Raw genomic sequence first — 144,179 nt, 5'->3', positions numbered from 1 at the left:
AGAAAAGAACCACCAGGGGAAAACAATGGATCCCCCTCCTGGTTATCAGAATGGATGAAATGAGGACATTCCACGCTTTTGCTCTTCCTTGGGACCTGCGATCTCAAGATGTCACCATTACATTCATTATCTATGATTTTCACATTTACTTGGAGTCCACTGTCTCTTTTGCTTCAGATTGCCTTGAGTTTCTGCAAATATATTCATACAGAAACAATCCCAACAAAAGCTTAATCTACTGCCTTATTATCAACCTTGTACCAATTTATTCATAGGGTGAGTGTATTCTTTATGTGATGAAAGGAAACTCTGAGGAAGACACTCAAGGAACTCTTGGGTTGTATCTTCTGAGAATGGAAAGGTATTCCTTTCCTTAGTCACTGGTCATATATCTTTTATTTGGTCAATTAATAGCATCATATTCTATTTTCTAAATCTTGTGATTGGTTAAATCTATTCATTATCCCAGTGATCAAGAACAAACTTGAAGACTGGCTTCTAGAAAACTTTTGTGAAGACTCAGACCTTATTCCAGAAGCTGGTGCTTCTTGGTAGATTTGAGATTATATATGGGGACTAAAATGATGTGTGGGTTCTACAGACCTTCCAATGAGGAAAGATCTTTCATGCAACTGAGACAGCAGGATAATTTCTATTAAAGGGAGTGGAGTGTGTCAGGGTCCAGTCCAGGCCTTCTGGAATGATTCTAACACATTCATGAGGATCCATACAAACAATAGCTCCCATGATGCAATCAAGAGTATTAACCTATTTGTACACTCACCAATTCTCAAAGTAGACTTACTTTATTGTTCAGGATCAAAAATTAGCAAGAACATTATAGGAGAGATCAACTGTTACAGCTTGGAGGAAAGAGACAATGCAGATCTCTGCTCCACACATGCATAAGTGGTGCTTGTAGGGCTGTTGCAGTCTCTACAACCACTCCACTCTGGTTATTCCTGTGTTCATCATCCTGAATTTTGACTGAGCTGCCTAGAAATAATGACTGATACAAGTATAATACTCTTTTAATGGACTACTCCAAAGCTCCAGAGAAAAGACTTCATACTCACCCAACAGTCAACACTGCAGCAGGGAGGTTGTTGGATATCAGGCAATTCATAGTAACTGGAGGATGTCTTATGGCCCTCATCAATGAGTCCTTCAGGGCTTCTTCCACTTCCTCCTTTTCCTCCTGTCCCTCTTTTCCAACCTGGTGTGATGAAGTGTATGATTAAACCGAGAAAGTTTGGATGCAAGAGTCCCAGGTGGTCCTGAAAGAGGTTTAAGGGAATGGTCACAGAAGGTTAGGGGAACTACCTTCTAAGAGAAAGAAACTGGTCCACCTAGGATAATGGCAGAGTGCTGCTGCTTTCATGGCAGGACATAAAAGAAGATGCACTGACTAGAAAATGAGCTGAAGATGATGGATTCCCAATGCTCCCTGTTTGATATAAGCAAGGCCCACAGCACTCACAGAGAATACAACAGTGGCTCAAACTTTTCTATAAATTGCATCAATTTTTATATACATTGGAAATCAATGCTTCTGAGACATTCCAGAATCCTAGAGATTTTGTGCATTCTAGGATTCTTTCTCTACATATTGTGAATAGATATCTTTTTTTTTTCTGGTTCCTTGGTATGAAGTCCCTCCCAATGTGCTAAAGCCAATCATGCATAAACCAGATGTACCTTTCATCCTCAATTTATCCATACAAGAGTGTAGATGTAGATTCTAAGTTTAAACCTTTAGTTAAGCTGATTATTTCTACCCTCATGAAGCCCAGCATAGGACAGTTCCCAAAAAGAAATGCTTGTCAAATAAATGGGTAGATTTAGTGTCACTGTTACTTTAAAGCTGAAGAGAACAACTTAGGCTGTAGCCATAAAAAAGACTTGGTAAAACTAATAAGAGCAGGGAAAATATAGCAAATTGTTGAAAATTAGCTCTTAAATTAGAAGTAATAATGTGGTATCTTTCCTACATCAGTCAATCAGTATACCTATCTTTATACATATGTGTGAATGTATACATACACACACACACAAATACAAGTATTATTTTTATATGATATTATATAATTGGTTTTCAAACTTGAATTGAAGCCAAATTCTGTTTTATACATTTTGTTGTTAAAAGTGGAATTGTACTCTATTTCTCATTTGAAAGAACAAACAGAATTTAAATCATATTAGTTTACACATTATCCTTTACTTTCAATCTGCCAACACCAAGTGAACTATGGGGTAGTAACCAAAACATCTCTATTACACTTTCCTAATTTTTCAACCATTATCTGTAAAAAAGATATTACATAGAACATAGCCACAAAAAGGTATGCATATAAGTGAAATCTTGATTAATTATATTAAAAATGAGCAAATTTATCTATGTATATAGTTATTCAAAACAACTGTTTAATAATTTCTTCATTTTATATATGGTTGTCCTTAATGTGTACAGAATGGTTCCTGGAATTTTCTTCATGTACTAAAGTGCACTGATGCTCCAATCCCTTACATTACATGGTATAGTATTTCCATATGATATACACACACACTTCCTGGTACTTTCATTCATCCACAGATTCTGCATAAACCTAATACAATGCAAATAGTATCTAAATAGTTTGCATACTGTATTGTTTATGGAATGAAAATTAAGCCTGTACATATTTAGTACAGCTTCAGCCATGAGAGGCCCAATTACATACATAGTAAATGATCTGCAGTTGATTGAAGCCACAGATGTGAAAACTGCAGATACAAAGGACTCAAGTTGCTTTAAGACCATTTTCTGTATCTGCATTTGCTTTCATAAAAAAAAAAAAGCTTTAGTTTAAGATTTGGGGGAAGCGTTACTATTTAATTGTTTTATGTCCAATGAAAATGGAAACCTAGTTGCTTTTAAAGTCATAATCCTCACTTTAAAATCAAAAGAAATTGATGATTTTACACTAAGATTGCTTAATGTTGATGTAGAGAATCAGACATGACTGCAGTCATGATTGCAAACGAGATGTTTTGTAGTCTTTGGAGGAGCTTGCCTGAAAACAGGATGTTCTGCCAAGAATATACAGAATTAGATAGGGTGACTGCATGTGTGCTTGCAAAGAAGATGCTTTGCAGTCCTTGGTGGAACTTGCCTGCAAACAGGATGTTCTGCCAAGTGGGCTAGGAGGACTCTGAGAAAAGAACATTCTTTGCAAACAAGAATGTTTATCTGTTCTTAAAAAGAAACAGAGCTCAGAATGCTCCAGCCCAAGAGTAAACTAAGACATGATCAGCAAGTTACTTCTACATACAATATTTTGCAAGCTTATAGACCTGAGTCATTGCTATTGGATTGCTGCCTTCTTTGTTCATAATACTATAAAAAGACAGCTGTATTCAATAAAGGGGCTTCATCTGCTTTTTCTTTCTTGCTCATGCTGACCTGCATTTGAGTTATTTACAATAATTGGCATAGTCGGCAGTATACCAACCTGCTCAGGGAAACCCCAATGGATTTCATTGATTAACTGGTACTATATGGTATAGGAGTCACACAAATATGGGAAGAATTCCAGTCACACTTAAGAACACTTCTGGTAACCAAAATAGTTACTTGGCAAGCTCCACCAAAGACTGCAAAGCATCTCGTTTGCAAGCACACATGCAGTCACATCTGATTCTCTATAGTTATTAACTACGTTTGCTATCCCTATATGCATCCATGAAAAAATCCATAAAATATGTTTATGTAAAATATGTTTATCAGCTAGATTAAAACTTCTATTATTTCTAATGTTTACAAGGTGAGATATATAGGAGTCTGTAAGATTTAGTATCAATTACCTATATTCGGTTTCTGGCAGTTTCATAATCTCTCATATTTCTTTGAAGGATTCATAGACATGTACTAAATAATATTCACACTGCACTGAATGCAATGATGATGGTTTTTAGAAGAAGTGAAAATAAAGTTTGTCAACAAAACATTGTGCTATGTGTGAACATATATATTATCTATGAAAGTACACAGCACTGTTTTTATTAAAACATGCCCCAAACTATTTAATCTATTTTAGTACTGCATACCAATCTTACCAAAGTCCTAGTTTAACACTATCTTCTTTCCTTGGTAAACTGACTAGATTGATTGGATTCAATGTTCCAAATAATCAACTAACATTATGACAAATCAAATTTTTATAGTAATGTGAAAAGAATTAAGTGTGGACTGTATCCTTTCTTGTTTTTTTTTTTTTTTGTCTTTTCTTGACAATGTGTCTTTGTATATTATTTAATGATATTAGCAATCATACTATATCTAGAAAGAAACAGTCTGGGCTTAAGCCACTTCGTGAAGGTTAAAAAGACATTTTTGACATAGTATCTTGAATAAAATGGGTACTGAGATAATAAAAATATAGTGTAGGCAGATCTTAAGCAGTAGAAAAATTATAGAATACTCATGAACTACATGCAATTAAAGTATATATAACCAATTTATCTGGCATAAAATTCAGGACATGATAAACAGTAAGTAGTATGATTGCACACCAAGGAGGAAATAGGAATGAAGTTTTACTTCATAATAACTGACTGAAATAGAAGATTTTTTAAAATTTTTTAATTGGTTCTTTAAAAATAAATGACAATAACATAAGATATTTTTAGAGCTCTTACTATTCTCGTTTTGAAAACAGAATTGAACTATTGTATTGGGGGAGATTAATTAAACATTGCAAAATATATAGAGCACTTATACTTAGAGCTTTAATTAAGTATTATTGATTTGATGTTTTCCTGGTGAACTTAAAAGTACAAACTCCAGGAAAAAGAGGAATATGCCAATAAAATACTAAACAACTTACTGTACACAATGTGGGGAAATGATGAAATATAACCTAATGGGCTAATTGAGAAATTTGGTTATTGCACTGATAAAATATGTAGGAATATTTTGGCTCAATTTAAAATAATTCGGCAAATAATAGAACAGAGGTCAAAACAAGTTGCTTTACAACTCCTCAACCAATGCTTGTGACTCTGAGCCAAAAGAAGTCAAGGAGATAAATTCTAAATAAATGTCAAGATGGTACATTTTAAGGTCGCCAGAAACTGTAATTGTAGGTCAAGAGTTTTGGACATTTTTCCTCTTCAACAGACAACTGACTAAATATCTTTAACAAACATTTTGCAATGAATGCTTTGGGCAGGGCATTATGCTTGGGAGTCCAAAGAGGAGAATGAATGATGGTAAATTATTTACATTTCAGATAAGAATCCTGTCCTTTATGTTGTTACTAAGAGAGAAACAGCATAAAGATTTTAAATTATGAATTTAGAACACTCCTTAAGTTGCCAAACAGTAAGAGAAGTTTAGATTTAACTGTTGCCTATTTTAGGCAACTGCCAAAAACTATTGCTCTCTCTGAAACAAACATTTTTGTAGATATTTTCTGTCCTGTAAAATTACAAATGCATGAACTTGACACTTGATCAAACAGAAAGTTAATCTGGTTTCATTTTACTGCTTTAAAAACTAGAATGAAAACAAATAATTGTCATTCAGAGATTTGCTTCTTTTTGTAAAGGATTGTTTTAATATATGCATAGATGTGTATGCCTGTGACACTACATATATATATATATATATATATATATATATATATATATATATATATACATTTATATATATATATATATATATATATATTTGTAAGCATATATAAACATGTATTTATATTAACACGCTAGTAATATATTCACTTATAGATTTTGTATCTGTGATGGCTCTGCACTGGCTCTGGTCTGTCTTTCATCTTTCATTCACTGTTGTATTGAGATGTGCAGTATATCTGGGCAAGATTACTCCAATGGTTGTCACGAAGAGAGTCAAAGTAAATTACCTGAATCACAAAGAATGCAATCTTATGACACTGATGATTTTATCTTGGTGCTGGAATGAACTCAGAGAAGAACCTTTACGTAAATTTATCAAGTACATGATATTTTGCCTAAAATCCTTTACTGAATTACTTACAGCTCCTCTAACAATTTTATCTTTTTTTAAACTACCAAATTCAGAAACTGAAATTATTCCTCAGTAAAAAATATTGGAAATTTCCATTATATTTAGAAAAGAAAAAAAATGTAGCTACCTAGAAATCCTTTCAGAGTATATACATTATTCTAATAACTTTTTTCAACTTTTACATTCTAAATTTTATATCAGAAATTTGCCAAAATTAAGAAAAAAGTTTGGGCTCCAATCTTTCAGGTCAATTTAATGTTCAGTATTCATTACTGACATAGGTTATATATCCATGTATTTGAAAGACTGAAAGCTCTTGAGAAAGCTTTCACCTGTGATTACTTTAAATGATTTAGAAGTGAGGTCCCTTTGAGTCATAATTTAAGAATTTTTAGTTGATACCCTTACTGAGAAGCAAGAATATGGAAAGGACAATGAAGGAACAGAATCAGAAAGTGGTAAATAAAATTACTTTATGACCATTCCAATTATATCTCCCAATTAAAAAGTGGTTTAAGAAATTCATGTCAAAGATTTACTGTTGTATGGCATGAAGTCTTCACTTTCATACTTCTACAAGTACACCCTAGACTTGATTACTGAGTTACTGCTGAGACTGATAGCTACAAATCTGTGGAGAAATAAACTATTTGTTCCTTTAGATGATACAAAATTGATTTAGGGAATAACGAAACTTAGCAGCAGAGCAACTCTGGATAAGGGGCAAAAACAGAATGTAGAAAAGAGAACTTTAATTCTAAATGTGTTCCCAGTCTCCAATTCTTGAAACACAATGACACTAGAATCTGGAAGCTTTCAATTAACCAGAAACAAGTATAGTTGCTTAATGACTAGGGCAACAACTGATCCTGGGAGAAAGCCACCATGAGTGCACATTTCCTATCACTTCCAAAGTGTGCCTGATGTTTGGGGTAAATACTGCTAAATTAAACAGGACATGATTCCAGTATTTTTAGATTCTTTTGATCAATTCTTATGAAATAAGAAAACTAAGGCTGTCAGGGAACAAAATAACTCCAGAAACTGAGAAAAGGCCTTTCTGGATGAATATCACCTGTAAACACTTGTGATTATGCTATGGTTTATACAGGTGGTGTCCCTCAGAAGCTCATGTGCAAGACAATGCAAGAATTTTCAAAGGTGAGTTTCAATGGTGGTGTATTCATATATGAACATAGTAAAGTTATGACAGATTCATTTTTTTAGGAACCCAAAGATTTTTCCACAGATTCATTATAAGTTTACCATTTCCAGAGATTTAACATTACTTGTGTTGACTCATAATGTATACCCTTTGTTCAAATTTGCCAATTTGGGTCCATAAATACAAAATTTTGCTACCACACGTATGTGGATTCCCTCAGGCAAGCCCATCAAACTTAACCATGCACATTCACTCATGAACTCACTGTTCTATACCAAACTCCCTTCCCTTAGAAATCATTCTCCATCAGCCTAAAGACTTGTAAGACTCTCCATCCTAGAGACCAGCAAGAGCTCAATACAGAAATATTGAGCTCATGATGGATTCTTCCCTCATTCTTTCTCACCCATTGTGCCAACTAGTTATTTTTGATTTATGGCTCTTACCTCCTTTTCCTCACCTTTTCTATCTTCTTAATTTGAAACTTGATGTTATGGTTTTGTCATGAGGTATTTCCCTAAAGCTACAATGCAAGAAAATTTGGAGAAGAAATGATTGAGCTGTAGCCTTAACCTAATCAGTGAATTACTCCCTGATGGGATTAACTGGTGGGGTGTTGCCGGAGGAAGTAGTTCACTGGGGGCATGCTACAAGGTATATATTTTATATCCAGAGAGTGGAGACTCTGCTTCCTGGTCATCATGTGAGCTACTTCCCTCTGCCACACTCTTTGATCATGATGTTTTGCCTCACCTCAAGCCCTGAGAAAGGGAGCCTCCTGTCTACGGATTGAGACCTCTGAAACCATGAGCACTCAAATAAACATTTTCTCCTCTACAATTGTTCTGGCCAGGTCCTTTAGTCACAGCAGTGAAAAAGCTGACTAAAACACTTAAACAGATCTTCTCCCCATAGTTCAATGATGTAAGATGGAGGCCTGCATGAGCTGGCCTGCAACACAGACTTAAAAGGGGACTAGTTTGGGATATGTTGGCAAGCAAATTTGATGGTGGATTTGGAATGTAGGGGGAAGGGACGAATCAGGGTTGAAAGCTAGGTTTTTATTATAACAGTGAATTAATAGGGATCCCATTTATTATGAGAGAGAAGCTTGGGGTTAAACAGGGTTGGGGTGTGGAAATTGCGAATTTTGTTCTGAGATGCCTATTGGATATCAAGAGTAGATGTTGTATAATAGTCAGTTTGAGATGTGAATCTGGACAGGAAGAGATGTTTGAAAATCACTGATAGATTGATTGTATTTTTCCACATGTTGGAAAACACCTAACGATTATCTAATTTTTACTTTTTACCTGTACATTCACTATGAAATATTTTCTCTGGTCTTGGAGTTTTACTTCACACTACATTATTCTCTCTGAAAAAATACAATATTATTCTTTGGACATTAGGCACATATCTGATTATTGTACATGATTGAACACTTGTGATATATAAGATTTCTAAATAGGTAGAAATGAATGAGTTACGTGCCTTTTTCAGTTCTACAAACTTTGCTTCCTTTTATTATATTCTTCTTCCTTCTCCAAGATAAAAATTGGAGATGAGAAAAATAATTAGCTATTCTGAGCAAATATTACAATAAATAAAGTTGTTTTACTTAGTCTATTGTTTCCTGGAAAATACACAACATTTCAAGAAAAAAAAAAAGTTAAATGTAATGCAAATTTATTATTTGCCTGGTTCTGTGGGGACAAGTGCATGGAGTACTGCATACATGGCATATGTTAAGGGTGTCTGAGTGGCAAACCACTCCTCCATGCTAGGCGTGTGAGTGGCAAACAGCTTACCCTGTAGGCACAGTCCTGGGCATGAGGCCATGTGTTACAGTCCCTGTGCTTGCTGCACAGCCCACTCCTCGATTGGTCGCTGCAAGGAGACTTAGCAGAAATTGCATTGGTGGCTGCCTGTAATTGCTTAGCTACTGCCTGAGTATATATACATGGTAACTGCACGATAAAATCAGATCTGCTTCCTGCTTGTCTCTAGAGGTCTTGATTAGCAACTCTGCAGCCACACTCTACCCTGGTTTGTGGACCACTTCCCTGGATGAGTGAGAGCCCACATAGCTGCACCCAAACATTCTATAAGACAGGGTGTGCCCCCTCACAGAGTGGTGAGGAAGGGGAAATGGGGAACCTATAGAGTTCCACGACAGACTCACAGCTGCAAGTGCTGCACACTCTCTTAGATACTAGAGGTTTAACCCTAAATATGAGAGAAGCCCAGAAGTTCTGGGATATAAACACTAACCCATGCATCAGTGTTACTGATGTTTCTGATCCTAGGATATGGGACAAGATAATCGCAAATGAGTGACAATCTGAAGTGAAACAGGGGTATGCTTTACCACTACATTTTTTTCCTATTGTGACAGCCATTCAGCAAAGTTTAGGGAGCCCTGCTATAGACTCTTGCCATATAATGATGGCCCTGAGGGAAGATGAAGCTGTGAGAGACAGAAAAGGGGAAAAAAAGCAGGTGCAAAATCTAATCCAGCTAGAAAACTAATAGCTGCAGAACTGTGACAACTGGAAGGCCACATAGCAGATTGTTGTGGTTGGATGGCCACATGGTATTCATTCAAGTAAGGACCAACAAGCCCTCAGGATGAAAACTGCAGCGGGCTGGCTAAAGAAATGACCACTCTCATGATGCCTGGAGTGTGGAAACAGAGCCACTTGCTGAGATGTCGCCAGCTCCTGGCTAAGGGGGAATGGTGATTGACTTCAGCTTCTAGCATGGACTTGAGTACAGCTTTGGGAAATCCCAACTGTTGACTATGATCCAGCCTCAGAATGGAGCAAAGCTCCCCCCAGAGGACTAGTTGGCCAGTTTCCACTGTTCTGCAGCCTGCATACTGCAGCACATGGCTTGACCCTTGCTCTTGTGATTTTTATTCCTGTATGTGACCTCTAAATGGTCAACCTGAGCTCTGTGCAGTCTTGCTGCCCATAACTCAGGCTTTCACATATCTACAGAGGAGCAGTGACTTCCCTTGTCGGCACACATGCTCAGGGTTCTCTCTGGAGAAGTGTGCAGACCACTCTGGGCTGCTAAAGTCCTCATTCTTGGTGTGGGGTGCCAACAGTGATATTAGCCACCTCCCCCCTCTCCACAAAGTCCTTAGGGGTCAGACTGGAGGTGGTGGAGGGTCTCCTGTTCATTTCTTCTCACTAGACTTCATGAGAAATTTCCATCCTTGGCTTTCTGTGAGCCAAAGTCACCCACATTTATTGTGAAATTATTGTGAAAGTGAAAAGTGAAGAGGAACTATTTCTTTTCCATTTTGGACTTCTTCTCTGGCAAGCAAAATAGTGTTAAAGATTGTGATGAGGAAAGAGCAAAAAGAGAGTCAAACAGCAAGACATTACTGGCATCCACCATTGCGTTTCCTAGTCAGAGCCAGAGCCTTGCTACTGACTTCACTTTAGTTGTGCAGCCCTAGACCAAGTACCAAGCAGCCACAAACAGCACATATAAGAGAAGTGATGTCACTTCATCCAAGATAACAAACTAAATTTTTCGATTGCGAGGAGATCCAACATGGCGACGGGTGCGGAGAGATCATGTCTCTGACCTGTTCAGCTGCATGGGCATAGGGAGTCGTAAACCATCTAAGTGCTGTTTGCTCAGGATCACTAGGCAATGCTGAGCTGACGTGGATCTGGGGCGAACAGTCAGGGCCTCTCAGAACACACACAGAGCCCGGATCGGCTGAATTCAAGCTCCCGTTCACCTGCGTCTCGCCGACAAACCGCTGTGACTCAGCACTAAACGATCCTGCTGAAATAACTGCTTGGCCCTTCTGAACCTGCGGCGGTTAATACCAACGGAGCCTTCATAGGCAGTGGCCACAGGATTGAGACGGGGCTTGGAAGAGCCAGTCAGGACCCTCCCGTTGCATTGGTCACCCGGCAAAGGGAACGAACTGTCGCCATTTGCATGGGATATCACCATAGCAGAGAACTGACGTCACCAGAATGCAGCGGAGGAGATAACTTCATTGAAACTGGCGGCGACAGGTGTGTAACCCCCTAGCCCTCCCTCTCCACACAGCGGGGAAACCTTAAGGACCCCTCCCAGCTCTCCTGTAAGGGCCCCTCCCAGCTCTCCCTTGAGCACGATAGTCAGACCGAGGGAATCAGGAGTGGTGCGGGACCCGCGCGGAACTCCCGGCTACCGCTCCCACCAGTGCTGACAACTGAGGTCTCTTGCACCAGCTACGGGGGCGTGGCTACCGGAGGGCAAGCAAAATTCACTGAGGGTTCTCAGCCCCAAGCTCCACAAACTTAGGGTCTGAGGGACTGGCAAACAGAGAGAGTGTGCCCAGTCGTTTAAGAAAATAGGGCTCCTGGGAGCAGCAGACCTGGCGTATAGCCAGTATTGTGGTGAGCATCACCGGTGAGCAGGGCCTGGCTTGAGGAAAAGTGGGGAAGTGACTAGACACAAGAGAAGGCCCTAGGCACTCAGGATTGGAGACCCGCCAAGTCTGGGAGGAGGAGCTGCTGCACAGTGATTAGTTCCCACATATTCAGGGGAGAAGCTTGGCCCTGTGGGCACAGCTCCACCTACTGGAAGAGAAGTTAATCAAACTCTAAGACTGCATTTATTAAATTCTTTTTTTTTTATTATTATTTGGGTTTTTTTTTCATTTTCATTTTTTTTATTTTTTAAAATTTTTTAAATATTTTTTATTATTTTTTTAATTTTAATTTTTATTTTTTGATTATTTTTAAATTTTTTTTTCTTTTTTTATTTTCTATTTTTTTCTTCTGTCTTTTCATTTCTTTTCAATTTCCTTATTCCCTCTTCCTTGAATTCTACCGGCTTACTCTCATTCTCCTTAGTGACTTCTTCCCTTCCCTTCTAATACCTTTCCTCCCAAGCATCAAATAAATTTATAGGAGTAAACAGTAACTCAGCAGTCAAACAGAACAAGAAGTAACATGAGCAGCATGAAAAAGCAAGGAAGAAAAGGAGTACAAACAATGCAGGACAGCCTAAATATTCAGGAGGACCTAGAGGCATCAGAAAAATCGTCAAATAAAGAACTCAAGGAATACCTTAGACAGATGGAATGGAACCTTAAAGAGGATAGGAGACAGCAAATTCAAACAGTGAAAGAACACATTGAAAATGAATTACATAAACAGATAAAAGAAGCAAATAAGCATCTTTATCAGGAGACAGAGATTTTAAAAAATCAAACAATAATTCTAGAAATGAAGGAAACTATAAACCAAATTAAAAACTCAAATGAGAGTATCACTAACAGAGTGGAGCAAGTAGAAGCCAGAACGTCAGATAATGAAGACAAAATATATCATCTTGAAAAGAGTTTAGCCAACTCAGAAAGGCTGGTAAAAAATCACGAGAAAAACATCCAAGAGATATGGGATAACATAAAAAAAAACAAACTTTTTTAAAAATTATTTATTTATTTTTTAGTTTTCGGCAGACACAACATCTTTGTTTGTATGTGGTGCTGAGGTTCGAACCCGGGATGCACACATGCCAGGCAAGCACGCTACTGCTTGAGCCATATCCCCAGCCCCCAAAAACCAAACATAAGAGTCATCGGGATAGAGGAAGGTATAGAGGTTCAAACCAAGGGAATGAGCAATCTGCTGAATGAAATAATTATAGAAAACTTTCCAGAAATAAAAAAGGAAACGGATATACAAATTGTCGATGCATACAGGACACCGAGCATACAAAATCACAGTAGACCAACGCCAAGACACATTGTTATGAAGATATCCAATATACAGAACAAAGAGAAAATATGAAAAGCTACAAGAGAAAGGAGGCAGATTACATTCAGGGGTAAACCAATAAGGTTAACAACGGTTATTTCATCACAGACGCTGAAAGCGAGAAGATCCTGGAACAACGTATTTCGAACACTGAAAGACAATGGATGCCAACCAAGATTTCTGTATCCAGCAAAATTAACCTTCAGGTACAACAACGAAATAAAAATCTTTCATGATAAACAAAAGTTAAAAGAATTTGCAGCCAGAAAACCAGTACTGCAAAGCATCTTGAGCAAAACACTACACGAGGAAGAAATGAAAAACAATAACCAAAACCAACAGTGGGAAGTACCTCAGTAAAGACAGAGGGCAGGGGGAAAGCTAATCATGGAGAAACAAACTAAATTTTAAAAAACAGATAAATAATCAAACATGGCTGGAAATACAAACCATATATCAATAGTAAGTCTAAACATTAATGGCTTAAACTCTCCAATAAAGCGACATAGGCTGGTAAAATGGATTAAAAAAACAAATCAAACAATATGCTGCCTCCAGGAGACACATCTGATTGGAAAAGACATACACAGGCTGAAGGTGAAAGGTTGGGAAAAAATATACCACGCACACAGTCCTCGTAAGCAAGCAGGGGTGGCCATCCTCATATTGAATAAAATCGACTTCAAGACTAAGTTACTCAGAAAGGATAAGGAAGGACATTATATACTGTTAAAAGGAACCATTCACCAACAAGACATAACAATTATCAATATTTATGCACCAAATAATGGTGCTGCGACATTCATAAAACAAACTCTCCTCAAGTTCAAGAATCAAATAGACCACTACACAATAATTATGGGTGACTTCAACACACCTCTCTCACTATTGGACAGATCCTCCAAACAAAAGTTGAATAAAGAAACTATAGAACTCAATATCACAATCAATAACCTAGACTTAACTGACATATATAGAATATATCAACCATCATCAAGTGGATATACTTTTCTCTCAGCAGCACATGGATCCTTCTCAAAAATAGACCATATATTATGCCATAGGGCAACCCTCAGTAAATATAAAGAGGTGGAGATAATACCATGCATTTTATCTGATCATAATGGAATGAAACTGGAAATCAATGATAAAAGAAGGAAGGAAAAATCCTACGTCACATGGAAAATGAACAATATGTTACTGAATGATCAATGGGTTACAGAAGACATCAAGGAGGAAATCAAAAAATTCTTAGAGATAAATGAAAATACAGACACAATATATCGGAATCTATGGGACACAATGAAAGCAGTTTTAAGAGGGAAATTCATTGCCTGGAGGTCATTCCTCAAAAAAAGAAAAAACCAACAAATAAATGAGCTCACACTTCATCTCAAAGCCCTAGAAAAGGAAGAGCAAAACAACAGCAAATGTAGCAGAAGGCAAGAAATAATTAAAATCAGAGTGGAAATCAACAAAATTGAAACAAAAGAAACTATTGAAAAAATTGACAAAACTAAAAGTTGGTTCTTCGAAAAAATAAATAAGATCGACAGACCCTTAGCCATGCTAATAAAGAGAAGAAGAGAGAGAACTCAAATTACTAACATATGGGATGAAAAAGGCAATATCACAACAGATGCTACAGAAATACAGAAGATAATTAGGAATTATTTTGAAAACTTATATTCCAATAAAATAGAAGATAGTGAAGACATCGATAAATTTCTTAAGTCATATGATTTGCCCAGACTGAGTCAGGAGGACACACACAATTTGAACAGACCAATATCAATGGATGAAATAGAAGAAGCAATCAAAAGACTACCAACCAAGAGAAGCCCAGGACTGGATGGGTATAAAGCAGTTTTACAAAAGCTTTAAAGGAGAATTAATACCAATACTTTTCAAGTTATTTCAGGAAATAGAAAAAGAGGGAGCTCTTCCAAATTCATTCTATGAGGCCAACATCACCCTGATTCCGAAACCAGACAAAGACACCTCAAAGAAAGAAAACTACAGACCAATATCTCTGATGAACCTAGATGCAAAAATCTTCAATAAAATTCTAGCGAATCAGATACAAAACCACATCAAAAAAATTGTGTACCATGATCAGGTAGGATTCATCCATAGGATGCAAGGATGGTTCAATATACAGAAATCAATAAATGTTATTCACCACATCAATAGACTTAAAGATAAGAACCATATGATCATCTCGATAGAGGCAGAAAAAGCATTCGACAAAGTACAGCATCCCTTTATGTTCAAAACATTAGAAAAACTAGGGACAACAGGAACTTACCTCAACATTGTAAAAGCTATCTATGCTAAGCCTCAGGTTGGCGTCATTCTGAATGGAGAAAAATTGAAGGCATTCCCTCTAAAATCTGGAACAAGACAGGGATGCCCTCTATCACCACTTCTATTTAATATAGTTCTCTAAACACTGGCCAGAGCAATTAGACAGATGAAAGAAATTAAAGGCATAAAAATAGGAAAAGAAGAACTTAAATTATCACTATTTGTGGACGACATAATTCTATACCTAGAAGACCCAAAAGGGTCTACAAAGAAACTACTAGAACTAATAAATGAATTCAGCAAAGTGGCAGGATATACAATCAACATGCATAAATCAAAGGCATTTCTGTATATCAGCGACAAATCTTCTGAAACGGAAATGAGGAAAAACACACCATTAACAATATCCTCAAAAAAAATAAAATAATTGGGAATCAACCTAACAAAAGAGATAAAAGATTTATACAATGAAAACTACAGAACCCTAAAGAGAGAAATAGAAGAAGATCTTAGAAGATGGAAAAATATACCCTGTTCATGGATAGGCAGAACTAACATCATCAAAATGGCGATATTACCAAAAGTTCTCTATAGGTTTAATACAATGCCAATCAAAATCCCAATGGCATTTCTTGTAGAAATAGATAAAGCAATCATGAAATTCATATGGAAAAATAAAAGACCCAGAATAGCAAAAGCAACTCTAAGCAGGAAGTGTGAATCAGGCGGCATAGTGATACCAGATTTCAAACTATACTGCAGAGCAATAGTAACAAAAACAGCATGGTACTGGTACCAAAACAGGCGGGTGGACCAATGGTACAGAATAGAGGAAACAGAGACTAATCCACAAAGTTACAACTATCTTATATTTGATAAAGGGGCTAAAAGCATGCAATGGAGGAAGGATAGCATCTTCAACAAATGGTGCTGGGAAAACTAGAAATCCACATGCAACAAAATGAAACTGAATCCCCTTCTCTTGCCATGCACAAAAGTTAACTCAAAATGGATCAAGGAGCTTGATATCAAATCAGAGACTCTGCGCCTGATAGAAGAAAAAGTTGGCTCCGATCTACATATTGTGGGGTCGGGCTCCAAATTCCTTAATAGGATACCCATAGCACAAGAGATAAAAACAAGAATCAACAAATGGGACTTACTTAAACTAAAAAGTTTTTTTCTCAGCAAGAGAAACAATAAGAGAGGTAAATAGGGAGCCTACATCCTGGGAACAAATTTTTACTCCTCACACTTCAGATAGAGCCCTAATATCCAGAGTATACAAAGAACTCAAAAAATTAAACAATAAGATAACAAATAACCCAATCAACAAATGGGCCAAGGACCTGAACAGACACTTCTCAGAGGAGGACATACAATCAATCAACAAGTACATGAAAAAATGCTCACCATCTCTAGCAGTCAGAGAAATGCAAATCAAAACCACCCTAAGATACCATCTCACTCCAGTAAGATTGGCAGCCATTATGAAGTCAAACAACAAGTGCTGGCGAGGATGTGGGGAAAAGGGTACACTTGTACATTTCTGGTGGGACTGCAAATTGGTGTGGCCAATTTGGAAAGCAGTATGGAGGTTCCTGGGAAAGCTGGGAATGGAACCACCATTTGACCTAGCTATTGCCCTTCTTGGAATATTCCCTGAAGACCTTAAAAGAGCGTACTACAGGGTACTGCCACATCGATGTTCATAGCAGCACAATTCACAATAGCTAGACTGTGGAACCAACCCAGATGCCCTTCAATAGATGAATGGATAAAAAAATGTGGCATTTATACACAATGGAGTATTACACAGCACTGAAAATGAGAAAATCATGGAATTTGCAGGGAAATGGATGGCATTAGAGCAGATTATGCTAAGTGAAGCTAGCCAATCCCTAAAAAACAAATGCCAAATGTCTTCTTTGGTATAATGAGAGCAACTAAGAACAGAGCAGGGAGGAAGAGCAGGAGGAAAAGATTAACATTAAACAGAGACATGAGGTGGGAGGGAAAGGTAGAGAAAAGGGAAATTGCATGGAAATGGAAGGAGACCCTCATTGTTATACAAAATTACATAGAAGAGGTTGTGAGGGGAATGGGAAAAAAAAACAAGGAGAGAAATGAATTACAGTAGATGGGGTAGAGAGAGAAGATGGGAGGGGAGGGGAGGAGGGATAGTAGAGGATAGGAAAGGTAGCAGAATACAACAGTTACTAATATGGCATTATGTAATAATGTGGATGTGTAACCGATGTGATTCTGCAATCTGTATTTGGGGTAAAAATGGGAGTTCATAACCCACTTGAATCTAATGTATGAAATATGATATGTCAAGAGCTTTGTAATGTTTTGAACAACCAATAAAAAATATATATTATATATATATCAAAAAAAACTAAATTTTTCATCATTATTTCCTGGTGGTCAGCATTTGCTTAGAAGATCCTAGAACACATTCAAGGCAAGGTGTTTTGCTGCAGAAGTTCCAACCAGTGGAATCCCAACAGTGCTCCACTTACAATGTTTCAACTTGGACACTGAGGACCTGAGACTTATTAAGAGAAGACAAAGAAATGGCAGAAAGCGAGGGTGAGACTTATGAAAGTGGGAACATTCAGGTGCTTTGTCCCTCCCCTACCTGCTGCACATAGCTTCAGGCTATGGGTTTGCGACCCCATATTATACTTCCAGCCTTGATGTGACAGAGCGGCTCTCATGCTCACTTCAATGTTATAAAATGTGCAGAGAAACTAAGAAATTCCACTTGTGTGGCTGGTACTAGGTGAAGAGACAAGTGCAAGAACAGGTCCACTCTTCTTGACATTTCAAGGACTGTATAAATACAGCAGATGTTTGTCTAAGATGTGTGTCAATCATCTCTGAAATTTATCAGTAATGAAAAGGTCATATCTAATAATAATAATCTAATAGAAGTAGAATTGAAAAATTCACCATGTAGCAATCCAGTGAAGAAAACCAAGGGGCAGCCTCTAAAGAAAAAGAAGGCTAGGGATGCAGAGTGAAGACAGGCATCAAAGGAGTAAGTAGCAAATGGATCACCGGAAAGAATAATAATGTGATTCCAAAACACTCATTGATTTAACAGACATTTGTAGGGTATCATCCACATGTAAGTCATTTTCTTGACATTGGGAAATCAGTTAGCAAAGAAGACAGAAATCTCTTTCCACATGAGTCTTACATTCCATTGAGAGAGACAGACAAGAATCAAAACATATGGAACAAGGATCTATTCATTGGATGTATTACATTGCTCAGGCTGACACAACAAAATACTATGGATTGGTCAGCCAAATTAACAGTGTGTTTGTCAGCTTTTTTGCTTCTAGAACCAAAAGAACTGACAAGAACAGTTTTAGAAGAAAAATTTATTTGGGTCTCATGGTTTCAGAGGTCTCAGTCCATAGTGAGCTGACTCCATAGCTCTGAGCTTGAGTCAGAATATCATGGGGACAGGGTGTGTTGGAGGACAACTGCTTCCTCATGGCAGTGTCAGGAATAAGAGAGAGGAGCACAAGAGAGAGGGGCCACTGGAAAACAACACTTCCAGGGCACTTACCCAGTGACCCACCTCCTTCGGCCTGCCCCACCTCCTACAGTTACCACCCAGTTAGTTCATTCAAAGTAGGATGGACTGATTAGGTTAGAGCTCTCAGACTGCAGTCACTTCTGAACATTCATTCAGAAACACAAATGCTTTGGGGCATGCCTTAACATAGATGGTCACCCACATCCTCCCATTGGTGGGTACAGAGAGAGGTGAAAAGAGAGAGGTGGAAAGAGAGATGATGTTTCTGGTGCCTCTGCTGATAAGCACATTAATTCTATTGGATCAGGATCCCATATACATGACCTGATTTGTTCTTAATTAATTCTTTGTTGACTCCATCTCCAAATACTGCCACACTTAGAGGTCAGAGTTTAGTATGTAAACTTTGTGGAAATACAAATACTTAGTCTATAACATTTACTAATCAGAAATAGTTTGAATGGTTATTGACTATGTTTTAGGAATTGTCAAATGATAGGTAAAATTTATGTTTCAGACATCAATAAATGGCATGGTAGCCATTTAAGTCTTCAGATTTTGTTTTTGTGTAAAGTTAGTTTTTCATAAATAAAATGTTATATCTCATCATCTAGACCCCTTATTTTTGCACATTTGTCATAAAAATCTCAAGTTCAAATAGGAGCTTCATATCCTTTGTAAGATATTACTTGGCAATATTGTCCAGTTCAAATCAAGTCCACATGGTAAATTCCTTCTTGAGTTTGGTTCCTGAAGGGAATGATGTTTTTACAAATCTTTCGGTTTTGCTGTCTCTTATTAGAATGTGGGGAAAAACAATCTCAATGTGTCTCTTTTTACCCAGCTCCCAAATCTTAGGATAAAGTTCTTTATAAATGCTAGACTCTGGATAACTCCAAGGATAATAACAACACTACCCTTTCAACTGCTCCCTGGAGATTGGTGGGTCAACATTATGTACATGGGTAATGAGGAAGGTATGAAGCTCCACAACAGGTCTTAATGTCTTTGCTTTTACTTTGATCTCCCCCCGCTATGGCTGGTAGTATCTCTTTTTAAATAAAATTATAGATGCTAATCTATAAGTTATTTTAATCAGTTGGCAAATAGATAAAGGGCAAATAAAAACATTTCAATAATCTACACATTTGTCTCCACCTCTTCAACTTTCCATGTGTTATGGTTTAGACCCTTATACATCCCCTAACAGCTCATGTGTTGAGGGCTTGGTCCCTGTGCAGCAGTGTGCAGAGGGAGAACCATTGGGGGGATGACTGGATCAAATTGGAATGTGGTGAAGACTTTAGGGGTGGCACCTGGTGGGAGGAAGTCAGCCCCTGGGGCTGTGCCCTTTAAGACTATGTGTTCCCAGCCCCTTTCTCCCTCTTTCTCTCTGTCCCCCTTCTTGGCTGCCATGAGGTAAGTAGCTTTGCTCATCATCATGCTCCCTGCCATGATGTTCTGACTCAGCATAGGCCTAAAAGCTATGATTGCAAAAACTCTTAGATTCTTTGAAAAAATCTAATAATGGCAAAATAATGAGTTACATATAATATGCTGCACTAAAATCCTTGAGCATCAAATGAAACACAGCCAACTGTAGATGATAAATGAAATTGGCAAGGAGTTAGAGGTTGTTAGCATCTTTGTCTTGCTCCAGTGGTTAACAAACACTGTGTTCTGATCTTCATATGTTGGGATCATAAACACATTTTCTTGTGTTAATGGAAGACCCTTCAATAGATGAATGGATTAAAAAATGTGGCAAATATACCCATCTTCTTATCTATACATTATACCTGAATACTGATTGCTGTCCACCTCTTAATCTTCATCACTATCTCTTGTGATGACTTGCAGGAATATAGAACTGCATCTTATTTGCTCAGAGTTGGAAGTTTTGTTTGTTCATTTGATTGTTTTGCTCAACTCTAAGTGCATTCCTAGACGGACAATATGGGTGTGTCAGCTACCTGTCTCCTGTCTATCTTACCTGGTAGGAAACTTCTAGTTGGGAAAAAAAATTAGGAAACATGTTAGATCTTCAGGGGAAATTACACAAGGCCCAAGAAATGATATGGAAGCAGAACTTTCTGAGAGAGATGATGGTGTTTAAAGTGATATTTGTTTTTTCCTCCTAATTCAAGTATACAAAAGGAGAAGAAGTGACATATCTTTCCATCTGGATTTCTAACCCAAGCAGTGACATCTGACCCTGCAGACTCTGAGATGCCAAGTTTTTGCAGAGAGACCTAACAGCTTTCCAGGCAAATGTGGGGCTGCTTCCTTCTACACCCACAAGTCCCTGGAGCTGTGGGTGGGGCTGGATTCTGGGGACAATTCATTTGAACTCTTAGGAGCCTGTGGGGGGAGGCAAACGATACTGGCTTGCAGCCTGCACACCTCCCGGCCACAGCAAAGACACTTGCTTAGAGGATTTTGGGCAAACTTTCTTTTACTCCAGGTATCTTTGATATTCTGAGCAATTTGAGTAATCTGATGAGGATGCAATAGGGCTGTCATTAGTTTCTACTGCTTTCTGAATGACAAAAAATTAAAGAAAAGTGGTTCAGCTGAAAACTACTTTTGCCTTAACTGGGAGCTACCCCTTATTAATCAATAGATTAACTGCTATTAATTATGATTAATTAATTAATAAGAGTACTACCACTTATTAAGTAACAAAGGATGAGAGAACTGTAGAGACTATAGCAATTCCTGTGTTTCCATGGATTAATTCACAGACATGTGATCATATTAGTGGGATTCTCAGAATAGGTACCCCCTTTCTTTTCTTTTCATTTTTTTACATATTTTTTTTAGTTGTAGATGGTCACAATATCTTTATTTATTTATTTTTATGTGGTGCTGAGATTAGAACAGTGCCTCATGCATGCAAGGCAAGTGATCTACTGCTAAATTACAACTCCAGTCTCCCCCTTACTTTTCAACTACTTATTTCTCCCACAGCTAATAATAGCTACTACAAACAGAAAAGAAATTCCCCCGAAGTTTATTATTCCATCATTAGCTATGGACCAAATAAATAAAAAATAAAACAAAATTTATTTATAAAATAACATTCAGAAACTCTAGTTGGAAAACATTACCAAGACTTTGGTCCAGTTCCTTAAGCATGCTAGGCAAGTGTGCTACCACTGAGCTACATCCTCAGTCCTTTTTATATATGATGGGTGACCTGTTAGTCAGTGGTGGACAAGGAAGAATGTAATTTGAATTGGTCTTGGTCTAATGTTGTCATAGGTATAATAAAATGGTTCTTATTCCATATATCCTTTTGTTTTTAGTTGATAGCAGATTTTTTATTGGTTACATAACCTAAACCCATATACAAAATTAAGAACACATTTAGATGCCCCGTTTTTTTTTAAAATTGTATTTGTTTTAATTAGTTATACATGACAATAGAATGCATTTATGCACATTGATATATCATACATAGATGGGATATAATTTCTCATTTTTCTGAGTGTACATGTTGCAGAATCATATTGGTCATGTAGTCACATATATACATAAAGTAATAATGTCTGTTTCATTCTACTGTCTTTCCTATCCTTACATCTCCTCTCCCCCATCACTTTCCTCTACCTAATCTAAGGTAGGTTATTCTTCCCTAGTGCCCCTCCTCCTTATTATGAATTAGCATCCGCATATGAGAGAAAACATTCAGCCTTTGGTTTTGTGGGATTGGCTTATTTCGCTTAGCATATATTCTCCAACTCCAATGGTTTACTGGCAAATGCCATAATTTCACTCTTCTTTAAAGCTGAGTAATATTCTATTGAGTACTTTCTTTATCCACTTTCTTTATCCATTCATCTATTGAGGGACACCTAGGTTGGTTCCAAAGTCTAGCTATTGTGAATTGAGAGCTATAAACCTTGATGTGGCTGTGTCACTATAGTATGCTGATTTTAAGTCCTTTGGGTATAAACCAAGGAGTGAGATAGCTGGGTCAAATGGTGGTTCCATTCTCAATTTTCTGAGGAAACTCCATACTGCTTTCCATAGTGGTTGCACCAATTTGAAGTCCCACCAGCAATGTATGAGTGTACCTTTTCCACTACATTTTCCACCAAAATTTACTGTTGCCTGTATTCTTGATGATTGCCACTCTGGCAGCAGTGAGATGAAATCTTAGAGTAGTTTTGATTTGCATTTCTCTAATTGCTAGAGATGTTGAACACTTTTTCATATATTTGTTGATCAACTGTATTTCTTCTTCTGTGAAGTGTCTGTTCAGTTCTTTAGTCCATTTATTGATTGAGTTATTTGAATTTTTGGTATTAAGTTTTTTGAGTTCTTTATATAATCTAGACATTAATGCTGTATCAGAGGTGCATGTGGTAAAGATGTTCTCCCAATCTGTAGGCTCTCTCCTCATGTTATTAATTGTTTAGAAGAACATTTTAGTCTATTTTAACTGAGTTTAAGAAAATAGAAATGCTGCAATTTTTAAACACTGTTTTGAAAACTTGAAAGTGCAGCAGTATATTTACTTTCCTTTGTTTATGAGATGGTGCAATTCCAATTCAAAACTGGTAAGATTACAATAAACTGAACCAAGCAAATGCACATGTATGTCTGCAATACTTGATGTTAATGTTCTCTTAAATGTTAGTTTGCAATTAAAGTATAAGAGGAAATAGAAATCATCATAGTAAAGCCCAATTTTAATCTCTGTGTACGCAAAATTTGAAAGGTTACTGTCAATTAAGTATGAAAGTCTGGAAGAAACTAAGTTGGAAGGGGAACAATTCACAATATCCAGACAATTTGTACTTTAAGTGTTTCACCAACATTTGTGACCTTAACTTGATTTGATTTTGTTATTCCTATTTTTAGTGAATACCACACAGTCTAAAAAATGTAGATGTTAGTAACTAAACAGGATGAAGTTACCATATGAAGCTTTAACTCAAAATTTGGATAAAAGAAAAAAAGGAACAGTAAAATTCAACTCAATTTTATGTGTACAAGTTGAAAAATCTGAGCCACCTTAAAGAGAAATTGATTATAAAATTTATATAACCTATAAATAATCAGAGGCCAAACCACTATATTAAAACAGATTCTCTAGCAGGTAAAAATCTTGTAGTGTGAACAGATGCTTGTATTCACTTTAAATACAAGACAAAACTCACACCTTGGCAGATATATTTATTTTAATGAATGCACACCTGCCGTGTATAGTTTATCAGTGAAAACACCCAGTTGATTCACAAAACTCTGATGGCATCTGTATTATCTTTATCACAGTAAATATACCCTCCAAATAACTAAATGAATTTAGGTTTTCTATTCCTTCACATCAATCATTGGGAAATCATATTCAGTAAATAAGAGCAAGTTACTGTGACAGCACAAATTATTTAGTTTAAAATTTTTCAAATCCATATTTTTTCATTAATAAAATTTTCAAATCCATATTTGTTCATTAATAACTGGGTCAAGACAATTTACCAAAAGCAATAACTTTACATAGTAATATCAGATTTTTCAGAATTACTTCAAGATCACTGCAAATCAGGCTTATGTTAAATAAAATTAAAAAATTACAGAGTATTCCTCCACACAGATCACTGTTTGAATCTTTTAATATGCATAGATGCTTTTAGAGTAGGATATGAATGAATTGTCCCAATACTCAAAAAATGAAGTCTTATAACACTTCTAAATACTTTCTGGTTTGTTGCCAACTACAAAAGCACTGGTTACAAAGTAAAAAATGTTTTAAGACTAAATTACAGTAAACATGAAAGCTCCACCGTTTAAACCTAGCATAAATCAACCATATCTAATTATCAGATTAAAACAAAAATATTAACTCCTGAAAGCTGGAAGCAAATTTTTTAAAAACACGACCGATTAATATTTTTGACGTTTGCAGTTTTGTTTTGTTTGTTTGTTTCCCTTTGTAGACAGGGACTCTTGGTTTCAACTTAAGCAGAAGTTCAAGTCTGTAACAGGTTGCAGCTCAGGTAAAATACTATGCACAGCATTTGATTATTTCAAAACAGCAGGAACACACAGGCTGAAGTGAGTTGTCAAATAGGGCTTGTTGTAGATATAACAATGAAAGCATTACCATCCATATATAAAGTTCTTCCTCCAACCCTGGCTTCTGAGGCAGATAATAAACATATCAATTACTGGTAGATGAAGTACAGTTTTTTTTAAACTTATCTGTTTAATCAATACCAAGTTTTTTTTGTTGTTGTTTTTAAGTTTACTTTTTTGAATCAGTTCCACCAATGAAAATCATTTGGCTTGTACTTTCAAATCTATTCTTCCACATAAAGAATATGAAAATATATTTGTGGAGGACAATTATGGAGTTTAGATAATACTGCAGCTCTTCAGTCTTACAATGTGAATATGCATCATACCAAAGTTTCTTGATTTACAGTGCACCATTTTCCAAAGGAATACCAACAGGCAGCTGACCTACCCCTACTATGGAATAGTTTAAACTAGAGACTGCAATTGTCAGTAAGTGACCCCAGGGACTGGGGAAAATAGGGTAGTTGAGATCTTTAAGAATTCTACAACAGTTTAGGAAATCATGAATATGCATTTACAGTCCATGTAAAAGTGACTTTTGGTAACTGCAAAGTGACTGAGACATGGGTTGGTTTAGAAGCATCAAAGCAAAGAGGGATTTATTTTTAAAATCTTATTTATTTATTAGTTCTAATAAGTTATACATGAAAGTAGAAAGCCCTTCGATTCATTGTACACAAATGGAGCAGAATTTTTCACTTCTCTGATTGTGCATGAAGTAGAGACACATCATTCATGCAATCATACATATAGCTAGGTAATGATGTCTTATTCCACCGTCTTTCCTATTCCTTTCCCCCCTACTCCCTCCCTTTTTCCCCATCCAGATTTCCTCCACTTAACCCATGCATGCCCCCTCTCCACATGAATTAGCATCCACTTATCAGGGAAAACATTTGGTCCCTGTTTTTTTGAGATTTGCTTATTTCACTTAGCATGATATTCTCCAACTCCATCCATTTACCTGCATATTCTCTTAATGCTGAGTAATAGTCCATTGTGTATATGTCCCACAGTTTCTTTATCCATTCATCTATTGAAGGGCATCTAGGTTGCTCCCACAGTTTGGCAATTGTGAATTGTGCTGCTATAAACATTGAATTGGCGTGTTACTGTAGTACGCTGTTTTATTGACACGAAGTGGAATAGCTGGGTCAAATGGTGGTTCCATTCCAAGTTCTCTAAGGAATCTGCATACTGCTTTCCAGATTGGTTGCACTAATTTTCAGTCCCACCAGTAATGCATGAATGTAAAGCATGTGTTTTGGAACCTTTTGTTGCTGTTTTTCTTATCATTTGGTAGCCATCTGGTGGTGCTTTATATTGAACAGGAGAAAGATGCTGCACTCAATTGAACTTAAAAAATATACTCTTTTGTTTAAAGGTTGGCTGTTGGGTGGAAATTGTAAGTACCTCCTTGTGTTGCTTCAGGAATGAGGCTAAAATCTTCATTGATATCATCACCAAAGAAGTACTGATCTATGATTTCAAATGCTAATTTATATGTCTTTATTTTCTTATTGTTGCAAGACCTCAACTTTCTCTAAACCTCCACATTCTTCAACTATTTCAGCTATTGTGCTTGCTTCATCACCAGACACTATCAGAATGTTTTTTAGACCATCCGGAATGACCTGAACCACTTGAGAATCTTTTACTGACAATAAATTCCAGAATGGTGGTATTACATTCTATCGTACAAGGTACTCAACCTTATCTTTTCTGTCACTAATTGTTAAGTTCCCAATGTCCAAGCAGCTTCTTTTTGTGTGCCAAAGTCTTCCTTAGCAAGTTGATGAATAATCATAGGGATTAATTCAGCATCTATTACAGCTTGAACTTGTTGCTTGTTGCCTGCTGTAATGTTGGAAAGGAACCATAGTGCTTCCTTATTTATCTTCTCTTTTGGAAGTGATAAGAGATTTGGGGAGTGTGATTGGACATCACAATTGAGAATAACCTGAGTCTGCTCATCAGTGCATGTCACTGTGTTGCCAACTGCTCTGAGGGCTGCAGTTTGAACTTTCACTTCCTGGTGGTGCAGAAAGGACACAAGAAATGGCACAACCCCTGAATCAATAACCATCTGTATCTGTTCATTAGCTTCATCTGTCAAGTATGACAGAGCCCAAACAGTGCCTACAAGAATATTTATGTCCACAGGGTATATGAGGACACATAAAGCTGGCAAAATCTCCTGAATTGTCTCCATAGGTGGTAGGGGGTCCTTATTCCTGTAGAGATTGGCAATGATCCACAAGACATTCTGAAGGAAGGTAATGGGAATGGAGGGATTGATGAAGGACAGAAGAGGTTTGATAAGTCCCAGTGATGACATAATCTCTACACTGAGGACAATCACCTATGTTTCCCAAAGCCCACACTGCTTGTTCACAAACATTATGATGTGGTGAATGAAGAAGTCTCAGAAAAAGAGGTACTGCATTAGACTATACAATACTTGGGTCTGCAGAAGCTCCTGATGCTATATTAGTGCCCAAGCAGCTTCAAACTTAACGAAGGATTATCATCTCTTTCTAGACATTTGACTACAATTGTTAAAATTCCAGATTTTATGAGGTCATCAATTGGTGGGTTTCTGTCAGTTGATAATAGTTTTCTTGCTGCCTGGGCAGGACTCATAACAATGGGTTATCACTTGTGGCATTCTACAGTATAGCTTCTAGTGTTGTATTTTGTGCTTTAAAATCAGCATCAACATCTGAGTCTTCTAAACTTTCTTCTTGGGGAACACTTATCTTTTTCAGTAAATGTTCCACTCTTTTGTTCTTCAGCAGTTCAACTGTCACTTCATTTCTGTGTCTTCACATTGTTTCCACATTGCGGCCCTTGTTCTTGAAGCTCTTGATGTGGTGGTTCTCCAAGCTGAAGTTTTTGACCATGGCTGTGTGAGGTGCCAGCGACAGCTACTCTTGTGGCTGCCAAGGCTGCTTCAAGTCTAGGTGCCAGAGGGAGTGGCCAGGGAGGTAGGGAGGGGAAGCGTGGGGGAGAGGAGAGCATGTTACCTGATGCCTCCAAACATAAGGTGGCAACAGCACCTGGGTGGCTATAGCAGAGACCTGGCTGGGCCAGGTGAGTGGAACAGGATTGAGGAGTAGTGCTCACTTAGGGAAACTATGGACACATAAAGACTGGCCGGAAAGATGACCAGCCTGGAGACACTCCTGGTTGGTTCCTGGGATGACCCTGTCTCTCACCACTCCCTAGTAGTTCTAAACACCGGGCCACAAGTCACGCTAAAAAGGAAGCCAGACTTAGCTGCTTTTATTGCCCACACTTCTTCAGATGCAGGGTGTTGCATGACAAATACAGTTCCCAGCATGCCAGACTGTGGCCAGAGCACTTCTCCCTCCACATATCCTTTTTATAAATGCTTCAGAGGTCCTGATATTACCAAAATGTATTGAAGACCTGGGATGCTGCCTTAGAAGACCTGTTTCCTCTGCCTTTATGTTCACCCACTTTTGTATGTCTCCAGAGTTGGTCAGGGCTTTGGCATTCTCCATGATTTTCCTGGTGAACTTGGGCAGAGTAGCACATGGCTGCCATAGTCTTCTTGAACAATGCTGGGGCCATGGCCACCTGGAAGCCTGTTGAGCAGGACTCACATGGCGCATTCACCTATAACCTCTTTGTTCTGTATGTCTAGTTCCATATTCCTCAAAGCAGTGGTCAACTATCATTATCCATCCTCAGAAATTCTTCAAGGATGGGAGCCCTTTTTGTTTTTGGACAGGTGCCCATATATACGCTGCAAACTTTCAGTTGCTAGCAGAGAGATTCTGGAGAGATTCAACAGAGCCTTCCAAGGTGGCTGGGTTGAAATTTTCTGCTAAGAGTCAGATATGGTTTTAGCACTGACAGATGCCAGAGCATATCAGCTCCTTTGGGATAGTGCTGGGATAGGGCCAACTCCATACCATTGATCTTCTTGTGGTGCTCTCTTTTCCTTTTTCTTCTTCTTCCAGCAACTTGACTTGGAGCCTTTGCAGGGAGACTCTTTTCCTAGTAAGTCATCCAACTCATTCAGTCTAGGTAGCCAGGCCTCAGAGACATCCAGTTCCAGCTAATAGCACAGGTTTCTCAGGGTGTACATCTTGCTTTCATATTCAGATGTGTTCACACATGTGTGAATCATGTGTAACAGTGAGTCCACCAGCCTCTCACAGGATCACAGTTGCTCCCATGCTTCCTTTCCTGTAGAGCTGACGTTGCTCAGGCAAACTGTGGAGTTATGGAGAACTAGTGAAGTCTGAAATTTAATTTTATGATCATCAACAAAAGAACACCCAGAAAGTGGAACAGAGTGTTTTGTGAAGGGTGAGAAGGTATCTCAGATGATTGTCATCTTTATGTTAGGATAGCAGAGGAAACATAGGTTTGTTTCTATCCTAAGTTTAAGCAAGATAGAGGTGAATGATTTCTTTCACAAATATCCATCTTTGGTGACTCAATGGTATGGAAAGCTTTTATAAGAATAGAGGGTATACAGTGGGATACAAGGTAGGAAGTTCTCAAGTATACATTTAGCTAGATAGTATTAATCAGAAACATGTCTCAGTCTCAGGTTCTCCTGTGCGATGCCTAGCAGGTCCAGGGGCAATCCATCAGCCTCCATCCTAGGTATTAAGAAGTTTAGAACTTGAAGTTTTTTATTTCAAGGGGAGGGCGTCTATTTCACAATCAGCTGTGGAGTTTGTGGAAGCAACTCCCTGGCCTGTAATACATTTGCATCTTTATAATCAATCCCAGGTGATTCTGATGCAGGTGGGCTACAGACCACAGTTTAACACACATTGTTCTATATCATTGAGTCACAACAATAAATAATTTAAGAACCTTAGTTGAGAATCATGTCAGTCCTTAAATTTTGAAATAAAAACCTTGAAAGAATCCTTCAGAAAAATACTTATATCCTTATGCCTTCCGCAATTAAAATAAACTTCTCTACAGTTATACCCTAGAAACAGTTAAAAATGAAAACAAACAATGACAGCTAGAACAAAACCAATCATTATCAACATAACTACTACCATTACCAGCAGCAATAACAAAAGATCCTTCAAGAGACCTCCCTGTGTAGAGACAGGACTACCCCTATAAGAAGATATGAACTCAACCTATGCCTTATACTCAGGTGTTTCAGTATTTGCATGAGTGCTTTTGACTTGAAATACAGAGGAATTTGCATGAGTGCTTTTGACTTGAAATACAGAGGAATTTGCATGAGTGCTTTTGACTTGAAATACAGAGCAATTTTCTGGCAGAATTAGCTGAATGTTTGAAAAGTCTTCAAACCCATTCAAACATAAATCATTTAAACATAAAGCAGCCAGTGGTAAGGACCTCTGGATGTGAGGCTATTACAGCAGCCTACAAGTTTCCTTTCTTTATTTCTGTGGTCCTAGGGATGGTAACAATGATAAAATAATCAATGATCATGGGACAACTCAAATACTAATACTTAGTAAATAGGCTTACTAACTAGCAACTTTATGACAAGGATAACAACATATTACATGATATAAGTCTGAGACCTGGTGAATATACTCCCATGTTAATTTTGAGGAAAACTTTTAAAAGCTATTGTATCTCATCCTTTGAGATTGTAGAAAATAGATCTTTGAATTAATAATTTTTTAAAAGTTGACAGCAAAACATCTTTAAGAGCCAGATTCCCCAGTATATAATTTTTTAGAGAGCTCCCCTAGCATGTGATGCACTGGGTTCAATCCTCAGAACCACATTAAAAAAATAAAATAAAGGTATTATCTTTTATGGTTTAGATGTGGTGTCCCCCAAAAGCTCTCATTTGAGACAATGCAAGTTTTGAAGGAGAAATGATTGGGTCATAGCCTTAACATAATCAGTGAATAAATCCCTGATGGGATTAACTGAGTAGTAACTAGAGATAGGTGAGTTGTGGCTGGAAAAAGTAGTTCATTGGGAGTGTGGCTATGGAATATATATTTTGTATCTGGAGAGTGGCGTCTCTCTGTGCTTCTGATCATGATGTGAACTGCTTCCCTCAGCGACACTCTCCCACCATGATGTTCAGCCTCCTTGAGCCCCAAGGAATGGAGCTGGTCTTCTATGGACTAAGACCTCTGAAACCATGAGCCCTCAAATAAACTTTCCTCCTCTACAGTTGTTCTAGTCAGATCTTTTAGTCACAGTGGTGAAAAAGCTGTCTAAAACAGTGTCCATCTACAACTAAAAATCAATTTTAAAAAATGAGATGTGTGCAGTCGGCAGTAAAAAAAAGCACAAGCTACATCAAGGTAGGAAGACCCTGACACTAGTTAATGAGAATAGGGGATGATACATGCTTCTGACTAGAGAAAATGCCCTGTATCCGTTTCCACATTAATCAATGATAATGTCATAAAATCAATTTTAAGACAAGAACACTCAATACAACAACTTTCTGGTCTTTCTCTGGTAGTGCAGGAAAAGAGCCAAGGAATTACATTGGGGGGGGGCAGTTACAGGAATTTAGAGTACTATGAAGCAAATTACAGCCTTCTCTTTGATTAATATGAAAACTAGTACAGAGCAGACTCATTCTTGCCAGGGTCATTAGAGTTCTTTGCTAAAACAAGCCTAAAAGGGTTCCACAAACTGAATGAAGGGTTCCTTTTCACAAGGACTACTGATTCCCAGGTGGATATCAAGACAAGTCAGGCAGAAACATTCTTATTAAAGTCTTCATATAAAATTGAAGTTGGACTAAAGAAATAATAATGACTGATTACTGAGAGATGCTAAATTATACCCAATAATGAGAGCTATACTTCTCCTTTACTACTCACCAAGAGTTGTTCAAAGCACTTTATGTATATATAACTCTTTTAACCCTCACAACAACCCAGCATCCTTGCTAGTATTCTCATTTTGTAGATGCTGAAATGGAAACAGTTAGATTAAAGGACTTATTTGAAGTTGCACCACTAGAAGATGAAAGAGCCAGGATTCCATTCCATATTTCAGAATCTGTGGTTATTACTCCTGGGATAGAGACAGGGTCTTGCAGGGTTGCCCAGGCTGGCCTTGAACTCCTGGACTTACTCCATTCTCCTGCCTCAGCTTCTGAGTAGCTGGGACTGTAGGCATGCACTATTGCACCTGGCTCCAGAACCTTTTTATCCACTGTATGCTAATACTATCTAGGCAGTCATTTCATTTAAAAAATGTGTTTGTGTTCCATAAAAATTCTCTTCCTCATGGGTTAATATTGGCTAGTGCAGCATTTTTTCACTAGGGAGGATACTTTAGGGAGGATATTTTAAGCTGTATTTAGTTGTTTGGGACATATTCATAAGCTATCATTGTTACTTGCTGGCAATATGTGGAAATAACTTCACCTCTTGAAAACCAGAAGGAAACCCATTAAATGAAAATGCTTCAGAACTATAGCAAAAATGTGATAGCAAATATAACAGTGTTTGGAAAATGTTAATGTCCAGGACTGCTTCAGCTCCTAGATAATCTACTCTGAGGCCTCCAAGAAGACTAACTAAAAATCAGAGGTTTCTTTCTTCCTAATTTTAGATGTTTTAAACATTATCTGCTCTCTAAATATGAATAATAAAATCTTAAAAACAAAAATGGAATTCCTCTCCCAACAACTGATGATGCATTTGACTAGATCCTTCAGGTTTCCCCTAAGGTTAACCATGAGACATGAATGAATGGCTCTGATGCAGGGTGTGGTCCATGACCTTGGAAGAGACTGAGGCCAAAGAAATCTGATTGTATCTTATTATTGTCTTTATTAGAGAGATAAGACATATACTGAGAAATGATCTCCTTGTACTCAAGGATTGAATCTAACACTTCTTTTATGTACCCATATAATACAAAGCACTTACTAAATGCTTTCTAAATAAGGATGAACTTTCTTTTCATAAAGACCTTAATCTCTTTCATCAAAGACAAACATCCTTTTTGTGTTCCTATATCTATTCCATCAGAATTAAGGTCTACAAAAAATAAGATAATGAAACTCAGATTATGAATTCAAAATCAATTCAAGTTCTTATTGATTTGTATATAGGAAAAATTCCATCTCCTAAAACTGATTTCAAATTATTTAATAGTGAAAGCACTCTGCAACTGGCAAAGCACCACAAATGTCATATGGTATTTTTGATTTGAGTCATATAAGCAATGCCATAATAATTATACAGAGTTGGCAGTTTCACTATAATCACATTTTAAACAACAAAATGTTTGTTAAATTTTACAACACTATTCCAGAGATACTCCTGGAAGAGGGGAAATTACCAAAGAGATTATCTTATTTTCCAAATTCATGGCTGGGAAGGAAAGCTAAATGTCAATAAAACTTTCCCCAAAATTACAATAAAATAAAATAAAATAAAATAAAGACATTCCCAGGTGAGTGATCTAACGGGATCAGAGTTACTTTTTTAAATGTGTTTAAACAAGCCTAAGTTTTAGCCTTACTTCTTTGTTGAGATCACAGCTTGCATAGGTTGAACAGAAAAGAGCTCCACTCTAGAAGTCCAGTACTATGTTATGTCAACTGCCTTGATTCTCTCCTTTTTTTATACTCCTTGGTAATAACCTTACCTATCAGAGGATTATGGAAAAGTGTACCAATGGGTGGGATGTAAAAGTACCACACCACTCTTTATTTGTCTGCTTTCATCAATACCTATGTGGTTTACCTGCCCTGGTACTCAGGAGAAAAATAAAAATGGGTTGCTGTCCAAAGTATTTTATACACAGGTGTCTCTCTTCTCCTCTCACAGAACCATCCACATGCTCATAGCTGTAGCCTTTAAATGAAGAAGACAAACAAACAGGTCTTAACTCTTTTCAAGGACTCTTCAGGAAATAAAAAAAATCAAGTCATTCCTAAATCAAATGCCTATTTTGTTCTTTCCATATTCAGGCATGCTCCTACTTTAAATAAAGCCCAGGGGAAAGACCTATATTTAGGGGGACAATTCATCACTTTACAAAAAATTTCACCATAGCACACTAGCCTCAGTTTTTAAAACACATGAGCCAAAGTTTTTGGGATTTACAGAGTTAATATTTGGTTGTGACTATTCCCAGGCAACTCTAAATATCCATACTCTATGGCAGTTTGTATTTGCTGAGACACAATTTTTACTTAGGAAAGCCATAAATCAAGCCCTTGGGAGCCTGCCTGATGACCCAGCATCTGCTTTTCAATAAACCTTTAGGGCTTTCCACCTATCACCACCTATCAGGAAGGAAAATTATAAACTCAAGTCATGTTTTGGCACTGGAGAGTCCTATCAATGGCATAAGTGTCCAGGTTATTGCAGTACTTGGGGGGCATCAAGTGGATCTGAGAGTCCACTATGAACTAAATTTTAAAGCTGTTAGTTCTACAGCTAATACTCTCCCACAGACTCAAAAACCAATGATTGTTCAAGCTTTTCCCCATTGTCCCATATCAATTTTATTATATATTAAACAGAGTTCTCAAGTAATTGCCCACATTCCCTATTGTCCATAGAAATAATTGATCTTACCTTCCCCCTGCTTGATTTGTGGGATCTCTATACTATCAATATTTATTTTCTTGCTAATGCTGAATAAGTACACAACTGTTGAGCTGTTGCAAGACACTGAAAGCTTTTGTCACGGAAACTCAACTTATCATACATTTTTGAAGATACTCAACATTCACAACATTTGCTCCAGTACCCATCATTTACATCACCTGATGAGAATGTGGGTGTTTATTTCTGCCCATGCATCTCTACCCTGCTGTCAATCCTTGCTTCACACAGCACTGTCCACTATCCTCAAATTTTTCACCTTCTTTTGATTCTGAATAAAGCTATGGTAGGCTATTTACTGCAATTCCTACTTAGGAATATAAACATTATCATCCAAAAAAATCTGAGAAGCATCACTGTAGAGAAGCAATCCCCCATGGTACATGAGAAAACTTACATTTAGAGAGTGAAGAAAGGAAAGAAAAATTCAAAATAATGCAGTGAGAACAAAGTCAAAGTGACAGCCCTTTGTTATCAGACATTGTTTTAAATTTGCCTAAATAAAGAGGTACAATGCTGTCAAAACAATATTCTTTTTAAGAAACGAACTTAATTTAAGGTTGCCACAAGAGTAAGATCAAGAGTTAGGGAGAATATCTTCCAGACTCTAGCCCCAAATTGTTGGAAATAGCATTGAGCTTGAAGGTGAGTATCTTAATTCTTATCTCTCTCTACTATTTGCTGGCTATATGACATTGGACATGACCTTTCTAGGTCTGTGACATAAAAAACTTGGATGGAAGATATTTATATGTTCTTCTTCATCTCTAAAACACTTATGGTAGACATGTCAAAGGCAATAAAATACAGTAAGACATGAAATTATTCAATTTGCAAAAGACTGGGCAATTTTGCCCAGTTTTAGGTTAGTTCAGGCCATACCTGGGACAGTCATCCTAAAGGGACAATTTTGAAATTCTTGAGTATCTGGTCTTTTCCTAGACTCCCCCTTTCCTGTTGTGATGAAGATGTACATGCTGAATACCAGGTTGTTGAACCTGGTCTTCTGATAACCAACTCACATTTCTGGGAAAAAGTACCCCAAGTTCCCCTTAAGTTTAAATCAAACCCCACAGGTTAACAAGAACCAGTGTTTATTCAACCTTTATTATGTGTCAATTCAACACAAGGTACCAGAAGGCAATTGTAAAAGAAATGTTCAGTGTTGACTCATCCTTGTGGATGTAAATAATATAGCCGTATTGATGAGGTGAACATACACTAATCAACCAGATAGTAGATTAAGGTAGGGCTTGCCAAGTCCTGAAGCAAGATCCTAAATGCTGTAGGAATTCAGGAAAGAAAGGATAATGGTGAAGGAGTCAGATTTGATGAGATGGAATGGGGGTGGTGTATACTTGCAGAGAAAGTAGACCCTGAATTAGAGTCTTGTAAAAAAGAAAACTTGAATCAGCCTCAAGAAATCACTAAGTTCCTCATTATTCAGGTTTGAACCAGTCACTCCCTCAGAGCAGTGAATGTAAGCCTATTACCTACCTGGTATGCAGGAATGCCAGTAGCTTATATAGCAGGTGAAGTTTCCCACTAGCCTCAGTCAGGTGGTCTCCAACTTCAAAGGTCCTAGCTCAACATCTGGAAAAGGAAGAGCCCAATCCTGATCATGTTCCCTGAGTCAGGGCAAACTTCTTGAGTAGAAAAGCCAATAGCCAGGCAATAATAGCGAAAGGACCCAAGCTCTTTCTAATGCATTATGTCCCTCAGTCTCATCTATTTGAGGCATTTTATACTTATCTGCTTGCATTACTATCTCAGTGCTGCTTAACACCAATTGCAGAGTTTGGCACATCCCAAAAGCCTAATAAATACTTATCTGAGAAACAAAACCACTCTTTAGGAAACTGAGGCAAAGGGAGATTCCAAAGGTTAAGAAAATTCAAAAATGAAATCCTAAGACTCTCCCCTCTAGATAAGAAAACAAGAAGTAGGCTTAGGTGTGTATAAAAGTGATTCTCAAGGTATAAGGTTGCAGTCAGAATATTCTAGAAGATTTCCTTCAAAATATATATTCCTAATGCCCCTTCTCCCTTAAAAAGAAAAATAAATTTCTAATGTGCATCTGATTAAAGTTCTGTTAAACTTTTAATTTGTAGTGCTACTTGGCAAAGACTCCTTAAAACAAGTTTAGCAAACCTTTTGCATTCTTTCTATATTAGAGCCTCTATTGCCAGAGAATTGCCCATCAGAGTGTATAAAAAAAAACCAATTTGAATGAAAATGAAAATACATCAAATTTATAGGCAGGAATGAAAGCAGTGCTTAGAAGGACATGTACAGAAGTCAGTGAGATGAAGGGGAAGCAGCTACTATACCAAGTTCACTGAGAAGGAGCATGCAGGCAGGAGGAAAAGCAGGAAAAAATGCTACCCCAGAAGCTGAGTGAAGAGTAGGTCAAGGAAGAAGTGATCTACTGTGTCAAGCATTTCTGAGAGGTTAACTGAATTGTGAATTCACAATCACTGGGCATCACAGAGATCTATGGTGAACTTGGCATAGTAGCTGAGTAGGTTCAAGACAAAAGGAAATCTAATCATGAAGAAAGGGTCAGATGAATCCAAATTATGACACATTCTGTAAAACTACCAGTTTTATTCTCCACAACTATCAATATCATGAAAGACAGAAAAGCTCCCTACTCTCCAAGAAAGCTTAAAAACATTTCTAGATTGTAGAAAAATAGAGTCATGGCAAATGCAATGCAGAATCTATGACTGGATCTTGATTAAGAGAAAAAGAAAAGCATAGCCATAAGGGAAATTACAGGGAAATCTGAAGAAATCTGAGTATGAATAACATTAGATACCATTAATATAGAGAAAATGAGAATAAGCAAGATAGACAACAGTAAATACAGGTAGTTCTTTTGAAGAATTCTGCTATGATTTTGGTTACAGAACTACTAATAAAAAATAAAGTGGAGAAAAAGAAAATTGCCTCCCCATCAAACAATCATGGGTGATCCATGCACTGTGATAGTAGAATCAAATGTGACTCCATTTTGTTTTATGACTTCATCCTGTAAAACAACCATGCCAAGTAGAAGAGTCATGACTGGGGCAAGATGTTCTTTTCCTTTTGCTATAGAAATCTTTAAGAACACAAAACTACCTAATGGGGTATTGTTTCTGTAACTAGGGTAACGAGGCTCTGTTTCTGTAACTGGGGTGACTGGGCTAATTATGATTGGTTAGGGTTCCTGCCGCTTGACTGCACTCTTTGGCTTCTGTAACCTGGCTTGCTTGCATTGGCTAGACCCCCTGAACATCCCTTTTGCGGTTTTCAGGCTTATAAGGAGTGCCCTTGCAATTGTTCGGGGCTGATCAGGAGAACAGCTTTATGTTCTGGTCAGCCGCCACTGGTGTGCTTCAATAAAGGCTTGATTCGATTATATGTGAGTGATCTGGAAGTCAGTTTATGAAACCCAGGGACGTTGCTTTAACTATAACACACTTTCAAAGCTGGAATAAGATATTTTGAAGTTTAACTTTTTTTGCCATTTCATTTTCAAATGCATCTGAAATATTGAAGAGAGAAAAATGGACTAACAAATAGAAAACTAAAACAAAAAATAAACCCAACTCTTCATCAATAACTTTACCCATTTCAGAGTATATTTCTCAAATTTATACTAACCTCCCAAATGGCAATCAGCTGCACTGAGAATTAAAAACATATTCATATGGAATTTTCTTACCCATCACTTTGTTTTGAGAAGGAAGTCTATAAATTGAACTTAGGAGTGCTTTGTTATAATGATTGAAAATTTCTAAAATTTCCTTGTTTAACTGCTATTGTGAATTTAAGAAGGGACACAAAGCAAACAGAGGACAAAAGGCATGAGTGGGAACATAAAGTATTTATTCCATTGCAGGCAATAAGAAAAACTAGGCAAGAGGAAAAAGGGAGATTTTATCGTGCAACAGCCAAGTCTGAACTGCACTTAACACTGCCACTGTCTCACTGTAGCTGACCTGAGTATCATTCAGAATACAAAATTCTATCTTTTTTTTTTTTGCTATACAAAGTAAGTATAATTATATTTCCCTGCACAATAATCATATCGTCATCTAGTTTCTCTTTGGACCAAGTGCCCTCTGATTACCTAGGTCTTTCATCAAATACCTAGTCTCAGGCCATTGTCCTTTCCTGGAAATAAGCATTCCTGTAAGTGATGCAACTTAACAAACAACACATGGATTGTTCACGTGCTTGCTTAATGGAACCCATCTGAATTTGCCATTCATGCTGTATTGTTCCTAAAGAAAAAGTGAACAAACACCATGACCCTGAATGCTGCCTTTTTATTCCCCAAATCTATCAAAAATAAGGAAACAATGAGAGCAAGCCTAGGCTGGAAAGTCCAGATACATATTATCTTGAAGGACACTGGCTTTCTCTATGCACACTGGGAACCAGGGCACGTTAGTGTTAGCTGTAAAAAGATACTTGCTTTCAAGTATGCTATGACAGTTGTTCCTTGGGATGCTGTTCATACAAGCAAATTAATACTGATGTCACTGCTTCTTCATCTAACATAAGACCCCTCCCTGAATGGAGATGAGCAGAAAACTGAGGGCATTATGCAAAGGATATATGTCACTTGTTTGGCCAGTGCCAGTAGGGAAAACACTACAAGGAACAGAAGAACTACTTGGAGAAGCACCTTAAGGGACACAGATGCTATCTGTTCAATCTGTTGCCACAGAACTCTTCCTGGAGCTGTCACTGACCTGTTAGAAGCTTTCCCCAATAAATCATGTCTCTCATGCTGTCTCCAGCACCTTCTTTGGCCTTTCCACAACCTAGCACAACTGGGCTATGGAGTGACATACGCTAAAGGACAAAATGAATACAGGACTAAACTGTGCTTCAACAGAGATGCAGAGGTAAGAATGAAAATGATGCTACATAAAGGGTGTTTTTAAAAAAAAAAATTATTTATTTTTTAGGTGTAGATGGACACCTATTTGCCTTTATTTTTATGTGGTGCTGAGGATCGAACCTGGGTCCCGTCCATGCTAGGGGAGCATTCTACCGCTGAGGCACAATCCCAGCCCCCATAAAGGGTGTTTAACACTGTACAAGGATGGCAAGATACTTGATAAATATTTTAGGTATAAAATATTTATGAGTAGATATCTCTCTCTCTCTCTCTCTCTCTCTCTCTCTCTCTCTATATATATATATATATATATATATATATATATATATATACGTATGCATATATATTCATGTATATATTTACACACACACACACAATAGGTCAAAAGTCAAAGAGTGGATAGAGTTTCCTGTACACCAAGAAGGACACAGCAGGTGCCACACAAGCACCAGGAGATGCATGCTGAGAGGACATCTGCTGGGAGCTGCTGTTATGGGTCAGCCTCAAGGTTAGTCTGGGAATTCGTGGGTAGAGTCCTAGAATGGCTACTCTGTTCTCAGGAATAGAGCTCAATTCTGTTGACTCTAGTGATAAATTGGGTTTGATCTTGGAATCCCCTGACATGTTCCCTGTTAGTTTTAGGCCAAGTGAAAGCATATGAACATTAGTGAAGTGAAATCACCAAAGACCTTATGCTGCCAAGGATATTTCAAGAAAACTATGGGGAGTAAATTGAACCAATGTGTTAACTTAAGAGTGACTCAACATCAGTTTTGAGTGATTTAAGATGTAGTATATCACTAATACTAAAATTATAATAATAACAAAATTACTGCATTTATTTATGTAGTTCTCGTTGCTACCTTAAGGAGTTTACACATATTTTCTTATTAAACACAACAATTTTATTAATAGGTCTTATTTATTGTAACTTGGAATTTGAATCACCAAAACAGGGAACAGAAACTATTATTTTCCTAAGTAATGTTATCAGAATATTATTTCCACATAAGTTAGTCCCGGTGCTTTAATATTATTTTTTTTATTTTTTTATTAGTTGTGCATGACAATACAATGATCTTGACATATCATACATTTCAATCAAATGGGGTATAATTTCTCATATTTCCAAGTGTACAGGTTGCAGAATCACATTGGTTATACGGCCACGTATATACATACAGAAATACTACTATTTTATTCTGTTGCCCTTCCTATCCCCCTCCCCTCCCCTCCCCTCTCATCACCTCTCTCTACCCAATCTAATGTGACACATTTCTCTCTTTTTCCCCCCTCACATCATCATACATGTATTTTGTATAACCATGAGGGTCTCCTTCCATCTTCCGTGCAATTCCCCTTCTCCCTCCCATCTCTCTTCCCTATTTAGTAGTAATCTTCTAATGCTCTTCCTCCCTACTCCATTTTGAGTCACCTCTTATATCAGAGAAGACATTCGGCATTTGTTTTTTAGGGATTGGCTAACTTCATTTAGCATAATCTGCTCTAATGCCATCCATTTCCCTGCAAATGCCATGATCTTGTTATTTTTAGTGCTGCTTAATATTCCATTGTGTATAAATGCCATATTTTTTTGTCCATTCATCTATTGAAGGGCATCTAGGTTGGCTTCACAGTTTAGCTATTGTGAATTGTGTTGCTATAAACATTGGTGTGGCTGTGTCCCTGTAGTATGCTCTTTTTAGGTCTTTTGGGTATAGTCTGAGAAGGGGAGTAACTGGGTCAAATGGTGGTTCCATTCCCAGCTTTCAAAGGAATCTCCATACTGCTTTCCAAATTGGCTGCACCAATTTGCAGTCCCACCAGCAATGTACAAGTGTAACCTTTTCCCCGCGCATCCTCACCAGCACTTCTTGTTGTTTGACTTCATAATGGCTGCCAATCTTACTGGAGTGAGATGGTATCTTAGGGTGGTTTTGATTTGCATTTCTCTGACTGCTAGAGATAGTGAGTATTTTTTCATGTACTTGTTGATGGATTGTATGTCCTCCTCTGAGAAGTGTCCGTTCAGGTCCTTGGCCTATTTGTTGATTGGGTTATTTATTTTTTATTGTTTAACTTTTTGAGTTCTTTGTATACTGTAGAGATTAGAGCTCTATCTGAAGTGTGAGGGGTAAAAATTTGTTCCCAGGATGTAGGCTCCCTATTTACCTCACATATTATTTCTCTTGCTGAGAAAAAAAAAACTTTTTAGTTTGAATTTGTCCCATTTGTTGATTCTTGGTTTTAACTCTTGTGCTATAGGTGTACTATTAAGGAATATGGGACCCAACCCCACGTGATGAAGATTAGGACCAACATTTTCTTCTATTAGATGCAGAGTCTCTGGTTTGATTCCTAGCTCCTTGATCTAGCTTGAGTTAACTTTTGTACATGGTGAGAGAAAGGGATTCAATTTCATTTTGTTGCATATGGATTTCCAGTTCTCCCAGCACCATTTGTTGAAGATGCTCTCCTTTCTCCAATGCATGCTTTTAGCACCTTTGTCTAATATAAGGTAGTTGTAATTTTGTGGATTGGTCTCTGTGACCTCTATTCTGTACCATTGGTCTACCCGCCTGTTTTGGTGCCAGCACTATGCTGTTTTTGTTACTATTACTCTGTAATATAGTTTAAAATCTGGTATCGCTATACCGTCTGTTTCACTCTTCCTGCTTAGAACTGCTTTAGCTATGCTGGGTCTCTTATTTTTCCAGATGAATTTAATGATTGCTTTTTCTATTTCTGCAAGGAATGCCCTTGAGAGTTTGATCGGAATTGCATTGAACCTGTAAAGTGCTTTTGGTAATATGGCCATTTTAATGATATTAATTCTGCCTATCCATGAGCAAGGTATATCTTTCCATCTTCTAAGTTCTTCTTCTATTTCTCCCTTTAGGGTTCTGTAGTTTTCGTTGTATAGATCTTTCACCTCTTTTGTTAGGTTGATTCCCAAGTATTTTATTCTATTTTTTGAGGATATTGTAAATCGGGTAGTTGTCCTCATTTCCATTTCAGAGGATTTGACACTGATACTCAGGAATGCCTTTGATTTATGCATGTTAATTTTATATCCTGCCACTTTGCTGAATTCATTTACTAGTTCTAGAAGTTTCTTGGTAGAATCCTTTGTGTCTACTAGGTATAGGATCATGTCATCAGCAAATAGTGCTAATTTAAGTTTTTCTTTTTCTATATTTATGCCTTTAATTTCTTTCATCTGTCTAATTGCTCTGGCCAGTGTTTTGAGAACTATGTTGAATAGAAGTGGTGAGAGAGGGCATCCCTGTCTTGTTCCAGATTTTAGAGGGAATGCCTTCAATTTTTCTCCATTTAGAATAAAGCTGGCCTGAGGCTTAGCATAAATCACTTTTACAATATTGAGGCATGTTCCTGTTATCCCTAGTTTTTCTAGTGTTTTGAACATAAAGGGATTCTGTATTTTGTCGAATGCTTTTTCTGCATCTATCAAGATAATCATATGGTTCTTATCTTTAAGTCTTTTGATGTGGTGAATTATATTCATTGATTTCCATATATTGAACCAGCCTTGCATCCCAGGGGTGAATCCTACTTGATCATGGTGCACAATCTTTTTGATTTATTTTTTATCTGATTTGCCAGAATTTTATTGAGGATTTTTGTATCTATGTTCATTAGAGATATTGGTCTGTAGTTTTCTTTCTTTGAAATGTCTTTGTCTGGTTTTGGAATCAGGGTAATGTTGGCCTCATAGAATGAATTTTGAAGTACTCCCTCTTTTTCTATTTCTTGAAATAGCTTGAAGAGTATTGGTATTAATTCTTTTTAAAGGTTTTGTAAAACTCTGCTGTGTATCCATCCAGTCCTGGGTTTTTCTTGGTTGGTAGTCTTTTGATGGCTTTTTCTATTTCCTCACTTGATATTGGTCTGTTTAATTTGTGTATATCCTCCTGACTCAATCTGGGCAGATCATATGACTTAAGAAATTTATTGATGCCTTCACTATCTTCTATTTTATTGGAGTATAAGGTTTCAAAATAATTTCTAATTATCTTCTGTATTTCTGTAGTGTCTGTTGTGATATTGCCTTTTTCTCTTCGTTAGCAATGGCTAAGGGTCTGTCAATCTTATTTATTTTTTCAAAGAATCAACTTTTAGTGTTGTCAATTTTTTCAATTGTTTATTTGATTTTATTGACTTCAGCTCTGATTTTAATTATTTCTTGCCTTCTACTGCATTTGCTGTTGTTTTGCCCTTGTTTTTCTAGGGCTTTGAGATGAAGTATGAGATTATTTATTTGTTTGTTTTTTCTTTTTTTGAGGAATGAACTCCAAGCAATGAATTTTCCTCTTAGTACTGCTTTCATATTGTCCCATAGATTCCGATATGTTCTGTGTTTTCATTTATCTCTAAGAATTTTTTAATTTCCTCCTTGATGTCTTCTGTAACTCATTGTTCATTCAGTAGCATACTGTTCATTCTCCAAGTGATGTAGGAGTTTTTCTTCCTTCTTTTATTGTTGATTTCCAGTTTCATTCCATTATGTTCGGATAAAATGCATGGTATTATCTCTACTCCTTTATATTTTCTAAGAGTTGCCCTATGGCATAATATATGGTTGATTTTTGAGAAGGATCCAGGTGCTGCTGAGAAAAAAGTATATCCACTTGATGATGGTTGATATATTCTATATATGTCAGTTAAGTCTAGGTTATTAATTGTGTTATTGAGTTCTATAGTTTCTTTATTCAACTTTTGTTTGGAAGATCTGTCCAGTGGTGAGAGAGGTGTATTGAAGTCAACCATAATTATTGTGTTGTGGTCTATTTGTCTCTTGAACTTGAGGAGAGTTTGTTTTATGAACGTTGCAGCACCATTATTTGGGGCATATATATTGATGATTGTTATATCTTGTTGGTGAATGGTTCCCTTTAACAGTATATAGTGTCCTTCTTTATCCCTTTTGATTAACTTTGGCTTGAAGTCAATTTTATTTGATATGAGTATGGCCACCCCTGCTTGCTTCCGAGGTCCATGTGAGTGGTATGATTTTTCCCAACATTTCACCTTCAGCCTGTGTATGTCTTTTTCTATCAGATGAGTCTCCTGTAGGCAACATATTGTTGGATCTATTTTTTAAATCCAGGTTACTAGCCTATGTCGCTTAATTGGTGAGTTTAAGCCATTAACATTTAGGGTTACTATTGATATATGGTTTATACTTCCAGTCATGTTTGTTTATTTTTGTTATTTAACTTGATTTGTTTTTCTTCTTTGATTAGTTTTTTCCTTTACTGAGCTACTTCCCACTGTTGATTTTCGTTGTTGTTTTTCATTTCCTCTTCGTGTAGTGTTTTGCCCACAATGCTTTGCAGTGCTGGTTTTCTGGCTGCGAATTCTTTTAACTTTTGTTTATCATGGAAGGTTTTTATTTCGTTGTCAAACCTGAAGCTTAATTTTGCTGGATACAATATTCTTGGTTGGTACCCATTATCTTTCAATGCTTGAAATACATTGTTCCAGGATCTTCTAGCTTTCAGCATCTGTGATGAAAAATCAGCCGTTAACCTAATTGGTTTACCCCTAAATGTAATCTGTCTCCTTTCTCTTGTAGCTTTTAATATTCTCTCCTTGTTCTGTATGTTGGATATCTTCATTATAATGTGTCTTGGTGTGGGTCTCTTGTGGTTTTGTACATTCAGCGTCCTGTAGGCGTCTAAGATTTGGATTTCTGTTTCATTCTTCATGTCTGGAAAGTTCTCTAAAATTATTTCATTTAACAGATTGCTCATTCCTTTGGTTTGGACCTCTATAACTTCCTCTATCCCAATAACTCTTAAGTTTGGTTTTTTTATGATATCCCATATCTCTTGGATGTTTTGCTCGTGGTTTCTTACCAGCCTTTCTGAGTTGACTAGACTCTTTTTGAGATGATATATTTTGTCCTCATTGTCTGATGTTCTGACTTCTACTTGGTCTACTCTAATGGTGATACTCTCATTTGAGTTTTTAATTTGGTTTATAATTTCCTTCAGTTCCAGGATTTTTGTTTGATTTTTTTTGTATAACCTCTATCTCCCTGTATAGTTGTTCTTTCGCTTCTTGGATTTGTTTATGTAATTCATTGTCAAAGTGATCTTTCATTGTTTGCATTTGCTGTCTAAGGTCTTCTTTAAGACTCCATACTAACTGAAGCAAGTATATCTTGAAATCTTTATCTGACCATCTCTCTGCTGTGTCTAGCATCTCCTGTAATGTTGAGCTGTCCTGCATTGTTTGTGTTCCTTTTCTTCCTTGTTTTTTCATGATGCTCATGTTTCTTTCCAGCTCTGTGTACTGTTGTGTTATTATTTTCTCCTTTAAATTTGTTTTGGTTTTGTATAGCTCCAAGATCGCTCCTTTGTGATGGGAGACAATGTCTAGAGATGTTGGGTTTAATTGTAATTTAAAGTACATTCATTAGTTTCATAAAAGGCATACAGGTTCTGATGGCATATAGAGAACTGAGGTTTGGTCTTAGGACTTTATGTTTTGGTAGAAAGATGTGATGATATGGGTTAGCTACTTTGGAGGATAGCTCTAATGAAGGGAGATATTAACAGGAGAATACACAGGAGTATTTGGGGGTAGCTAAGTACTTAGGAGCACTATAGGAAGCCTTGAAACATCCCCCTATTGCATTTAGTAAATTACACATAGCAGAAGTAGTAATGCTTGGGAGGAAAGGAAAGGGAAAGAAAGAAAGAATATATATATATATATATATATATATATATATATATATATATATATAAAAGAAAGAAACAACAACAACAACAAAATGCATTCTTAGAGTTCTATTTTCTTCTCTTCCAATAGGTGGAGATGTGCTTTCCAGGCTAAGTCTCTGCCCTCAGGATGTAGGAAGCAGTCCGTGTGAGGCGGCTCTACCTCCCCAGCTGGGTGTCTCTCTAATCCGGTTGCTTAGGCTTCTCCTGCCCGCCAGGCCCCACTTGGGGACTCTTCTCCACAGTTCTAGCTTCACTCTGGGCATGCAGTTTCCTGGATGCCCTGCTCTCTTGAACGCCTGGGCGCTCTCTTTGTTTGTTATTCACCCAGTCATCATGGCTGTGGACAGTGGGAGTTGGAATCCCGCAACCTGTTCTGTCTGATTCCCTCTGATAGCCACGCCCCCGCCAGCTGGAGAGAAACGTTTCAGTTTTCGCAGCTGGGGGGAGGGGGAGTTAGAGGTCAGGTGCCTTTTCAGTTTCCCTGGGCTCTGATATTCACACCCACAGAGAGCTGGGGAGAGATTCTTTGAGTTATCTCAGCTGTGTGGAGGTAGGGGCTGGGGGTCACAGACCTGATCTGTTGGCAAACTGGCTGCCGTGCCATCCGATCCGCTGAACACTGATGACATCAGATCTCCAATATGGTGGCTGCCCGTTTCTGTGCCCGGGTGTCCGGTGAGGAGGGTGGACCTGGGCCTTTTCTCCACTAAGTCCCAACTTCAGTTTTCAGTCCGGTGCCCTGTGGAGGCGCGGTTAGCAGATCTTCACAGTACCCGAAGCTCCTTTTCTTTGCCAGGTCTCCGCAGTGCTCAATTTCCTCCAGCTGCGCGGGTTACTGTTCAGCTGTTCCTGTACCTCCGGGCACCAGTCGGCTCGGGTTCTCTGGAGACTGAGCCACGACCCTGCCCCTCAGATGCTCAATCTCTTGCCTCAGGCTCCATGTAGACCAACTTCACTGAATATTCCTGACAAGACAGCATCTGGCCATTCTGAACTCACACCCTGCTGGCGCAGCACTGCAGGTCACTGGGGTGCTCACTCCCTTCCCGCTGCCATCTTCCCCATAGCCTGTGCTTCAATTTTAGAAGTGCAATCACCTTCAATAAATTCATTGTAAACTACAAAAGAGTTTAATTTAGTTGTTTTTTTCATAGAAACTCCAACAAAGCATGGTTTATGAAGCTAATTTTGTGTCATGAGTCTTCATGAATACTGCTGGAGCCATTTACTTTATGTGCCAAGCACTCTATGACACTAGAGAGAGTCTACTAATTTCATGGAACTTATATTTTAAAAAGAAAATATAGGCAATAAATTAAAATCAGATAGTGATCAATGCTAAGAGAGTGAGAAATGTTAATATCAATGTTAAGACAATAAAACAGCGTCTCATCATAGGGCTATATTGATTTTGTCACGCACCTTTCCTGTTATCCAAGTTTGAGGCCAGAGGACTAATTCTGGGTGTCCCAACAAATCAAAACTGACCATTACCCCAAAAACCAAATGGAAAAAATAATAGGGAAAAATAACTTTAATCACTGTGCCTATACTGGAAAGACAAGTTGTGTCAAGTGTCTCAGTCCTATCTTTCAGGATATTAATGTGAGCTTTAGTTAAATAGAGGAAGAACTGGGCAGGAGACAAGAGGTATGTGTCTTAAGCAGTCTTGGTCAAACTGTGATGTGGTTTATCATTCTCTTTGAGTTCTGATCACACCAAGTCTTATTGGTGTTGAGGAAATTGCCAGCTGTTCAAGGGGCAATTTCCACTTGCTTCACAGGATATTCATCTAATAGATCTATGATCCTGGAACGGGGGCAAATTCAGTTCCCATGGGACTATATTGCTCCTGCTGAGGGAAAGAAGCCTCTTCATCATTGATCTGTCTATAAGACTCACTGTTTGCGGAAAAGAAGAGTAAAGACTGAAGATTTCTAGGCACCACTCCAAGGCCCTGGAACAGGACATAGTAAAAGCAAGAAGTCTGGAAAATATCTTAGTTTTTCTGACCTTGATGTCTTCAGTCTTGAAGGAAGCATATTATCAGCTTTAGATGAATACTCTTCAAACGATTAATATGCTTATGCTCATATAAATTAGTACAGCAATTATGGAAATGTTGTGGGGCTCCTCAAAGAAAAAAACAACAACAACTAGAAATAGAACTATCATATGATCCAGAGTTGTGCAGAAATCTGACCCAAAGTTTAATAAGGTAATAAAACAGGTGACTACAAAATGAAGGCAGAGATGTCAAACTTTATCCTGCTTTTAGTTACCCATTGGGCATCAGCAAACCCAACTGAAGAGACAGAACTTTTTAACAAAGGCAGCCTAAGTCCCTGTTTTACTTTCCTATTTGGGTGTTTACTGAAAACATTATCATAGATTTGTATCCTTTGGTTGCTTCTCTGGAAGACCCTCTGTCCTACAAAACTACTTCTCAGTTTTTCATCCTGTTCTCTCTTTGACTTGTTTCCTCCCCTAGATATTCCAATGCACTAAATTTATCTACTAAAGCAATGATATCAAACACCTTCCACTTAAACAAGATTCTTATTGTTTTTTAACTTAAAGTACATTTCAGAGATAGGGTCCTAGTTAAAAGCTAAGTAGACTTTTGATATATTGAGTTTCGCATCTAAAATATAACTGAGAAAGGTAGCTGAGAGACTCCAGGTCTTCAAGTTGGTAATACATTAAAAAGTTTTACTCTGAATACTGTAGGAAATAAGCCTGTAGAGAGAGGCAGGGGAGAATCAGAGAGTTCAGTTAGGAAGCTATTGCAATAGTCTGGGCAAAAGATGATAATCTGGGGGCCAGCATGGTAGCAGTAGAGTGGTGAGTGGATATATTGAACAGGTAATGCCTAGAAGATTCACGGCGATGGTCTTCATCAAATGCAGTTAAGAGTGAAGAAAAGACAGGATAGAAAATAAGCACTAAATTGGGCAACATTATGGTTGTCAGTGGCCTTGGCAAAGAATCCAGGGCCTGACTTGAGTGATAAAAAAAGAGAATGAGAGGAATAAAGGTGGAGACAGACCACCTCACTCCTTTTGAAGAGTTTTGATGTAAAAAGAAGCAGAAAATTGGCAGCAGTAACTACCAGGTCAAGGGCAATTTATTTAGTTTTTAAGATAGGTGATGTTATAATATATTGAATGCTGATGGGAATGATCCAATGGAGATAAAATCTAATGATACATACCAGGGTGATGTTCTTTAATGAGAGGAGGTGGGATCTAATGCACAAGTAGAAGGGTTGGCAGAGACAATAGAAGATACAGTATTAAAACAGATTTGGTCATGATAGTACCTGATGTCTCTTGACTCTGTTGTCTAAATGAAATAAGAAACAATATTATCAGGTGCGCTTGTGTGGGAACAGTGTTGGAGGTTTGAAGACAGAAAGATGTGAAATAGTTGTCTAAGGAAGTAGAGAGTGAATGGACTAGAGGAATATGGTACCATTGCCAAGCAGCAGTGAGGGCCACTTGAAGTTGACAGACATGAGACCAAGCAGCATGGAGTGTGTTGGCTGCAGGTGGGGAAGAGTTCGAGAATTCAGTTTTACCAAAATGGATATTTGCCAGATGAGTACAATAGAGAGTGATTATATTGGTCATGTCCCCAATGTCTAGAAGAGAGGGGAACATGTTAGATAAGATGTCTGCACTTATGGAGCTTAGATTCTAGTGATGGACAAATAAAAGGGGGGGTACAAATAAGGTATCAGGTAGTATTTTGCTAAGAAAACTGTAAAACAGGGTAATGATAGTCAGAATGGGGCTAGGGAGCAGCTCTGGATAGAATGGGTTGAAGAGGGTATTGCTGAAAAGATGACATTCAAATCAAGATCTGAATGATGAGAAGCCAGCTTTGTAAAACCAGAGGAAGAAGTTTAAGGTAGACAGATGACAAATGGAAAGACATTGAGACAAGATTTGTAAGAGATAATAAATATATTTTAAAAATTGGTGACAGGGCTGGGTGCAATGGAGCACTCCTGTAATCCCAGCTACTAAAGAAGCTGAGATAGGAGGATAGCAAGTTCAAGGTAAGCCTGGGCAATTTAGTGAGACCTCTCAAAATAAAAAAAGACTATAAAATAAAAGTATGTAAAATAAAAAGGTATATAGCTTAAAGGTAAAACAATTACCTAGCATGTGTGGGGCCCTGGGTTTTATCTCTAGTGCTGAAAGGAAAAAAAATTAGTGAAGATGCACTTGAAGGGATTTTGTTATTAATAAACACAGCACTGAAGGAGAGAGAAAAGTTGTGTACTCCCACAGGTTTCTGCCCTGGGATATGAATATTTATGCCACCATTGAGTAATTACAAGAGATAAAACTGGTTTAAGGGAGGGAAGATAATAAATTCATCCTTAGGATATACTGGATTTGTTCCTAGAACAGTGTCTGGACTCTAGAAAGCATTCACAAAGTATTGTTAAATGTTAGAGTGAGGGGTCTGTGGAGCAATTAAAAAATCTAGGACCTATTATTGATATAACCTGAGGTAAAGAGAGGACATTTAACAAGTGGACAAACTAAGGTACAGAAAGTTTAGGAAACTTGTTAAATATTTTCAAGCAAGTCATTATTAACTGTCAGAATGAAATCTATCTCAACTCCTTTTTCATTCATTGCTCAGGTTATACAATCATAATGTTTATTTCTCCATATAAAGGGTATGTCCTCTGAAAACAGCAACCCAACAACATTAGCAGTAACCAAATCATGCCTTTGATAGATCTTAGCATCTTCAAACCCAACCAAAATAAGCATGATTGTAGCACAGGTTACTGAACAGGTTATGTTTGCTGTCCAATATGTCCTTGGTTTACTGAGTTACAACAGGATACTAGCTGGCAGCATCTAGTGAGTCAGATAAGGAGCTTGAAAAAAAGATGTGACCATAGGGGAAATGTGTACACACCTCTTCTTGCATACATGAACTTGGACCTTTGAGCTAAGGTTAGGATTAGGTCAGTGCCCTATACTGAGTTGCAAGTAATGTGTCTTTCCTTTCTCATAGTATTGGCACCAAAACAGACTGGTAGACCAATGGTACAGAATAGAGGACACAGAGACTAACCCACAAAATTATAATTATCTTATATTAGACAAAGGTGCCAAAAACATGCATTGGAGAAAAGATAGCATCTTCAACAAATGGGAAAACTGGAAATCCATATGCAACAAAATGAAATTAAACCCCTGTCTCTCACCACACACAAAACTCAACTCTAAATGGATCAAGAACCTAGGAATTAAACCAGAGACTCTGTGTCTAATAGAAGAAAAAGTAGGCCCTAATCTTCATCATGTGGGATTAGGCCCCAACTTCCTTGATAAGACTCCTATAGCACAAGAATTAAAACCAAGATTTAATAAATGGGATGGAATCAAACTAAAAAATTTCTTTTTAGCAACAGAAACAATCTGTGAGTTAAACAGAGATCCTACATCCTGGGAGCAAATTTTTACCCCTCACACATCAGATAGAGTACTAATCTCTAAGGTGTATAAAGAACTCAAAAAGCTAAGCATCAAAAAAACAAATAACCCAATCAAGAAATGGGCCAAGGACTTGAACAGACATTTCTCAGAAGAGGATATACAATCAATCAACAAATAGATGAAAAAATGCTCATCATCTCTAGCAATCAGAGAAATGCAAATCAAAACTATTCTAAGATATCATCTCACTCCAGTCAGAATGGCAGCTATTATGAAGACAAACAACAACAAGTGTTGACAAGGATGTGGGGAAAAAGGTACACTCATACATTGCTGGAGGGACTGCAAATTGGTGCAGCAAATATGGAAAGCCATATGGCAATGCCTTGGAATTCTGGGAATGGAACCACCATTTGACCCAGCTATCCCTCTCCTCAGACTATACCCAAAGGACTTAAAAGCAGCATTCTACAGGCACACAGCCACATCAATGTTTACAGCAGCACAATTCACAATAGCTAAACTGTGGAGCCAACCTAGATGCCCTTCAGTGGATGAATGGATAAAAAAAATGTGGCATATATATACAATGGAATATTACTCCGCAATAAAAGAGAATAAAATAATGGCATTTTTAGGTAAATGGATGGCATTAGAGAAGATAATGCTACGTGAAGTTAGCTAATTCCCCCAAAAACAAATGCTGAATGTTTTCTCTGATATAAGGAGGCTGACTCATAGTGGGGTAGGGAGGGGGAGTATGGGAGGATTAGATGAATTCTAGATAGGGCAGAGGGGTGGGAGGGAAAGGGAAGGGGCAGGGGATTAGCAAGGGTGGTGGAATATGATAGACATCATTATCCAAAGTACATGTATGAAGACTAATCGTGTGTCAACATACTTTATATACAAACAGAGATATGAAAAATTGTGGTATATATGTGTAATAAGAGTTGTAATGCAAAAAAAAACAAAGTACATGTATAAAGGCATAAATTTACGTGAACATACTTTATATACAAAGATATGAAAAATAATGCTCTATTTGTGTAATAAGATTTGTAATGCTGTCATGTAGTTAAAAAATAAAATCAATAGTAAAAAAAATAAAGGAAAGACAACATTTGACTTTGATGTAATTATATACCTTAGGCATTAAATTTATAATAATTATAAAACCCAGAGAGCCTAAGAGCCTGAGAAGATATACCAAAGAGAATGTACATTTAACTATAGCAAGAAGTACTTTACAGAACACTTGTTCGGTCACCTCTGAGAATTTTTACTCCCTTTCAATACCAAAGGTAAGGGAACACACTAAGATATTATCAAGTAAATTTTTGAGGACGCATGTCAGAGATGGTAGACAGCTCTGCACTGAAATTTGCCTGTGTGTCTTTTGTTTGAAAGAGCAGTTTCTGTTTTTCTTTTTTGTTTGTTTGCAGTACTGGGACTGAATTCAAGGTCTTGGTCATGTTACATAAGCACTTTCCTACTGAGCTACACCTCCATCCCTTTTTATTTTATTTTATTTGGGTGAGTGGGTGGGTAGTCCAGCTAAATTGGCAAGGCTGGCCTCGAACTTGTGATCCTCCTGCATTAGCCTCCTGAGTAGCTATGATAACAAGCATGTGCCATCATGCCCAGCTTTTATTTTTCCTTTATAATTGAATACTTTTTAAAGTAGTCACAAGCAATTTCACTCATTTTCTTCTCTGTCCAGCAGGAAAACTTTTATGCAATCCACCTAGATAGTCCCTGTAACTTTTGAGTTTACTAGTGCTGGAATTTAACTTTTCTGACAAATTTTTACATAAGGAGCAAGTTATCAATAATAAAATTATATGAAGCCAAAATGTTCCCCATGATTCAGTCCACACTGAATTCCTAAGAACTCTCTGTGACCTTCCTCTTCCTCTAGTTGGAAAGAACCCAAAGCTTATCTTATACCCTAACTTCACAAAGCCTGGGTCTTACATTTGAAAAATGAACATATCTGTTGAACATATATATTTGTATTTCTGAGGTACAGGTGTAACATTAGGCCAAGGAAGTTCCCCATTTTGATACCCCAAAATGCTCAAAAATGGCATGTAAGGGGCTGGGAATATAGCTCAGTTCGGTAGAATGATTTCCTTGGACACACAAGGCCCTAGGTTCTATCCCCAGCACCAAAAAAAAAAAAAAAAAAAAAAAAAACAAGGCATGTAAAATAATCTTCAACATCAGAAGGCTTAAACAATCTGAGTGCATCTGAAAGGCCCATAATGCATAGTAATTCACAGTGAGGACAATGGAAGCTGTCCTATAACACTGTTGTGAACACTAAATAAAACCACCTTTTTTTATAACTTTCATGTAAGTATTAATTCATATCATTTTCAAAATGCTTCTGTATGTGTATCGATATATGTGTGTCTCTTAATGTCATCATCTACAGAGGTGGAACTTCAGTTGGGCCTTTGTCTCCTTCATCATGCCATGTGTGTTATATCTCATATCTCATTTCCAGCTTACGTCTCCACCTTAGTTTTTCTTCTGGGGTGTATACATTTTACTAAGCAAATAAGGTAAAGGTAACTGTTGGTCAATTCAATGACTATTCTGCACATCTGTTTGTCCCTCAATACCTAGAGTTGCACTTACTATCTGGGAAAGTCTCTGCTATTAATAGTTTCTTTCTTTTTAATTTTTTTATTTGTTCTTTTCAGATATACATGACAGTAGAATGTGCTTTGGCATATTATACATACATGGAGTATACCTCCCCATTCTTGTGGTTGTTCATGATGTGGAGTTAAATTGCTTGTATATTCATATATGAACACAGGAAAGTTATGTCCAATTCATTTTACTATCTTTCCTATTCTCATCCTCTCCCTTCCCTTCATTTCCCTTTTTCTAATGAAAAGTACTTCTATTCTTCCCTCTCCCTGCCTTATTGTGTATTAGCATCTGCATATCAGAGAGAACATTCAGCCTTTGATTTGGGGGGATTGGCTTATTTCACTTAGCATGATAGTTTCCAGTTCCATTAATTTACCAGCAAATGCCATAATTTCATTCTTTATGGCTGAGTAATATTCCATTGTGTATATATACCATAGCTTCTTTATACATTCATCTGTTGAAGGGCACCTAGTTAGACTATAGCTTAGCTATTCTCAATTGAACTGCTATATACATTGATGTGGCTGCAGCACTGTAGTGTGCCAATTTTAAGTCCTTTGAATATAAGCTGAAGAGTTGGATAACTGGGTCAAATGGTGATTCCCTTCCAGGTTTTCTTAGGAATCTCCATACTGCTTTACAGAGTGGTTGCACCCATTTGCAGTCCCAACAGCAATGGGTCAGTGAACCTTTTTCCCCACATCCTCGCCAATATTTACTATTATTTATATTTTTGATAATTACTATTCTGATTGGAGTGAGATGAACTCATTGTAGTTTTAATTGGCATTTCTGTAATTGCTAGAGATATTGAACATTTTTTCATGTTTTTTGTCTGCTATTAATATTTTCAGAATAGTGCAGACCTAGTTTGTCTGGCCTGAGTTGGCCTATATGCTGACTGCATAGTCTCAGGAGGCCTGTCTCCTGGTATGTTATTCACTCCCATAGTCTTGAAGACTGGTGTAATTTTAACTACTAATTTTTTAGAACAACTGTTAACCCCATAAGACTGAGAGTTGCCTGGGTTGTCTTATTTCACTAAGGTGTTTATCCCTTAGTCCTAGAGCATCTTGTTTTCCATGGATGGAGGTCCCTGACTATTCCAAACCTACCAACTTCAATTCCTGGCTTCCAGAAGTCTACCTGGTTATTTACATTCCAAACTACAAAAAAGGAGAAGGAGTGCAAGACTAGATCAAGCCATTTTTTTAAAAACGTTTAGGTAGTAGTTGCTCTCATTTGCTCTTCTTATATTCCTTGGTGAGAACTTAATCATAAATTTACACATAGCTTCAAGGAGAACCAGGAAAATATAGTTCCCCTTTAGGCAGCCCCATTCCAAAGGAATATATGATATTGTAAGAGGAGGGGAAAACATTTTAATGAGTATCTAGTAGTTTCTGCTACTCATCTAGCCACTATAATTCTATGTTAATTCTTCTCTTGATATGCTCATTCCCACTCCAAGGAAGACAACACCAAACCCAAACCCATCCAGCTACTGCACTCAACTTGAATTGTAGGTCTGCTTGACTAGCAATTGTCTCTCTCAGAGTCAGATGTAGCTCCTTGTGGTTCAGTGATTCATTAACTGAAAGAACACCAGTCTGCCTTCTCCAACACCCAGTAAACCATGGTTTAATAGAAACTGGATGGTTGTATATAAGATGTCCTGTGCTTAAGCATCAACTACCAAGGGGCCCTTCTGTTACCATAGGTCTTGGGAGGGATGGAATAGGAAACTAATTCTGAAACCTGAAAGGAGATACATTTAGGTACTGAAAAAAAGAACATTACTTTCTCTTCTAGGAGAAAGTAGCATTAGACAAAAGGAAAGTTACTTGGTGACAAAAAGCATTCTTTTTGATGATTATCTGTCAGGACAGATACTAGTAAATAAAGGTTTTAGTGAAATATTGCAGGAGCAAAGTGAGAAGAGAATCCAGAGCAAAATTAAATAGCAGGTCTTTTTTAAAAAAATATTTTTAACACAATGCCTTTATTTTTTTATGTGGTGCTGAGGATCGAACCCAGGTCCCACCCATGCTGAGTACTCCACTCCTGAGCCACAATCCCAGCCCCAATAGCAGGTCTTTAAAATAAAAACTAATCAACTAAGTCATCTTTATGTATCCATTGAAAGATAAGGAATATTTTGATGAATAATTGTTTTGACAGAAGCACATCAAAAAGTAAAAACAGGGGCTGGGGATGTGGCTCAAGCAGTAGCACGCTCACCTGGCATGCATGCAGCCCGGTTGGATCCTCAGCACCACATATAAAACAAAGATGTTGTGTCCGCGAAAACTAAAAAAAATAAATATTAAAAAAAGTAAAAACATTCTGCCTGGTGCTGTGGTGTTCACCTATAATCCCAGTGGCTCAAGATGTTGAAGCAGTAAGATCACAGGTTCATAGCCAGCTTCAGCAACTTAGTGAGGCCTTAAGAAACTTAGGCCCTATCTCAAAATAAAAATAACATGGCTCAATGGTTAAGTACCCCTGGGTTCAATCCCTGGTGCACCCCCTCCCCCAAGTGAAAACATTCATTTTTATTACTTGGGGTGTGTGTGTGTGTGTGTGTGTGTGTGTGTGTGTGTGTGTGTTTATATACACATACACATACAAATATATACTCACATATGACTCCACCTTTGATCCTCTTTTCTTTCATTCTCCCATTAGGTGATATGGAGACCATGTGTTCCCCATTCTGTGCTAACTATATTTTAATATAATTCAGACCACATATTGGACAGGCATCTTCCTGATGGAGTAAAATGATTGTCTGAGTCAAAGATCTATTTTTGACTATATTTAAAAGTGTTGAAATGAAGCCTGCTATAGTTCAGCTAAAAGCAGTTTAAAACATGCATGGGAATTTTAAAGTAAATTTCTCCCAATAGTGTAGATCTGAGGATCAAGTATATGAGGTGGGGAGGACACAGAGAAGGGGGTAGAATCACCTGTTTGAATGAATCCCCTGAAATGTAGGTGTTCTGCACTTACGTATTTGTATCAAGCTTGACTAGGAGTTATTGATAGTTTCACTTCAGTAATAGGAGTTTATTACTTTAAGGGAAAAGCAGGAAGTTAAAAAGTTGTTGCAGCCCATAGGGAAGCAAAGGAGATTAGAAGACTATTCTGTCTCCAGAGGGAGTAAAAAGGCACTGCCAACAATAGCAGCTGAAAAATACAGAAGTTGTAGATGATTTTTTTCCTGCCCAAAGCAGATTCAAACCCTGTTTTCTTCCAATTAAGAGAGAGAGAATTGGTGCCCAGGAGTGGGTTGAGGTGTTGTCTGAAAGGAGGTGGGGCCAAACAGCACCAGCCCATTGCTGCTGTTTGTACTTTCCTAGTTTATATTTCTTTCCTAACAGCAGAATGAGGAAGTTCCAGATCACAGCTGAAGGATCAGTCAGGTGCTTCTGGAAAGAGAGTAAGATGACACTGAGGACTTCTCAGCTCTGGTTCTTGTAGACACAGGGCTGCCCCATCCTGTGCAGGAGATTCCTTCTAAAGAGGGCAACCAAATCTGGCTTCCCCCAAATCACTTCTTGTTAACAGCATTTTTCTTTTTTCTTTTTTTAGTGTCATGGCAGCTGTCTTTCTTAAGAACTGTTGACAGATTTGTGCTTTCTGTCTCTTGTTCTTTCTTTAGGACAAGTGGCATTGCCCAAGCAAGGTGGAGATCTCTGAAGACCATGATCAAGAAAAGGATCTGTGTGATTGGGGCTGGAGTCTGTGGGCTCTGTTCTATCAAGTGTTGCCTGGATGAAGACTTGGAACCTGTTTGCTTTGAAAGGACTGATGACATTGGAGGGCTCTGGAGGTATCAGGTAAGTCTCCTTGTCCCTTAATATTTGAGTACCTCCCTGCAACTGGGTGCATGCAATATTTTATCTCATGTCAGGTAATATGAGAGCTCAATAGTGACCAACCTGATTCTGCCTGTTGACTTAACATCCTCCCACCCCATCTTTTATGAAGGTTTCTCTTCCCTCTGTTGGCTGCAAAATTCATCACACATGACTCTGTTTCCTTTTCCAATGTCTATGAAATCTACAGAGAACATTTTTATTTCATTAGTTTTGCTGTTTTTCAGAAGAGGGAAACAGTCTGGTGAGGAGGGGAGAATGAGTAACAAAACCACACACATTAGAAAGCACATAAGGATTAGAAAATGGAGAGTTGTTGCTTCTGATATGTCTAAAGGTAAATGAGCTAGAATTACCTGGTAACAACTCCTTCTAGGAACACCCCTCCTGCCTTCAATCATTAACCTTATTTTTCCTATTAAAAAAACCCAGGTATTTCTGACAATTCTAGTCCTTGAATAAAATATAAAATCTGATAGTATTGTTTGCTTCTTGCATTGAGAAGTTCAAAGTCCTTTGTTTTCCAGAAGAGGGCAGAGTGCAGAGGACACCTGCAACTGGATTTTTCTTGTTCTTGCTTATATACAGCTTTAAAGTTAAATTGTTTTAATATGCACCCTCATTGATCTCTAATTCGTATTTGCTTTTAAACTCATTTTCTGAACCAGTGAATTCTGTCCATCTACAACTACTAAAAAAAAAAAAGTTAAAAAAGTGGCCTCATGATATTTCTTTGTTGAACACAATTATTATATCTTGGCTCCATTTTGGGAACTAATTATATTTAACAATACTCTTATTCAGGTCCAAAATGGACCCTCTTAGCAAATCCCTATGCCTTTATCAGAATCAGTCAGACATGGGCTGAAAAATCTGTTAATTCATTTTTAGTAACAGAAAATTCTACTCTTGGAATCCTGTCACACCCTAGTGTAGAGGTTAAGAGTACTGTTTTAGATTCAAAGACTGTCTCATTTACAGGAAGTATGGCCTTGGGCAAATCATCAAACCTCTCTGTGCCCACTGTTTTTTAATCTTTAATCTTTAAGAAGGGATAATAGTAATACCCACTTTCTACAGTTATACTGGGGAATAAGTTAATAAATAATTGAGTCAATCACTTATAAAAGTGCCAGCTCTGCACAGTGCTACATGTCAGTTATTATTCAGGCCTAGAGTGGGACCCCTGACATTTTGAGTCTCCATAGGCATCCTAGCCAGGTTTGGCAATTATTGAACAAGACTTAAATCAGTTGAGGCAGGGATGATGTTGGCAGGGTAGCCATTATCCTGTCTAACATATTTCAGGTTTTTATCTATAAAGTGATTTAAAGTTATTACCTGCTAAAAATACAGCATGAGGATTTAAAAAAAAATTATCCTCTGGGCAAAATTTCAACACCTTACGAACTGCTTCCTTGAAAAGAATAAACTGTTTCATTGTAATGCTCTAACTTCTTGTAACACAGACATACCTATATGGTTCACCATTATATTCTAGACCAAGAATGATGCCTGGCACATATTAGCTTTCCAATATATTTATGTTTAATGTATAGATTCCTGAGAAGGAAACTATCCTGAGTGGCTGCTAAGAATGTTTATGGAGCTGAGACCCTCCTTCTCACATTTTCCACAGTTACAAAGCTATGGAGACTAGGGTATTATAAACATCCTTTAATGTTGGACTGAACATATTTTACATGCTGTTGGTGGTTACCTTGAGAATTTTTTCTGAGACATGCCTATCATTTCCTTGCTTGTTTTTTGGAGTCTAGTTGTCTCTCCACACATCCCCCCACACACCAAAACAAACAAACAAACAAAAAACAAAAACCCTTTTTTTATAATTTGTTAGCAGTTTCACGTGTGGAACTGGCTTAAGCACTTTGGAATTCCACCTGCGCTGCCAGATGTCCAGTAAGAACACTGGGAATTCAGGGCTTTCATTTTCTCCTTTCTTTGACAGGTTCCTGGGATTCAGTATATTTTTATTTTCTTTTCAGTACCATTTAAACTTACCTATCATGATTCCTTTTTCTTTTTTCTATCTGCCAAACAAGTGTTTTCTCAGATACCACCATTTGTTTTTCTTCTCTCTTTTCCTTTTATGTTCCACCTGCCAAACTGGTATTGCCTCCTTCTTGTATAGCTGAATACTTTCTAATAATAATCATATAAGTTCTCAAGACATTAATTTCAATTAATTCTTGATCTCTTCATTAACATTAAATAAGATTTATGTTGGAAAGTAGGTGTTAATGGGATATATATCAGTTTATTTTACGTTAACTTATGAATGCAATAGCATTAAAAAGTAATAAATTTGGGCTGGGACTGTGTCTCAGTGGTAGAAGACTTGCCTGGCACATGTGAAGCACTGGGTTCAATCCTCAGTACCACATAAAAATAAAGGTATTGTGTCCACCTACAACTAAAAATACATATTAAAACAAAAAGTAATAAATTTATTACAAAATGCTGAGGATTAAATAAGTACTCAATGCTATATAATAATCTTTGCTACTTTTTGGTCAAACTGCATTATTAAAAATCATGAAAGCATGCTAGATCATGTGTTTCAAAATTCAATGTACACATGAATTACTGGAGATTCTGATGAATTAATTTAGGGTATACCAAGAGTCTACATTTCTAACAAGCCCTAAGTAATATTTATGCTGCTGATCAGATAACTACATCACATAGTAAATTTATAAAGTATAGACAAATAGATACTATGTGGACACAATGTAATGTAAAATGTTGCTGTTTAATCTGTTAATTTAAAATAGAAAATTAATAAACACCCTTAAATGAAATGTTTTTTAAAAAACTATAAATTTTATAACTCCTCCTTTCTCAAAAAAAGAATAAGACAATAAATGGATTTTAAAAACACTTAAAAGGAAACAGCTATCAGCTTTCACTGCACACTGAAGAATTAAGCACTGGGATAACATTAACAAAAAATGATGTCAGCCCATTCATTAGATTCTGATTGTGTTGCTCTGGAGTCCCAATAAAGCTCTCTGCTTGGTATTTCTAATACACAATTGATGTGAAGGAGCAAGGTTTTACAGCTTCTACCCCAGCTTGCCCAGATCATAAATGAGGATGACATTGCATCCTTAAAATAAGATCAGTAATAGTTTATGACACAGACATTCTGAACCTGAAACTCTCTCTAGAGGATGCAGAGATACAGAGAAATAGCTTCCTCCCACTGCCCTCAGGCATTTTGCGGTTTAGCTAAGAACATATGCAGAAAGGATTTTTGAAGTTGAGGGAGTAAACTAGTGCTGTGAACTCTCCAGGGCCAGCATACTACCTCTTACTGGCAATCCTCACACTTGTCTGCACATTAACAGGGAGCACTTAAAAGAACTTCTAGGAGTAAAACCCTGGCTCTGGTATTTTTTGAAAAGTTCTCTGATTTCAATATACAGATAACAGAACTGAGAATTACAGTTCGAACAGTGCTCTTGTCCATGGGATTTGTAGACTATGACAAGGAAACAGAAGTCATCATTCCTCCCACCGAAAGGGAGTCATTTTTCTCCTTGTTTTGTCCTTCTATTCCTTTAATCCATTCATTTCCAACTTACTCCATTATATCCCCTCTTCCCCCGCCCCCCGCTTTAAAAAAAAAATTCTTTAATAGGCTTTTTTTGAGAGCAGTTTTAAGTTTATACAAATTGAGCTTCTACCTTTATAGGTGTACAGTTTTCCTCATTATCATCATCCCCCTATAGTGTGCTACATTTATTACAATCAATGACAGATTATCCATCATTCACAGCTCATGGTTTACATGAGGTTCACTATTGGTTTTGCACATTCTATGGGTTTGAGTAAATGTATAAGAACATATATTTAGATTATGTTTCAATTGAGATTTTTCTGCTGTTTTCTCATGGTTACTGAGGTTATAGATTTTTGAAAGTAATACTGAAAATGGAAAGTACCATCCTCACTATGTCATATCAAAGATACATTTTGTCAGTAAGCCTTATCATTATTTTGTTAATGGTGGTATGTTCCTTAAAGTGGAATCTGTCAGATTTTTCCAGAGTAAACTTTATCCCTTTTATCTCTCTTGCTTTGCTATACTATATTCTTTGAAGAAAGATTACTATGCACAACCTACACTTAAGGACAAAGTTGGCTATTTTTAGCCTTCTGTCTTCCCACACAAAATTAGAATCAGTTTGTTGATGTCTAAAATGTATTGCACTGCATCTATATATCAAGTTAGGAAGAAATGACATCATAGTTTGGTGTCTACAAATTCATTCTCATAATTATATAACTAATTCATTCCTAAGCATACATTAATCATTCACTATATATATCAGGTACTGTGTTGATGACAGAAATATAAAGAATAATAAGACATATATACTAATCTCAGGTCCCTTAAAATCATAGAAACAAATGCAAAATAATATAGTATGTTTACACTGCTTTTGTAGCAATATAAATTGAAAGGTTTGGGGACTTGGAGGATCAATGGAACTACGGGAAAGTCTTCATCAGAAAAGTAACATTTGATATGACTCAAATGATAGGAATTTTTCAAGAAATAGTAATATGCACAAAAGTTTAAAGTTGTGAAAGAGCCTACTAGAATATTTCAGCTAATAATTTAATGATTTAGGAATATGGGATTTGTTAAGGGGAATACTGAACGATGACTAAAAGTTATATTGGGCTAGATTGTGAAATGTACTAAATTTTAAAATAAATATGTTGGTTTCCAGAAGGAATTAGAAGCCAATAAGCAGTGGAGTAACAGAATGTTCTTTGTATTTAGCAGAACACCTGTGGAATAGTGTCAAAGATAAATTGTACATCATATTGAGATACTGTAATATAATTAAACCACTCATGGATTTGGGGGATATTTTAAGTTATTATTAACTAACACAAACTTAATTAAATAATAATTAATTTAAATAATATAAAAGTGGTATCTTTTTGAATTTGACTTTTATATTATTCCACAATTTTCCTTAGAAAATTTCAGAAATGACACAAATATGTCTCATTCACGTTGTTTTGAATGAAATTTTTATCTATTTCATAATTTGTTATGTATTATGTGAAAATTGCTTTTTCTATACATACCTTTTGCAATTCAATTTGACATAGATTTATTAAACATTTATTAAGGACTATTTATAATTCTAGATACTCTAGAAAAAAAACACGACTACAATTTAAAGGAATTATAATCCAATAGAGGAGATAAAGTCTAGTAGACATTATAGAGGCTTTTGAGTTCTAAGCAAGAAATAGGAACTTTATAGGAAATGTGAACAGCTAAAATGTTAATTAGGGCAGAGATATAGTCACAACCACACCCTAGAATGTATACTTTGTTGAAATAAGTAAGATAGATAAGACTTGAAAGGAGACTCATGAAAACTTTATTAGCAGTCAAAAAGACATGATTATGGGACAAATGAGTATAATCAATTTCAAATTCCTAGACTACATAATTCTTTAATAAGAATTGGGAGGAAAATAAACCTGATTGTGGACAAATACAATGCTCTGTTTTGTGGACATTTAATATTTCATAATACCCACTCTCCTCTTATTTATTCATTTCTGTAATAAAAAAGAAGAGTGTCCGAATTGGTGAAGGTGATTTTCTATAATCAAAAAGAATTTAAATATAACAGATTTGAAAACATGTGATTTGTGAAATTTTGTGACAGAATAATATGCTAGGTTCATATTCATTATTTTATTAGATCACCACATCAACCCATGAAATAATTAATTGGAAATTTTTGAGGAAGCAAAGAGTTTGTTGTAGGAAGACACTGAATTAGGGATTAATGTCATCTAAAGCAGTGCTTCTCTGTTTTTATGTGCATCTGAATCAACTGAGGATTTTGATAATATGTCAGTTCTGATTCAGTAAATATAGAGCAGGGCCTAAAATGATGCATTTCTAACAATCTCCCTAGTGATCCCCTTTGTGCTGGTCCACAGACGGTAGTTTGCATAGCAAGGATCTAGAGCAGTGGTTCACAAATTTCAGTTATTTTTTCTTAAGCATTTAATTTGCTTCCTTTTAATTTTATGAATAATGCTGACACTAACATCCTTCAACAAAAATCTTTGTTTACAAGTCTGAATATTTCTTTAAAAGGCTATGTAAATTTCAAGGATTTTTCTATACATTGTAAAATTACTCAAAAAATATTGAATTAACTTATACTCTCCCTAATATGTTTTGATTTACCCAATTTTTACTCATTTAAATAACTATTACTTACCAATAGTGAAAATGGGGTAAATAACAACTTATACTGAAAAGAGACTTAGTACATTTTCTTGAGAGCAATGTCTCAATATAAATGAAAATTCTTGAGATTTATCCTTTCAACTGGTAAGTTCTCACTTGAAATCTCATGTGATTGCCATCTGATGACAGCTAAGACTGGATTTACACATGTTTAGAACTTCAGATGGGATAGCTAGAAATTCTAGTTGAATATTTCTCTACTCTAGATGTTTTCTTCAACATGCCTAGCTTGGGCTTCCTAACAGTATTGTGGTTTTAGTGTAGTTGGACTTTGTTATAGTTTAGATCTAGAATATCCTCAAAAAGCTCATGTGTTTGAGTCCATCCCATATATTGATTCTTGGTTTTAATTCTTGCATCACAGGAGACATTAAGGAAGTTGGGGCCTAATCCCACATGATGAAGATTATGGCCTACTTTTTCTTCTATTAGACACAAGGTCTCTCATTATATTCCTAAGTCCTTGATCGATTTTGAGTTGAGTTTTGTGCATGGTGAGAGATAGGGGTTTAATTTCATTTTGTTGCATACTGATTTCCAGTTTTCCCACCACCATTTGTTGAAGAGGCTATCGTTTCTCCAATGCATGTTCTTGGCAACTTTGTCCAATATAAGATAATTGTAGTTTTGTGGGTTAGTCTCTGTGTCCTCTATTCTATACCATTGGTCTACTAGTCTGTTTTGGTGCCAAAACCAGGTGGTTTTTGTTACTATTGCTCTGTATAGTTTAAGGTCTGGTATAGTGATGCCACCTGCTTCACTCTTCCTGCTAAAGATTGCTTTAACTATTCTAGGTCTCTTATTTTTCCAGATGAATTTCATGATTGCTTTTTCTATTTCTCTGAGGAATGTCATTGGGATTTTTGATCAGAATTGCATTAAATCTGTATAGTGCTTTTGGAAGTAGGGTCATTTTGATAATATTAATTCTACCTATCCAATAATCTGTGAGGTGAATAGAGAGCCTACATCTTGGGAGCAAATCTTTACCCCTCACACATCAGATAGAGTACTAATCTCTAGGGTATATAAAGAACTCAAAAAGCTAAACACCAAAACAAAACAAAAAAACAAAACCAAACAAACAAAAACAAAACAAAAAACCACAAATAACTCAATCAATAAATGGGCCAAGGACCTGAACAGACACTTCTCAGAAGATGATGTACAATCAATCAACAAATCTATGAAAAAATGTTCATCATCACTAGCAATTAGAGAAATGCAAATCAAAACCACAATAAAGATTTCATCTCACTCCAGTAAGAATGGCAGCCATTATAAAGACAAACAACAATAAGTGTTGGCAAGGATGTGGATAAAAGGTACACTCATACACTGCTGGTGGGACTGCAAATCGGTGCAGCCAATATGGAAAACAGTATGGAGATTTCTTGGAAAATTGGGAATGGAACCACCATTTGACCCAGCTATCCCTCTCCTCGGTCTATACTCAAAGGACTTAAAAACAGCATACTGCAGGGACACAGACACATCAATGTTTATAGCAGCACAATTCACAATAGCTAAACTGTGTAACCAATCTAGATGCCCTTCAATAGATGAACGGATAAAAAAAAATGTGGCATATATACACAATGGAATATTATTCAGCAATAAAAGAGAATAAAATCATGGCTTTTGCAGGTAAATGGATGAAGTTAGAGAAGATAATGCTAAGTGACTTTAGGCAGTCCCCAAAAACCAAATGCCAAAAGTTTTGTGTTTTTTTTTATATATATATATAAGGAGGCTGATTCATAGTTGGATAGGGTGGGAGCATGGGAGGAATCATGAACTCTATATAGGGCAGAGGGGTTGGTGGGGAAGGGAGGAGGCATGGAGTTATTAATGATTTTGGAATGTGATGATCATTATTTTCCAAAGTACAGGTAGGGGAAGACACAATTGTATACAACCAGAGATATGAAAAATTGTACTCTATATGATTAATAAGAAGTGTAATACATTCCGCTGTCATATATATATATACACACACACACACACACACACACACACACACACACACATACACACACACTCATGTGTTCAAGTCTTGATATCCAATGCACCATTGTCTAAAGGTGGGTCTTTTGGAAAGTGATTGGTTCATGAGGGCTCTGACCTCATCAATGGATTAATTCATTGGCACCTGAATGGACTACTAGGCAGTGGTGGATAGTGTATACAGGTTGAACATGGTTGGCAGAAGCAGATAATGGGGACAGGAGAGTTGCCCTTTGGGACTATATCTTGTCCTGGGCCTCTTCCCTTAACCCTGATTTCTGGCTGCCATAGCTGAGAAGATTTCCTCTGCCATGCCCTTCCATCATGATGTTCTGCCTTGCCTAAAGCCAAAAGCAATGGAGCCAAAACCTCTGAATCCATGGGCCATAATAATTCTTTCTCCTTGTCAGGTATTTGGGTCACCAATGAAAACTAACTTCTTATATGGCTGCTGGCTTGCACCACAGTGAGCCTTTCAAGAGACCCAGATGGAAGCTGCAAGGCTACTTATGACTTAATGTTGAAAGTCATTCAGTGCCATTTCAACTGTTGGTCAAAAACAAGTCATAAACATAACTGAGATTCAAGGAGAAGGAACTACACAGGGGCACAAGTACTGGGAGATGAGTGGAGGTCATGTATGTGTGTAATTTGTTTGAATTGACATTTATTTCAGGAAATTTTTTCAACTGTTGATTGGCTATTTGTAAATCATGAAATTAACTCACAAGTTGCCATAAATGCTTCTTATTTACTGCAGAAAAATCCTGAAGAAGGAAGAGCCAGTATTTACAAATCAGTGATCATCAATACTTCTAAGGAGATGATGTGCTTCAGTGACTACCCCATCCCGGATCATTATCCTAACTTCATGCACAATTCCCAGATCCTAGAATATTTCAGGATGTATGCCAAAGATTTCAACCTTTTAAAGTATATCCAGTTCAAGGTAGGCAGTTTTGTGGGTGTCTTTGTGTTTGAAGTTGTTCACCAAGTAAATGAATGTGGCTTCATTAACCAGTATGTAAATGTAAATACTAGAGCGATATACTCGAGTACAAAAACTTAAGAGCTTTCATGGAAAGCTCTCTCTTATATATTTTGGCTGCAGATACAGAAAGATACCTGCCCGAGTATTTTCATTGCCTTCATTTCACATTCCCTGCTTATAATCAAGGAGATGAGGGGAATGAATAAGTATGGGAACTTTGAATCCTTCTGTTCCCCAAACTTGTCCAATATTTCTTAATTATTTTATACTTTCTGAAGCACTTTTGAATATATTATTTTATATGATCATCACAAAGTACTTAGTGACTGGGAAGTTATTGAGAAAGCAAAGAAGTTGAATCAGGTGGAGAGTGTAGAACATTGAACTGGGAAACAAACCCCTGAATTCTGGCCCTTGTTCGTACCACTAATTAGTAACCTAAGACAAGTAAGTTTCTCAACTTGAATTTTACCTTAATTTTATTTTCTGTAAAAGAAGGTGATTGTACTGTATAACTTTTGGTTCCTTCCTTTTCTAAAGTCTGCCATGATTTTCCCATAATTTATAATCATGGCCATATTAAATCACCCGGCATAAAGTCCAAACATTCCACCTTTTTATGTTTAGCAACAATAATAAAGTGGCAACATTTGGTGACAATTTCCAAAGCCAGTTATTTATAGCCCAGTGGTGCATCTCTTCATTTGTTTAAGTGACACTTTTTGAATAAGTTTATTACTGTACTAAGCAGTGATGATGCAAAGACAAAAAAACCATAAGTAACTTAACAGTCCAAGTTAAGGACAGAGAAAAATGAAGAAAATTATTATTATACATATAAGTAATAAACCAAGTGACAAGCGCTATAGAGAGCTATACATTTGTAGCTCAGAAGAGGGATGTTTAACTCATCAGGGCAGAGGAATCAAGTTCCAGGAAAGATTTTTGGAGAAGACAATGTCCAAGCTGAGGCTTCAGTAGGAAGGAGTCCTCCAAATGAAGAAGGAATAAAAGGGTGATCCAAGTAGAAGAACCAGCTTGTGTAAAAACACATGACAGGAAATACAAATAGTACAGGATGGTTAAAGCATAGACAGTGTCTCTATTAGTCAACAAAGACATTATAGCCAAGACCCTAGAAGCACATTGGAATACATTCTTGATGTTTCCTTTGGCTGGGCAGAGTAACCGATATTTATTGTTTCTCTTTTTTTTTTTTTTTTTGGAAAAGCTAAAAATTATGCCACTGACTACCCTATCTCACAACCTGTTTCTTTATGGTTACTTGTAAAATGGGCATATGTAGAAGGCAAACAGAGATTTCTTTATAAAAAATAAGAGCCACTGACATATGTTCCTGCTCTAACAGGAAAGGTAGCCTCATAGTCACATGTTTAAGCCCAGTCAAAGAGAACAGGACTTGGGAATAAGAAGACATCAGACAGTTTAAGGATGTCTGGGGTTAGTGGAGAAATAGGTGTTTAGTGCTGAGTGCCACAGAAGTACAGGAGAAATCCAAGCTTTATTCAGGTGCTACAATGCCTTAAGGTAGAGACTTATTGTCCTAGCAATTTCTACTTTTCTAGAAGCAGAGGAGAATACACTGGTCTGTCAACTCTGTTTTACTTTGTCTGCCTTATAGTTTTCTCACTCAGACCACAGGCCCAAACAAAACTGTTCTTTATGGAGGATGAAAATCAAATACTCTTGCAAGGACCCCAATGATGTGATGGTGCCTATGGTATCAGCCCTTTGTGTAACATTTTGCAGGAAAGGTCATGTCAGGGAAGATACCCACTGTACAGGCTCTGTGTATGTCACTTTTCTTTCAGACTACTGTGTGCAGTGTGAAGAAGCAGCCTGATTTCTCTACTTCAGGACAATGGGAGGTGGTCACTGAGTGTGAAGGAAAAAAGGAGGTTAATGTCTTTGATGGAGTCATGGTTTGCACTGGCCATCACACTAATGCTCACTTACCTCTGGAAAGTTTTTCAGGTTAGTGACCTTCTAGGAAGGAGATTGACATTTGAGCCATGCCTATGACCCTGAGAAATAGAAGGGTTATGGTCTGAGTGATTTTTACCTTGGGGTGAAATAAGAGCATAATTATGCATGTTCCCTTGAAGATGGAATAACTTGTATTACTGCCATTTGGGGACTAGAGTTAATGGTAATTTTAGAGTTTAGAGGTCTGTAAACAATCATGCCACAAATTAATGACATTTCAGTTAAGGCTGGAGTACATATAGAATGGCGATCCCATAAGATTATAAGGGGACTGAAATTTTTCTATTGCTGAATAGTATCATAACCATTATAACATCATGGTGATACTGATGTACAAAACCTTCTGTGCTGTCAGTTGTATAAAATTATAACCCATACAATTACGTATGTGGTACATAATACTTAATAATAAACAACTATGTTACTGGTTCACATATTTACTGTGCTATATATTTGTTTTGGTGTGTAGTCCTTCTACTTATAGAAAAGTTTACTGTAAAACTGCCTGCCATGTTACACCAGCAATAACCTCACATGTCTCATGATTATTGTGGATCTTGATTGCATCAAGAGGCCATATTGAGTGGCTGGCCCATACAATATAGGCTTATGTAGGTACTTCTGTGATTTTTAACAATGATGAAACCAACTTACAGTAAAATTTTAAGAATGTATGTATATCTGTCAAGTGGCACATGATTGTATTTAGCTTTACAATAACTTTGATTTTCCTTTTTATTTTTTAATTAATTTATTTTAATTAGGTATACATGACAGCAGAATGCATTTTGATTCATTGTATAGCACAACTTTTGCAGCACAACTCTTCATTTCTCTGGTTGCACATGATGTACTGTCACACCATATGTGCTGTCATACATGTACGTAGGTTACTGATGTCCATCTCATTCCACCATCTTTCCTACCCCCAACTTTGGTTTTCCTAAGGATCATAAAGGAAGACTGTGGAACACTTACTTAGTATTGGATCAGATATAAAATTTTTCAGTAATTGAGGAAACAAACAAATGTTGAATTTCTAAGGCTTAAATGAAAGCTTGAATAGTTTAGTTTCAATTTTGGTCCTAAACTTTTTTTAAAAAATTCACTTTATGTATATCCTAGAGTATATGAAAACATATATACTCTAATTAAAACAGGAGTATATAATTAAGGGAATGAACGACAAAAAGAGAATGGCAGTTTTCTGAGGCAGTTTGGATTTATGAGTCTACAAATCCAAAATACAAACTACTATGATAAAGGGATAACAAGTTACTATTCCAAGGCTCTGGAAGAAAAAAAATAAGCAAAAGTATTTAGAAAGACAAGAGTAGCTGAATAAAGGGAGAACATGTGGAGAATATGTGCTTCAACTTTAAATTCTATAAAAGAATTTTACAAATGATATCCATTATATAAACTATCATCCAATAATTATTTTCTGTTCTCTTGCAGGAATTGAGAAGTTCAGAGGACAGTATTTCCACAGTCGAGACTATAAAAACCCAGAGGCATTTGCTGGGAAAAGAGTCATTATAATTGGCATCGGGAATTCTGGAGGGGATCTGGCTGTAGAGATTAGCCACACAGCCAAGCAGGTTTGAATCAGTGATTTACTTTGCTTCATTCTATCTTCAGTCTCACCAGGGAGATAGACCCAACAGAGTATAGATGGCTGCACACTGCCCACTAGTGCCACTGGCAAATATAGGGCTTGGTTTCATTGCTTCAGTTGGCATTACGGTAGATGCCATAATGGTTAGAGTTCCATTACTCAATTGGCTTCATACTAAGGAATAACTTCACTGCTTCAGGTTGCACTCATGATCCCAGTTATCCTCTCCTGGCTTTGATGAAGATCAAATATTTGCTGGAAGAGGTTGGAAGAATGCAACATTGACAGTGTGAATTGTCCATTGGCCAGAAGAAATGCCATGTTCTCATATACACATGTGGAAAGCACACTGTGGTTATTGAAAACTTTTCATTAAAAATTTGTGGGTGAATTTCCTTTTTGCCCCCCAAATGGGGAAAAAAGAAGCAACCTAATCTTTCCCAAAACAATGTAGATATCGGCATAAAGAGTGTCTGCATAGTAGCATATGTGAACAGATTGTGTCCGCCTTTGCACAGAATGGCAGTCATTTCAAAGCAACTTCTATCTCCTTGGTTTTTTTGTTTTGTTTGTTTTGGTTTCTGTATCATAGATTTTGAGCTTTGAAGAAAGTGTCTTCACTATAAACTTCTAGGAAAAGGCATGCTATTATTATATTTTTGTCTTCATTGAATCATAACTTTATTAGTAATAGGTGAATGCTTGGTTGTTCTTCAGTAACTTTAATTATGCTATACTTCTTTATAAATATGCTTCAAATTATTTTTTAAAACAGAAGTTTAATGACACAATTTTGTTAAATGACCCTTACCTAGCAACTTGGTTCCAATAATTTCTCAATACTATTTTCATCTATCAATATATAAGTGATCTCATATGTTATTCTGTGAACTAATTCCACAAACATTTATTAGGAAGTAATTATATAAACAAGAAAGAGTAAAAAACACATGTGGTAGAATGATGTACAATGTAGGTAGTGGGGATCCATGCAAAAGTCTTCTTTCATATCAAGTGGTCATTTCTAAGGAAGCTGGACCTAACCTGCACTATGGAATTAAAATTTCCCAGGAACAAAATATTCAGAGTGTGGAGATAAGGTAGCCATATTTGTGAGAAAGCCCTGGGAAAACACAGAGCAAACATATCTGCATAGCAGGGGCAACATCCTCACAGCACTAATGCAAACTGAAGAAATTTAATTGCTGAGTTCTAGCTTTTTGCTTTACATATTAAAATGTATTTATATTTAAGAGAAGTTGTTTGTAAAGTCAAAATTTTTAAATGGGTCTATAAATTTCAGTGCATAACAAAATTTTGGTTTAACCCTGTGGTATAATGATTTGTGAAAGCATCCCTTTCTCATCAGGTTAATTTCATACACAATTATACTGATTTAACAATTTTCCTTATAAACCAGATTTATAAATATATTGTTTGCTTAAAACAAAGTATTGATGGAAAAGTTGACATAAGTATGACAGCCATTAAGCATTTATTCAGTGTTTACTGTATGCCACACTTTTTTAATAAAAATTATCACAGCAGTCTTGTGATGTAAGTGTTGTTGTAACTATTTTATAAATAGGGAGCCCTTGAATTAAGGCTATAAGCATTAAACTAAATCATCTGAATCCCAAGACCATGCAGGCTCTTTCAACTGTGAAATGTAAAAAGCACTTAAATCTGATAGGGCTTAAAATTACTCTCTGTGAGGATATATGTGTGAAGTAAAGAACTATACCTTTGTAGACAGGCATCTTTTTACGTGAGAGCTTAGACAAAGACTATGAAACAATATACTAATCTACAGTAACACTCTAGAAACTTCTTCCAGGGGGTAAAGTTGAAAGTGTAATGTTGAAAATGTCCTGATACCTCTGCCAGGTAATTGAATATCAACCTTAATCCATTCTGAACATGTATTTTTAGCCAGAAAAGAACAAAGAATTACTGAAAAATTTCCTGGGTTCTATTAGCAATCTTTATTTTTTCCCCATTCAATAATCAATAGAACATTTCTTAATAGGATTTAGAGTCAGTCAGATGTGGGTTAAAAATTCAGTTTGTCTCTTAATAGCTATATGTTCTCTGGCAAATTTTTCATCTTCTTGATGTCCCTCACCCATAAAATGAGGATAACAGTGGCTTCCTCAAGGGATTGTTGTGTTACCATTGTAAAACCCATTAGTCAGTGTCTCATGCCTGTAATTTCAGCTACTCAGGAAGCTAAGGCAGGAGTTTTGCAAATTTGAGGCCAACATGAACAACTCAGAGAGACCCTATATCAAAGTAAAGTAATAATTTTTTAAAGAAGGCTAAGGATGTAGCTCAGTGGTAGTGCCTTTGCTGAGCATACATTTGGCCCTGAGTTTCATCCCCAGCACCTCAAAAAAGAAAAAAGAATACAAAGAACTTAGTATCCAGAGTTACAGGTCACAAGTCTCATTACATGAAAGTAACGATGATGTGCTGAGGAGACTAAGAGATGTGCAGGCTAACCCTCCCACTGTGAAGAAAACACAATTGGACACAATTGGAGAGACAAATTAAGAGCATAGAAAGTTTCACATCATATAAATGACATAAATGGTAAATAATAGTTCTTAATAATGCAAACAATGTCAATGACAAAAAGACTGGAGATTTTGGATTAAATGATATTAAATGATATTCAGTTTTATTATTACATGATTTTTTTTTTTTGGTACTCGGGATTGAACCCAGGGGCACTTAGCCACTGAGCCACATCCTTAGCACCCCTTTTTTTAAAAATATTTTTTAATATGGACACAATATCTTTTTACTTTATTTATTTATTTTTATGTGGTGCTGAGAATCGAATCCAGTGACTCACATGTGCCAGGCAAGTGTTCTATTGCTGAGCTATAACCCCAGCACCCTCAGGACCTTTTTATATTTTATTTAGAGATAGAGTCTCACTGAGTTGCTTAGGACCTTGCTAAGTTGCTGAGGCTAGCTTTGAACTCATGATCCTCTTGCCTCAGCCTCCAGAGCCACTGGGATTAAAGATGTGTGCTCTGCTGCACCTGGTCTATTGCATGACTTTTTTTAAAAAAAATATTTTTTATTTGTATATGGTGCAGAGAATTAAACCCAGTGCCTCACACATGCTAGGCAAGTGCTCTACCACTGAGCCACAACCCCAGCCCCATAGTTGCTTATGACAATACAATGATCTTGACATATCATACATTTGAATCAAATGGGGTATGATTTTTAATGAGTCCTATAGGTGGTAAATGCTAGTGAAGTTCAGAGAAGGGAGAGAGAATTATCAGCCTGAAAGGTCAATGGTATTCTCATGGAGGATGCAGACTTGATCTGGACCTTAAAAATGAATGGGCTGAAGAAAATTCAAAAGAGGAGGACTTTTCAGGCACATTGGCTTTAAACAGAAATGTAGTGGTAGATCACAACAAGACATATTCTTTGACAGTGTTTGGGAAGGAAAATTTTTAAAAGATTGTTCAGAACTAAAATGCCACACTAGTAAGTATGAACTTAAATCTTGAAGAAAGTGAGAGTGCTTTCAGATAGTGAGACAGAATGACAAAAGTGAACAATATTTCCCATGCCTTAGGTATTCCTCAGCACCAGGAGAGGGGCTTGGATCCTGAATCGTGTAGGGGACTATGGATATCCTTTTGATGTGGTACACTTTTCTCGACTTAAACATCTTATATCAAAGATATGCGGTCAAGCATTAACAAGTACATTTTTGGAAAAACGTATGAATCAAAGATTTGATCATGAAATGTTTGGCCTGAAGCCTAAACACAGGTATGTTCTCAGGATGGGAATGGGGTTGGTAACAGCCAAGGCATAAGAATAAGGACTGTTCACACAGGCTAATAAAGCTACCTCTACCCATACATTAAGAAAACATTTTAAAAAATGGTTTTTACCTATCAACCACAGAAGATCAAGATCTGCTGGTCTCACTCTCATTGACATTAGCCATTTTCTTATTCTGTCAGATATCAGTTCTTTTTATACGGTGCCCAACAACAAAAATGTAATAGAGGGCAATGCCTCATTCAGTCATTCAACAAATATGGGGTACCTGTTGTGAGCAAGGCATTATATTGGGCATGAAAATACAGAGAGAAAAGACATAATAATAAAAATAACACCCTGCCCTTTTTTAAAAAAAAAATTTGAGACAGGGTCTTACTAAGTTGCAAATGGGACCTAAGTTCTAAGGCTGGCCTCAGACTTTTTTTTTTTTAATATTTTTTAGTTGTCAATGGACCTTTATTTATTTATTTATATGTGATGCTGAGAATCGAACCCAGTGCCTTGCACATGCTAGGCAAGTGCTCTACCACTGAGCCACCACCCTAGCCCCCCACATCTTGCCTTTTTTTGAAGACTTTAATTAGAAGCACAGCAATGAGCATATATCTCATTTAATCCTCACAAATGGCCCTATGGGTCAGTGCCATTTTTATGTCTATTTTACAGATATAAAATATTGAAACTTAGAGAAACTAAGTAATTTGCCCAAAGGCAACATGAGTAACAAATGGAAGACTTCAGAAATGGATCTTACCTTAAATATACAAATGAAAAGACAGACAACAGAATATGACAAAGAAATGAATAGAATGCAATGAGAGTCTAAAGAATGAGTTCTTATATAGCCAAAGGCACATTATGAAAGAATTTCTATATACTGACTTTAAATGACTTTTTTCCTGTCCAACTTTTTATTTTTGAAAATGTTCAGATCTACAGAAAAGTAGCACAATAATAAATACATTGAACATCCTTATATTTTACCTAGATTCACCTATCATAATAGTTTGCTATATTTGCTTTTTCTCTCTTCCCTCATGAAAGATAGATCCAAACAATATGTAGTGTACATACATACTTAAGTACACATTTTTTTCTGAAAATAAGTAAAAATCATTAAGACATACCCCCCCAAAAGGGCATTCCTCCATTTCAGAAATTTAACATTGATAAAAATACATTTTCTAAAATGTTGGCATATTCAGAGTTCCACAGAAGTCCCAATAATATTCTTTTCTTTTTTTTTTTTTTTCCTTTTGGTACTGGGGATTGAATCCCGAGAGTCACTTTACCACTGAGTTATATCCCCAGCCCTATTTATTTTTTATTCTGAGATAGGGTCTCACTAAGTTGCTTTGGGCCTTGCTAAATTGCTGAAGCTGGCCAAAACTTAAAATCCTCCTGACTCAGCCTCCCAAGTTGCTGGGATTACAGGCATGCATCACTGCAATCAACCCAATAATCTTCTTTATAATAAGCTTTTCTTTTTCTCTTCTACATCCAGAATCCTAAAAAATGTTAATCACACCATTTCACTTAGTTGTCATGTCTTTTTTAATTTGAAATAATAATTCTCTATCCTTCCTTTTTTTCATACTAGGTATTGAAACTAGGAGCGCTTTACTACTGAGCTACATCTGCAATTCTTTTAATTTTTTTTTTTGAGACAGGTCTCAGTAAGTTGCTAAAGCTGTCTTCCAACTTGTAATCCTCCTGCCTCAGCCTCCAGAGTCACTGGGCTTATAGGCATGCACCACCATGCTTGGCCATTCATTTTTTTTTAATATGGACTTTTATTCTCTTCCTCCTCCTTCTCCTTCTCTTCTTCCTCCTCTCCTCTCCCTATATCTTCTTCCTCCTACTCTTCTTTCTTTTCCTTCTCCTTCTTCTTTCCAAGGCATGGTTTTTGTAGAATACCTCTAAATTTTTAGTTGCATTGTATCTTAGCATATATACTACATAAGTGATATTATCTTCTTAGTGAATCCCATCAGGACCCACATGATGTCAGTTTATTCTATATTAATGATGCTAAATTTGATTGCGTTTTAAAAAGTGGCATCTTCCATGTTTCTCCAGTATAAAGATATTTTTCCCCTTGAAATTAATTAAATGAGATGATACTGGGACACTGTGTTCCCTAACAACTTTTCATTGAATTATTTAAGCATGAATATCTTTTGTAGTTGCAAAACAAATTGAGGTTTTATTGAATAATAATAGATAAGCAAATAGGGTCAGCATGTAGCATTCTAATTGTAATAGCTTAGAATAGCAAAAGGCACATTATACCCTGAGAGTTGCACACAGTCTGGTATACCTAGACTTATATGGCAAAGCTTGAAGAGTAGTTGAATACATCTCTAGGTCTATAAGGCATGAAACCTTTTGTATGCTCTGCTAAATAAAAAGTATGAGGGGCTGGGGATTCAGCTCAGTGCTTGACTAGAACACACAAGGCTCTGAGTTTGGTCCTTAGTCCTGAGGCAGGGGAACAAAAAAAATAGTTTGGCATGAAGACAGCAAATCCATTCAAGTGAGTGACATATTAACAACAAGTCTATAATCTATTTTACAATGACCAGGCATGTATCACTGCACCTGACCCAATAATATTCTTTATAGATTTTTTTCTTTTCTAAATCAAAGGATCCTAAAATCTTGTTTATTTGCCTTTCTTATTCCAAGGCAAATGGTATAGAGGGGATATGAGAAGGGAGCCTTAAAGACAACTGTAATTGTTCAGGTGAGACAGTGAGTAAACAAAACTATTCTAGGAATTCTTCTTTTTTAAGAGAGAAAGAACATAGGCGTGGTGAGCAGATATGAGACAGTTTTGTGGCTTAGGCAACTATGTGGATGGTGGTACTACTAGTGAAAAAGAATAGGTTTAGAGAGAAAGATGAAATCATGAGGTTGGAATACAGAACAGAATCTTCCTAAAGGTTAGAATCAAAGCAGATTTAATTCAACAAATCAGGTATAGTTGTAAAACGTATAATATTCCTGAGGCTAGGCCAGGAAGATGATAGGATGAGGGTTCTCAGAGCCTGCTGACTTAAGTTCAGGAAATAAGACTGTTTTAAAACTGAATCAAGAGGTTGGGACTGTAGCTCAGTGGTAGAGCACTCGCCTAGCATGCGTGGGGCACTGGGTTTGAGCCTCAGCAGCCCATAAAGCTAAATAAATAAAGGTACTGACCATCTACAACTAAAAAATTAAGATTATTTTAAAAAACTGAATCAAGACTTTTTTTCTAAAGACCCAAGATACTGGAAACCTGATTTATTTATTTTGATACCCTTATTCCATACTTATCATGTCCAAAGTATTCCAAGAGAGTTTATAGAAAACTATTTTGATAGAAATTCTAAAATCCTAGGCTGCATAACATCAGTCAAGTCATTTAATTTCTCCAGACCTCAGTTTCTTCATTCATACAACCTGGATAATGACATCTATCCTACCAGCTTCATAGAGTTTGTGTGACTGTCAAAGAAGTTAATACGTGGAAATGTAATTTAAATTCTAAATTGCTGTACATGTTATTACACAGTTTGGAAAATGAATGTCTAAGTCTACCTCTTGGGCCTTTGAAATTAGAAATGAAACAATATTAACAGCCAAGTTCTGTCAGACTAATTGATATATGAACAGAAACTATTGGCCTATGGCCTTAAGATACCACAGAGCATTATTATAACTTGAGAAACCACATATGCACTCCTCAAATAAGACTCTTGTTCCTTCACTTTGGGGAAGGAAGGTATTGCCTTCCCCTTTCAGTGACTTCCAGAGTTCAGCCTTTTCAGTGTTGTGTCCTGAAAAGCTGACATAAAGTAAAACTGGTGTAAAGTGGGACTTTTCCAAATTTCACAGGTAAACTGAGGGGAAACCATTGATGTATTGTTTAACCACCTCCACCAAAGCAAAAATTTACTTACATGATTTATTTCTCTCTTTCCCTTTCTTTCCATCTCTCGGTCACTCTCATTTCTCATTCTCTTCATCTTTATTGTCACACGTAGAGCTCTGAGCCAGCATCCAACAGTAAATGATGATCTGCCTAACCGTATAATTTCTGGCTTGGTGAAGGTGAAAGGAAATGTGAAAGAATTCACAGAAACAGCTGCCATATTTGAGGATGGCTCCAGAGAGGATGACATTGATGTTGTTATCTTTGCAACAGGCTATAGCTTTGCCTTTCCTTTTCTTGAAGATTCTATCAAAGTGGTCAAAAATAAGATATCCCTATATAAAAAAGTCTTCCCCCCCAACCTAGAAAAGCCAACTCTTGCAATCATAGGCTTGATTCAACCCTTAGGAGCCATTATGCCTATTGCAGAGCTCCAAGGACGCTGGGCTACTCAAGTATTTAAAGGTAAGTGACAATAAAAATTCACTCCTTAATTATTTGGTGATGTTTAGTTATGTTTCTGTGCTTGATTTTAAAAAGCAGTATGTTTGACCAAAATCTTGAGAGCTGCATAATATCTAGCACAAAGTTAGTACTAGAAAACTTATTTTTAAGTGAATCTAACGTAGTAATTGATAACCATAGACATATCTTAGAATCACCTGGGATATTTTCCCAGCTTAGGCATGCTTTGATCTTATCCCTGGTGATACTTATTCAGTAAATGTGGGAGGGGCAGGCACAAGATTTTTGACAATATTGTTCTCCAGTTAATTCCAATGTGTACTTCAGATTAGAATCCACTCATCTAAATTTTAGACAATTGGTATATATTTGTGAAGTAAAAGAATTTCATCTTTCATTATGAAGAATGTCAAATATAGAAATGGTGTGACTTAATTTCATACAATAAGTTAACACTTGGTAGATTAATCCAGAATGTAGAATATTCAACTTTCAAATCCTTACATCCCGCCCCCGTTTATGTCCCCTCTTTCAGTTTTGACTAGAAGTACATAAGGAAAAAAAAAAACTTTGAGCTTTGGGATAGTAGGCTCAATATGAGTCAGCAGATGATAAGGGTTCCAAAAGGCTTCTTTAAATCTAGCATCATCCCAGAACATCATAATTGTTCTCTAAACTGGTCAGATTACCAACTAAAGACATTGTAAAAGTGAAACTGGAATTCACTGAATAAGGAGAAAGATAAGAATGGTTTAAGGAATGTGAAAACATATCATTTGAAATACAAATAAAGTTACTGGAGAAGTTTAGGCTAAAGAAGTTAATATCTGAGAGTTCTCTTCAAATATTTGAAGGGATACTCATTGGATAAGATTTAGACTTACTTAATAGAGCAAAGAGTCAAACTAGAACCAAGGAATGAAATTTTGAGGGTTGCATAATATCAGCTTAACATTTTTAAAAAAAAGACATTTTTTTCTTCTCTTTTTTTTATCCATATAAAGTTTTTTTTAATTTGTTTTTTTTTAGATATACATGTCAATAGGCTGTATCTTGACATATTATATATTAATGGAGTGCAACCCATTCCAATTTGGATCCCATTCTTGTGGTTGAACATGCTATGGAGTTACACTAGTCGTGTATTTATATATAAGCATAGGAAAGTTACATCTATTTAATTCTACTGTCTTTCTTATTCTCAGTCCTTCATTTCCCTTTTTCTAATCCAGTGAACTTCTATACTTTCCTCCCTATACCCTCTTGTTATGGGTTAGCATCCACATATCAGAGAGTACTTCAGCCTTCGGTTTCTTGGGACAGGTTTATTTCATTTAGCATGAAATTCTCCAGTTCCATTCACTTAATGCCAAACGCCATAATTTGATTCGTCTTTATGACTGAGTAATAATATTCCATTGTGTACATATGCCACTCTTTCTTTGTTCATTCACCTGTTGATGGTACATAGTTTGGTTCCATAGCTTTGCTATTGTGAATTGAGCTGCTATAAATATTGATGTGGCTGCGTCACTGTAGTGTGCTGATTTTAAGTCCTTTGGTTATAAACCTATGAGTGGGATGACTAGGTCAAGTGGTGGTTCCATTCCAAGTTTTCTGAGGAATCTCCATAACTGCTTTTCAGATTGGTTAGCACCAGTTTGCATTTTCACCAGCAATGTGAATATACATTTCTCCCCACATTCTTGCTGACTTTTATTGTTACTTGTATTCTTGATAACTGCCGTTCTGACTGAAGTGAGATGAACTCTCAAGTGCAGTTTTAAGTGGCATTTCTCTAATTGCTAGAGATGCTGAACATTTTTCCATATATTTTTGACCATTTGCATTTCTTCTTCTGTGAGTTGCCTGTTCAGTTTTTTGCTCATTGATTGGGTTATTTGGGTTTTTTTTTTTTTTTTTTGGTGTTAAGTTTTTTGAGTTCTTTGTATATCCTGGAGATTAATGCTCTCTCTGAGGTGCAGATGGTAAAGATTTTCTACCAATCTGTAGGCTCTTTGTTCAAATTCTTGATTGTTTCCTTTGCTATTTAGTTTAATACCTTCCCATTTATTGATTCTTGATCCTATTTCTTGTGCTTAAGTTAAGTCAGTTCCTGAGCTGACATGATGGAGAGTTCAGCCTACTTTTTCTTCTAGTAGATGCAGGGTCTCTGGTCTAATGCCTAGGTGAATGAAAACTTTCCTATCAACCAGTGCCCTTTCAAGATGGATTGGGCTGCCTCTGAAATTGTAAAGAATTCAAACATCATAGGAAAAGAATGTCACATGGCTAAATGGCCATTAGAACCTAACCTCCATTAGAGGTTAATGGAGGAGAGTTAAGCCTCAGAATAGAGAGAAACCATATGACTTTGTAGTTTCTTTCTAAAGAAAAAACTCTTTGATCCTTTAATTATAATAATAAAATCTTCTGTCAATACCAGTGTTTAATTGAAACTATTCAGTGTTTTTGTTGGAATTATAGCTGTTTGCCAGTGAAGATTTTTCATGGTAGCAGAGGGGAAAAATGCAGTGGTATCATAGTTGATAGGCAAAAACCATCTTTCCAAATGTTTGCCATTTCTTAATTCCTTACAGTCTATGCAGTAGGTCATGTGCTATTTGAGAGCAATGGACCACCAATCAAACATAAGTAACCCATGAGGTTGGCTTAATCCTAGTCATATTAAATGGATATTTTAATTAGATCAATTATGTAAGTAGAGAAAGTTTCATTAAAATAGGTCAGAGCATCTTAGTATACTTGAAGCAACTGGGACTCTTATTCCATGCCCAAGTGACTTGCTAAGAGGAATTGGGAACATGAGTATTTGGAAGAATCTGCATTATGGATATGAGAGTAGGTTATCTGAAGGGAAATGTAAAAAAAAAAAAAATCTTAGCTTCTCATGGTAGCAGAAGCCTAGCACACATTCTTCCAACTTTTGCAAAGATGGAATCTTCAGAAGAACCCCTATGACTTTACCAAACTTTCAATATGAACCCTGAGTTTTTTACTCTAGCTATAGCTTACCTGGGTCTACTTACCAAATTCTTGTCTTTCTCATCCCTGAATTCTATCTTCACTGTGTCAATTTCAAACCTTTCAGATGAACTAGTTTCTCCCAGTCTTTCATGCCTACCCAACTCAGCCTGTCCTCTTCTTTGATCTGTCCTCTCCCTACCAACTCTCATTTTCCTTCTTCCTTTGTTCTCTGGAATTATTGCCCTCTTGTCAAGAAAAATATTCCATCCTTTTCTAGAGCACTGAACCCAGAACCTTACCATGGATAAAATCAAGTTTCTTTGTTCTTTGCCTGTTTTGCAGTTCTCCCAAGGGTTCTCACTCAGCAACTTTCTTTCCTTGGAAACCATATCAAGTTATATCAATTCTTTGTATCACAAGAAGGTATTACATCATAGGACAACATTCAGGTTCTGCCACAGATTGTTATATCTGCTTTTTCAGGTCCATCTTGCACTAATCTTTACCACACATCCAATTTTCTAGAAGCACTAGATGACTTACCCACTAAGCAGCAAATATAGGAGATACCCTTGTTCCTGATATTCTTTCTTGGTATGCCTTCCCTTTAATTCCTATTTACACAGGATAAACTTATGCATATGTTGTCCCTCCTTTATTAGTATATTGAAAGCTCTTTAAATAAAATAATCATGTTTATGTGCCTTTACATTCCAAGGCTAGACCAATGCCTAGCACATAGGAGGTATCTCATAAATGCCAGGTCAAATGAATACAGTATGGCCTTCATGCAAATGAAGTTCTAAATTCTGTTGTAGAAACTTCTGAAGAGCGCAGCTTATCAATTCCCTTGGCCAATTTCTAGTCATGTTAAAAGGCTGGACTGGTCCAGAAGGCCTGAATGGTGGCCATATCTCTTTTCTCTTGTAACATTATACAAAAATGTGCAGGGGCAAGTCAGGATTACAGAAAGTCAGGATTACACAAATACAACATGCCTTACTCTGAGAGTAGATTGAAAGGCCCATTACCATAGAGTTTAATTTAGGCTCTCTTTGTTCCCACATTGTCTTGAGACCCTTGGAAAATAAACTTCAATTCCTCACTGTTCTTCAATAACACTATTCAGCTAACATTTACTGATCTCTTAGTATGTATCCTAGGTGCTGGAGATGCAAAGATGACCAAACAGAAAATCTCTATCTTTTTCTTTTTATTTATTTTTTATTTGTTCTAATTAGTTATACATGATAGCAGAATGCATTTCGATTCACCGTACACAATGGAGCACAACTTTCTCTGGTTGTACACAATGTAGTGTTGCACCACATGTGCAGTTATACGTGTACCTAGGGGAATGATGTTCATCTCATTCCACCATCTTTCCTACCCCCATGCCCCCTCCCCTTCCCTCTCTCCCCTTTGCCCAATCAAAGTTCCTCCATTTTCCACACACACCCACTCCCATTACAGGTCAGCATCCACTTATCAGAGAGAACATTTGGCTTTTAGTTTTTTGGGATTGGCTTATTTCACTTAACATGATATTCTCCAACTCCATCCATTTACCTGCAAATGCCATAACTTTATTCTCTTTTAATGCTGAGTAATATTTCATTGTGTATATGTAACATAGTTTTTTTTATCCATTCATCTCTTGAAAGGCATCTAGGTTGGTTCCACAGTTTAGCTATTGTGAACTGAGCTGCTATGAACATTGATGTGGCTGTATCATTATAGTATGCTGATTTTAAGTCCATTGGGTATAGACTGAAGAGTGGGATATATGGAACTAAGAGTCATAGAAGGAAGACAAACAAGTAAACAGACATTTACTGTGTTCATTCACTTCACAGATATTTACTGCATCCTAAACAGATGCTTTAGTAGCAATGTAGAGAAGCTATTATGGGAACAATGGACAACAAGTACCCAATGCTCCTATGACTATATATATATATATATATATATATATATATATATATATATACTAAAAGAAAAAAGAAATATTGAGAAGAATAAGAGTGGGAAAATCACCAATATTTATATAAAGTTAGGGTAAAATGACAGAGTAATTGAGTTCTGGGTATTGCAAGTAACTAAGAATGTTGAGAAATAATGTTATAGGAATTAAGGAAAATGAAGCTAGGAGTATTTATGGAGGTGATATCAAGAACTTGGCTGCCATACAATAAGTCTGTATTTAATGTAGGCAACAGAGAACCACTGAAGGATTCTAGCTGGGAGAGGAGAACTCAAATCAGATTTGTAATTTATAATACATGTCAGAGGGAGTAAAATGGGAAGTAGTTCAGTTTAAAGACCGCATGAGGCCTTTAAACCAAGGAAATGGCAATCTAAATGAATAGGAGGAGACAAACTTGGATGAAACTTCACAGGAACCTTTGAAAGGATTTGGTGACAGAATCCATGCTGGGGAGAAGAGAGAAAAGAATCTGCCCAGGTGCTGTGGCCATTAATGTAAACTAGGAATATAAAAGGGTAGGGAGCAAGATTTGAAGGAGGCAGATAAGAAATATGATACAATATGTGTCTAAACAAGGTAATACTGAAAGTTAATAAATTCAAAGAGAACTGCATCACAGAATGTTGTAAATATCCTTATCTGTCCATCAAATTTAATAGTTTATGAACTGACTGCCTCTCACCACCAAGAAATAGACCACCGCCCCCTCCTCCTCCATAAAGTTTCTAGCTAATAAATGCAAAACTTGTGGCTGTACCCTGTAAGAAGTAATTGGAAATCAGTTCTCAAAATGTACTTCTTGAGCATCCTAAAAGACCTGTTATTAATTTCAAAGGAAACATTCCCATGCTTCCTTATTGATTTATAAGTCATATAGCTAAATTAGGAAAACACATTAAAAAAACACAGTAGGCTCTGAGTGTTGAATTTCTTACTTCTGTGTTTCAAGAGGGGCAAATCAGGATAGGGAAACCAGATGGCAGAGAACATGAAATCTTTTATAGAAGGAACCTATGCAGGTTATTCTGATAATAAGAAGACTTAAAGTACTTATGACAGGTGCTTTTCACATTTTAAGTCCTGTCAATTATTAAAATTCAATTATGTGGTTCCAAAAGAAAGAACTAGGTCCAGTGGTATAAGTTGTATAGAAGTAGATTGGGGGTCAGTACAAAAAATAACATTCCAGCAACTACATCAGTCAATTATATCATCTTCTTAGAAGGTAGTGAGATCTCCAAGTCCAGAGACTTTTAAAGAAGAATGAGATAACCACCTGATATTGTATTGTAGAGAGACGGATTGTACTGAGTAAGATACATTCCCATTCTGAAATTCTACATACCAGAATTTATATAGAGAGTAACATTTTTTAGGATTGTGGCTCAAATTTTGTACAAGGCATAGTGTCTACATATCTGGCTGGGCATAATGCTATATATGAGGGCAAAAGGCTAATTGTTTGAGCTAGAGTTGTTTATACAGACTTAAATGTGATTCTGCCTTTGTCTAGTCATGTCCTTGGTGTTAAATCATAGTACAGGAACTGTCTGTACTTTAGTGCTTAAATTTATTTGTCAAGATTGGGTATATGAGTTGCCTTTGGCCTTACCCCCTCCCCCCCACCACAAACTCTTATTGAATAAAAGAGTTAGAGGGAGTAAAATGGGAAGTAGATCAGTCGAAGTAAGACCTCATGAGGCCTTTCAACCAACGTGAGGCTTATCTTCCATAATATTTTAGCATAAAATGTGATTGAGAGTTTACGTTTACTTCCTTTATTCTCTCTTGTATAAAATACTTTTTGTTATTAAGATATTTGTACAGGTGTTTCTCCACTCCCCTCCCTTTTTTGAGATGGGGTTTTACTACATGGCTCAGGCTGATTGAACTCCTGGACCCAAGTTATCCTCCAATTTCAGCCTTCCAAGTGCTGGAATTATAGGCATGCATCACCACACTTGACTTGCCTTTTGACCTTGTTCCTCATGTTTTCATGTGATTTTAAGTCCATCTGTCATTTCCTTTGTCCATATTTAATTTACCAACTCAAAGACTATGTTAAGGAGGAGGCTGAGTATAGTAAATATGTTCCAAAGACAAAGCAGAATAAACTATGCATATTGATACAGGTGAATATTCCTTAGGACCAGAGGTTTTGAACTTCATATATTTTCAGATTTTGAAATATCTACATATACATAATGACCTATCTTGGAGATAGAACCCAAGTCTAAAAATGAAATTTACTTAGTTTTCATATGCACCTTACACAACATAGCCAGAAGGTATTTTATACAATAGTTTTAGTGTGCCTGTGTTTTGGCCATGACCTATCATGAGGTCATGTGTAGAATTTTCTACTTATGGTATCTGTCAGTGTTCAAAGAATACTGGGTTTTGGAGCATTTCAGATTTCTGTTTTTTGAGATTATGTATGTTCAACTTATTATATTTTGGTTATAGCAGGATCAAGTGATCAAGCAAACTGTAATCTCTGAGTATAGAAAATTATCCTATATTTCTTTGAATTCTCCATAGCACAGTAATTGTTAATAGGATCATTGTTTCTACTGAGGTAATTTATATGTATATTTAAAATTTTTCTCTTTAGGGCTAAAGAAATTGCCCTCACAAAGTGAAATGATGGCAGATATAGCTAAGACTCAAGAGGAAATGGCAAAAAGGTAAGAAATTCTCCCAAGAAGATGTATGGTAACTTTTTCTACTAATTTCTTAATAAGAACAATATTTTACTACATTTAGTTTCCTCTTATTGAGAATTCTGATTATATTGTGATGAAAAGGGGAATAATAGTTTGTGACAACAGAAGGGGGAAATAGTACTAGCAGTTTCAATGTGGAGGGAAAGGAGAGAAAAATTCAAGAAAGTGTATAAAGGCTATGTTTAGGATCTAAAAGAAAAGTTAGATAGGGAAAAGCTCATTGAGAAGAAAAATCAGGTATATTATTTTGGGGAGGATTACTTGAAGTATTAGAAAACTATGTTGAATTAATGATAATTTCAAATCTTTAAGTAGATTCACAAATCTGAAGTGACTAATTTGCTGGCTATCATCAGGTGGACAGCACACACAGGTTACAGTGGCTGAGCATAAAAACTCCATGTGATTTGGTAAAGTAGTAACATCAACTGGCTGCTTAGTACTTTGGTGAACACAATGATTTGGCAGTCTGAATTTCAGAACTTGAGCTCAAATCCCAAGGTTGTTTTTATGTGGAAATTGATTGTTGCAAGCCCCAAAATGGTGGTTTTCTGCAATTGACTATACTAGCATGATTCTCCCCTATCTTAGAAGAAGAGAAAGTAACTTTTTATTTAATCTTCTTATCCTTACCCAGTGCTCTCCTATTTTCCTCCCCTCTTTCATTGCTAAAGGTCTATAGTAAAGTTTCTACATCCTGTGCTCTCAGGCCTCTCCCTTTGCTTCCCCAAGTCCCTGTATTTTCAACTTGCCTCCTTACTCCTAAAATTGTTCCCTTGAAGGTCATCCATGACCAGGTTCCTTTCTCTTACTACTGAGCTTGGCACTTTTAAACATTTTCCCTTCTTAGAGGGCTTTCTTTCCTTTCTTTTCTGGCACTAAATTCTCTTATTTGGACTTTCCTGCTCTCTTTCTTTTGACTTATGCTTGTCCAACCACCTTCTTACTGTGAGCGGTCCCCAAGGATATAATTCGAACTTTACACAACAATCTTTTCTCTTCTAATGTATTATAAGATCTCTAAGAATGGTGACAAATATAATCTTTCTTCACTGTTTACTACAGCATGTAGCCCAATATAAAATCAATACAAGCTGAGGGTGTAGCTCAGTAGTAGAGCACTTGCCAAGCATGTGTGAGGCACTGGGTTCAATTCACAGCACCACATATAAATAAATGAATAAAGTAAAAGTCCATCAACAACTAAAAAAAAAAATTAAAAAAATCAATATAATGTGCCCCAAATCAATACATTGTGTATGTTGACTGACTGACTAGTTGATTGCCTGTTTTGATAGACCATGGCTTCTCTCTTCTCTATTTTAGGTACGTGGAAAGCCAACGCCATACCATTCAGGGAGACTACATTGATACCATGGATCAGATTGCTGATTTGGTGGGAGTCAGGCCTAATCTACTGTCTCTGGCCTTCACTGATCCCAAGCTAGCATTACAGTTATTTTTGGGACCTTGTACTCCAGCCCAGTTTCGTCTACAGGGCCCTGGAAAGTGGGATGGGGCTCGAAAAACCATCTTTACCACACATGATCGTATCAGGAAGCCTATGAAAACAAGAGTAATTGAAAAGAGTAATTCCACAGCTTTAACAAAGACAATGGGCAGGATTATGCTAGCTGTTATTTTCTTTGCAGTGATTATGGCTTATTTTTAGATGTCCCATTGTCACAAACCTGGCTTTCATTGGGAAGCTCAATCTAGAGATGGCTTCCAAACCTAACAAGAATGAATAATTCTCAGTTTCATTTCTTAGAAATCTACTTTTGTTTCTTTCAGAAGCATTGATCCTCTTTCCACTTTTCCCTATAATGAAATCCTGTGTTTTCATTTGTGTTGATTCATCCTCCTTCCTCTTGTGATCTGTCACTTTTTCCATTCGATAATTTCTAGACTGTGAGCTCAGGCACTCTTTTAGTCATCTTTATATTATGTCCTTAGCAGATATGTGGCCTTGTTGATTATCAAATATTATGGTGGGGACCCTAAATCAGCATCTATAAAAAATGACTGACTTCAGACTGGGGCTGTAGCTCAGTGGTACAGTGCTTGCCTAGCATGGGTGAGGTACTGGGTTCGATCCTCAGCACCACATAAAATAAATAAATAAAAATAAAAGTATTGTGTCCATCTACAACTAATACACATTTTAAAAAATGACTGACTTCATGTAATTCTTCTGATAAGATTTGATTTTCTATTAAAAAAAAGGTCAATTTTTGTTTTTAATATTATAATTAAATATACATTTTCTGAGAGATAGGAGAAATAATGGTCTTAAAATAGTTGTTTTTCTATAAGAAATATAGATACATAAAACATTTTGTTTTACTTACTATTCACTAATGTACTTGATAATTGGTCATTTTTATTCCTTTCCCTAAGCAACATGGCTTTATTTTCTTAATAAAGAAATTAGTTTCAATTTTTTAGGCTCATAGGTTATTTTAATAATTTAACATCTACCCATGGGTTCTACTTGGTTGAGAAAACTGGGATATTTTTAAGTAGCTGTCCTATCTTTTTTGATCTCTTAGTTCCCAGATTGGATCTAATCAGATTTTTAGTTTAGGAAATAAGTACCTGCCAACTATTGTAGTCAAGTCTACAAATGTGATGTTTCGTTTCCTCTTACTCTTTCTTCCACTCCTTCAAGTAAAATCTAAGTAATAAGAATTCAAAGAGGTTTTGACTAAAATGTAGGAGTATTCTAATACCCCTTTTTCTTAAATCATACAATGTAGTTCTGAAAAACAGAGCAAATAAATAGAAAGCAGGAACTTGGGTTTACATCCCAGTGCTGCCGCTGATTCTGTTTTCTCATCTGTTGAAGTTTTGCTATTCTTGTTTCGTGAGATATTGTCAGATGTCAAGCACACTGAACTCCAATGGGGAAAGGTATTGGAAGTACCAGTCAAGTGTTTATTCACAAATAGCTGTTGTGAAGTATGTTTTTAAATTTGGATTGCTGCCGATTTCTTAACTACAGGATAAATTTGAACAAGTAAAAGCACATCCAACTAATACATTAAAAAATTAGATATTTGAGAGTTAGACTTCTTAATCACATAACTATTTGGACAGCTGCCTATCATTTCACCTCATTTACTTTTCGAGAACTAGAGAGCTGAAAGTTGGTATTATTCCTTAGGTCTTTTTCCTTCTGGAATCCCTATGATATAGGGTATTTGTTATCTGTGAAAGTAGATATAAGGCTGGGGTTGTGGCTCAGCAGTAGAGTGCTAGCCTAGCACATGAAGGCCCTGGGTTTGATCCTCAGCACCGCATATAAATAAATAAAATAAAGGTAATGTGTCTAACTACAACTAAAAAATAAATATAAATTTTTTAAAAAGAAAGTATATCTAGTGTTTTTTAAGATTTTTTTTTTAGCTATTGATAGACCTTTATTTTATTTATTTACACACGATGCTGAGAATGGAACCCAGTGCCTCACACATGCCAAGCAAGTGCGCTACCACTGAGCCACAGCGCCAGATCTACTATTTTTTAATCTGCAAATTACTCTTGTTCAAAAGTAAATTTAAGCTGGGTGCAGTGGTACTTGCCTATAATTCAGCAGCTAGGGAGGCTGAGAAAGGAGGATCACGAGTTCAAAGCCAGCACCAGCAACAGCAAGGCAGTAAGCAACTCAGTGGGACCCTGCCTCTAAATAAAATACAAAAGAGGTCTGGGGATGTGGCTCAGTGGTTGAGTGACCCTGAGTTCAATCCCCGGTACCCACCACACACACACACACAAAAGTAAATTGAAGGCTGTGGTTGTGGCTCAGTGCAGTGCTTTCCTGTCATGTGTGAGGCCCTGGGTTACATTCTCAGCACCACATAAAATTAAATAAATAAAATAAAGGTATTTTTAAAAAGGTAAATTGAAGGTCTCTTGCTTTTTAAATTTTCTTCTTTCATAATATAAACTTGCATCTTTTAGAATGTAAATGTATTGAATTAATAATCCCCTAATTCTTAATTATCACTAAAAACACCCCAGTTTCCTCTTTAAAGTGTATATTTTTAAACTGATTTGACTCTCTCATTGTATGTATAACATGTAAGGTTACCCCCCAAAAAATCATTGCTTGATTTCTAAACCAAGCTGAATGTAAGATGTGAATAGGATATTGCATTCAAAACAACTCAAGATTAAAAGCCTTAGTTATTGATAAATATGTATTAATATTCTATTTATATATTTTGCTCTTACGTTAAGATCATGCATATGTGTATATCTATTTATACAAAAATTCTCCAATTATATTAAATCTGGTTACCAAAGAAAAATGCATTCTCGTAATGCCAGAGAGTAAAGAAGTACTCACAACAGAAATTGAATAAGCATATGTCAAGGGGACACAGAAGCCATCAAATAATGAACAAATTTGAGCAATAAAATAAATAACCTACTATTAGAACATAAGACATAAAAATACACGAGTCCATAGTGATATAAGTAAATGATTGAATAAATTAATAAATGAGATGGAACAGACAACTCTCCCATACACAAGAATTCCAAATAATTTATATAAAAATACTCTCTTGTCAAGGAGATGGAGCATAATTGTCTACTTCTTAAATGGGCTGCATAGATAGATTCACTTCCTTTCAAAAATTACAGTATGGAAAGGGGGAAAGGTGACTTCAGTGGAAAAATTCAACAAATATCACTTCAGCAAGGTGATCAAAATTAACATCAACAGCGATAAGGCATACTGAAAATATGTACCCTTGATATGATATGATGAGAAGGTTACTTTACCACTGTGGTATTCGCCCCCTAAAACCATACCCCGTTTAACCATGAGAAAAGTACTAACAATCTCAATTTGAGGAATATTCTAAAAACTGCCTGACCACTTCAAAACTGTCAAGGTCATCAAAAACAAGGCAATTTTGAACACAGTATAGAAAACCCTAAGGAGACTTGTCATCTAAATATAATGGGGTATTCTGGAATGAAGAGACGATAGTAAGTAAAAATTGGTGGATATAAATAAAGTAGGCATTATGGTTAATAATAATTTGTCAATGTTGGTTTATGAGTTGTGACAAATGTACCATAATAATGTGTCAACAGTAAGGAAAACTAGGTGGGTGTATCCAAGAACTCTAATATTTTTGCAAACTTTCTTAAATCAAAAACTATTTCAAAATTTAAAAATTACTTTAAAAAAAAGAAATGTATTAATTTGATTCAGGATTTGACCTAGAGCTACAGTCTAGAGGAATTTTCTTAGAAGAAGAACAACATTGTTTATGCCATTCATCTACATTATTATGTGTTTACCTGATTACTCACAAATTAAGTTAATTTGATAAAACATAATAATTTACTACAGCAAATTTTACCTCCTTTGCTAAGTATTGGCTGTAATTGTATTGACTGAGAAATGGTGATATAAAGTCAAAAGACAATTTCTTTAATTCACTTAGATAAGTTTTCTTGTATCTGAGAACATGAAGCCGGTAGTCCCCTCAAACAGGATTCATACTAAGGGTAGTATGTACATAAGTAAGGGAATGTTACTTAATATTGGGCCTTCCTTGTTACTTTGGCTAACCGTAATGTAGTAATAAACTTGGAATTTCCCAAAGTGCCTAATTTTCTATGCTTCTGTATATTATTTTGTTGTAATTTCAATAAATTCTTCAGCTAAATAACACCTCTGTCATCTTCAAGATTAAGTTCATCTGTTTTCTCTTCCGTGAAGAGCTTCCTAATCCCCAATATGAACCTGGGCTCCTTTGTGCTTTTATCATACCTGTTGAATATCCTTACAAAACTATGTGGTAACAAATGGTTCTCTCACATGGTTCCTCTTTGAACTAGTACATTCTTGGGAGGCAGATTTCTTTGCAGTTATGTGTTCTTAGTTCCTAGTGTAGTGCCTGGAACACAGTGAAGCCTCCATAGATTAATTAATTAAATGAATACACATAACATGGGAGATAAAAATATGACCGAGTTTTTAAAAAAGTAAATAGTGGGGGGGCTGGGGTTGTGGCTCAGTGGCAGAGTACTCGCCTAGCATGTGTGGAGCACTGGGCTCGATCCTCAGCACAAGATATAAATAAATAAAATAAAGGTATTTTTAAAAAATAGTGAATAACACTTTTAGAAAACATGATTAAGGAGATCAAGATGCTTAACATTTTGAAATGTCTGTGGGGCAAACATGTTTTTTCAGAAGATATTCTGGAATGACCCACTGATCTGAGTCAGTATGATATCTAATATTCTATTGTGATTTGAAACACACCTGCCTGTCTATAACTTATTTATGCAAATAGTTCTTTTAAAAAGTCAGGATCCTCTCAGCTGGTAGAGTGCTTGCCTCGAATGCACAAGGCCCTGGGTTCAATCCCAAGCACCCCCCCCACACACACACACACACACACACAGCATCTTAACATAAAAAGAAAGTGGGGTGTATGTCTTATTCAATCCTCAAGCTGCCTAGAGTTCCTCATTGCTATTTCTCTTTACTTTCTCAAATCCTCCTACTCCACTGAAGTATTGGCCACCACCTCTCCTGGTTGTAGTTATTTTCAGACACATTCACTCCCCTTCATTCTGTAAATATTTTAGTATCAAGCTTTGTGCCTTTCTCTATATACATAACTACCCCTGCAGTTTTAATATCTATGTAATACTTTCACCTATACAAAATATTAGTTAGGATTAGGTTTGGCTATATATAAAAGAAACCCCCCCCAAAAAAATGATTTAAACAAGACGGAAGTTTATTTCCCTCTCACATAAAAAAGTCCAGAGGTAGGCAGACTTGATATATAACAGCTCCGTAGTTTGTTTTTCTGCTCTATGATTCTCAGCTACCTCATGGTCCAGCTACCTCATGCTGAATTCCAGCCATTCTATGAACATCCTACACAGAAGGGAGGAGAAATGTAAGGGCATACCCTTTCCTTTAAGATTTAATGTAAGTTCCATATAAAATTTCCTCTTAGATCTCTCTGGAAGAATGTAATCACATATATCTTGCTACCAGGAAAGCTAAGAAATGTGCCATACCATATGGTTGTTATGCTTTTATCACACCAAGGTTATTATACCAAGGTTATTGAAAAGGAAGAGGAAACAAATGTTGAGATGGGCCTCTAATATTCTCTACCATCTCATTTTTCAGTTCTATAACCTTACTCTGAATGTTTTATGATCAATCTCACCTCACCTACCTACACCTATGGTCATATCTAAGACAGTCAATGTGAATAACTGCAATAGCACTGAAATTTCAATGTCAAACATTCTACACTCCAAATCATCTCTTACCTACTCAGTTCATTCACTCTGGTATTTTTGACTCCTCTGGGCCCTCCATCAATCTGCTCTTCATTTCCCAGCCCAACCGGTTTAAAATCCATGGCCCAACATTATACTCTCACCCTGTTATGCACTCTCAACTCTTTTGTTGCCCTTCTCCAAGTAACAGCTAATTATGATGACAATAATACTATGGTGGATTGGCTTGTCTTATACTCAGAACCACCATACCTAGACATTCAGTACAATCTGCCACTCACACTTCATTTTTCTAGTCAATTATCTGTCCTACTATTCTAGTTGATTATTTCTCACCTCCTACCTGCTCAAATCTCAAATACTTTGTCTCTTCTCTTCAGTCAGCTAATCACCTTGCTGCTTTTTTTCCCCTAAGAGAACAGAACCAGTCAGAATTATTCTGAGTCCCACAAGGAAGGATGAAAGGAATTGAAGGTGAAAGGGGGAAAAGTAAGGATAACCCAAAGGAGGTGCTCAGACAGTCAAGAATTTGGAGAGGTGAGCAAGGGGTTGTGGTAAAACTGCACTTTATTCCCTTAAACTCTTTTTGATCAATAGCAAGAAGATGAGTTCATAAGGAACAGAGCAAAGAATGGGGTAGCAGTATATTGACTTAAGTAGACTTTTCAAAATCATAATACAAGAACAGACTTTACAACAGGGCTGCTCACTCAGAAACCCTGGCCTGTGTGACTTGGAGTTCCCCAGCCCTGGCTGCATTCCCCATCACTATGCCTAATCTCCAGAAATGTAGTGAACAGTATTCCTTTACCCTTCATTCTGCAAATGTTTATTGAAAGCTTACTCAGTACAAGATGTGTGCAGAATATGAAAAGGGATCAAATCTGGATCTGCTCTCTATCAGCTGTTAAAGCAGCAATTTTCTCACTTGTTAAGTGCAGATTCTGGTTCTGTACATGGGGATGGGGCCCCGGATTTTGCATAGATTCTAACAAGCACCCAGGTGATACATGAATGCTGCTGGTCTGTATATGTGACACATATTTAGCAATAAAGGTTTCTGTTGAGAACAATAAGTTCCCTTTCATAAAATCCTGGACCCCGCCCAACCCTAGAATCGTCTGTGACCTTTTTATACATTTTGTGTGCCTTCTGGTGTTTTTGTTGTGGACGTTTCTCTTGGATTTTATTTCTTCTGGAGTTAATCACTGCAAATGTTATTTCTTAGCTTATAAGAGAATTCTTCTTCTAACCATTCACTAATTTGACAAGGTCTATTTACAACTAGACACTGCATCTTGAATTCTTCCCCAGACCCAAATTTGGGCTGACTACTCTTTCCTGTGGTTTGGCACAGTCTTAGCCTCTAGCCTTGACCTCTACTCCCTCAGCCTGGAGATGAAGTCTATTTTATTATTCCCTATAGGAACCCACCTCTCCCGGTCACCGCTCAGAGAAACGCGGCTCATAAAATGTTTTGGCGCACCTGAGGTCGCGTGAGACGCCCCGAAAGAAAGCAGCACCGGTCCTGTGGCAGCGAGCCCCGCGAGTCCTCCGAGCTGTTTCCTCGCCATGGAAGTGCGGAGCCCGAGGCACCCACGTCGCCGCTGGAGCTGTCCCTGCCCGGCGCCCCCGCGCGGCGCTGGAGGCTGCGCGCGCCCACCATCGAGGCGGCGGCAGTGGCTAGAGAGGCGGGCCCGGGCTCCGCAGCGGAGGGCGGCAGGAGTGCGCAGGGGCGGCCCCGCGCCGCGGGCCTCTTAGCCATTTTAGGAGGAAACCCAAATCGTCACCCCGGGTGCAGCTTCAATTTCAATAACTTTATTGGTGGCCTTGTCCTCAGGGCGGCCATCGCGCCCGTGGTCCCGGGGAGAGGGAGCGCGTCGCTGGAGGTGATCGGGGTGCGGGAGTGGGCGCGGGACTGCGGGGGAGTCCCGAGGGTGGGTTTTCAGAGCTGGGGCGACGGGAGGCCCGGGGGCTTGCGGGCGTCCCTGTAGGCCGGGAGGTTGGGGACAATGGGGCGTGGTTTCCTGCGGCGGGGATTCCCTTCCCGGGTCCCCAGGCGCAGAGGAGTTGCGGGTGTGCCCCTGACGCGGCCGCTGGGGTGTTCCCCGCCAGGTGTAGTTCTTCGCGCCAGGTGGCCCCCGATTCGAGCTGCAGCCATGGGAAACACCACCAGCGACCGGGTGTCCGGGGAGCGCCACGGCGCCAAGGCTGCACGCGCGGATGGCGGCGGCGGCCATGCCCCGGGCAAGGAGCACAAGATCATGGTCGGGAGCACCGACGACCCCAGCGTTTTCAGCCTGCCGGACTCCAAGGTACTCCTCTCCGCGGCCCCCGACCGTGGCCGTGCAGCTGCTGCTTGGCTTCCGGGCTCCGTGTTTCCTTGGCTCCTTTTCATCGCATTGGACTGAGTTACGGGATTTTTTTATTTATTTATTTATTTTTTTTTTTTTTAAGGGATTTCCCGGGGACAGAGGTGTTCGGTCGTAAATTCTTGTGGTGCCGCCTCAAAATAGGGTAGACGTGTAGTTCTTGTTTTCTTGGTATTTTAACTAAGCCTTGAGACACATTTTTAAGGCAGGGACTATAGACACCTTCCCCGCCTGCACCATCCTTGATTCTTCTGAGAATTTATAGGTTGTAGACTCTGGTGGAAAACTTGTGAGGGTAATTTATTTGAACCGCTGGCCCTAACTTACATTTTCCTTGATTTTTTTTTCCCCCCGGAATTTTCTGTTTGTTTGGATCCCTTTTGCTCTTTTAGGAACTCTGTACTTTGGGTCCTTATCCCTTTTGGCCTGGTTGTGACCAGTCACCACTCATTTACTTGAATATTTGTGCCTAGTCTTGAAGATCAATAAAGGGCATCATTTAGTTGACTGTTCAGTTTTTGTCCTATACTTTGTAGTTGTGGTGACAGGATGTGCTTTCAGGCCAGCTTCTCCAGTGGGAGAGCCAGTGATTCCCAGATAGCTCCAATCTGCAATAGTCCTTCAAAATATTTCCTTGGCCTAAAAGCAACAATTCATTCACCTGAAGACCTTGCTTTCAGTTGAAGGACTTACAGGAAGAGGCCACTTGTGTTCACCCTAACAGAAAAGACAGATGGAGCTGACAGCAATGTGATTACCATCCTAATGTTTCTAATCACTTAGAAGTGTCAGCATAAATACTTTTAATTCTTTCTGGTAGGCTGTTCAGGGATGAAATAGAAAAATGGAGGGATTGAGGTGATTGGGGGTATGTGTGGAAGCTTTGGAGAGAATTTAGTTTTATTTGCCATAGTGGTAGTGCATGAAATTTGGATACTAGGGTTTAATTTTTTTGGATCCCAATTGAGAACATGATCATAGAAGGAGAAATGAGAGTGATTGAAAGGAGCATTTCTTGGGGGCTTTTTCTCCATTCCTTTCTTTTCTCTTCCACTTCAGAACTTTTTCCTCCTCATTTGGTCTGTCTACCCAGTCATATGTATTTACTTCTTTTAAGCTTTCCCAAGGTGATGGACCTCATTGTATTTTTACAGCTTTTCTACATCAATGACTCAGGATTTAAGTACATTGTATTTGTCAAAGTATTTGTCAAGCTATGACTGAAGTCATTGGTGTCTTGAATAAAAACCAAGTTGTTCTGTGTGAATTGGGGCCTATTCTGGATCATTCTTTCCCTCACTTCAGTCTTGCCATTTGGAAAATAAGAAAATGGTTCATATAATTCTTAATCCCATCCAAATCTAAGGTTTTTTTACCCTACCCTTTTCTTTGCCTCTATATTTTACTAAAACCTCTTCAAATTATAATTTTAGTTGTTGTTTTGTCTTTTATTCCCTGGTGGTTCTGCTGTTTTACTTTAATCAATTTTTCTGGTAGTCAGCAGCATTCCTTCCTACCACAGAAATGTCACGTCATAAATGGAAGGGCTTTGCTCCAAAATTTGGAGCATTAGTAGTTTGTGGCTTTCAGATTCTAAACGAAAAATCCTAAGTCGTAAAATACTTGATAGAAACAGTAGCCATGGGGCCTACATTGGATACCACCCAGCAGACTAATTCAATGGTTCTCATCTTATTTGTGTATTAGAATCACCTGAGATTTGTTTAAATACTTTATGGAAAATTTGAATCATTTACAAAGTAGGGAAAATAGTATAATGAATTCTGTGTACCTCTCATCAAGTTTAGACATTGATAAAGCACAAATGAATGTATATCAACCATACCCTAATCTATTGTCTCTCCACCAATTTTTTTTGAAGCAAATTCCAAATGTCATAACAAATTTCTGTATTTTTAATGTACCCCAAAAGGTGAGATTTTTTTTCTTTATTTTAACATAATCAAAGTCTTTTCTGGGATGATTTTAAAAATAGATTTCCAGATCCTGTATCTGAATTGCAATCTTAGATTATTCTTAGGCATATGCAAAAATTCCTGAAATTCTAATGCAGCCAGTCAGACAAAATGCATTGTTTTGAGAATATGGAGACTAGGTTTTCTCTTAAGCTAATTCCTTGTAATAATATAAAAGCTCCTTCAGTTTTCTTTTTTCAGCTTTTTTTTTTTTTCCTTTTAGTTAATTAAGTACTTACTCTGCTGTCTGGGGGCTGGAACCCAGGGCCTCTCGTCTGCTATATCCATGGATCTTAGATTTTATTTTAGATTATGTGCCTAGTTTCTCATATTGTAATTTTGAGAAATAGTGAGAGAAGTATGGAAAAGTAGACTTTTCCATTTCCCCCAACCGCCCCCCCACAAAAAAAAAGCCCAAGTAAATAAGCTAGTCATTTTTTTTTAATGCACATTATTTTGTTTGGTAATATCTTTACTTAACACTGTATGATCTTATTTATCTGTTTACCAATTTAAGTTTAAGCCAATTTAAGGCAGGGCTTAGCAAACATTTTCTGTAAAGGACCACATGGACCACATGGTAAATATTTTAGTCTTTGTAGCTCAGTCTTTCACAACTGCTCAGTTCTGCCACTGTGGCATGAAAACAGTTGTAGATAATAGGTATACAAATGAATGTAGCTGTTTTTCAGTAAAAACCTTATAAAAGCACTTGGCTTACTGGCTGTAGTTGCCAACTACTGGTCTAAAGGATGGTAATGAAAAACAAAAAACTAAGGAGTTAATGTTATTCAGAATCACGCAAACCTTATTTGATTACATAATTGTTTTTGTTAAAGGAAACTGTTTTATCTTTTGCTGTTTGAGGTGCCAAAATTTGCATTCCTGTACCTCAAATAGACTAAACCTGGCATAGGTGAGCAAGTAAGATTTCATAGCCACTTTTTTTTTTTTTTTCCCGCAGTACTGCCTTTCACTAGCTAGACCAAGTGCTCTATCACTAAGCTACATCCTCAGCCCACTATTTCTCCATTTTATAAAATCAATGATCTGGTTTTCTTTTTATTAATTAACTGATTAATCTGTGGTTCTGGGGTTTGAACCCAGGGCCTTGCACAGGCTAAGCAATGCTCTGGCATTGAGCTGCTTCCCCAGACCTTTGATATTAAATTTTTAATGTCTCTTCATTGTGTATCCTATTAGCTAAAATAGAGTTTATAAATTACTTATGAAATTTGGTATCTGTAACTTTCATTACAGCTGATAATTGAGAGCTATTTATAATTGCTTGTGAAAAATGTATACCTGACATTTTTTAAAAATATAGCTATCTTTTGTTTTCTTTTTTCTCTCTTAAGAGGTACTCAGAAGCATGTCATAATTGCCTGTGTATGAGTTAAACTGGCAGTAGGGGAGTAGGGTTTCTTTTCCTTTTTTTAAGGGCAATCTTGAGGCTCTGACAGGGTAAGTAATATATGCAGACTCAAAAGTTAGACTCTTGATTCATGCAGCACTTGAGCATAAGCCATTTGACTATTTTTGGTTCAAGATGAGTTCTTTTCCTATGGTTTGTTAAAAATCTGATTTAGTTTCTAATTTTAAGGCATGTCTCCATAGCTGAAGCCCAGCACCCCTCTCTACCCTAATAAAGGAGAATGATCTTTTAAGAATTCCTGGGTCACAATTTATTCTAGGGATGACCTACTCCTTCTTACAGCTCCCTGGGGACAAAGAGTTTGTATCATGGCAGCAAGATTTGGACGACTCTGTAAAGCCTACGCAGCAGGCCCGGCCTACTGTTATCCGTTGGTCTGAAGGAGGCAAGGAGGTCTTCATTTCTGGGTCCTTCAACAACTGGAGCACCAAGATTCCACTGATTAAGAGGTGAAGAAGATAAGTGTCTTGATTGAGGCTAAGGGATCCAGGAATAGAGACCTGATTTCCCTTTTAATAAGAGTGAACAGGCTGGACTTCCCATCTCCACTCACTAGATGTTCTCTTTAGAATATGCCCCTTTCTGTGACCACTTAGTATTGATGGCATTGTTTTTTGTTTTGTTTTGTTTTTAGCAATAGGCTTTTTTTTTCTTCTTCATTTTTAATGTGGTTCTGAGGATTGAACCTAGGGCCTCTTGCGTGCACGGCAAGCGCTTTACCACTGACCTACAACCCCAGCCCAATGGCATTGTATTTTAACCTCATTGTGAGTCATATGCTTTACCTCTTAGAATATCATTACCTCAGGGGAATTTGTAACAGTTTTGGTGGGTGTATTTTTTAGGATGGTGTTACACAGTCTTCCCCCCCCCCCCAGTTGTAGATGAACTCAATACCTTTATTTTATTTTTTTATTTTTATTTTTATGTGCTGCTGAAGATCAAACTCAGTGCCTCACACATGCTAGGCAAGTGCTCTGCCACTGAGCTATAACCCCAGCCCTTACACAAGTCTTTTCTATGCTTGGAGGAAATCTGTAACTGACTGAATCTGTTGCTCTGACTTCTGCACTAAAGCAAAATGCACTGTGAAGTTTGCTGTAGTAGTATTATTTGGTGCTTGCAGAGCAATAGTGAATTAATTGGTTTTCTAGTAATGGCTCACCAAAATACGGAAAGTATTTTAAGTACTTTTATATTCCAGACCTCATTGTTATGGTTTTTATACTTGTGATGGATCTGTTCTACAGGAGCAAAATAGTTATACTAAGGTGAACCATTTTGGGAGATCGTTGACTATTTTTTTCTAAACATTGATTTAAGAACCAGAATTTTTGGAAGGGTTGGCAAATATATATCCAAGATGATATAGAAAAAAAAGACCTGATTTTATACGTTATTTTTTTTACATGAGGGATACAGTGGCTTAGGGATATGAGAGGTCATTGGTATGATACCGTAAATACCACTTGTTTTTTAACATTCTGTCTTCTAAAAGGAACTTGACTGTTTGGCCTTCTGTTTTCTTCTATAGCCATAATGACTTCGTTGCCATCTTGGACCTCCCCGAGGGAGAGCACCAATACAAGTTTTTTGTAGATGGACAGTGGGTTCATGATCCATCAGAGGTAAGTCTTTGATCTAAAAAGGTCCCCATGACTTAGTAGCCTCATTTTAACTGTCATTGCTGTCTGAATTGATGGGTAGCCGTTCCCCTATACTAGAGAATTCCTCTCTCGATAAAAGATGGAGGTTCTGATTATGATCATTTTTCACCCTTAGTAGAAACAAAGAGGAGGTTGGATGGAAGAAAGGGATTTGAAAAGGGGATTCAAGAATTTTTTTTCTGCTTATCATTTCAGCCTGTGGTTACCAGTCAGCTTGGTACGATTAACAATTTGATCCATGTCAAGAAATCTGATTTTGAGGTGTTTGATGCTTTAAAACTAGATTCTATGGAAAGTTCTGAGACATCTTGTCGAGGTAATTTTATAGTATTTGCTCTCTCTTGCCATGTATTTCTTGTAACCCAAAAGTGGTTTTTAAATTTCCTTCATGAAAGTGGTCTTTTAATTTTGTTTTGTATTTCCATGTCTTCTCAGAATTCTATCTTCTGAATCCTGTATATATGTGCATATGTATATATACACACATATTTCTTAAACATTTAGGTCCTCTTCTTTATATATAGCAAAAAACATCTCAGTCTGGTATACTTTAACTTTTTAACCAGGATTTACAGTTAGACATTTATTTTGCATTGCGATCCAGTACACAAATACAAAAACATACAGAAGTATAATATGTGGTTTAATATTTACCTTTATTTCATGTGATGTATTTTTTTTCTGTTTTTTAAAAATATTTATTTAGTTATTAATTTTGGTACTGAGGATTGAACTTAGAGACCCTCTACCAACTGAACCACAACCACAACCCCTTTTATTTTTTTATTTTTTGGGAGGGGTTTCCAGAGATTGAACTTAGGTGCGCATGACCACTGAGCAACATCCCCAGTCCTATTTTGTATTTTATTTAGAGACAGGGTCTCAGTGAGTTGCTCAGTACCTTGATTTTTTTGCTGAGGCTGGCTTTGAACTCACGATCCTCCTGCCTCAGCTTCCTGAGCCACTGGGATTACAGATGTGTGCCACCATGCCTGGCAACCCCTTTTATTTTGAAACAGGGTTTCACTGAGTTGTTACGTCTGGCCTTGAACTTGAGATCCTCCTGCCTCAGCCTTTTGGATCACTGGGATTACAGGCTTATGCCACAGCACATGGCTGCTATTGTATTTTTTATAGCCCACTAGTGGGCTCTAGCCTAATGTTTGAAAACTCTAATAATATTTCAAGTTTTCCATTGACTTTTGGTGGTATCACCCAGCAGAGGTTAGATGAGCTTCATTTGTCTTATTAAACTACTCAGCTTAATCTTGTTATTTTGATAAATCAGTTCACAATTCTATAGTTTTATGAGGCCCTACAAGTTAGTAGTCCTTGGGGAAAAGTAGTTTTTTTTTTTAAAAAAAAAAAAAAAACACAATAGGGCTGAAGTTGTGGCTTGGTGGTAGAGCACTTGCCTGGCGTGTGGGAGGCCCTGGGTTGGATCCTCAACACCGCATATAAATAAATAAATAAATAAAATCCATTGACAACTCAAAAATATTTTAAAAAGAAAAAAAAAAAAGACTTTAAAAAAAATAATCCTTTGCAATTCTTTTGAATATAATCAAAAATTTGTAAATGTTTTAAGTATTTTTTTTCAATTGTAGATGCACATAATACCTTTATTTTTGATTGATTGATTTATTTTTTTTTAAGAGAGAGAATTTTAATATTTATTTTTTAGTTTTCGGTGGACACAACATCTTTGTTTGTATGTGGTGCTGAGGATCGAACCCGGCCGCACGCATGCCAGGCGAGCGCACTACCGCTTGAGCCACATCCCCAGCCCTGATTGATTTATTTTTATGTGGTGCTGAGGATTGAACCCAGTGCATCATACATGCAAGGCAAGCACTCGATCGCTGATCAATATACCTCTAGCCCCCAAATTTTGTAAATTTTTTATTATGTTTTTGATTTCTTTGGAAATATTGGGAAATAGGGCAAAGATTATTTTTATTTTTATGGATGAGGAAAATGATTGTGGTAAAGGGATTTTCCAAGGTTGTGTAGATGACAAATGGGGTAGCTCTTTTCTGAGCTCAGGCCTAGGACCCCTCTCCTCTTCATGGAATCATGTTTCTGTGTTGGGAACTTTTTCCTTGTGCTACTTGACACTTGTAGACCCAATGGGTTACAAATTATGATCCATGACTTCTATATTTAATATTAGTGGCCATGTATTTTTTTCATGCATTATCCTAATTTTCCTACTTTGCCTTATATTTGTGGAAATATCTTTTAGACCTTTCCAGTTCACCCCCAGGGCCTTATGGTCAAGAAATGTATGTATTTCGATCTGAAGAGAGATTCAAATCCCCACCCATCCTTCCTCCTCACCTACTCCAAGTTATTCTTAACAAGGACACTAATATTTCTGTAAGTATCCAGAGAATATTGCTGGAGCATTTGGGGGAACTGTAGGATTAATTGGGCCAAAATTCAGTAATCCTAGAAATTGGGGTTATTATAAAGGTATACTGAGATTATGAATTATATATATAGGAATATCGTTATAAACTCCTTTTACCAAGGCTGGGTTGTATCTTCAGGAACTAAAATGAAAGTTTATAGTTGTCTCTGTTCTTGAAAAAATCAGGACCACACTGTATTCTAGAACCAATTTCTGAGATTTCCATCATGAGATAAGGAATACTTATCACTTGGGGGTATACAAAAGAGTTATAATTTTTATTTGCATATAATTGACTTCTGTATTTATTCTCATTGATTCTCACTGAAATTATTTTTGTCATTTAGTGCAAATCTCCCATAGTTGTTGTAGGCAAGATTTTTGTTTCAGCTCTATTAAGAATAGCACATCTTGATGCTTAGGGTTTCTGCACTGAACTGAGAATTTTCCGTAATAAGAATGTATTATTGATACGCACTGGAGTGAATACATTATTGAAAGGAGATAAGGTGTTCTTAACAGTGCCAAAGAGCTCTGAGAAAGAGTAAGCTATTTTGTTGTCCATGCAACTAATGATTTTCTTTTTCTTTTTTTTTTTTTTTTTTTTTGGTATCTCTTAGTGTGACCCAGCCTTACTTCCTGAGCCCAACCATGTTATGCTGAACCATCTCTATGCATTGTCTATTAAGGTAAGAGTTGTCCTTGTTTCTTCACATCTCTCCTATATGAGAGGATAAGGGTAACATATACTGTGCAGTGGTTACTTGCTCAACTACTTCTAGCTGAAGGTGACAGCAGTGGTTAAGAAAAACTTTTTTTTTTTCTTCTTTTTTTTTTTTTTTTTTTAGCTAATGCATCCTTTGTTTTAAATCTCAGTTTCTGTGTCAGAATTCTGGCTAGCTGAATTGTCCAGTAATTAAATGATCTTTTTTGTTTCCCAGTTTTGTGGGGGTGGGTAGAATCTTTATACCACCTATTTATTTGAGTTCATGGCAGTAAGATTTCATTTGCAGAAAAATAAGTTTAGTTTCTAGTTCAAAGAATGCTTGAATGTTATAGTAAGACTTCTTTCTGGTTTTTTAAATGTGGAATTGAACTACTTTTAGGTGTCTCTGTTATATATACCCGAATGCTTGCTTCTTTCTTATATAGTAGGTAAATGAGAAAGTGACCAGACTTGCCTTGTTCCCTCTAGCTCTAGAGTCTTCCTTTCTTTCTCTGTTGCTTTAGAGTCTGGGATGAAAATATCTGTTGTGTTCTGTCTTGTCATGCCTGGTTTGGCTATTAGAATAAAGTTATATAGCTTTGTGACTGTCAAAATAAGCTGGTTATCATCAGAATGACCTGGAGAAGTTTGTGAGCATACAGATTCAGTGGCTCCATCTCCAAAGTCTTCAAAAAAGTACATTGAGATCTGGCCACAGTGATTTTCCTTTAAACTGCCTTTTTTTTTTTTTTTTTGTACCAGAGAATGAACCCAGGATTCTTAACCACTGAGCCACATCCCTGGCCATTTTTGTATTATTTTTATTTTGAGACAGGATTTTGCAAAATTGCTTAGGTCCTCATTGTGTTGCTGAGGCTGACTTTGAACTTGCAATCCTCCTGCCTCAGCCTCCCAAGTCACTGGGATTATAGCCATGTGCCACTGCTCCCAGCAAGCTGCTTTTATTTCTTAGATGTGTAGCTAGATTAGGGAAATCACTGGTAGAGCCAAGATGAATAGATTATATGGTAATACAGAAAATTTAAAAATATATTGTTGAATTTCATTTATAATAATAACCTTGTAAGATAAGTATTATTTTTAACCCCTGTTTTATAGATAAACTAAGACTCAGAGAAGGTCAAATTGCCAGTAAGTAACAGATAGGATTGAGGTCCTGTCTTCTTATATTAATTCCATGTTATTTCCTCTGTATCATCATGCCAGGTTTACCAAATAGGTCTTTCTTTGACCTGCTTCTCATTTCTATAAAATCTTTACTGGGATTATGTGCATGTGTATTTTACTAGGGCTTGAATCCAGGGCTTGTGCATGCGAGGGAAGCACTCTACCTCTGAGCTCTACTCTAGCATTTTTTTTTTAATTTTGAGATAGGATCTTGCTAAGTTGCCTAGGCTCACTTTGAACTTGCCTCAGCCTCCTGAGGAACTAGTATTACAGGCATGCCTAACTGAAGTTGATTTTTACCTGCCTTCTATCATATTTAGGCTATGTTAGTATACTTTGGTCAGTGTGTAAACCTAAGATGCATTCATTATGGATAATATAGTATGGGGGGAAGGTAGGAAGATATATTGGTTTCTAAATTGGATTGGCTTGGGTTTTTTGGTTCTGATTGAATTTTGTCTCCTATAACTGCTTGTTGATTGTCAATTGAAGTCACAAGCCTGCCATCTCCTCCTATGGTTTATCCACATGTTGTAACATAGTCTGGGAAATGGTAGTTCTTACTCTTGAATGTATTTCTAAGGAGGATTTTATCTATATTTTTTTCAAGGAGAGAGAAGAGGATTCCTCAGTTTCTTCTATATCAGGATTTATTTTCTTCTGTTCAACCTGATTTTTTTTTTTTTTTAAATAATGAAGACTGAGGGTTTTTTTTTAATGCTTCTCTTTTTTTTTTTTTTTTTTTAATATGGTGCTTAGGACAAACCAGTGCTTCACATGTGCTAGTCAAGAGCTTTACCACTGAGCTACAACCCAAGTACAACCCTGATATTAAATGGAAATTAGGCCTGCTTTAGGACTTTGAAATGATTTTTTTAGAAGGATTATTTTCCTTCTCATTGCATTTAAGATTTCCTTCTAGAAATTAATGCCAGTGTATTTCTTTTTTCTTTGCTAGTTTTAAGCTCAGTATTAGAATTTGAAATGAGGAAGGAAGAACAGTGGGAAGTTAGTAGTTTCTTTAGCACCTTTCATGTGTTGGGTACTGTGTCAGATATTGTGTAATCATCTGGACCACCTTAATGGTAGGTGTTATTCTCTGTATGATGAGGGAAAAAAGGACTTAGAGACCTTAAGTAGATTACCCAAGGCTACAAATACAGTAACAATAGGAGTCCAGTTTGGAACTGAAGTTGATCTGACTCTAAAATCAACCTCTTTATTACATCAAATTATCTCTGTGGACAGTGAATAGCTGTGTAGTACTATTGGCTGGGAACATCTGCCTCCCACAGCAACTAAGAAATTAACTGCGTGTGCTTCTTTTTCTGCAGGACAGTGTGATGGTTCTTAGTGCAACCCATCGCTACAAGAAGAAGTATGTCACTACGCTGCTGTACAAACCCATCTGAAGCCATCCTGTCTTGCCTTCATGGATTCAGGAGAAGCTTCTCCCTTGCCTTTGAACTGAACCAGTCTTACCTGAGACTGGAAGGCTGATTTGCTTTCAGGCCAATATGTGTGTTTCAGAGCTTCTGAGTAGGATGCTCTGCTTTCGCATTTGATTGCAGATGAGAGCTTTATGAGTTCATGGAATTTATTTTAAGAAGAAAACATATACATATGAAGGGAAGGTTATTGGAAGCCTCCTAGCCCCAGCTATGGGTATTCACCAGGACCCCTTTTGGGGAGCTATAGAGATAACTGTACAGGGAGTTTTTTTTCCCTAAAATGAAAGAACAGCAAACTCTTGTTGGGTGAAGATTCTACCACTGCTACCTTTGGTGTCCAAAAAATGAACTTGGGCTAGACTGTTGCCCTACTTATAGCTTCTGCCTCGCAGGGGCAGCTTCTCTTGCATGGGGTCTCTGTATTTTCACAGTGTGTGGCACAGTCTGTGTTTTTTGATATAACAAATGCCTCACAAGAACGCTTTGTTCTCTTATTTCACATTCTTCCTTTAATAGCCTCCTTCAGATCCCATACCTGACCCCTCACAAAATTCTTTCAGTAAGTGACCCCTTTGGAAAGTTCTGTGGGACCTGACCCACGTTATTGATGATGGTTGTCAGAATATCTCCTTTTTAGCCCACCAGAAGCCCAAGCCACTTTGTTACCACTTGTGTTTTAAACTTCTACTAAAGAAAATATGGGTTCAATGTTATAAGAAAGGCATACGCAGAAGATCTATTTTTTTCTTTTAATTTGCTACTACAGCTTTGACTGTATGGCACATAGGTTTTCCTGTTTGGCCTGGCCTTGCTTCCAGTTATGCTTTCTCAGAGCAGACAGCTCTGCAGATAGACATGGACCAGGGAACACTTCTAGGACTTTTATCCTTGAAAGATTTTTATGTGCCTGCATTTTTCTTTAATTAAAAAAATTCCTTTTCATTGGTCTTAAAAGACTGTATTAGAGAACTTAAGGCTTTTAATAAATGGTCTTTAAGATTTTCTTCTTTAGTTAGAGGAGACTATACTCTTATGTTAATATGGCCAGACCCATGTTCGTCTTTATCCCAAGTACTGCTCTTGATACAAGTTCATACGGACTCATTGATACACATATGGATTCCCTCAGCTGTTAAGATGTAAAGGCCATGAGGCAAGAAAGTATTCCTGGAAGGGTCTTTGTACTAAATAGTAAGAAGATCACTTTTTTCTTTCTGCCTCTTTTTTAAAAATGTGTTTAGTAATGAGGTAGGGTCACTGATTTCCATTTATGAACTGAAAAGTATTCAATCCACCCTTGGGGTTCAGAGATAAGACATTTTTTCCAAGTATCTTGGCTCTTCCATTTTACAGATAAATGCAAGTCAAACATTCAACCTTGAAGGAGGCCATACTTGATGGTTGAGAGACTCCTTGACTGCTAAGATGAACCCAGCCACACTGAAAGGGCACCTACAGGTCAGTTTAGCTACCTCTTGTTTTTTCCATGCAAAGCTGACAATTCAGTTATCTTTGGGAATCTAGACCTCCTTGATCCCAGGTATGAGGCAATAAGATGTGGGCTTGTAGTTTAGCAGGGAATGCAACCTACTAAGTGCATTGGTGGTTAATTGTGGAGAGTAGATACTGCTTTTGCCTTTCAAAGCCACCTTCTGCAATAAAAGGTTTTTGTGGAGAACCTTTTATGGTCCAAACCATTTTGTCAGTGGTGTGCCATTATAAAAATCCAGGTCAAATCCTATTTTAACCAACTCTCAGGACCTATATAGTCTTTAGTTGTGCTGGAATTTTGTTCTTACCCAATATCCATTAAGTAATTGGGCCACCTAGAAGGATTTAAAATCTTGGTTGTTACATGGAGGATTCTCTCATATTCATTTCTTGTCAATAGTACTGAAATGCCATTATCTGTGTGTTCATGTATTAAACTTTTTACTCCAAATGGGTATATCAGTATTGTGGGACAGGGAAGGAAATCTCCTCTATGTGTCTCAGACCAGAGGCTTCTTGTCAGTTTGGTCTGGCTCTAATGACAGTATGTTTTATTGTTGGTGATCTTCAGATTTAAATGTAGAAATGTACAGATTTTGTTTCCCAAATTCTTCTTTCCCAGCCAGATGTGAAATAGGTGACTACCAGTAGGTATGGAAAGGGATGTATAGGGGGAATTGGGTAGTGACTACTTCAACACAGTTTCTTTTCTAGCCTGCTAATAAATGGCCCTGAGATACCCTATTTTGGTCTGTCACCAAGAAACTGTTCTAGAAGGGGAAAAGGGAGGAAGAAAGGGAGCCTGATAACTCACCCTTTTATATTGGTTAGTTAAAGAGATAAATTATTTTCTTTAGAAGAGAGTGGTAGAATTTGAAAATGAGTGAAAGCAAAAATAAATTTTTTACCTTTTTTTTTTTTTTTTTGACCTCTAGGAATTTTGTTAAGTCATAGTTGGCAGGATAAGAAGATAGTTCTTAAAAGGTGGCTGACCCTTAACAACAGCAGTATGGTATTGTGATTGTGGGGCAAAGAAAGAAGACTAAGTTGAGGAGTAAAGGACGAAGTAACTGAAAATAATCCATTTTTATAAGAAAATTTAAATCAGACATAACCTGGTGATATATCCTTGGATCTCATTATACAAAACTTAGCGTTATGTGGAACATTTTCCCTTTGTTTCTTGTTCCTATTTGCTGCTTTAATTTTATTTGTCAGATGGACTCTACCAAAGTCTTAAGTTAAATGTTACCTAAAATACATAGGTTAGTCATTTCACTGGTATGGAGAACTTCCACACCAGAGTTAGTAGGTTGCTTTAAGTTCAGACTTGAATGGGATTTAACCACTATAGGCAACACCCCTGCAGTGCTTTTTTAGCACATGCTTGTGTAATTAACGTGTAAAAGAGTCATCCAAAAGATGTTTCTGAGAGGATCTGAGAAACCAGACTCACTCACTTTTTTTCCAGTTATTTTTAGTCCTTGTAAATCTATAGAATTTGAGAGAAAACCTTTGAAAAGTGCCAGTATTCCATGCATGCTGCTAAAATGAAGTGAAGTTTGGAAAGAAGTGATATCTCCAGACAGGATTTATAGTAATCTGGGGTGTAAATGAAGGAGAAACACTAATGATTGAATTCCCTGCTTTTATTGGGGAAATAGGGCTTTTAAAATTTTGACCTCAACTAAAAATGATATGCAATAGTCTATGTTTGTGTGTGTTTGAAATATATCCTATTCTCAGAGATTTCTACATCCTCACATTTTAGTGATTTGGGGCATGGGCTTATGAACACTATTTAACTTATTCAAACATTATTTTGGTTCATCCTTAAAGCCAAGTTCTTGCTGTCTTCTACCAGGGGCTGCTGACTCCAATTACCCATGGGATGAAGGACCTGGTAGGGATAAGGGTCTTTCAAAACTTTATGGGTCTAGGCATTTGTCTCTCCTTAAGTGGCAGTCACAACTGGAGATTGAAAAACTGATTTCTGCAGTGAACCTAAACTTTTGGAGTAAAAAGCCAAATCTTTTTAAAAATTTTAACAGAAAAGGAAGGAAGAAAAAAAAACCTCCAAGTTCGTTACTAGTATAATCCAATTATGAGCAATGGAATCCCTCCAGGATTCTCATTTGGGCCTTGTGTGATTTGTTTTTCTTACTTGTGCTTTGAAGTAAATAAGCTTCAGTAAAAAATAATTTTGTTATTGCTTTCAACATTAGATGGTGTTGACTTGAATCATGTATAGCACAGTACTTTTTGCAGTAAAATTGGTGTGAAATACTAAACAGTATGGATTTTATAGGTATCAAGTTAGATGGTCAAGGGATATCTATATTGTTAGATGTTGATGATCTTACTTATTTTCTATTCCACTTCACAGAGCACCTTACCCAGCTTGCGGTTTTAGGACAACCAAAGCTTATTGTTATTGATTAGTCCTAATCTCTGCACTGGGTCCCCTATATGAGAGTCTTGTTTGAATTTTGGTGAATTAGAGAATTTTGACTGGTATTACACTAAAGCATCTGGAAGGAGTATAGCTCTGTGTCTGTCATAAAGGAGGGATAAAGACTGTAATTTGAAGGGAATAAAATATGTGAGATCCCCCATTAAGTGGTGCTTTTAGTAACCTTTAATGCTGAGATACAGAGGCTGCTTTTCAATATTTCACAAAGGAGTGGAATACAAACAAGTATGGATTTTAAACCTTTTCTCCAAATGTAATTGTCACTGGACCCTGAATTGCCTGAAAATTATATGTAACTCATACAGAAATATGGGTTTTTCCCCATAAAACTGTTTAATAAAAGTATTACACAGCAATAATATTGAAGTTATTTACTGATTGCTGACTATATTGTCAAGATCTGTCTGCCGTGATAATCTCAGAATCTGAAGAATGTAAATTGCTAGGCAGGCACATTTGGATAAAGGGAAGAATTCATGGCTGCAGGGACATTAGTGATATCCTTCCATCTGCCACATTTTCTCCTCTTTTTGTACTGGGCAATGCCATCATTAATTGTGGGAATGCAGACTAAGTCACTGATTTGATTTTCAGCATTTTCTCTGAACTGACTGCACATTTAGCTATTATGCTGTGAAATTATCTGAGATCTTAAACCAATGATTGTCATTCCCAGGTGTACATTCATATCACTGCTGAAGATTCTGTAAACATTAATCCCCAGTCTACTACCTCCATCCCAATTAAATGGAAATCTCTGGTGTGTGATCCAGACAAGTATTTTTTAAGCTCCCCCACATGATTCTAATAAAAATTTAGGGTTTGAGGAACATTATCCTGGACTCCCCTAGCTGGCTTTCTCTGTCAAATTATATACTTTATTGTATGAAAATAGATTATATACTTCATTCTGACAGCAGATCAGATGTCCTTAAGATAAGATGGTCTTATTCGGGATTATGAGTGTAATACGATCATTCTTGGGTTTTGTCCCTTTATTTCACAGGGTTCTAACACAGCTGGCTTCTGTACTTCTCCTAAAACAACCATGCTCCCCTTTATTTAGTCCTTTAAAGATTCAACTGAGTTGAACTTTCTTAAGGGAGAGAAGAGGATGACAATGTGGGGGTGACCACAGTTTGAGAACAAGGAAGTTAATGAAGGAGTAGAGGTATGACACAGGACATGTAAGAAAACTGTGATAATAGGAATGGAGCAAAATAGTTAGCCACAAAACTCTAGTAGGCCCAGACAATGCCTGTAAACTAGAGTTAGTGGTAGATGACATGTGGACACCACCTCTGGAAGCATGCCTAAACATGGCTTAGTCACTGAAACAAAATGACGGCATGATTCCATCAAGGCCAAACTTGCATTGGCATGTGCTTTCTAAAGCATCTTTTTTCTGGTCTACTTGGCTTGGGGTCTTTTGTTATATCCCTTCTAAACCTGCCCTGCTGCTCCTGCAGTGACAAGGACCAATGACAAGTGGTTCATGGACATCCTGAATCTCTCTTTCCCTTTCCCTCTGGCCTTTGTGGTAACTTCATCCAGCAGCACATATGCACATAAGATGGTCTTATTCAGGGTATGAGTGAATAATATGATAAATTCACTGAAGATGAACTGCTCCGTGTTTTCTGTCCAGTTAGCATTTTTCGTGCATTCAGTTGCATTCTGAAGGAAGCTCCTGTCTTGAGTTTTCCTTTGTCAGAAGCCTGAGGTTCATATGCTATATATTTTAAAACCCCAAGTAGATTTCACATACTTCTTAAATATTCTTGACCTAATTGCCCTTCACTGCTGCTTCCAAAGTCCTTAATAGTGACAGTTTATGAGAAGATCAGGTAAGCAAGCATACCTGAAAGAGTGAAGATTACTTCAGACCTGTGTACCTGGATCTTATGGGGGTGGTGGGGGAATTCTGATTTCCAGATATTGATAACTCAAAACTGTGACCCTACATTGATAACTCAAAACTGTGACCCTACATTTCTATCTTCTTGTTTTCAGGGATTTTTGTTATCAATTGAAAAGTTCTAGTTCTGTTCACAATTACAAGTTGGGGATTAGAACTGAGTAGTGGCATGGGTGTTGTTCTTAACAAGGCCTCAGAAAATAAGAGAAAGGGAATTGGGACAGGCTGAGGACATTTTAAATACACAATGTTTGGAAATGTTTGTGATAACTTGAAGGTAGTGTTTTTCTCCTTCAGTTAGCAGAGCTGCATTCTCTAGATTGTCTGGGAGGGTGATTTACAGTTAGAATATCTGTAGATGAAGTAAAAGGAGTTGACAATCCAGAGATCCACCAGATCAAGAGCTAGTCTGAACTCAGAGAATTCTGAGGCATAGCTTCTTAATTTTAGTTGCAGCAGAGAACTGTGGTAGCAACTAAAACTAGATGAACTAAAAGTTCAGGAGAAAAGGTAGCACTGTCCAAAGTGAACTGAGATCAATAGTCATTTTATCCTTTGGGGCCATTTGCTGATTATGTGCCTGGGCTGTGGATTGACCTTTGCCTAGCCAGAGGGTATCTGATGAGGTAAACAATAAAGCTCCTAGCAGTATTATGAGCTAATAGAGGGGCGAGTTGGGGGACTTCAGATGTGCAGCTGGTTTTTCCCCAGAGGACACTTACTAAATGGGAAGTGCAAGAGACACCATAAAGCTTATAAAAAGACTAAAATTTCTCAAAGATGTATAATGCTAAGGTCATAAAGACTAACTAAAGCTAGGGGACTCAACTGAAGCATATGGTTCTAAAACATTTGCCAAGCACTGAAGTAAGGCAAAGTATTATAACTAAAGAGCTTTTCAAACATTTTTTGGAGGAGCAAACAATACTAGAACAAAACTCAAGGATACAAAAATATCCAGCTCTCAACAAGGTAAACAGCTACAATGATTGACAGCCAACCAAAAATTATTAGGAAGGCTTCTAGGCAAGATGGAGTAACATGAACTGGATTTACCCTTCCACCAAAAACAATATTTCAGACACTGTATGAACCAATAGTTTTCAGACATTGTCTTAGTCTATTTGTGCAGTAATAACAGAATACTTGAAATTCAGAAATTTGTAAAGAAGCCGGGTGTGGTGATGCATACCTGCAGTCCCAGCAATCCTGGAGACTGAGGCAGGAGGATCACCAAGTTTGAGCCAGTCTCTAAGTTGGTGAGGCCCTAAGCAGCTTAGTGAGACTGTTTCAAATTTTAAAATTTATTTTTTTTTAATTTTTTTTATTGTTGGTTGTTCAAAACATTACATAGTTCTTGATATATCATATTTCACACTTTGATTCAAGTGGGTTATGAACTCCCATTTTTACCCCGTATACAAATTGCAGAATCACATCAGTTACACATCCATTGATTTACATATTGCCATACTAGTGTCTGTTGTGTTCTGCTGCCTTTCCTATCCTCTACTATCCCCCCTCCCCTCCCCTCCCCTCTTCTCTCTCTACCCCCTCTACTGTCATTCATTTCTCCCCCTTGTATTATTTTCCCCTTTCCCCTCACTTCCTCTTGTATGAAATTTTGTATAACCCTGAGGGTCTCCTTCCATTTCCATGCAATTTCCCTTCTCTCTCCCTTTCCCTCCCACCTCTCATCCCTGTTTAATGTTAATCTTCTTCTCATGCTCTTCGTCCCTACTCTGTTCTTAGTTACTCTCCTTATATCAAAGAAGACATTTGGCATTTGTTTTTTAGGGATTGGCTAGCTTCACTTAGCATAATCTGCTCTAATGCCATCCATTTCCCTGCAAATTCTATGATTTTGTCATTTTTTAATGCAGAGTAATACTCCATTGTGTATAAATGCCACATTTTTTTTTTTATCCATTTGTCTATTGAAGGGCATCTAGGTTGGTTCCACAGTCTTGCTATTGTTAATTGTGCTGCTATGAACATCTATGTAGCAGTGTCCCTGTAGCATGCTCTTTTTAGGTCTTTAGGGAATAGACCAAGAAGGGGAATAGCTGGGTCAAATGGTGGTTCCATTCCCAGCTTTCCAAGAAATCTCCATACTGCTTTCCAAATTGGCCGCACCAATTTGCAGTCCCACCAGCAATGTACAAGTGTACCCTTTTCCCCACATCCTCGCCAGCACTTGTTGTTGTTTGACTTCATAATGGCTGCCAATCTTACTGGAGTGAGATGGTATCTTAGGGTGGTTTTGATTTGCATTTCTCTGACTGCTAGAGATGGTGAGCATTTTTTCATGTACTTGTTGATTGACTGTATGTCCTCCTCTGAGAAGTGTCTGTTCAGGTCCTTGGCCCATTTGTTGATTGGGTTATTTGTTATCTTATTGTTTAATTTTTTTGAGTTCTTTGTGTACTCTAGATATTAGGGCTCTATCTGAAGTGTGAGGAGTAAAAATTTGTTCCCAGGGTGTAGGCTCCCTATTTACCTCTCTTATTGTTTCTTTTGCTGAGAAAAAACTTTTTAGTTTGAGTAAGTCCCATTTGTTGATTCTAATTATTAACTTTTGTGCTATGGGTGTCCTATTGAGGAATTTGGAGCCGGACCCCACAGTATGTAGATCTTAGCCAACTTTTTCTTCTTTCAGACGCCATGTCTCTGATTTGATATCAAGCTTCTTGATCCATTTTGAATTAACTTTTGTGCATGGTGAGAGAAAGGGATTCAGTTTCATTTTATTGCATATGGATTTCCAGTTTTCCCAGCACCATTTGTTGAAGATGCTATCCTTCCTAAAAAAGGTACCAAAAAAAAAAAAAAAAACACATATAGAAAGATTTAATTACTACAGTTCTGGAGACTGGGAAGTCAAGATCAAAGGGCTAGTACCTGACTAGGGCCTTTGTGTTATGTCATCCCATGTGATGTCAACCTTTTATAATAAACCCACTCCCACAATAACAGTAGCAGTCCATTAATGAGGCAGAATCTTCATGGCCTAATCACCTCTTAATTTTACTATAATGGGATTTAACTTTGTAACACATACTTTTTTGGGAGATACATTCAAACTACCCTAGTTATTTAATATCAAGCAATAAAGAATGATGACCTTTGAAATATGGGAAACAAATGAAGTGAGCCCTTTAACTTCTCAGCTTACTACCCTGAGAGTTATGACTGGAAAACTGAATTTCCAGCCTAATGAACTGCCTAAGTTGAGGACATGGAGTACAGAACAGAAGGGTTTTCCATTAGTAGTAAGGAACTATTAGCTCAAGACTAGATGTGGATAGTACGCAGAATAATGGCCCTTCAAAGATATTTTTGTGTTAACTCCCAGAATCTACAGTTATGTTAGCTTATATGACAAAAGGTAACTAAGATTGTAAATGGAATTAAGGTCAACTGACCTTGAAATGGGGAGTTTGCCCTGGATTATTTAGTTGGACCTAACTATAAGTGGAAAAAGCTTTGAGTGATGTGATATGAAAAGAACTTGACTTGTTTACTGGCTTTGAAGTTGGAAAATGAGGGCCATGAACCAAGCCATGTAGGTGGCCCCTGGGAGCTAGAAATTAAGGAAATGGATTTTCTCTTTGAGCCTCCAGGAAAGAGGGGCTTTAATTTAACCCAGGGAGACCCATTTTGGAGTTAGGAACCAAAGCAACATAGGATGATTTGTGTTATTTTAAGCCACTGGATTTGATGTAATTTGTCACAGTAGTCATAGAAAACTAATACAAAATCTAAATCTTAAAATGCTGAGTCATATAGATTAAGTTATTTCCACAAGTGTATCCCAGAACAAAGCTCAAAGATATTTACAGAAAACAAAAAATACCTAGCATCAAACAAGACAAAATTTATAATATCTGATATCCAATAAAAAATTATGAAGCATTCAAAAATAGGAAAATTAAACCATAATGAGAAAAAAATAACTGAAAAATGACTCAAAACTTACAGAGAACAGACACAGCAGACAATGGATATTGAAAGGTAAAATTTCTTTGACGTATTTGGAAAGATAGTATGTCCACATACATATATATTTATATCACTTGAGCTTCAGAGATTAGAACTACAAATCATGAGAGGAAAAATAGATAGACATTGCAAAACAACACAAGCCAGTCAAAATGAAACAAACAATAAAAAAGGCTCTCAAAGATGAACAGTGCAGGGCTGGGTTGTGGCTCAGTGGCAGAGTGCTTAGCCTAGCATGTGTGAGGCTCTGGGTTCAATCCCTGGCACCACATAAAAATAAACAAAATAAAGATATTGTGCCCATATACAACTAAAAAAAATGAACAGTGCAGGGGATTCAAGATGGCAGGCTGGAGGAAGGCTGTATTCCTTGTTCCACGGACAGAGATTCAAGCAGCAGGAATAGGTTGGTGAAAGAGGGGTTTCATTGTAACTCAATATTGGGCAATCTAAGTGTCTTAGAGACTCAGAAAATTGGATACATTAAACAAAGAAAAAGATTACATTGTTGATTGCAGCGCTGGCTCAACATTGAGGGAGGGATAATGCTGAGAAACAAACAGATTTAGTACGGAAAATTATGAGATCCAAAAAGCAGCCTACCTTTAGCTAATCCAGAGGCTGCGCCGTACATGGTGTATATCAACTTGCCCCAGAGAGCTGAAGCAGGAGCCATCTTGAGGACGCCATGCTTCAGCAGCTGTGGCAGGAGCTGGGAGATCTGAACAAATGCTGCTATGTTACTATCGGGTACTGGGTTCCTGGTTCAGCAAAGAATTGAAGAACAGGACACAGAAATAGCAAGCACAAAGTAGGTTTATTGTAAAAACAACAGAAATACAGAGACTTCTCTGAAAAGAAGGGGTCCCAGAGCTGGGAATCCACTGGGGTTGTTTGGCCTGTTCTTTTTATGGTCTCTGGAGTTTCCTTCTTATGTCCTCCCCTAATGTGGTCCTCACTATTATTGATTGGTGCCCTCTCTGTCCATGTGTCTCTTTTAGTTTTCCTGTTTAACAATCCTCAACCTCTTGCTTAGGAGCAGAGAGGATATTTTACACAGGGGGATTCAAGTCGAAATTCGAAAGGGAGCCCAACTCACTTTCCCCTTTGAGCCTGGTGGCTTGCACAATCAGCTGAAGCAGGTTAGGAATTTGAACAAGTAGGTGTATAAGCTCAAGGACCAGCCCAGCAAGCCTGGAATGGTTGTAACCATGGGCAGTAGAGGGGTGAGGAATTGGCGTCCCTGTCCTTTGAGTGGAGACTCCCGGGATCCAGACTCCCAAAAGTAGAGATTCAGTAACTGCTGGTCTCTACACATATGTTGATCTAATTTCTCCAGAGTAGTCACTACCCCTAAGGCCTGAGTAGACCTTAGCTGTGCCTGCAAGAACTTCACTCTTAGAACTCTGCTGTGGCTACAACCTGGGAGTAGAGCGACCTGGTCTATGTAGACAAAACTCCAGCTGACAGGACCTCCCATCCCATCCTACCTCATACTGGTGAGAAGGGAAGCAAAGAATTTTTGAACTCCAACTGGCAACTTAGTGAGTAATGCAAAAAGAAGAAGGGTTTAACAACCCTTGGTCCTTATGCTCATGCTCAATACATAGTTCATGAACAAATGGAAAGAAGGACACTTGGGCATAGACAGTGAATACATATTCTGACAATTTTGACCACCTCAGTGGAATCAATGCCTTAATATTTCATTAAGAATTTCTTTTGTGTGTGTGTTTTGGGTCAATTGTTTCATGGACATATATACATGCACATTTTTTTTTCTCATTTGTAGCATTTTTAAAAATATAGTTATTTTTACTTGCCCTGTCTTTTGGGGTCAAGGTTTTGAATAGAGTATTTTGGTTTTGTTTTTCAGTTGTTTGTTCCTCTTTTTCTCTGTTAACAGCCAAATTCTATTGTTCTTTCATTCTTTCTTTAATTTTTTTACTTCTAGTTTTTTCTCCTTACATATAACCATCTGCCTCTTTTATCCAAGTCTAGTAGAGGAAGGAGGAGGGGAGAGGAAGAGGCTGGGAAGGAAAAGGGGGATCATGAAATAAACTTGTTTTTCATGCATGTATGAATTTGTCAGGATGAACCCAACTATTGTGTATAACCGTAAAGCTATAATAAAAATAAATAAATAAATTGAAAAAGAAAGAACAGTATATCAGTGAATTGTGCAAAAACTTCATGTGGCATAATAATTGGTATTATGGTTTGAATGTATGTCCTTCATGTTGTATCTTAATCCCCATTATAGTAGTAAGAGTTGGAGCTTTTCAAGAGGAGATTGGATCTTGAGGACTGTTCTCTCATGAATGGGATTAAGGCCTTTATAAAAGAGGCAGAGTACAGCCTTTCTTGCCCTTCTGTGTCTAGACACCATCTTGGAAGCAGGAAGTAGCCCTCATCAGATATAAATGCCAGTACCTTGATCTTGAGCTTCCCATTCTCCAGAATAGGAAGAAATAAATTTTAAATCCCCTAATCTGTGGTATTTTGTTGTAGCAGCACAAATGGAGTTAGACAGTTTGAATACCCTAAATACATGAAAGAAATGGAACTGAAAAAATATTTGGAGAAGTGGTGGCCAGAATTTTCCAAAATTTGATGATAACTGTAAAGCCACAGATCTGAGTAGCTCAATAAGTCTCAAATAAGCAAATAAAATCATGGAAAGAACCCTAAGGCAATTAAATCATAATCCAATTTCTTAAAGCCTTATAAAAAGAAAGTTTTAAAATCAGTTTGAGGAAAAATAACTAGTTATGTACAAAGAAATAAAGATTAAGGAGGATAGCAGATTTGTCATACAAACAGTTATAAGCTAGAACAGATGAAGCAATATCTTTTAAAGTACTGGAAGGAAAAACAAAACCCTGCAACCTAAAACTATTTACCTGGTGAAAATGTGTTTCAAAAAAGGAAGGTGATTAAGGATTTTTTTCTACATTAAAATGCTAAAAGAGTGGTTTCTGCTTCTGAAGGATGGAATAGACTTACTTTACTCTTCCCACTAAATAAAACTTAGACCCTGGACATAATATATTCAATAAATATAAGGAGACTGAAAGATGGAGAGGAAAGACTGACCGACAGGGACCCCAGGACACAAAAATGACATAGTAATTAGTTTCCTGTTCTCTTTAATCCATGAACTGGGAAAGGGGACACCTCGCAGGACATAGAGGCCAAGTAACATTTGAACCCCTCCCCTGCTGAGGAATAGGATGGGGTAGAAACTGGTATAGAGCTAGAACTTCCCACCATTGTCCAGAAGTAATAAGAAGCTTCCACTTCTTGGATGTTAGGCTGAGTAGGTACCTGGATTTCTACCCCACTACCTCCTGGCAGTATGAGCTAAAACCTTCACTGTTCCTGTTAGACATTGTCAGAAGAAAATAATGCCAATAGAAGTTAGTTTAAAAAAGTTTAAATAGGGGCAGGGTTGCGGGTCAGCAGTAGGGCGCTTGTCTAGGTTGCATGAAGCTCTGGGTTTGATCCCCAACACCACATACAAATAAATAAAGGTATTGTGTCCATCTACAACTAAAAAATATTTTTTAAAAAATAGGATTCAGAGTTTAATGACACAATGCCCCTAATTTCCAGGTTTCAATTTAAAAGAAAATCACTTGTCATATCAAGGCCAGGAAGAGTTCAACTTGAATGAGAAAAGCAAGTAATATATGACAAAAATAAATTGACACAAGTGTTAGAATTACCTGATGAGTTTATGACATTTGTCACTAAATGGATGGATCTGTAGACCATCTTGCTAAGTGAAATAAGTCAGTCCCCAAAAACCAAAGGTCAAATGTTTTCACTGATATGTGGAAGTTAAACCGCAACAAGGAGGTGAGAAGGAGTGAAGGAAAGAGAGGAGGAATAGGAATAGGAAAGACAGTAAAATAAATCTAACATTATTTTCCTGTGAACATATAGGAAAATACCAATGTGTCTACTCACAAGAGTGGGGTTCTGATTAGAATAAGATATATTCCATGCTTGTATAATTTAATCAAAATAGATTCTACTGTTATGTATAACTAAGAAGAACCAATAAAAATATTACCTGATGAGGAGCAAATAAACATGCTTCATTAAGCATATTTCTAACACACTAAAACAATGAGCTCATCAAAGAAATAGAAAAATCTCAGCAAATGAAAAAAAAATTAGATTTGAAAAATAACCAAAATAAAATCTCACTAAATTGGTCTGACAGTGGAATGGAGGAAACAGAAAGGAATCAGTCAACTGGAAATTAGAACAAATTAATTACCCAATGTAAACAAAAGAAAAATAGACCAAGCAAAAATGAACAAAACCTCAGAGAACTGTGGGTCTGTAATAAAAAATTAACAGTCTTATCATTAGAGTCCTGGAAGAAGAGAAGAAAAAGGGCAGAGCTTAAAAAATACTCAAAGAAATTTGGGCTGAAAACTCCTCAAATTTGATGGAAGACATCATGAACCTACAGATTCGAGAAGGTGAGCAAACCCCACACAGGATAAACCCAAAGAAGTACACACTCAACACACATTATAGTCAAATTTATGAAAACTAAAAAAAGAAAATCTTGAAAGCAGTGAGAGAGAATTGGCCCTTATAGAGAAAAACAGTTTGAATGATAAGGAATTTCTCATTTAAAAAAAAAAATGGAGGCTAGAAGGAAGTGGCAAAACATTTTTCAGGTGCTTAAAAGAACTCAACCTCGAATTGTATATCTAGTAAAAATATCACTATATTCCATACATTTTTATATGTTTTTAATTTTAGATCATAGTTAGTTTCAAATTTTCTTGTTATTTCTTCTTTGCGGTTTATTTAGAGGTATTGTATTTATTTTCCAAATATTTGAGGATTTTCCATATATTCTGTGTTATTGACTTTTAATTTAATTCCATTGTGTGGCCACAAAATATATAAACCCATTTAGAATTATTGAGACTTGTTCTGTGGAGTAAAAATATGATCTAACTTGGTAAATGTTTCATGTGCCATTAAAAAGAATATATGTCTGCCCCTCTGCCTAGAGTATTCTCTAAATGTCAATCAAGAATTTTGTTTGCTAGCTTTGTTTCCCCTATTTTTTAGTGCAGGAGATTGAACCCAGAGCTTTGCTGGACAAGCATTCAGCCACTGAGCTATCCCCACAAGCACCTATTCCAGTCTACTATTTCCCTAATGATAATCTGCTTGCTTGTTCTTTCAGTTATTGAGAGAGTTGCTGAAATCTATGATTGTAGACTTGTCTAATTCTTCTTGCAGTTCAGTCATTTTTGCTTTGTATATTTTGAAATTCTGTCAGTGTTTAAACCTTCAGAACTTTTATGGATTCTTAATAAACTGACCCAATTATCAGTTTGAAATTAGCCTCTTTAACCCTTGTAATATTTCTTGTTCTGAAATCTATTTTGTTAGATATTAATGTAGTCACTTCAGCTCTTTTTAGATTGGTGTCACCATGGTATATCTTTTTCCATCCCTAGACTTTTAATCTATATATACCTTAGTATTTAAGGTGAGCCAGGCACAGTGTAATACCAGTGGCTCAGGGGGCTGAGACAGGAGGATTGGGAGTTCAAAGCCAGCTTCAGCAAAGGTGAAGTGCTAAGCAACTCAGTGAGACCCTGTCTCTAAAAAAATACAAAATAGGGCTCAGGGTGTGACTCAGTGGTTGAGTGCCTCTGAGTTCAATCCCTGGGACCCTACCCCTCCAAATAAAAGTATTTAAGGTGAGTTTCTAGAGATTGAGTGCAGGCATAAGCACTGTCAGTTTTTGGAGAATTTGACAAACTGATTGTAAAATTTATATGGAAATTCAAAGGATTGAGAATAGCTGATCACACTGAATAAACCACAAAGTTGGAAGACTAACACTAATGAATTTGAAGTCTTATTATTAAACTACAAAGAGTGTGATATTGGACTAAAGATAAATAGAGCAATGGGAGTTCAGAAATAGAGCTATACACCTATGGTTAGTTGATTTTCAACAAAAGTCCTAAGATAATTCAGTGGAAAAAGATAATCTACTCAATGAATACTACTAGAAAAACTGGACAGCCACTAGGAAAAACAAAAACAAAACTAGTTTTTTCCTTGTACCAATAAAAAATGTATTCAAGATTTGTAATAGACCTAATTATGCTAAAACCATAAAATTTCTAGAAGAAAACAGGAGACAATTTTAGTGGCCTTCAGTTTGGTAATGACTTTTGTAAATATTCCTTAAATAAAACACAAAAGCATAAACTATCAAAGAAAAAAATTAATAAATTTGATTTCATAAAATTAGAAACTTTTGCCTTTAATAGGACATTCATAAAAATGATAAATGACAGACTGGGAGAAAATATTCATCAAACATATTTACAAAATGCTCTAATATAGAAAACATAAAGGTTTCTTTCAACTAAATAATAAGAATATAATGAGCACAAATAAAAGTGGGCAAAAGATATGAATAAATCTTGCATCAATGAACATACACTAATAGAAAATAAGCATTTGGAAAGGTGCTAAATATCATTAGTCACTGGAAGATTGGAAATTAAGACTACAATGATATACTAGTATGTTCATACTGGAATGGGAAAAAATTTAAATACCTGTATGATTCCAGAATTCAAATTAATGATTATCTTGGGATGATGGTATGAATGGTTGGGATAGAAAAGAGGGAGAGATGTATTAAAGGGTGCTAGGAAATTTTAGAGGACGATGGATATGTTTATTATTTTGATTATATTAGTGGATCACAAGTATAAACATGTTAAAATATCAAATGTACACTTTAAATATATGTAGTTAATTATATGTCAGATATACCTCAATAAAGCTGAAATATGTTAAGAAGTAAAAATATTTTCATACAGACAAAAATTAAGAAAACTCAACATCAGCAAGGGACATTACAAAATATGAATTAAAAGTAATTTTTATTAAAGAATAAAAACAATCCTAATTGAAAACATGAGAGTTCACAATGGAGGAAAGAAGACTGGGCAAAAGATTTTAGGGACTTTAGAAATATACAGTATAAGTAGAACTAAATATGATTTTGCCAACAATATTGCAAAATGTACAAGTGAGTAAAGAGAGTTACAGTTGTCTAAGATTCTAGCAATGTTGTGAAAGTAATCATCTGCAAAAGAATAAAATAAATCTTAGAATGCATGCTATTTGTAAGGTAAGCTCTCGAAGTATGGTGAATATTAATAACTTATTAGGGAAAAAACATAAAATATTTAATCCAGAAGAAAGCAAAGAAGGAGGGGGGAAGGATTATGAAACAGATTGCATATGCCGAAAACAATAAAGAGGTAGATATAAACTCAGCTATAGCAATTATTAATTACCAACAAACTAAGTTTTCAATTAAAAGATTACCAGATCAGGTAAGAAAAAAATCCTCTCCTTGAGAATATAAAGATGTTTGTTTAATTCAAGTCTATTGGTTAAGAAAATAACTTCACCTATGTGCTCAGGGAAAGGAAAACAGTATTATAGGGCTGGGGATGTGGCTCAAGCGGTAACGCGCTTGCCTGGCATGTGCCGGATGCTGGTTTGATCCTCAGCACCACATAAAAATAAAATAAAGATGTTGTGTCCACTGAAAACTGAAAAATAAATATTTTTAAAAAATTCTCTCTCTCTCTCTCTCTCTCTCTCTCTCTCTCTCTCTCTAAGAAAAAAAAAAAAAACAGTATTATAGAGTTTATGATTTTCCTGGAAATACTTTCTCATTCTCAGCAGAATGTACTCTTGTTTCTAGAATCAGACACAGTAAATAGGAGAGCCAAAAGAAGAGTGATTAATTTATCATGTTCCTCAGAGAGGCAAAGCAGTTTTGTTTTTATGGTAGGAATCAGTAGCCTTGGATTTTTGCCTCAACTCTATCCTACAGAAAATGGATAGTGAAAGGCAGTCTGTATATACTCTAAGCAAGAATCTTCACTACAACCTTATAGAATGTAGAGTATCTTTCAGAAGATTCTTGAGATAAGAATGCATGGAATTAAAAGGCATCCAAATTAGAAATGAAGATGTGAAATTATCTATGTTCGTAGATGCCAGAATCTTATATGTAGAAAACCTTAGGAACACACGCGCACGCACACACACACACACACACACACACAATAAACCTGTTAGAACATAAACTAAACAAAATGTCAGGATACAAAATTAATCCATAAAAATCAGGGTGTTTTTATACCCCAACAATGAACAAAAAAAAAGGAAAATATTCCATTGACAACAGCATCAAAAAGTATAAAATACTTGGGAATTAATCATAAAGGTGAAGGACTTGTACAATGAAAACTATAAGTATTGCTGAAAGAAATGAAACACAAATAAGTGGAAAGCCATTTCATGTTCATGGATTAAAACCTTTATTTTTGCTAAGATGTCAATGCTACCCAAAGTGAGAGATAGATTTAATGCAATCCCTATCAAAACTCTAACATTTTTTTTTAGAAATAGAAAAATACGTCCTACATTTATATGGAATCTCAAGGGACTCAGGATAATATTGAAAAAGAAGAATAAATTTATAAGAATCACATTTCCCAATTTCAACATTTATTACAAAGCTACAGTAATCAAAAGAGTGTGGCATAGATACTACAACAGATACATAGAATTAAAAGTCCAGAAATAAATCATTGTGTATATAGTCAAAGATTTTTAAGGAGCTCTCAGTCCACGAATCATGATTTACCAAAAGATATGAAAAGTGCTATACAGAAACAGGAATTTAAAATGGAGGTTTCATAAAAAGAAGTGAGCAGTAGTGTCTGAAAGATGACTTTGAAAAGTTAATTAACAAATATGCTTCTATACTTGAAGATAAATTAATAAAACACCCCAGGGGAAATGTGGAAGCTGTTCAGAGTTAACATGAATTAGAGTTTGAACTATTTGTAGGGAAAAAAGAAATATGTCCTGAACTTGCAGAACTTTAAATCAATGAGCACAACTATTCAAAAGAAACCTCTGTTTAGAGGAGATACAAAGCATTTATACTGTCAGATCTAGGAATGTCCCAAGAAAGATCCTGCAGTTATATATAATCAAAATAGAGTTGAAATACTTTCCAGAAGGTATGTTTTTTTTTTTACAGTTATTGAAGCTGTTCAACAGAAATATGAGAATTTTGGGCTTAAATGTGTGGAAGTCATATTGCTTTGGATCTGCTGGTAGCAGGCCCGCCCTGGCCCCTGGGGACTCAACCCCCAGTTCTTTGTTATGCATGTCAATGTGGCCAGCTCACAAGGCCTTGACGCAGGCTTTCGGTTCCCTGTTTATCTGCCTCGAGCATATGTGTCTCTGGGGAACATCTTGACCTGTTCGAGCCTCCTGATAGGGGACGGTGACGTGACTGTAACCCAAGGACGCAGTTATTACTCTTCCCTCCTCACTTTTGAGTAATTTCCCGCAGCTGTTAAAAGATATATAAGGGGAACAAATTGGGCAATAAAGGGCAAGCACGCTTCCTCCTGGATGAAGAACCTTGGTGTCCTGTGTATTCTTAACCCCACCGTCCTTCGCCGGACTCGGCTCCGTTAGCCGGACACGGCAGGATCTAAAACAAAAAATGAAAAAGAACAACATAAAATATATTCACTGGAAAGCTAATTAAATAAAGAGTTTATCAATTTTATAGGTTGAAATAAGAGAAAGAAATCAACATTCTCTGAAAACTGTTGAAGACACTGTGGATCATTCAGCCTGTGGTTTCAAAAGCTCTTGTGTATTACATTTCATAGCTGCATGATTGAACTCATTGGCTTGTGGCTTACTAAATACCCAATCTTATTGAAACTGAATCTCTACCCATGAGGCAGTTATATGTGGGGGCAGAGATGATAGCATTTTATCTATATGCTGTTCCAAGCAAGGATTACTTATAATTTGTCATAACTTAATGATTTAATTGAGATAAGTCTCCAGAGTATCATTGATTGAATTCTTATGAATTTGTTTTTGTGTATATCTCTATAGATAACTTGCACTCTTGACCATGCTGAATTATAATATCTAATTGTCCAAAGCCATTCAGTCTTATCATACATAGTGATCTTTACTTTTCTCTTACAGAGAACCCCTTCTACACAGATCAGAAACTGAGATGTCTGAAACATCAAAAGAACCTTAGTCAAAGATTGTATCCACTATTCTTAACTCTTAATAATATAAGAAATGGACTCATGTGAACAACTTCCCAGTATAATATAGCATCTTGTTTCAGATACTTGTCAGACTATATATAACTGATGGCATCAGGATTTCTCCAACTTTTTTTTTTAATCCAAAAGCTGAAGACTTTGGGGAAGTAGATTCTTTACCCAAGACCTATAAACTATAAATTAATTACTAAGCTAAATGGATCAAAATAACTAATCAAACTGTGGCTAATGCTTTTTAATGTATATGAGAAACTCCCTTTCTTTTTATGTATTACAAATGTTTAATTTAGCAGAATTTGTACAAATTAGAATGAAACATTGTTTAATAGTTTTCTGTGTCAACTGATCCTAGGGTTATGAAAAAACCCAAGATCTTAATATAGGTTATAAGCTAATTAATTACCAATAGTTGTTCATAAATAACTGGTTGGTCTAAAAAATTTCTCAGAAAAAAAAATTAAATGGCTAAACATAATGCAAAGTGCATTTATTAAGATCTTTTACTTTTCATGATCCTGTAGTTACTTACAAATATACAGAATCCTTAGTCTTCCTACCATAGCTGTTACAGTTTGGAGTCAGAATGTCTCTCAAAGGCTCATATATTAAAGGTTGTGTTCCTGATACAGCAGTATTCAGAGACAGGCCTTTTGTGAAGTGGTTGGATCATGAGGCCCTAACCTCGTCAGTGAATTAATCTATTGATGGATTAGGAGTGGTAGAAGCTGTAGGAGGTAGAGCCTAATTGGAAGAAGTAGGTGACTTGGGGTATGCCACTGGAACGGTATATCTTGTCTCTGGCCCCTTTTTCACTGTCTCCCTCTGCTTCCCAGCCACCATGAGGTGAGCTGCCTTCTCCACCACATGCTTCTGCCACCATGATACTCTTCCTTGCCTCAGGCCCAGAAACAGTGGAGCCAGCTGGCCGTAGATTGAAACCTCTGAAACAAAGAGCCAAAATAATTCTTTCCTCCTCTAAATTGATTTTCTCAGGTATTTTGTCACAGCAACAGAAAACTAAAACAATAACATAATTAAATATATTATATCTATGACCACGCCACAAATCTTAAGTATTTAATTTGGCATGAAAGCTAATAAGGAAAAAGAGCTATGCTTCATCTATAGAAATGATGCCCACCAGGTCATATCATGAAAATGGTCTCTTACCTGGCATATGACAGAATCCCAGACTTACAGATAGTAAAAGCTTTCTTCCTACTGGCTTACAACATTGAAAATGTGAGGACTGGGGTTGGGGGAGGAGCCTTATGGTTTTAGGTGAAACAGATAAATCCTGGTACATACTGATTCTGAATCCTTAATCTTAGTAAAACTGAAAATAAAATACTGCTTTCACCCCAAACAGTAAATTATAACCTATAGACTTTACAAAGCTTCCAAAAAGAAGCTAATTCTTAGTCCATAGTATCTAGTTATATTGCCTATGTATTAACAAGGATGTTTATGTGCATAATTAGCATTTCTTTTATATTTATATAAATAAAATTTGTCAAATAAAAATTAAAAATAATTATATTGAACCCAGAAAATTGCTAGGAACTTAGGAGAATGAAACCATGCCTCAGGAGTAAATCTTCAGCTACAGGGAGGAACTAGGGTACCAAAACTAAAATTTGGTAATGGTAATTACATGAATAATCATGTAAACCATGTTCTACAATAAAATAAACAAATAAATAAATAAATAAACATAGTTAAAACTCAAGGTAAATAAAAAACATTAGGTTCATCCAGTTTATCACTGGTCTCCTAAAATAAAAACCTGAATGTTGCTTATAAGCTTGGATTCTTAAATAAAGACAGCCTTATTACTTCTTTTATGATTACTAACTGATATTCTTCTATACAGTAATTTTCCCTCTTCCATCTTTTCCATAAGGATGCTACATGGATACCACTGTGTGTATATAGATGAATATTATATGGAATCCTTTTTTATTCTATATCTTGCAATACTTTATAGCTTTTATTATTTTTGATGTTCTAGTAGTCTTTGATTTGACTAGAGGGACTTCTTGTAGTTGGCTTCTCTGACTTTAGGAAATGTCCCTATTAGTTTTTGGGCACAAGAAAATGTTCAAAGCTCACCTTGCAATTTTAGTTCCCCAACCTCAAAGCACACTTTTTTTTTTAAGATAAGGAATCTTACTTTCCTTTAGTGGGAAATGGTATTCAGAAACCAAGCTGTCGGCACTACATATGCTCACTGCTACTTGGATACCATTGCTTCAAGGTATTATGGATTGATAGAGCTATACAATTCTAAGCCAACACCATAGACTTCTTCTCTAATTTTTCCCATTTCATAGTTTTGTCCTCCTCCGCCAGAGTTGAAAACCATGTTCCAGAGACTATATCAATGCATTTAGTAATTTGCTGTATCTTGGAATGCTTACAAAACAGCTTCAGAATTATTATACTGATTCCTGTGCCACAAATAAACCTACTAAATACAGTTCAAGATGTCCTCAGGATATACCCCACTATAGACAGACAACTACTGCCTTCTAAATTTACTTGAATTAAAATTTATGCAGTTAAATTGTTGTTTGATATATAGTTCTTTTGTCATGCTTTTGTTTTTAAGGTTAGCCTTTCCATTCTTTCAGGGATATATAAAATATTGATATGGTTTAAAAATAACTACATTAAGTTATACCTATAAAAGTCCCTTATTCTATGTCTTAGAATCCATTCCCGTGTCCCCTTATGTCGCGACCCCTTGCCCGCAAGGAAGACGCAACTCAGGAATCTTCTTTCAGCAGTTTATTCAGGCCCTTGATATTTCTTCTTCTCCTCCTCGGATGCCCCTCCCAGCCTTAATAAAGCATCTCAAGCCCCAATGCAAAGCTGCCACGTGGAGCTTTCTCATAGGGTGGTGAAAAACCATGCGCCAACTCTCCCAAATAAGGAGTTGTTTGTCACAGACCACAGCGGAGCCAGCGCCATCTTGTAATGGCGACCATAGTCTGCAGAAACGGCAGAAGCGGCTCACCACACCCTTAAATTAAAAAAACACTTTGACTATTTTCTGCAAACAATTGTTACTGAAAACAATATATCTAATTAATAATATCTAATTCCCCCTCTTCCTTAACACACTCCTTTGAACTTTGCTTTTTTTCTCTCACATAAAAAAAATATCCTGGGAAGAACTACATATCTGTTCCTAGAAAGGCTCCTCACATTTACAGCTGAAAAGTGTTCCCTTGTGTTTATGTGTGACTGGGTCACTCTTAATGTGGGAAATGGGGTCTAGTTATTATGAAATCATTAACCCATGCGATCAAACAGTAATTTCATAAGTATAGACCAGCCTTTAGGAAGGGAAAGGTGTTTTTGAGAGCCATTTAGAGAAGAAGAGGATAGGGATGGATTCCAAAAGAAGACACCTGCAGGAGAAGGCTGCTTAGTCTAGGGTCCAAGTCACCTTCCCAGTTGTCTGTGTAGAGCTCCAGCTTTATTCCCTAGGATCTTCTCAGGACTCTGGGTCCCTCAGAATTGTCTCTCTAAATAAGTTTTTCTCCCTCCCCAGTTTAATTGCCTTTAATAGGCATCTGAATCATATTTCTTTTTTCTTATTTTTCTCCTTTATATTTTTAAACACAAGGAACACATGGGTGTGTTCTTTTGTAAGTTACATGTTAAAAAAATACATAGACAAAAATTAAATTCTGCACCTCCATACTCATTTCCTCAAGAGAAACCACTATTAATCATATGCTGCTCTTGGCTCACTAATTCCCCACTGAATAGACTTAGGGGCAAAAATTTGTCTCTGCCCTCTTCCACTGAGACCCTATCTTCCATTCAAGAGTTAGGAATGTCCAAATGCTCTGATGTTGGGTTTGTGCACAGGTACTGGCCACACCATTTAAAGGCAGGAGGGCTAGTTGCAGAATAGAGGCCCTTGTGAGTTTTTCTTCTGCCTGCCAATGATTCCTGAGACGCATATCCTGAATCCTAAAATGCCAGACAGTTGCTTTCCCAACCACTGCTTATAGCCAAGAGAGAGGAGCATACCTGTTCTTTTCTGCATCTACCTCAGTCTTACTTTGTTGGACTTTCCACTTCTCTGCCAGGCATCTTTGGCTCTAGTAGCTCCCGGCATTGTACTGCATTCCCAAAGTAGCCTGAAGGGGGCGATGCGGGAACCATTGCCGTTTCTCAATTGGGGCATTAAAGGAGCCTTATGCAAAGTGGGTCATTTTGCTGGACTTGGTAAGTCAGTGGTAAACCATGTGGAAACCGAGGTCCATTACTTTTGAGTCACCTTAGCTCCAGGTTTGTTCTGTGCCAGCCTAAGGCCTGTGTTGCCCAGGGGAAGATTCCCTGGGGACACTCAGTCACTCAGCTGGAACCGTCTCATTCTATCTCCCCAGCAAAGACCCTCACAGGGTTCTGACCATGGAAGCAGTAGTGCTGCTCGTAGTCGGTGAACAGACGGTGGCACCCTTCCCAATGTTCTGATAATCTGTGCTGTATATATAGACATTGAGGAGCAGGTAAAAGTGAGTAGTAGTAGCAAGGGGGTGGCGGAAGCCGGAAAAAGGGAATAAGATGAAAAGAGAAAAAGGGAGTTGAGGATAAAGGAGGGGGAAAAGGAGGAATCACAGTAAATCCCAAATCTGCTTCTGAAAGTTATCAGCGCTGTCTGGATAAGAATGGGAAGAGAACAATTGCAAAGAAGAGTAAAGAAACACTTTTTTTTTTGGGGGGGGGGTGCCAGAATTTTATGTCATGGTAGGAAATTCTAGCAACCCAGGAGGAACAGGTGGGTTTGACAGAGGCCTAAAATGCTTTTGCATGTCCTTAATCTTAAAGTGGATTTAATTTCATTCTCCGAAGTACAATCCTAAGGGAATGAGCAGAGAGAAGGTGAGGAGTGAGGGGGCGTGACTCCTCCCGTTTTAGAGTGATGGTACCTGGATCCTGACAAGGAAAAGCACCTGGAGAAGGAATTCTGGAGTGCAAAGAAAGCTGAAGAAAGGATTTTCAAACCTATGGTTAGGCGAGCATACACTGTGGTTGTGGTTCCATGGTGTAATGGTGAGCACTCTGGACTCTAAATCAAGCGATCTGAGTTCAAGTCTTTATGGAGCCTTTCCATTTAGCTGGGATAAAAGCCATTTCTTTCACTCCTTAAGTGAGACAGGGTTTCTGCTTTCAAGTCCTGCTTTAGTAGACAAGGAGGGTTTCTGGTCCAGGGAAGGAAACAACTGAGGTTAGCAGATAGATATTGTACCACGCAGCTTTGTGCCCTGCGCTGTCCCTTGGGTCATTAATTCGGATACCCAAAGACCCTTCCTCAGGCGGCAATCACTGCAAAATTGGGACATGTTGGATATGGGTGCCCGAACTTTGGATGACTTTGCAGGCTCCATGCTTGCTGACACTGGAGGTCCCCACATCGCGGCCAAGGGGCCTAGGGACCCGGCAAGTCCCCTTGTGTCCTCAGGTGACCCTCAGCCTCTGACCACCAAATCCTTTGCCTGGGGCTTTCTCTCACTTCAACTCCTGCTCATATTTAGACCTATTGTCCTATTTCTGTGCAAGTAGAAAATACTTGAAAATATGAAATAGCATTCTTTAGCTCCGTGGTGGTGGTGGGGAATGAGACTCAATTTTCGGTCCTGAGTTCAAGCATATTTCATTGGTTTTATTGGATTTTTACCTGTCATCGTTTTACCTGAAGTATTGCAAGCTTCCAAGTCTCTATTGAGGCCAGTAGGGGCCGCAGTTGCCCAGAATTTTGCATCCCATTGTGAGGAATCCCATAAAGGAGCTTGAGCAGCATGAAGGGCGCGCCCCAGAATCCTGGGGCTCCCCCTGCTTCTGCCAGGCTCTGCTGTGAAGACTCCATTGGAGAAGATCATGAAAAGTTCATTGAGACTCATTCCTCTTCACGGAAAAATTTAGATCATCTTAAAGATCTTCCTACCTAGTTAAGATGTTTTCCATCACATGCTAAAGAGCAGTTTTGATTTCTTTTCTTCCGTTTTAAAAGTTTCCGTGGTCACAAAGACTGCAAAATATAAACCCCTCAAAATAATGTGGGAGGAGAAGCTCACTTTGGAGTGTTTGAAAAGAAAGTCAGAGGCTATGCAGAGGTCATGCAGGGAGAAAGGAGCAGGGGAAAGAAAGAAGGGGACCTTAAGGAGCCAAGAAGGTAGTTTTCAGTTGCTGGGTTTGAGACACCACATTTGCCCACTATGGAGCCTCTCCCAATCGTTTGAACCCTTATGGATTCACCCAAGCAGGCTGTCCACCCAGAAAGCCTGTAGCTGTTTGCATTGTTTTTGCTGATTTGCTTTTAATTCTTCTTGGTAATGGGGGATTAAGGAAATCCCTTGTAATATGTGTAGTGGCTAAATCAGGCACCCTGCTTTCCTTAGCCCTTATGTCTCATTGTCTCATTAATGAAACACCAAAAATTTTACATTGAGCCACAAATATAGAATTTATGTACTTTTGAAATAAATATTTGTGTTTTTAGAGTTCTAGTATTCTGAGAAATGTAATAGGCAAATGATCACTGATGATATTTACAAATATTATTAATGATAATTATTAATTATAATAAATTATATAATAAGCTCTAGAATGAACTCTCAACTATATTAATGTATCTGTGTCAATTTCACTGAAATATTGACAGAATTGAAAATTTGGAACTTAATGGCTTGAAATTGGGAGGTACACTGTTTCTCCTCCCTTTCATCTTCTTCCCTTGCAGACAGGCTGCCTGCTGGGTTTGGAGAGGTTAGGTTAAGGGAAAAGGTTCAGACTTGAGGCCATCAAGTCAAGGACTAGTTCTGGCGGCAGATTCAAAGACTGGAATCCCCTTCAGTAGACAGTAGACTATATAAAGAAAAGTTTCATAAAAGTAATCAACAAGTTTCTCTGCAGCAACATTTCTACTCTTTTTTTTTTTTTTGAGAGAGAGAGAGAATTTTCTATTTTTTATTTATTTATTTATTTATTTATTTATTTATTTTTTAGTTTTCGGTAGGCACAACATCTTTATTTTATTTTTATGTGGTGCTGAGGATTGAACAGCTCCCCGCGCATGCCAGGTGAGCACACTACCACTTGAGCCACATCCCCAACCCCAGTATTTCTACTCTTAAGCCTTCACCCCAGGTCCTTCACTTCCCCTCCTTGTAAATTGTTTACTCCTTATATAATTTTTATTTTTCAATGCGATTGCAAGTTTGTAGTCAAAGAATGTATTCTAAATGAAATCCTTAAGATTTTTGGAGACTCCTTTTACAATTGTTTTAGTCAAAAACTAGTTAAGGAAACAAAAAGCTATGGATTTAGAGAAAAAAATACATAAATCACAAATATGACAAATGACTCATGACCAGAATATATAAAGAACTATAAAAAGTAACAAAAATGAAACACACAGCAACAACAACAAAAAGAGGCAAAAGACATGAGCAGACATTTCAGCAGAGGAGCACCTGAAAAGACGTTCCACATCATCAGACAGAAGGGAGATGCAAATTAAAACCACAGTGAGAAGGCTGGGGTTTTAGCTCAGTTGTAGAGTGCTTGTCTGAAGCACTGGGTTCAAACCTCAGCACCACATAAATAAATAAATAAAGATATTGTGTCCATCTACAACTAAAAAAATATTTTTTAAAAAAACAAAACACCGCAGTGAGACACCTCTGCACTTCCATTAGAAATATCAGAAGATGAGCTATTCAGAGTAGTGAGCAATGCAATTTTCATACACCGGTGGTAGGAGTACAAAATGATATGTCCAATTTGGAAAAGATTTCAAAGTTTCTTTTCAAGTTCAGGATACTTGTATGATCCAATAGGCCCACTCCTGACATCTGTACCTTAGTGAAATGAAGACTTATGTTCACACAAGATCCTTTACAGAAATGTTCATAGCAGTTCTAATAGTAGTATCCACAAACTAAAATCAACACAAATATTTTTCAACTGGTTAATAGAAAAACAGTGACATTTTTACTGAATGGAACCCTCAGCAAAAAAATAAAGGAATGAACTGTTGATACGTGGAACAACTTGGAAGAACCTCAAAGTCACTGTACTGACTGAAAGAAGCCAGTCCTTACAAGTTATGTATTATGATTCTGCTCCTATGATATTGTCAATAAGAGAAAACTATGTTGATGAACAGATTGGCAGGTGCCAGGCTTGTTTTGAAGAAAGATGTGATTGTAAAGAAAGAGCATGAGAAAGGTTTTGAAAGAAATAAAACTTGTGTTCTAGGGCTGGGGTTGTGGCTCCTTGGAGAATGCTTGCCTGGCATGTGTGAGGCACTGGGTTCCATCCTCAGCACCACATAAAAATAAATAAATGTATTATGTCCATCTACAATAAACAAAATAAATAAGCTAACTTGTGTTCTGATTATAGTGATGACTATACTAACTTTAACATGTTAAAAGTCTCAGAGAATTTTTACCAGAAGAAAACAGCAGTTTCACTGTATAATAATTAAATCAACAGCAAAAATCCAAGGACTGAGAAAACTGGATGATGAAAAACAGGGTTCTGTCTTTTCCTAGCAGAAGGAAGTCAGTTGCTCAAACTTTTAATAATAATATGCTTTCCATGGAGATGCAGGATGCTTTTCTTGAGTCTTATGCATACATTATAGTTAGAGGTCCCAGGTGCATGGTCTCTCTGGTTGCCTTTCCTTGCTCACAGTCTATCACTGGTGCTTCCTCCCTCAGTATTGGGAAGAACAAGACTTCTCTGCAGACCTGTGAATGGAATGACAGGGTTTCCCTCACATTAAGGAAGGAGCAAAGACTGGAATTCTCTTACAATGCCACCATGAGAGGCAGTGGGGCCCTTACCCTCCTGTTCAGTGTCTCCAGATCAAAAGGGGAAAATTCCATGATATTGTTGGCTTAATTGGGGATTCTTAAGAAACACAGCAGCAAATTTGTTAATTCAGTTAATTTGGATTCAAGCCAAGGCTGCTGTGGCCACAACTAACCATTCATTATATGATCAAAGAGCAAGGCGGTCCATCTTCTGTGCTTAGAGGCTGAAAACTGAGCATAATTTGCCCTTCCCAACCTGGGGTAGAAGAACTGTCCTCATCATCAGGCAGAGATACCTTAGCTAGAGCAGTTCTGGTGGGAAAATAGAGAAAGGGGCATCTCCTCCTAGAGACAAAGTTGTGAATTTGGGTCTTGAAAGGGAGCGAAGCCCGGCCATTGGCAGCTGAGGATGGTTGGCCTCATAAGGGACCCAAAGTCTATGCATACACTTGCAGATTCACCAAAAGAATAGTACTATGATAAAGTCTCCTTATGCAGAGGAGATGGAAGACCTGATCTGGGGCCTTCAAAGAGGAAAGTCTGCATCACGGTGCAGAAGCCCACTGGCTAACCTGACTACCACTATCCCCAGTGTGCTTGTCCTCAAAGCCCCCAGTGAACTCCTCCCTGGCATCTCCATCTGGACTAGTCCCTGAGGATCTTCAGGGCCTTAACACCCAGGTCCTCTGAGGCTCTGCCCTTCAAGCATTGCTCTATAAGTTGAGAGAAGTGGGAAGGAGGCTACTTGCCAGGTAACTCCAAGGATTCCAGCAACATTCTGACTTGGCTCTCAGTCACTAACAAACCTATCCCATTCTCCAAATAATGACAAGAAAGCTCACAGGAACAATGCCTGAGGATTAGGTTGAGTCAGGTTACCTAGCATGCTCAAGACTCTGGGTTCTATCTCCACACTACAAAGGAGAGAGAGGGCATGGGGGGATTAAAATCAAACACAGAACTACTCCAGAATTAGGAGCCTTGGTGGCAGGAAGGGGCAGTCAAATTGTCTTATGAATGCCTGGCTTCTCCATATTTCTATTTCTCCCTCTCTTCTCTTTGTTTTTTGGGGGCATCTTTCCTTTCTCCCTAAGCTGTTTTCCTTTCATCCTCATGACCATGTCAGACCTTCCAAAGAAAGTCATGATAACCACTTGTATTTTATTTATTCTTGTAAGTGCTGAAAGTTTCAGAATGAGAGAGATTTGGTGGTGATCATTTTAGCTATATGTAAAGGACAAAAGTAGTAGTTACATATGAAGGCTCCTTCCACAAGCAGGAGATAAAAAGATGGGTGAAGGGATTAAGAAATCCAAGAAACTGAGTTGCTTATGTGGTTTATTTTCTGTCCAGAGAAGCCCAGGGCAATGGGTTTACAAGATGTGTGTGTGTGAAAGAAATCTATGAGCATAGGATTTAATGGCCACAGCTTTTTTCAATGCTGCAGTCATTTCACACCCAATGTGTAAATTCTGGGTCCCTCCCCCACCTCACATTAAGGGAGAAGCAAAGACTGTGGCAGAATGCTTTTTTTCATGGAGCATTTACTGACTGCTTTTAGGTGCCAGGTCCTGAACTGGGTGAGGGTCTGCATGTGGAGTGAAGCCCAGTTGCCTGACTCGTAGACTCCGCCTCTGGAGACATGGAGGCAGCACATAGGGGCAGAACACCATGTCTCTCCTACTCGCTAGTCTATGAGACTGGCAGTGGACTTGAAAAGTGAAGTGTACTGAGGAATGGCAGATGGTTATATCAGACCAAGGGGCTGTGGCTGCCACCTGCAGTGAGGCAGTTTCTGAGAGAAGAGAAGTAGATGGAAGAGGTCATGGATCAGTATTTGGGTGTCAAGCAACTCAGCCCATTCATGTTCAAAACTAAATTTGACCAAAGACAAGACTCAGAGTCTGCAATACCAGTAGGTTTTTAATGTGTTTTCAGAGAAGAATAAGGAGCTGTGAAACATATTCTCACCCCATGGTAACAGCCTATGATTCTACAGTGGTTTCCCCCCACCCCTCTGTGCAATAATCAGCACATAGCTGATAATGGAAAAGACAGGTGGTTCAAGGCCATACCAGGACACTCTAGTCCTCATCTAGATTCTTATTCAACCTCTGATTCTCTCTCAAATTTACCATTCTCTGAAGTTTCTTTTATCTTCCTTTCTGTAGCCCTCAGTTCCTCCTGGTTTCCTTCTCCTTTGGTCTATGGGTGCTTCTGGGATGCTGTGAGGGCTCAATCCTTGTATTCACTGACTTATGCCCTGAGAAGTGATTTCTTCCTGTCCTACCAATGCCACTGGTCTTTCTTCACTGTTCAGAGCTCAGAGGCTATCTCAACCTAACTGGATTACAGGGGCCAAGCATGGAAATAAGAAATGACTCTTAATCCAGGTTGATGCACCCCTACAAGGCGTATTGACTATGCCATCACAAGATACCCCCAACATTTTGATTTGGGGCTATCCTATCCTGACATTTGTTTAAGAATATTTCTAAATTTACAAATAAATTGAGCAGATAGTACAGAGTTTCCATATACTCCTCTCCCTGCACATATTTCCCCTATTATTAGTATCTTGTCTTAATGTAGTATATTTGTTACAATTGAGGAGCCAATATTGATAAATCTTTATTAAAGTGTATGGTTTAAATTAGATTCTATTCTTTGTGCTGTATAGTTCTATGAATGATGACAAATGTGGAATGTCTTTAAGACCCATTACAGTTTCATACAGAATATTTTCACTACTGAAAACATCTCTGTGCTTCACCAGTTTATCCTCCATCCTCTCTCACCCTTGGCAACTGCTGATCACTTTACTCTCTATGGTTTTTGACTTTTCCAGAATGTCCTAGGGCTGTAATGGAATGTTGGATAGTGTATGGATTTTCAGACTGGCTTCTTTCTCACATTAGATATTTAAAGTTCCTCGGTGGCTCCATTGCTCACTTCATTGTTTCTTAATGTTCTTCCATTGTATGGATTCACAGTTTGTTCATTCTTCACTTAGTGGAGGATATCTTGATTATTTCCAGTGTTTTAAAAATTATTAATAAAATTATTGTAAGCACTCATGTAAAATTTTCTTGTGAACATAAGTTTTCATCACATTTTTGTTAATGCCTTGGACTGTAATCACTTTATTATATAGCACGATTATACTTAGTTTTGTAATAAACTGATGAACTGTCTTCCTAAGTGACTATATCATTTTACATTTCCACTAGCAATGACTCATTCCCTAAGCTCGACATATTTGACAGCATTTGGTACTGTCATTTAAAAAAATTTTAGCTATTATGATAGGTGTACAGAGATTGTCTCATTTTTGCTTACTTTTCAATGTCATAATGAAAAATGATTTTGGACATCCTTTTCTATGCTTACTTGACATATTCTCTATATCTTTTTTGATGAGGTGTCCAGATCTTTTGCTCATTTTTAATTGTATTGCTTGCTTTAATATTGTTTTTTTTAATTTTTTTGTAGATAGACACAATATCTTTTATTTATTTATTTTTATGTGGTGCTGAGGATTGAACCCAGTGCCTCATGCATGTGAGGCAAGTGCTCTACCACTGAGCTACAACTCTAGCCCCTAATATTGTTGAGTTTTAAGAGCTTTTTGTACACCAGTCCTTCATCAAATTTGTATTTTGCAAATATTTTCTCCAAATCTGTATACTGTTTGTTCAGTTTCTTAACAGCATTTTTCACAGTGCAGAAGTTTTTTATTTATTTTTTTTTTTTCATTTCAGTGGAGTTCAACTTGCCAAATTTTTCCTTTGTGGATTGTGCTTTTGGTGTTGTATCTAAGAGCCAGCACCAAACCAAAGGTCACTTCAATATTTTTCATGGTTTCTTTAGTTACATCTTTTCAATTTTGTGCTACTTTAACAAAATACTTGAGCCTGGGTACTTTATAAAGGAAAGAGTTTTATTTTGGCTTACTGTTCTAGAGGCTAAATGGGCAAGCACATCTGGCTAGAGGCTGTTTTGTCATAACATGACAGATGACAGCACACAGTGGAAGTGTGTGCTAGAGATGCCACAGGTAAAAGAAGCAGGAGACAGAGGAGGCTCCTCTTTTACAATAACCTAATCTCATAGGAACTGACCCTGTCCTGTCATCCTTGGAGAACTACATTCATCTCTGCTGAAGGTAGTGCCCCTTGAGCTAACCATCTCTTAAAGACCCCATCACCTCAGTATTGGTATAGTGAGGAGCAAGCTTTCATAACATGAGTCTTTCAGACATGTTCAAAACGCAATCACACCACAGCAAGAAGTCTTATGGTTTTATACCTCACATTTATATCTGTGATCCATTTTTGTTAGAGTCTGCAAACAAGTCAAAATAACACCTGGCATTTTGCCAGGGGAATGTTAGAGTTCGTAAACAAGTCTGGATGGTGCCTGGCAAAATGCCAGAGGGAGTGGTTTGAGAAGTAAGAAAAGAGAGCCATTAAGTGTGGAGATTCCTTATTGGTTGACTGATGTATCTAGTTTATGCTAATTAGATAAGCTGTGTGGAATGTATAAATACTGCTCCTGTCCTACAATAAACGGCTCCTACTCCTGCTGTATCAATCTAAACAAGTTATTCGTCACCCCCTGATTATTCTGCAGCAGCTGGACTGTGGCACATTTTATGAAAGGTATAAGATCTCTGTGTAGATTTTTTTTAAATGTGGATGTTCTAGCATCATTTATTATAGAGATTATCCTTTCTTCATTAAATTAACTTTTTATCTTTGCTAAAGATAGTTGATATTTCCATAGGATTGTTTCTGGCCTCTGTATTCTTTTCCATTGATGTTTCCATTGATTTTTTTTTCAACAATTTTATACTGTTTTGCTTACTGTAGCTTCATAGCAAGTCCTAATGTTAGACTATCAATCCTCTGGGGATTTTTCTATCTTTGTCATGAGAACCTGGTTTAATTCTCTTATAGTTTGGGCTTGAAATATCCCCCAAAGACTGGTTTCATGAAGGCTTGGTCCCCCATAAAGAAATGTTCAGAAGTGAGACTTTTAGGAAGTGATTGGAGCATAATGATTCTAATCTAACTAGTGGATTAATCTATTGATAGCTAAATGGACTATGGGAAGGTAAGGGAACTGTGGACTGTGGGGCAGAGTTGAAGGAAGAACGTCACTGAAGGCAGGCCTTCTAATAGTATTTCTTGTCCCCTCCCTCTCTCACTCTTCCCTGTCCTTCTTCTTGACTGCTATGAACTGAACCGCTTTATTCCACTGTACCCTTCCACCACGATGTTTTGCCTAACTTCAAGCTCAAACCAGTGGAGTCAGCCTATCCATGGACTGCAACTTCTTAAACCATAATCCAAAATAAATCTTACCTCCTTTGAGTTGTTTTTCTTAGGTATTTGTCACAGTGATGAAAAGGTGAATAAGTTTCCCAGAGGTAAAAGTTAAAAAATTGTGGGGATCCTCACCAAGCTCAGAGCAACCCAAAAAATGTCAAGGTCTGAAGATAAGACTGATGACATCAGTAGCTACTGGCTATGTTCAGGTCAGTTGGAGAAAGAAAGAGGCAAATTAAGTAAGATGTATGAATTCATCCTTGTGAAAATTGTCATGATGTTCTCTCTAGACCTCACTATCCCATCCTCTCTGCATATCACAACAAATTAATATTGGCCATATTCCTAGATGTGTAACTCTTGTTACTTTTTTCTCAAACTTCTGTTCAAATGGGGGGAAAGGATTGAAGTAATCTTCAGGTTTGCAGCAAAAAGGTAGGGAGGAATGTGGGGCTAAAGTCCTGGATTTTTGATATTTAAATGGATGATAATCAACAACTTTTATGTTCTTAGAAACAGAATAAGCTAACATCCCTACTTTACTCCTCTATTTACCCTATCCATGTGTGTAAATGTAAAATCTTCACTTATCTAGAGAATTTGCATTCTAGGTTAGTTAAGATCAATGAATGCATTTGCTGAGCCCCTGTGGGTAAAGCACTTTGCTGGATACACTGGGGGGATGCAGAGGAAGGATATTACCAGTCCTTACTTAAAGGAGCTTAAAATATGTGCACCAAATTCAGCCAGAGTTCTCAGTATGTGAGAACATTGACAGCAGACACCAATAGGGCCCTATCTGGTAAAGGGAGATGGCAATGTAGAGCAGAGTCAGCACTAGACTCTGTCTCCTAAGGATTTAGGACAAAAGGAATCTGGAAAATCTCATTGAAAGAGAGTGTTCCACAGTTGAGATGAGTGTTCAGTTCAATGAGTGTTACACAGTTGAGAGTTCACGAATACTTATCATGGGTTCCCTCCATGTTTCCCATTCACATATTGTATTTATATAATAGCAAAATCAAGAGAAGCCACATAGAAATTGAGTGAACCAATCAATAACATGTGGTTGAACAGTGAATCTGCAACAAAGTCAAGATCCTGCTCAAAAATTAAATCCAGAGAAATTCAATGCATGACTGTTTAATTGTCCCATAGCAAGAGAACATTTACTGTACTTAGCAGTACCTAAAGACTTCTGGAGAAAATATATTACCCAAGTGATCCAACTGATGGCCCTGTACCAAAGAGCAAAACTTCCACTGATCTGATCCCTGAGGTTCTTCCTGCACTCAAGCTGGCAGAATGGCTGTGACTCTAAGGCCAAGAAAGAAAACAGATCCCAGGTTAGGCCACAAAGGAAGAGAAAGAGTTTGTACAATGACCAGATGATAGTGGAGAAAAGGAGTTGAGGGTCTGAAACAGCAAGTGAGCTGGCTCAGAGTAACATTATCTCTTAGAAACAGTAGTATACCAACACTCGGACCTAATGGACACTAAATATGTAGTCTATGATCTGCAACCATTCTCTATCAAAGTTTTCCTGGGCCAATTAGTAACTTTTCTTATGGAAGTCAGAAATTCCTTTAGCACAGTATCATTACACAGAGTAATTGGAAGATGATGTGAGATGAGAAGGGCCATACTTCACATTGATGGATGTCCATCTAAATTTCAGATGGGCCCTGCATTGTTTGATATGTGAGCGAATTGAATGAAAACAAAAATAGCATCATATTTACAAGGCTTCTCAAAATGAGTGGACTTTATATGTACTCATGGTTATACATGAATGTTTTAATCACATTGACCTTAGAAATAGCTCTTCTGTGGCTAGAATGAAATCCATATGTAACAAATGTGAAATGTGTTTAGTGACATTAGAAAACAAAAACAAAGCAAGGAAACATAGAGGAGGATGTTAAGAGGTAGTGGTGTCAAACATTTATTTAGGTTTAGTGAAACACCAACAGCTTCCCAGGAAGAGAAAAGATGTCAATATAAGAATGGAAGATAACAAGAATAATATTAACAAAGAAAAAACCCAAAACACTCATATACTTTCTTAGAGTTATATAGCTCTCTTGTATTTTGGGGGGTGGGGGTTGGGGTTATTCTTTGGTACTAGGGGTTTAACCCAGGGGCAATTTAGCACTGAGCTACATCACTAGTCCTTTTCTTTATTGTTTATTTTGAGTCAGGATCTCATGAAGTTGCTAAGGGCCTTGCTAAGTTGCTGAGGCTGGCCTTGAACTTGAGATTCTCTTTTTCAGCTTCCCAAGTATCTGGGATTCCAGGCATTCATTACCGTGTCCAGCTCTTCTCTATATTTTAATGGAATTAGAAATAATGGGTGGATATTCAGAGAAGAACATAATGACAGTTT

The 144,179-nt window shown here is 37.2% G+C and overlaps 2 protein-coding genes and 2 pseudogenes across 7 annotated transcripts; 2 read left to right on the top strand and 2 right to left on the bottom strand.

Annotated features, from left to right (window-relative positions):
• Window positions 1-25,704: 25,704 nt before the first annotated feature.
• LOC124108732 (importin subunit alpha-4-like) lies at window positions 25,705-28,847 on the bottom strand (annotated as a pseudogene).
• LOC124108669 (plakophilin-4-like) lies at window positions 28,209-35,483 on the bottom strand (annotated as a pseudogene).
• Window positions 35,484-57,487: 22,004 nt separating this feature from the next.
• Window positions 57,488-89,467, top strand: LOC124108731 (flavin-containing monooxygenase 5). 2 transcript variants are annotated; one of them, XM_046467273.2, is made up of 9 exons: window positions 57,488-57,739; window positions 57,962-58,139; window positions 67,268-67,456; window positions 69,331-69,493; window positions 70,964-71,106; window positions 74,728-74,927; window positions 78,974-79,326; window positions 86,916-86,988; window positions 88,354-89,467. In XM_046467273.2, exons 2-9 carry the CDS (start codon window positions 58,005-58,007, stop codon window positions 88,697-88,699), a joined length of 1,602 nt encoding a protein of 533 aa, XP_046323229.1. In that variant the 5' UTR covers window positions 57,488-57,739; window positions 57,962-58,004; the 3' UTR covers window positions 88,700-89,467. The 2 variants fall into 2 exon arrangements, with proteins under 2 accessions (XP_046323229.1, XP_046323230.1); XM_046467274.2 differs by lacking the exon at window positions 78,974-79,326 and having other exon boundaries at window positions 57,491-57,739; window positions 88,354-88,490.
• Window positions 89,468-96,044: 6,577 nt separating this feature from the next.
• Window positions 96,045-129,471, top strand: Prkab2 (protein kinase AMP-activated non-catalytic subunit beta 2). 5 transcript variants are annotated; one of them, XM_058586325.1, is made up of 9 exons: window positions 96,045-96,212; window positions 96,439-96,638; window positions 100,389-100,555; window positions 101,641-101,734; window positions 101,969-102,089; window positions 104,019-104,152; window positions 104,807-104,875; window positions 106,012-106,044; window positions 107,415-109,766. In XM_058586325.1, exons 2-8 carry the CDS (start codon window positions 96,483-96,485, stop codon window positions 106,018-106,020), a joined length of 750 nt encoding a protein of 249 aa, XP_058442308.1. In that variant the 5' UTR covers window positions 96,045-96,212; window positions 96,439-96,482; the 3' UTR covers window positions 106,021-106,044; window positions 107,415-109,766. The 5 variants fall into 5 exon arrangements, 3 of the variants coding, with proteins under 3 accessions (XP_058442308.1, XP_046323233.1, XP_046323234.1); XR_009228855.1 differs by lacking the exon at window positions 106,012-106,044 and adding an exon at window positions 127,532-129,471 and having other exon boundaries at window positions 96,047-96,212; window positions 107,415-108,989; XR_009228854.1 differs by lacking the exon at window positions 106,012-106,044 and adding an exon at window positions 109,958-112,263 and having other exon boundaries at window positions 96,047-96,212; window positions 107,415-108,989.
• The last annotated feature ends 14,708 nt before the right edge of the window (window positions 129,472-144,179 follow it).

This window comes from Marmota monax, unplaced genomic scaffold, assembly GCF_021218885.2.
Source record: "Marmota monax isolate L192 unplaced genomic scaffold, Marmota_monax_Labrador192_F-V1.1 WCK01_AAM20220418_F8-fsc00181, whole genome shotgun sequence".
NCBI lineage: Eukaryota > Metazoa > Chordata > Mammalia > Rodentia > Sciuridae > Marmota > Marmota monax.
Note: the sequence above shows the minus strand (reverse complement) of the source record. Positions and strands in the feature narration are given on the sequence as shown.

Excerpts from the sequence above, each read along its gene's own strand:
- LOC124108731 (XM_046467273.2), top strand. The coding sequence starts at position 58,005 with ATGATCAAGAAAAGGATCTGTGTGATTGGGGCTGGAGTCTGTGGGCTC. Across the intron at positions 58,140-67,267 it reads GAGGGCTCTGGAGGTATCAG|AAAAATCCTGAAGAAGGAAG; the intron begins GTAAGTCTCCTT and ends TATTTACTGCAG. Across the intron at positions 74,928-78,973 it reads GGCCTGAAGCCTAAACACAG|AGCTCTGAGCCAGCATCCAA; the intron begins GTATGTTCTCAG and ends TGTCACACGTAG.
- Prkab2 (XM_046467277.2), top strand. The coding sequence starts at position 96,483 with ATGGGAAACACCACCAGCGACCGGGTGTCCGGGGAGCGCCACGGCGCC. Across the intron at positions 101,735-101,968 it reads GGGTTCATGATCCATCAGAG|CCTGTGGTTACCAGTCAGCT; the intron begins GTAAGTCTTTGA and ends TTATCATTTCAG. Across the intron at positions 102,090-104,018 it reads TTCTGAGACATCTTGTCGAG|ACCTTTCCAGTTCACCCCCA; the intron begins GTAATTTTATAG and ends AATATCTTTTAG.